The 127,827-nt window shown below is 36.8% G+C and overlaps 4 protein-coding genes and 1 long non-coding RNA gene across 6 annotated transcripts; 1 reads left to right on the top strand and 4 right to left on the bottom strand.

Annotated features, from left to right (window-relative positions):
- Positions 1-15,564: 15,564 nt before the first annotated feature.
- Positions 15,565-29,542, bottom strand: LOC139970394 (vitamin D 25-hydroxylase-like). The gene is made up of 4 exons (XM_071976037.1): positions 28,833-29,542; positions 17,595-18,241; positions 16,999-17,323; positions 15,565-16,357 (listed from the first exon to the last, which is right to left on the bottom strand). Exons 1-4 carry the CDS (start codon positions 29,191-29,193, stop codon positions 16,179-16,181), a joined length of 1,512 nt encoding a protein of 503 aa, XP_071832138.1. The 5' UTR covers positions 29,194-29,542; the 3' UTR covers positions 15,565-16,178.
- A 23,178-nt stretch (positions 29,543-52,720) lies between these two features.
- Positions 52,721-88,663, bottom strand: LOC139970392 (leucine-rich repeat-containing protein 57-like). Of its 2 annotated transcripts, none has more exons than XM_071976034.1 (6): positions 88,527-88,663; positions 86,878-87,003; positions 77,943-78,078; positions 71,506-71,774; positions 60,404-60,589; positions 52,721-54,352 (listed from the first exon to the last, which is right to left on the bottom strand). In XM_071976034.1, exons 2-6 carry the CDS (start codon positions 86,956-86,958, stop codon positions 54,311-54,313), a joined length of 714 nt encoding a protein of 237 aa, XP_071832135.1. In that variant the 5' UTR covers positions 86,959-87,003; positions 88,527-88,663; the 3' UTR covers positions 52,721-54,310. The 2 variants fall into 2 exon arrangements, with proteins under 2 accessions (XP_071832135.1, XP_071832136.1); XM_071976035.1 differs by lacking the exon at positions 88,527-88,663 and adding an exon at positions 88,385-88,520.
- On the top strand, positions 88,656-94,467 carry LOC139970393 (cancer-related nucleoside-triphosphatase homolog). The gene is made up of 5 exons (XM_071976036.1): positions 88,656-88,804; positions 89,471-89,633; positions 90,060-90,147; positions 90,669-90,863; positions 91,810-94,467. The coding sequence occupies exons 1-5, from the start codon at positions 88,756-88,758 to the stop codon at positions 91,885-91,887; spliced, it is 573 nt and encodes a 190-aa protein (XP_071832137.1). The 5' UTR covers positions 88,656-88,755; the 3' UTR covers positions 91,888-94,467.
- A 240-nt stretch (positions 94,468-94,707) lies between these two features.
- On the bottom strand, positions 94,708-105,990 carry LOC139970391 (serine/threonine-protein phosphatase 5-like). Its single transcript, XM_071976032.1, has 12 exons — positions 105,473-105,990; positions 104,499-104,668; positions 103,579-103,650; positions 102,644-102,791; positions 102,040-102,161; positions 101,293-101,457; positions 99,739-99,844; positions 99,119-99,261; positions 98,636-98,723; positions 97,593-97,812; positions 96,115-96,193; positions 94,708-95,219 (listed from the first exon to the last, which is right to left on the bottom strand). The coding sequence occupies exons 1-12, from the start codon at positions 105,594-105,596 to the stop codon at positions 95,163-95,165; spliced, it is 1,494 nt and encodes a 497-aa protein (XP_071832133.1). The 5' UTR covers positions 105,597-105,990; the 3' UTR covers positions 94,708-95,162.
- A 2,285-nt stretch (positions 105,991-108,275) lies between these two features.
- Positions 108,276-123,725, bottom strand: LOC139971402 (uncharacterized). Its single transcript, XR_011794381.1, has 3 exons — positions 122,442-123,725; positions 110,516-110,638; positions 108,276-109,453 (listed from the first exon to the last, which is right to left on the bottom strand). It is a non-coding gene; the product is annotated as an uncharacterized lncRNA (long non-coding RNA).
- Positions 123,726-127,827: the final 4,102 nt, after the last annotated feature.

Below are 127,827 nucleotides of genomic sequence, written 5' to 3'. Positions count from 1 at the left end.
TTTAATCGGTATATACACGCTAAGATGTTTGTTCTAATCACAACAAAATGGATCATATGACAAATCAAAGTTCGCAACTGAAGTTTAGTTTATCAGTCATTGACATTTAGGCAGTGACGTGTCACTTGGTCAACAATACTTGCTAGGAGTTATATTAGTTCATTTTTATGATATTTATATCGCTTCAAAGGTCTTGTGATCGGGGAAGTCCCATGCACTTCTGTGTTTGTTTTGTATTATGTGCAATAGACCTATACGAACTTTGCCTGCGAAACTGCGAAACTGTCAAGTTGTGAGCACGGAACACGCCGTATACAATATATACGCACATATAGGCTACATATAAATATAAATTTATGTCCTTATTAAGCCCACCATATGTCTCTGGCTTAACCCTTATTTCAAAGGTGTAAATTGTTTCTTTTTTCATATAGTGTATGACGTCATACATTGTACGGTTTTTTTTTTTTTTTTTTTCAATTTCAAATTTATTTCTGATATGTTTGTACAAGATTGATACAAAACTAACATTACAGTAGATAGGGTAACATAATGAAGGACACTTGAAAAACCAGCAAGGCACATGTTATCTCAGCTAGTGACCAAGTAAACGTTAGTAAAGGGCTAGTGACCAATAGTAACCGTTCTCGTGTTATGCTAAAGTATGTTGTATGTTTATTAGAACTTGTTGAAATGGAGTTGAAACGTGAATCATTACAAAGAGTTAATATTTCTCAAGTTTCTTTCCCAAAGCCTTACAATATGATATGCTTGTATACTGTCGACCGTATAAACTGAGTTACTTTCCACCAGCAGTAGTTGGTGATGACGTTATAGACTGAGTAAGACAATAAAGTAGACGTGATTTCTGTCGAACAACTGGCGCAGGCCAAAGACCTTATTAACTGCAAAGGACAACCCCGAAAAGTCCCCGAAAACTTCAAACACTGATGACACACTTCCTGAAGTAGAAAAACGTCTTTCATTGTTTATTTGGTCTAAAAACCGTACTTCTTCCTTAGCTGCCTTTAAAAAGTTGATCCTAAAACTAGTTCAGTTCCCCTTTACATATGACTTTGACTATTTGAGGTTATTCAAATGCTTATACAGTACTAACATATGTGGAACAAATTTTCATTTTCTTTTTCTTGGTTATTTCAGGTTCATGTACACCCCCCCCCTCCCTTCTCCCACTACGTGGATCTGACCGTTTGAGGACGCACGAACTGCAAATCGTCCCTTGTTTCATCATATTATTTCCCACGTTCTTTAGTCTCATAAGTAAATTGTGATCTTATAATGGCAAGTGGCAACTTTTATCATACTATCGAAATCGGGAAAACTATAGGCCTTTTATCAGATTTGTGAGGGAAAGCAGATCTAAGGATAACCTATCATTGATTGACATACAGGGGCGTATCCAGGATTTTCCAAAAGGGGGGGGGGCGTCAGGCATGAATGATCGCCGTCCTGGGGGATGGGTCTAAGGGGAGGGGTGTACAATTTTTGCTTTTGAAGAAGGGCTGAAATGCAAAATGGTGTCATATGCATGGGCGGCGATCCGTACTTCCGAGTGGGGGGGGGGGGATATGACCTTGTTGACTATCTAAGCGTAGCGCCACCATGGGTTGGCGTGAAGCGTACAAGAAAATTTTGGGATTAACAAACCCTCTAGATGGCCGGAAACGGCACTTCCCGAGGTTTCCAAGCGGCATATACCCAACTTTAAAATAGGGATGTCATGTCCGAAATATCTCATAATCAGGATCCAAAATACTTTTTTTTAATTTCGGGTGTTATTTTGGGAAAATTGCCCCTGTCAATCTTGTTTCAGGCGCAACGTTAGAATGTTCGAGAGCTCTTTTATATTATTCGATGAAGAAAATGGCCTCATGCAGGCTATTATAGGCCTATACACATGCAATACACAATTACACATAGTTACATTCCTAGGTACCGATTGCTAGGGCATCCAGGTGAAACGTGTATTAAGCATTACCCTGGTTACATGAGATTCTCAGCTGTTCGAGGGAACATGTACGCGTGTAGGCCTGCTATAGGGCCTATATGAATACTATGAGGGTGCATATATGTACTATATCAATACCGTGGGCGCAATAATACATTTTGTTGGTATAGGGCCAATGAAGCCTACAGTCAACTATTTTTGCTTTATAAAGACGCTTTATTTGAAAAGATCGCACTGCGTTTATGGTAGGCGAGAAATGAAGCTAAAAAAGAGCCGTACATTAACGAAGATGCATAAATGTAGGCATGAAAATATTCTTATTCCTGGCATTTGGTGGGGGGGGGGGGGGGATATGGTGCATTACATCCCCTCCACCCATTTTCATGGGGGGATATATCCCCCCTCCACCCAGGATCGCCGCCCATGGCCATATGTGATCCATTTTTCGACCTTAATAATAAGCAACATTTCCAGTAAATATGGACACAAAATGCACAATTTAGTATGGCTGGCATGTCACTTAGTGTTTATAGTGATAATACAAACACAATTACCATCTATGTTTCTAAAACTATTATGCCGCCGAACTTCGCCAGAACCTTTTTTTGGCAAACAAAAAATAAAGCATACGGGAGGGGGGGGGGGGGGTTGAGCGATCACCGACATCTCACATAAAGGTCGTCATCAATTTTTTTTTTTTTTTGCTAAACTTTTTTTTGTTTGGTGACGGCCAATAGGGGGGGCGCGCGCCTGTTGCGCCCCCCCCCCTGGATACGCCCCTGGACATGTGCACTTAATGATATGCAACCCCACCCCGCCCATCCCGACCAACCCAGCCCCATCTCGCCCACCCCGCTCCACCCCGGGAACACAAGAAATAAATAAACAAACACATATTACGCGGAAAGCACCGATGCATGCATCACTCAGTCCTCAACAATTGTCACAACCTCAAGTTTACTCTTCGAATTTATTCGCTACCCCTCATAAACCCATACTATCTATTGATGGGTACTGCCAACCTCGCCCTCGAATTTAAATACTTATTTGACTTTACGAAGTTGACTAACCTTCTATATTAATGAGTGACGTTATCCCAATAAGATTTTCATTGTTAACGACCTAAAAACGAAAGATAAACTGAGTAAATTCCGACAGTCTGACAACAACTTCCTAAAGAATGTCAAAAGGGTTCAATATCCGTTGGATTTTTCACAAAGGCACAACACCCCGTCCCTCCACCAACCATGACCCAGTCCTCCCCGCACACATGAATATTCAGCTGCAGTATATAGCAATGACCCAGTCCTCCCCGCACACATGAATATTCAGCTGCAGTATATAGCAATGACCCAGTCCTCCCCGCACACATGAATATTCAGCTGCAGTATATAGCAATGACCCAGTCCTCCCCGCACACATGAATATTCAGCTGCAGTATATAGCAATGGGGACCAATGCTTTGCTGCAAAAATGAAGACGTAAACGCTGCCTGGACGTGTCTTTCGATTCAAAGCTGAAAGGATAAATCATAATCCATAAAAAGTAATGAAAAATATAGTAAAAAAAAGTGTTTCTACAGCTATTCAGCATTAAAATATGCTTAATCTCTGGGCTGCTCCATTAAAGGAAACTTGAAGTTGACGCCACCGACGTTCAATGTATAGACCTAAATGTTATTAATGTTAATTCGTTGATTAATAAATTCTAATAACTCAACCACACAAAAGTTTCTTTCAACTTCACACTGAAAACCCCTTGGATGATATTCAACACCATTCGAAATTTTGAAAAAGATGGTAATAAACTGTACCTATGTTATTTGGAGCCATAAAAGTGCTATGTTTTCTTGTCGATGTTGGCGTTCACCTGAGGTCACTGTGTTATAATTAGTGGTCCAGCCGTTACAATTGGTGAGCCTCAGATTTTTAAGGGACATTTTGTAAAGATTAAAAATGTTCTAGAGATACAACCTATAGGCAGTAGCAGTACTTTTTAACAGGGTGCAATATTTCTTATCAAACCTTTATGACGTAACTTGTGATCGATCTTCTTCCTTCCTGTGTTATGGAAAATTATTTTCATATTGTCTCTCAAAAGTTGTTAAGGTTATGTAGAAGTCATTGAGCTTTGGCCCCGCATTAATCTGCCCTATTATATATTTACAAATATCGTCATAGTGATATCCTGCCACTAGTGTTGTTTTTCGAGCTAATTGGTTTCATTTTAATTATTTGAATAGAAGGTCGGTTAACTGGTAAGACAGTGAGATAACTGCCCGAGTAAACTGTGGCCCGTACAATGTCATTGAAATGGGAAGACGAAAATTACGTCATTGCCTGTCAGGAAAAGGAGCTGCCATTGGCCAAACAACTAATAAAGTGACTGTTTTCATTTCATCTCTACATATTGAGCAGACTGCAACCAATACTTTTATGATCCTTTGTTATACAGATTTTTGCCCCCCCCCCCCCTCGGAATAACAACATCGAATATAAATATGTATTATAAGTTGAGAGACGTTTAAAAAGTTGCCCTTTCCCCTGAGAAGCTCGGTCAAAAGAGATATTTTATGTCAATGATCGATTCAAGGCTATCGAATGATACCAAAAAAGAAAATCAATAATCGATTAAATTACGTTTAATTTTTTTACAATCACGCTAGGAATATCTATGAATATTTAAAAGTTATTGTCAGTACTTGGGTACTAAGCATGAAAGATGATTTTTTTCAACGGTGCCATGAATTTGATCATACCTTCATTTCTTCTTCATATCGGACTTACAGGTACCATACCACAATCGCCTGAAAACTTGGATGTTGAAGAGGATGGAATAAATACTTATGGTCAAACAATCGGGAGGATTGAAGGTGGTTTTTAATTGGTGTTAGAAATTCAGGCGGAGGTGAAACAGAGGAAGATGGGCTGGGGGAGTACTATGCTAAACTTGGATCTCTTCCAGCTCAAAATCTAATGGTCCTGGTGGGTAAATTTGAAAGTGACATATTAACCCAGGCCATCAGCTTTCGAATAGTGGGTAGGACCGTATATCAGTTGAATTTCTATCTATGCTCTAGAGGCCGTGGAGAGTGGCCTCATGCAACCATGGTAGATTACCATTAAAGAGTACAAATCCACGAGTACGGATACATACAACTATGGTAGAGTACCGCAAAAGAGTACAAATCCACTAGGACTCGTACAAATACAGACAATGGTAAAAGAGTACAAATCCACTAGGACGAGTACGAATATAGGCAACAATGGTGAAGTACCGGTAAGAGTACAAATCCACCGTGACTAGGACGAGTACAAACATAGGCAACTATGGCGGAGTACCGGTAAGAGTGCAAATCCACTTGGACGAGAACGAATATAGCCTGCAGCTATGGTAGAGTACCACAAAAGAGTACAAACCCTGTAGGACGAGTACAAATACAGACAACTATAATGGTAGAGTACCGTAAAAGAGTACAAATCCACTAGGAGGAGTACGAATATAGAAAAGAACTCGGAGTACAAGTCCGAAATCATATCAAGTCTAGTAGCTAAGTATACAAGATAAACTTGAAAAAAGCAATTTGCAACATAAGCTATACATGAATGGTTATTTGTGGGTGCATATTTATCATCGAAGTCCATTCCCATGAAGGGACATTAACCCTAAATAGTGCAAAGTTAAGCAATAGTTGATGAACAATGACCTATTGTTGTTATATAAGGTAGCTATTTACGTCGGTGGAGACAAATGAATTCTTATCTTTTTTTTCTCATTGTTGTAATATTAGTATTAGCGGGTTGTTGTTTTATATTCAATTGAATACTTGGTTTATTGTTCTGAGAAAGCCTTTGTTAGTTTAATATCCAACACGTGCATGGTTGGAGCATCCAAGAGTTCACGGTGACTCCATCTTTATCTATGCTATTGTTTGGCATGAAGGGAACAACTTTTGATAAAGAGGAAAGGCAACTGTTAACTCACTTTCATAACCGCTATTAAATACATATCATCGATTAATATACGGCGCCAACCTATTCACCCAGCGAGTACACACAATGACCTTCAGTTAACACCGATGGAGTCGACGAAATTAACACCATCCCGCTTATCAGATGAAAAAGTTGAAATGTTTGCCAAACATTGTATAAGAGGTTTCTATGAAAGATCGGCGTTCATTGTTGACAGGCCAACCGACGGATTCTTTCCATAGAATGTGTCCGCAATTTCGCCCAATTTCACACTTCGCTTTAACTTGAGTACGAAGGGTCATATAATTAAGGTTTGACGGTATGGAAGTATCCTTCGTGACCTTTCTGCCCTTAATTGGTAGTATTTAAAGACTTATTGGCTCGATAATTGACTTTTCACACTAAAACTACGTAGTACTACTTAATGGAAACGTTTTCGCACAGCAATTGCATACATGTAATTGATTGACTAGCTAACAGTATTGTTGTTCATGTGATATGCATTAAACCGTTCTAGCCGCCAACTTCAGGACCAACCCCCTCCCCTCCCCCCCCCCCCACATAGGTTTACTTATAATGCCAAAATCTCAAAAAGTGCACTGATTACGTGGTTCACATTCACAAAATCAAAATTTTAAAGTAGAAATTTCGATCGCACATCACCATTGGGAAAAGTCTCTGGAATCACATAACAAGCTTTAATAAGTGACCCCAAAAGAGATATCCCCTGCTTGATTTTGTGCATTTAAAATTTCTCTTGTTGAAAAAGATTCTATTTATTAGTTATGATTGTTTGATTATTTAATGCCGTATACTTTTGGAATGTTGAACAATAAAGGTGTCCAAGAACTCCTCTACAAAATATATAATAATTACTCATCCTGTGAACGAGAACATATGTCATTGTTATTTTAAAGGACTAAACGTATTCTTTATATTATCTAAAACTAAGAGCTATCACCCAGATCTTTTTTATTTTCAATCTTTCAAATCAAATGTTAATTAGCAAGATAATCATCTATAATAATATTTATTTGTTACCTTAGTAATGTAATTAGTGACTTAATGAAATAGAACGATTAATCTCGAACCATTTGACTGCAGTGGTTATACAAATAATATACAAAGTCATAACTTATAGAGCTAATGCATGATGGACTTTGGTTTCAAATAAAGCTATGTTTATACCAAGGGTATTATATCAATCCTGTATATATTGTTCTATGAACGCGTTAAAGGGTTTACTAATCCTAAACGTACACCCCGCCCCCTCCCCACCACCTCCATGGTTATTCTCTTACCTCAGTTGCCTTCCGCGAGTATTTACAGACGGAGGGGGGGGGGGGATAATTATACAGAGAAGAGCGGCAAGCTCGCGGTGCAGGGAAACTCCTGAATTCACAGAATACATTTGGGAGAGTCAACTCGTATATTGCATTGTGGAATTTATTATACGAAAAATAAAAAATCGTTTTGCTTGTTTATCTCAACTGTGAAATCAGCATATTGCGCTAAATCACGTAATGGGGTTTTTCTTTTGAAGACAGGCTCCTTCATAAACCTCTTTGTGTCGGCCCAGGGGGATTGTTCACGATCATCGCATAACGGGTGAAGATGATGAGCACAGGGTTGGTGAATCACCGATCATGCTAACGAAACAGTTTATTAACAACTGACGAAGTAGAAAAAAAGTATAATTTGGAAAGTTATTGATTTCCTGTTGTGTACTTGGTAGCCATCGGCCTATATTCCACGTGATTTCAACTACATAACATCCTTCCACACACCCATGGTACTTCACCCCTTCCCCTTCCCACACCCCATCACCCCCTCTTCCCTCCCCTCTCCCCCACCCCCTGCCCCTCCCCCAAATGAAGTATGAAAGTGAACGAGATGCAGTTAAATCCGAACGAAAGAAAGAATTTGTTTATTTTCCTAAACTTTCCTAAATTATAGGTAACCCCTGTTACACAAGCATTTGAAGTCTCTGAAATAGGTCACGCGATAAACGATCAATATTGATCAGTGTCTATGAATGCTCCATATTGTATTCTTCAACATGTCAAACTTGTAATAGAACGTAAAAGAAGAATTGTGGGTCTATGATTGATGCATGTGTTCTTAAAGTGAAATAGTTTTGGACAATAAACAGAAGACCATCAAGAATCAACAGCCAGAATGAATTCCACATATCCGGTTCGATATCTCAGTTCAGGATGGACTTTCTCTGGATGTCATCTTTAGCATCAACTTGTGACGTGAAGTTTCATTCGACACCGATTTCGCTTAGAAACGTGATATTACATTCTACGCCATTTTGGGTGGAAACAAACGATTCTTTCATGCTCCGTAAGATGAAACCATTGAGAAGGAGATAACAACACATATAAAGTTCCGTTTAAGTAAACGGTTCGTTCGTTTTCTTTAATAAATAGATTCATTTTATTCTCGAACAATTTAATTGAAATGAGGAGACAGACATTGTAAACTATTTCTGAGCAATTATTTGTCATCTGGCAACGGACAAATTTCATTCATAAAATTCCAAGGAAGGTTTGAAGTGTGATCTAATCAATGCATAGAATTCCTTTGATGTCGTACGGTGGTTTTATATACAAATTTCGTTTGATGAAGATGAGCTGTTCATTATACATGTGTCTTTATATAATGTCCAAACATTCCAAAATACATGGGTAATAAAGCCTAATTCGTTAATCACGCTCCAATAAATAATAATGATTTAAAACTTGTTCAGTCAATCTTAACTACAGTAGATACTTGCATTTTCATTTTCAAAAGTTATGCAACTAGTTATGCTCTTCACTAACGTTATGACAGGTACGGTACTGTTTAAGAAAAGTCACCCAGGAAAGCACCTGGCCAAGAAAAACCAAACAATGAACCGACTTGATTCGCTCTCAATCCCAGTCCCCTTGCATACAGAGTGTGTGATCATCGTCAGGTGTGTATCACTATTCCCCTATAGAAGCGGAACATAATGCTACACAAGGTCGTAGCCAAAAGGCCGGAAATTCGCGACGGATATGGTTCATCTGTTCCCGCGGACACATTTTTATAAAGTGATAGTAATAAAAGGTGTAAAACTTCACCTGACGTAACACCGTCATCATCCGCATAAGAGTACAGTCTCGATGTAAAGGTACTTGGGTGATTTGGTGACTCGGGCTGTAATTGGGTTCAGGGGAAAGCGCCACAAGAGGGGGTTCGGGTGGGGAGAGGTTACACGGCCCTTGCCCCCATCGTCAAGGACGACTCCTCCGGGGCCCATGTCAACAATAGGAGCGAATCCAGGTGGTGGGGGGGGGGTTGCACCACTTTCAACCTTGCGATTAGACATAAATGATATTTGATGTACAATTTATAATGTATATATGTCTCAGAATGCCCCAATTTGAAGTTGAAATCGTGTGCACGCGCCACTTAGTGGATCAAGTTGTTTGGTTTTCGTGTGCAAAATTTTCTTTTAAATGTTTCTCATATTATATATGGACGGATTGTAGGCCTATAGGCGAAGTATGAAAGTGAGTAACTAACGAGGTTACGCGACATTATAATTAATCCAATCATAATAATCATAAGATATGCATTGTCGTTGCAAACATGATAACCATGCTGTTTTTTAGAAGATAAAGAAAACCATCAGTAAAGGCAGTATTGAAGATTTGAGAAATGGGACAAACTGGTCACCATGGTAACTAAAGCACGTTCGATACTGCCTGTTATTAAAATATATTTTCCTCACCGAATTACTGTTATAAGTTGACCGGAGAATGAGAAGCTGTGGAAATTTATAATTCTAGAAATTTAAGAAGTTTCAAGTTTCTATATCACAACGTATTGTTCAGTTGCCATGTATAGTCGCCTACCATGGAAGCAATTCGGCGAACAGGGCCGTAGACTGAAGAAATGAACGGCTGGCTATTGTAGCTCGCTATATCCTTATTCACATGATATCACATGTTTCAGAAACTTGTTGTCATGACAACACTGATAATTGTTCGCTGTAAATTTAAGGAATAACATCAACGGCAATAATAACGACCTCCATATCCCCACACGCAAAAAAATGGAGTGTTGAATTTGAACACTTTCCAGGTGTAACCGTTCACCCTACACCTGAAGGGTTACTCTGACCCTGAGTAGGGTTACATAAATAATGTAGCGTGTATTTTTTACACCTGCAGAAAGTGTACTTTCAGTTCGAGCATTCCGATTGGTCGAACCTCCCATCAGCTGGATTCTTAGTGCAAGTTAAGTGTTTAAACCACTGACAACATTTATCGTTACTAAATGTACTATAGTAACCACGGCCATATACATACGTGCAAGCCACATAACGTTACATATTCAGTGTGCGATAACGAGCTACAATGGCATGGAAAATGACGTTATAGGAGAAGAATTGATTGAATAATTCGGAGGTATGTTTTGATATTATGTAAGTGAACGTGAAAAGAACGAGATATGCTTAGAGACCCACGACTAAGTTGGGTAGACGAATGCATTTGAATCGCTTGCGTTACGTAGACCTAACGTTAAAGTCATACGATAAGTTAATATAATAGGCTAGGTTCTGTTTGTCATAGTCAACTCATAATTGTCAACGAATCTGTGTTACCTACATACAAGTAAAATTAAACGGAATTGCCTACGGACTGATGGAGGTCTTTGGTCTAGGCCTTTTATGTAACCTAGTGCATTCTATTCCTTTTGGGCGTTAACCGTAACTTCGTATACCCTGCGAGTCACTTTTTTAAGTAGTAGTAGTAGCATACTAGTAGGATATACTGAGGCTATTTCAAGGCAATGCATTTTTAATAGGCCGTGGCTATTCTTACGACTAGTCGTAACAATCATTTATAAACTATTCTTACAACAAAGGCGAATTCAAGCGCAGTAAAGTAAATAAAGCTACTGCGCATGTAGTAGGGGTAACCCTAACTTTAACCCTAAACCCCAATCCTAACACTAACCCTAACCGGAAATTATTGTTACTCCTGGTCGTAAAAAATAGTACTCCTGTCATAAAAATAGCAACTGCGCATGCGTAATCGGAAATTATTCTTACGAACAGTCGTAAGAATAGCCACTTTGTTTTTAATAGCATCGGGCATGGGCCTATAGTTACGCTGGTACTATGCTTACTAAGGGATAAACATATATTCATGTAATGCAATATATAATTACCACTTATTGCCATTTTAGCTGGTAAGTTGTAGCAAGTAGGCCGAAGTTGATGTGGATCGGTGATACTTTTAGACCTAGGCCCAACTATAATTTAGCGATATTATGGAAGTGATCTAGCTGTTATAGTTCATAGCCATCTACACAATTGCATACAATGGGAGTGAGCATTGTTTTAACATGATGCATTGGTTGTAAAAGTTGCCTACATTGTCTGATGAAAGTTTAATGCAAGTTCCTGTTTTTACAAGGAATCACTATAGGCCATCTGGCTTTCTAGGCAACCACAACTGATTAAATTGTGTGCATTTTCTTTAGGAATGTCAATGTTTTTTGAGGGGTACATGTAAATAACTGCTTATGCTCCAAGAATGTTTTAACACAACTTCATTTTGATGGGAATTTTCTTTTCTTTTCTTTGTTACTTAGGTAGCATCAACTTGGAATTCTATTTGCAAAAGATTTCAGAAAGACCTCAGCAATATGTGTTACTTCTTGGAGGAAGCAAAATACATCCTCAGCAGTCATTTGTGATCATCGAGAGACATGCGCTACCCGAGAGGACATTTATGAAGCCATTGATGTTGCTTCAAATGATTCTACGCGTTAAATCTGAATTATACCAAATTGCAAGTTTCGGTGCCTGGGAATTTTTCCAAAAAGTTGTCAACCAGTTGCCTGGTGGTGTGAAGTGCAACCAGATTCGAGATTTTTATGCTTACCGTGCCAACAAAAAAGACAAAGAAACTGCAGTTTAGCAGTTGTCATAGACAGCACTCCACGTTTCCTCATCTCACGGATCAGAATGTATGTAAAGTTGTTGCTTATTTGGAATTGTCTTTGGGAAGAGTTGTTTCTTTGTGTTTAATTTGGAATACCAAGGGCACGAGCCAACAACAAAGACAAAGTAACTGCAGTGTAGCAGTCATCAGAGACAGCACTCTACGTTTTCTCATCCCACGGATCAGCATATTTCTAAAGTTGTTGCCTATTTGAAATTGACTTTGGGAAGAGTTGTTTCTTGTGTTTAATCTGGAATACCAAAAGGCATTTGCCAACAACAAATACATAGTCACTGTAGTGTAGCAGTCATCATACACAGCACTCCATGTTTTTTCATCCCATGGATCAGAATTTCTCTAAAGTTGTTGCGTATTTGAAATTGACTTTGGGAAGAATTGTTTCTTTGTGTTTAATCTGGAATACCAAAAGGCATGCGCAAACAATAAAGACCAAGTAACTGAACTGTAGCAATTGAAAATGTTGGCACTTTTAAGTTGACTTCATTCCACAAGACAGTACTTTTATAGCCTAAATTGTTTATTTTACATTTAATGGGATATAATATATGGACCTCTGGAATAGGAAGGTAGTAGGGTTCTTAATTGCTGAAAATCGCACATTCTGAATTGTTTGTATTGTCATTGCTTTTTGCTCTCTCTTAAATGTACCTCTCTGCTGTGAGCGATTCAAACATGCATCCATATATTGTTTACCTAATTACTAGGTAATAATTAACCTAAAACCTGTATAAAATATTTACTAAATGGGTGCTATGTAAACTTCTCTGGCAAAATTTTACATAACAGTGTTGTATTTGCGTTACATAATAAACATGTAAAACTGTACAAACCAGCAGTTAAGTAACTTTTACTTAAATGTTTAAGTGTTCTTATTTCACATGAAAATTAAGTATAATTTTACTTAACCTGTGTATCACGTTTTTTGAGTGTAAGTGTTATATTTATGGGATTTGGGGTTTGCAATTTCACCTGCAATTGTCAATTGAACATCAGTAAGGTGTTGGCTATATTCAACACGCAAAAAGTGTAAGAATAGCCAGACATGTGGTGTTACTACAGCTCTCCCATCAACTGAGTAATAAACACCTTTGAAGAGATAAATTTAGGGGACTGGGTGTGACAATGACACCTGCAAGTGTTGATAAATTCAACACCAGCGAGGTGTTAGATTTTCAACACTCGGAAAGTGTAAAATTAGCAAGGAGGGTGTTGTCCCTGTACGAGCTAGGCTGAAGTGTTTGATATAACACTTATCGATTACTTTTCAACACTTCATTTTTTTGAGTGCACCTCCCACCGCCCGGCCACAATTTGTAGCGGCATTGCAGCTAACAGTGATAGAATAAATCCTAACACATATTATTTTTTGTAAACTTATAATATGCATACCTCAATAAATGAACAATCTTCCTTGAAATAAGAATGTTGGTCAAAGGTCACGTTTTTGAGAGTTTCGCCCTCCCTAGTTTGTTCTTTATATCTATAGTCTGATAGAGAGGCGTACTTTGCACTTGTTAACAAACTATAAATAATTTGACAGCTAAATATCTCGTGTCTATGTCCTATAAATGACATGTATAAAGGCAACTAACTATACAATGATAATGGTATTACTCCTCACTGACTCAATTCGAACACCCAACAATAAAACATTCACTAAAAATATACGTTAGACTACACACAGTGCATTATGCATATAAAGGAACTTGTGAAGTATAACATAACAGGAGCAGGCCGAAAATTTTGTATAATTTTGTTATATGAAAACTGTGGGGTATTTTGCTGAGTATGAAATTCATCCTACGACAAAAGCAATGTGGCAGCGGAGACCTCGGTTCGATCCTAGCAACAAGCTACTGTAGCATATATAGGCTATAGCGCCTAACAGAGATTACCATAGGGTAAACAAATTGAAGGCTCCACCTTATAAGGGTTCACGGTGGTATGAAATCAAGGTATATACCCCACCAGGACTTTAAATCGTCACTTTTCTATACCTTTTCAAACAAGACCCAGCAGCCGAACGAGGGGTGGGAGAAGGATATGCAGGTGGTGGGGTGGAGCAGGGTAGACTTACACGCGGAAGAAAGAAGGTGTCCTTTCTGATGTTCGTTTGATTGTATCCTATTAGCTTAGGGAATTTTATAGGGAGTGCGAGTGGTGGGTTTGTTTCTTGAATGTCCGTTTTGAAGTCTTTGTACGATATTCTTACACAAGAAGGTACCGGAATGACACGAAGACAGTTTTATCATTGTTAGAGTATCCATAATTTAATAAATATATCTGTACAATGATGGCATTGAGAGACAAAAGCAGTACTTTACACGAATTTGAATACCACTACATTGAATAGGCTACAAGTGTTTACAACTATATATATATATATATATATATATATATATATATATATATATATATATATATACATATATATATATATATATATATATATATATATATATATATATATACATATATATATATATATATATATATATATATATATATATATATATATATATATATATAAATAATATAGATAGAGAGAGAGATATATATGGATAGATAGATATATTCAAATGAACAAAGCTGGTTAATTCCTCAAAAGAGGTGCTGAAACTTGGTTGGGATATTTTAACAACTGGCATGTTTATATATGTTACAATGATGTTAATAAAATGCATAGTATACTATATTTAATAGCTATCCTTTGCATATTTGTTAGCCCCTAAGGTTCATGCATATTCATCAAAAATCGTGTCTAGATAATACTGTTGAAATGGCTGCTAGAATTTTTTTTTTAAAAACTCCAAAGTTCAGAACGAAATCTTGATCCCTGTAATTTGAAAATGCTAAAAAATCCCGGTTATAAATATCACTAAATTTACAACCGTTTAGAATCAGGGATCAAACAAATACCTTTTTAATCTTAAAGAAAATTTAACAAAACTTCCTTTTCAAAGCATAAACGATTGGTTATAATGAATACCATTATACGCAGGCAGTTAATTTGGTTGCAATATTTTTCATTCGGACTGAGAGAGTTCTTTTTATTATGACGTCTGAGAAATTTAGTAATAAAATTTCTATCAAATGCCAATAGTAAATAGTAAAAAAGTAACATGTTAAGATATATGAATGCGTGATATATATGTAGTTTAAATTTTGCCCGGAAATGTCAATGAAAAATCATTATTCATAGGCTATATATACCAAATTTCAATATTCGTAGTCATTTCTGTACAAAATTTACATTGTTTTTCTTTTCAGTCTAGACCAGCAAGACTATATTTAAAGTTGAGAAATTAAAATAAAATAAATAAATAAATCTAGAAGACATGCTTTGTTTTCCAAGTCACAAATATAGTTAAGTTTTCTTGTCAAAAGTCAATGATTAGTATAACCTAGAAACATATCTAGGTGAATGCCCTGTGATACAACGAATGAATTAACTTGTAGTATCATGAATGTTAGAGAACAGATCTCAGATAAACATCTTCAGTAGTTATCACAATTTAGTCAAAACAGACGGACAAACAAACACAAACATGCGATTCCAACAACTTCATGAAAAGTCAACATTGCGAAAACGTCTTCACCGTTGGCAGATTATATCTCTGGCGGTATCAACCGATACTTAAACGGCTGTATCAACATATATAACGCAGATAGATACCGTGATAGGCTACTATATATACACTGCAGTAATACTTATAGCTAGGTTACAGTAATGTCGGTAATGCAGCCGAAATAATACGGAATTCCACAATGATACTTTAAAAAAGAAAAATCACTCAAGATATACAGCCAGTGTACGTTAATCAAACAGCTTTAACTGATCCACGATGATACTAACGTACTGATGCAGTAACAGCATTATAACCTTACGTTAACTAAACTGCAACACTGAAGTAATAAGTACAGTTGTTACGTAATCTATGTCCTCACATCTTTCTGGGTAAAACTATAATTGGATGATTTTTAAATGTTCTAATTGGTCAAAACGACTTTCACCCAAACACAGTCAACACCAGATTTATGGCGTAAAATGGCGTTTCATTCACTCAACATACCCCACCCAGTCCCCCTCCCCACAAATAATCATGCACCTCTATCATCCACAACAAGGGTTATTTAGCCCGAACCCAAGTATATTCCAATAGTCGGCTTTGGTATTCTTCATATACTATAGTTACCTTCATATAGTATTGTTACCTTCATATCGTATAGTTACCTAGGGTAAGCACATACTTCGAATGGACTGGGACAAAGACTGATAGCATAATGCTTCTCCAGGCTTGGGTTTGGATTAGAGGGCGTTGTGGTCAATCGGAATTTCTTCAAGATGGCGGAAAAGAAGAGAAACAGCTGCATCTTGGCAAGATTTTCACCCGGACAAGCTCTCTTACCTGAAGGAGAATAATCAGAAGATAAAACATATTAATGGATATATGCTTATAAAATAATTAGCATCATAATGCGTAATGCAAATTGCAGAAAAGACATAATAACCAAGTTTCGATTTACTTGAACATTGAAAATCGATGCATAGCGTATCGGCATGTGGAAACTTAATATGAGGTTTTTGAGGAGCAAATAATCTTGTAATCACCCCACCTCACCCCCTCGGTTTCCTCTCTCAAACGATGTCATGTATGACACATACCCAGTAGAACGTTGGACGGTAACAACCTTTTCTATCCACGCTACAACCCCCCCCCCCTCCTCCTCCTCTCCCATTCGATACATTGGACCCTGTCCCCACGTATTTATTTATTTACTAACAAATAACATCTAAGTACGGAATGAGTGTTGAATGGCCGCGGACCATGCAATCCATCTATGCCATTCTAACCGCATCTTGCATGCCCAGTCCTCATACTCTAAATAATTTTACAAAGACATCTACTTGCGGATAACAGCAAGACAACTGTACATGTGTATACATTCCACCCGTTCATCTCTCCTCCCCCCCCCCCCACCCTCCCTCTTCCCTCTTCCCATCGTCTTGCCCTCATTTTCAACCACTTCTTCATATAAAGATACCTACCTGCAGAGAATGGCATGAGCGCTGGATGATTGTAAACTTTCTTCTCTTCCGTCAAGAATCTCTCGGGATTAAATTCGTCGGGCTTGGACCATTGAGTTGGATCAACATGGACGGAGTAAAGATTAATGAAAACAGATGTATCTTTTGGGACGAAGTAATCGAAGAGTTGTGTATCTTCAGTCGTTTTATGTGGGAATCCAATAGCTGTTATATTCGCCATACGTTGCACCTCCATTAGAGTTGCTTCAGTGTACGGTAACTTGTTACGTTGACGCCAACTGGGGAGTTCATCACCTAAGACCACTGAATCCAATTCCTCTTGGACCTATGAAGATAACAGAGTTTAATGAGGACCGTCTTAATTAAAACAAACACACAAACGAAATAAGGGTAATTATGAAAAGAGAAACGCAGTTTCAAATAATTTTCCCGTGAGGGCGTATACATGGTCGTTTAAAATGAGCAAAGAAGGTACACATCCACTTTCAAAAATTGGATGCCTTCTGAAAACATAACGCCCTCATCAAGTTATACCAACTTTCTGCGCCTGTCTGTAAGTGCATGTGTGTGTAAGTGATCGAATATGGGCAGCTTACCTTGGCTTGGATATGAGGGAACTTGATCATGTAGAGGATGCCCCATCTGAGGGTTGAACTCATCGTCTCAGTACCAGCAAAGAGGAGATCACTGAGGGTATGGTAGAGATAGACCTCGTTGAAGGAGCGACTGGCTTCATCGTTCAAACCCTCCTGCTTCCTCCGATCTATTTCATGAAGGTAGCCGTCGATCAGGTCTCGGTTGATTCCGGGTTTCTTCGTATTTTTATGGTTTTCGATCATTCCGTACATGAAGTCCTTCATCGTCTTCTCAATTTCGTAAACTTCCTTCAGTTCAGGGAACGGTAATCGTCGAAGAATCGGAAAGTAGTTGACGGCCGATGCATTGGTACCGATCTCTGAGAATCGGTATATCGACTGGACGAGCTTGCGGAAACATGGATCGTCGTATTGGAATCGTTGGCCGAAATTGATGCTGCAGACGACGTTGGATACTGATGTCTCCATGATATGGTTCGCGTTAAATGGTTTACAAGTGGTCTCACCGAATGCATCCAACATGTGGACAATCTCTTCCTGTATGTTACCTTCAAAACTCTGTTTACCGAAACCAAAGTTACGGAGAGTCTGTAGGGTGAACCTTCGCTGTTCTCTCCAGATGGAACCATAGTCAGCGGACACGATTCCTGAGTAAGAGGAAACAAGTAGAAATCGGTTAAATGATGAAATTGTGACATCATTTTTGACAGAGATGAAGATTGAATCGTAGTTCCGGGTCAGGTCAAGTGACGCAAACGCACGTATACGCATTATTACATTTTTTTCACACCGTACTACATGGGAACATAACAGATGGGGATATGCGTATGAGAACATAAGCAAAGAAGATACACGGAGGGATGTATAAAATAATATTTGAACAAAACGAAGAGGATATGCGTATGAGAACACAAAGAAGATTTTTTAGCAAAACAGAGAGGATATGCCCTGAGGGTCTCATCGGTAAAATGACTTCATGTAGAAGTATATACCCTGTAAATACGAAAGTATCGATGTAACCGTTCAAATAATTAATTTCCACATTAAATGGAATAGGACAGCACACTAAACAGAGTTTCTTGTAAGTCTCACCTACGGTTTGTGTTTTGGATGATGAAATAGCTAATTGTTAAGAATCATTAGGACGTCACGTGATTGTTAGATTAACACAAATCCAAAATAAAACTGCACGTCATTGTCATTCCTTTAATATGAATAACATTCAATGAGAGTAAATATATTTGTGCATGCACGTACATACTGATAGCGCACACATGCTCTTTGACCCTTTTATGGCAATCTCAAATAAACATTGAAAATGGTTACACCCAATTAAACATACATCAACAAATATAGTTTTGATCATTACTATTGTTACCTCTTTGGAGCCGATGACATTGTGAATGTGTAACCAAACAGTCAAATATTGCCTACATATATTTACAATAATACTGTACAGGGTGACTCTTCTATATATCACTGCATTATAGGTCACTGCGGTTGATTATGAATGACGTTACAGTCCTAACAATAATATCGGGATATACCGGTTTGGCGAGACGGTATGACCATGTACGGATGGACCCATAGAACGAAACGTGATCAAAAACCAATAGTCGGTGTTGACAACTTATATTGGTTAAGTTATTGAGTGCTTAATGTCTCCATTTAGATATTTTAACATATATTAGAAGAGATAAACAATTTATCCGCAAACGTTTAGTGTTTGAAGACTGTTAATTTATCTCCATATATGTTATATAAAGATATTTACGACCACTACGAGGTGAAACTGACGCCACCGGTTTGTTGCCATAGGTCCAGTTTATGAGACGCCAAAACCGTATTTATTCTACGATAAATCAAAACGTCTCAAGTACTTAGGTCGTTAGACTCTACACTCGAGAGCCACTTTTCTCTAAAGTTGTAAAAGATTTTTTGCCTTCTTCCGCATGAATGAAAGTTCTGTCAATGCTGAAGAGACAGTACATAAAGTTAAAACGACTCGAACGTGCCGAAACGATGTTACAGTAGTGAAACTGTGTACTCATCATATTATCATTGGTTGGAAGAAGTATTTACGACTTTTGAAGTTGACGCCATACTGCGGTGACAATAGGTCCATACAGTTTAAGGGACGCCAAATTTGTATTTATTTTAATCATAAATCATGCTTTGTCAACTACTTTGTCACCATGAACTATTTTACTTGCCATTTCGTTTTTATAGCGTTAACCACAGAGCAAGTCTAGAATAAGGGTTAAAGGAGCTTCTTTTTTTTTTCTTCTTTTTTTGTGTGCAAAAAAGTACACTTTTGAATATCTTTCATACGACAATATGGTTCCGTGAAAACTAATAAAACTATTGTTAATCAATTTGGTTCCGCGAAAACTAATAGAAGTATTGTTAATTTGATTCACAACCTTACAGACAGCATGCAACATATTTTCAATGGGGGCTTTCTGTGACATCCTCAAACAAAACACAAAAGGCTCCTCGTTCTGTTCTTCTTTCGTTTTGTCTTTCTCTTTTGTTGTAATGATATCCCAGCGACTTTTTTCTCTCTATTTGTTTAATCCTTTTGTTTTGTATTCGTAGCCATAATGACAACTTGTGTAAGTAACGGATCAGTTTTAATTCCCACATAACTGGGCATGGATATACTTTCTGTCGCCACATGAACTCTCATATTGTACATATACACAATGAAACCAACGGACTATATACGCAGACTCCTTGATACTCTCGATCTTGAAGAAAAACAAGCCATTCTCCCCAGGAGAGCCTTTCCTCCAACATTTGATTGTGATTTGAGAACGACCTGTTCCAAATAAGCACGCTCAACCTAGTCGTCAGTTCTGTCTATTGAAATAACTTTGAGGGGTGAACAAATATATATATAAGAAAAAGGAGAACCTATATTAGTTTAACTCTTTTGTATTTGTATTTGTAATTTTTTTTTTTTACAATCCGATTATATTCATAAAATATAGCCTCAAAGTATTTTCATTTAGAGAGACTCACTGTCTAGTTCCTAACTTGCCGAGACAATTCCCTTCGGAGTTTCTTTTTTTTTCCTTTTTATTTACTTAACTCTTTTGATGTTTATTGTCTTTATTGAATCATTTACAACTTCTAGTGCAAATATAACCACGACGTGGATTCTATTCTGGAATAAATGAGTGTTATAATATCTTTTGTCAAAACGATTCAACGTTCGCTTATAGGCCTATTCTTGTTATGGTTGTTTTGTCAAATTGTCACACACATTGCTGTAACTAATAAAAGCGCGGAGCTATATACTGCCATAGGCAACATTTACCCGACAACCGATAAAGTTCATTTTGAACCGTTCGAGCATACTGATCAAATATAATAAACTTCTAAACGTTTATCCAATATTTTTTTTTCTTTCTCCTTCTTTTCTTTTTATTAGTTGATATTACTGCTGTTTAGTTTTCGGTATACAGCTTTCTAAATCTAAGAGTGGTCTTTTGTGAGTGCTTTTCGTGTAGGGTTTGTGTGTTTATACAAGGTTAGATTTATATTACTGCGAATCATCAAAATACAAAAATAGGGGTCAACGTTAAAGGTATATATGCTGTATTGGCCCCAAATATGCTAGAAATTCAAATATGGTCACCTTTAGTCAAAATTCTTAAACTGTTTTTATTACAACCTTCGAGAAAAATTTTCTTCACTGGGACATTCAGTCATCTTGTGTGTTCCTTAATTAAAAATGTCTGGGAACAACTTGGAGAGTAAAGACCTCCAGTAAAGTACTTTTTGAAAACTTCTAGCAATTATAGAGTGCTATAATTTGGGTCCCATACAGACTACCTTTCAATGAACTAGAAGACCAGATTATAGTGTAACTTCCTGATTGAGAAACTCACTCTCAGTAAATTGGGTAAAATAGTTGATTTATATATTAAATGAGGATGATCATTATGATTTGCTCTATATAGGCTGCTACATACACATTCGCATTTTGCTATGGGCAAAATAATTTTGTTAATTTGCTTAATATTTGCACACAAAAAAAATGTTTTCAGTGTTTGTTAGTCTGAAACAAACCACTGTCTAGCAGAATATGGGCACCAAGAAGGCTATACTGCGCCTACCAGACATAATTACTCTCTGCACTGTTAGAATATATATATATGATATGACCTTTCGTGCAATCAACTTATACAAATGCTATCTGGCAACAACAACAAACAATGGACATATACTATAGTCAAACCATCGTAGTCTGAACTCGCGACGAATAGTGCAACTGCATGCATAAAATGTCCTAGTCTATTTTTTGTTGTTATAGCTACCATTATAAAGAGACCTTTATAGAGAGAGAAAAAAAGTACGGTACGTTCCTGGTACAGACTCGTTTTTACACGATATTAATAATTACGGAAGAAATTTTAGCGGCTAGACTATAACAAGTCCCTTCGAGCAAACTTAACAAGAATTTCGTGATTGTGGCCCAAAGAAACGAATCCATCTCATCCTCTAATCAATGCCAAATACTCAAGTTCTATAAATTAAAAGACTGACACCTCCAGCTAATGCCGTCTGTGCAGTAATGATCTTGGCTCCACGAAGTTCAATCTCTAATATCATTGTGTCTGAAGCTCAACCGACGGATAGGAGAATGAATGACGGAAGGAACAGCCAATCAAAAGTCTTTTTTTTCATAATATCTGACCAATCAAATGGGAGAATTGAAGTTCACTTGTAATAGACTGGCAGTGTATGCGCCATAGTTAGAATTCGCGTGGTATACTTGTATTATGATTTAATTATAAGAAACTTTCATCGTTTTGGGGGGAAATGCTCAGGATATTGAACTGATAAAGTTTGTTCGAAGAAATCAGAAGATCTTTCGCTGTTTTATTTTCTAAACATTGTTGTACTGTTCTACTATGTATATTTCAAGAGGTTTCCGGGCGGCCAAAAAAAAAAAAAAAAAAAAAAAAAAAGCATAGGCCTAAGTGTTAAGAAATATACCACACAATGCTTGTGGAAAACCCTATACATCTCAATTTCTTGTTGCTAATTTTTATTTTGCTGTTGTATGGTGACCTCCATGTTTTCCTCCTAAAGATGAAGCCGTGAATTCTTGAATTTTTCCTTCTTATTAACTTGTCATCGCTTTGTCTACAAAGTGTGATACATTTGGAAAGGTTGCTTAGAGGTTATTGTAAAGACATACTCTTGAGTTCAGTTTTGTTTTTATCAAAATCATTTTCTTGTAAGAATATTATCATCATATGATAATGATCTGATATGTAATGAGGCCAAATTACCATGATGACGTCATTTACTCGGCTGTTGCCAGATACATTTCTAAAAAAAATTCACCAAAGTTTTAATCCATATTTTAAGATAACACATAGTATATTAGGTTGTGCTTCACAAAAAGAAGTACGGGCATTTATGATTTTTTTTTCTTTTACAAATTTATTATTTAGATTCAATTTTTTTGCTGAAACGACTTTTTCCAAACAATGCATTTGTGTCAATATTTAACAACAAGGATTGTAATTTTCATTTAAACAAGTTTCAGCTGTCTATTACTGTAGTCTATGTTGACATTCTTTTGTAGTACTTCAGCTTACCAATTTTATTTTGAAATAAACCAGCTTTATGCAAAATGCTATAAATATATTGTGTATATCTTATTAAACTATAGATAAACGATCTAAGTGTAGAACTGTGGACCGTCTAGGCGCCTGTTTGTCTGCATAAGTCTATGGATAGGCCAACCAGCTACATTCTTGAAACAATAGTACATCGAGGGGTGGACCGAAGTGTAAAACGCATGGGTGGATTTGACACAAACCCGTCTGGACAGGCAGACAGTCTTGTCTGCAAATAGTGGTATACATACTCCATAATATAGAGTCAATATCAATCCGCCTACGTGGAGTAGTTTATCTCAGGCAAAAAAAAAAGTGCCAAAAAGAATCACTGGGGGAACCTTTCTTTAGATATGTTATACCAAATAGGATATCGCTTTAGTGGGTTGAATGTTGAAGTGCATGAATAGAAGAACGGGGGGGGGGGGTGTAACAAAACTGGCGATTTTGGCAAAGTTGCACATTTGCAGACCGCCTTAGGCCTACAACGAGCAGCGTAGGAACTTTTTTTGCCGAAAGTGAGTAAAGAGGCTTGATTACAAGTGGAACAACTTTGGAAGTTCGTTGCAAAACCTTATGAAGATCTTGATATATGTAATATTGATTGTGCCATCAACATCGTACATGTTGGCTATCCAACTATAGGGGTATAGTAGTAAACATTTTGAAATTAAACGAAATCGAAATCTTTGCCTCTTTTTCTTTACTCTTTGATAAACACGTTTCTAATCAACTAGCTAAAGACTCACACGCTGATATGGAATTGTTAGTTTCGAACAACAAAATGAAAATAAAATGTTGTACGGTAAACCTTGCCAAACAACTAAGAAAGCGACAAGGGCTGGGGGGGGGGGGATACTAATAGTAATAGTTGATATACGGGACGTACCCTACCTCGCCTGTCTGACATAGCCTATATACAGCCACGTCATCAAAAGGAACATTTTAAAAAGCCAGGCACAAGACGACAATTAACAAAGGACCACACATGATCACAAAAAAAATTGGATTGTAAATCTACGCATAAAAGGATAACAGAAATTCCAGCTGTATCCTATTCAGAGAACACATAAGACGTTTATACTAAAGAAACGTCTTTTTTTAAAGTTTGTATTTAAACTGTCCTGTGGGAAATATGACAGAAGTACTACCAAATGTTGACGATTACCGTAACGCTCTACTTCTCATGACAGACCACGCAAACAAAGTCGAGAAAAAACACATCCCCGCAGACAAAGTTTCAGTATGTGAATATTTTTCTTTAAAATCGATCAAAGAAAGAAGGAATAAAAAACTAGAACGTTTCCCTAAACTAAATTGCAGATTTATTCTAAAAGAAAACGATACACATGGATCAAATCAACGTGAGAGTTTGTACATTTTCAGTTCTGCGCATGCTCAATTCACACTGATTGTATTCAGATGAACTTGCAAAATTTGAGCCGGTTTGAGTCAATTTTGAATGAAATCCTGGAATTTTAAAGGGTTGATCATGCAGAATAAGTTCAAAGTTAACGATCAGCCCCCCCCCCCCCCAGAACAGTGGAAAAACTTCCAGCCTCCACGGGGATTCGAACCCGGGCCTCCCGCTTTATATGCGGACACCCTAACCACTATATATTGTGCTTTAAATAAAATAATATTTCAAAGCATTTTACAAAGGACTACAGTAGAATCTTACGAAGTGCAAATAAAAGATACATTGGCAATTTTCATTGTTTCCCCGTATTTTAATCTTTAATTCTAATTTTGAACTTCATTATTTTGTATGGCTAAATATATTGCAACCAGCGGCATTTAAATGTTAATAGCGTCCTCAATTTTATGAGGGGATCACCCTGTGGTTTTGCTTCTTTCAGTAGATGCATTTCAAAGCCCTGAGTCATGCTGACAACTTGTGTGATCGTCGGATTGAGGGACTATTATTATATGCCGGAGAAACATTCCCATTAATCAATTGATTGACAATACTGGGTCGGTAAGACTTTAAACAGTGGTTCTTCGGCCACTTAAAAACTGATCGAGAGATAAGATTAAAAGTGAGGCATACACGAGAGATACAAACCACACAAAAACCCTATACGTGGGTTATATTATTCGATATCGTGTCCGCTACCCAATCTTTTGAAATTACCGATAATTGCAAGACCAGGGGGTTGTAAGTCACGTTTTTATCTGTCCGATTCTTTACATCAAAATTTTCAAGTGGAGGTTAAGGAGACACATAATTATAGACAAAGGTATATCTAAACACAGACATACTTAACAGATAGGCTAATCATTTAATCCCCCCCCCCCCCCCTTACACCGGTTGTTGTAAACGTCGACTCTGTGTTGCTGTCAAATTAATTTGCATTCCTTTCTTTCTTTTTGAAAGTCTTAAAACGAATCATATAAAGAAAGACTGCAACATTGGCGTTTGTCAAGAATGATGTGTGGACCTTGTTATACCGTAAAATATCAAGTGTTATAAGAGAATACTTGTCGAGTATAAGTTGAAACTTGTATAAACTTATTGTAGGATTTCAGAACTCAAAAGGCAAATAAAAATCGATTTATTTTAGAGAAAGCGCTTCAGTGATTTGTTATGTGTTCCTTAACTTGCATCTCTGGTATACAAAAGTGTCTTAAAAAATTAACAGTCAAAGGTATGTGGGTCGATAACGGGTTAAAAGTGGCGAACAAGCTAGTAAATTGATTTGCGTTCACCAAAGTGAGGCTATCCTTGTAATGAATAATGGATGGCAATACCAACTTACATGGATTTCAAGGTCTCTATATATGAATAGAATAAGTGAAGTCGGACCACCAAAGTATACCGATAACGTTATGTAATCATTATTTGTATACTCTCTGTTGTAAAGTTGTGAGATTTCATTTACTTGTATACAAAGTGTATTCAAGAAGAATACAAAAGCGTGCTGGCAATCATAACTTGCTTATCTTTGAATTATACGTGAATCAGTTGAAATGAATCAATGGGATGATCATCCCAAAGCTTTATAAATTATGGAATTAGAGAAGATGCATATATAGGGATAGAAGACTGAAATGGGGGCCTGTGTTGGACTGGATTTCTTAGTCTTTCCATATATAGGGGGTAAAATAGCCTATTTAGCCTCGGGGTTTGTGGCCCTATCCTGCAGCTTATAACGAGACGGTGGTCATCGATTCGCTTTAAACCGTGGTATGTATGAACATTCCATGTATATAGATTTTCAGGCTCTTGTTGTATGACATTGGGACGAGAAGAAAGACAAACAGTGTCGAAAACTGCTCCGGGCTTTAAATATTGGGTACAACAGTTTAAAAATGGAGTTAAGGGGGACGCAAAACAGTCATTGATTAGTCAAAAATGTAAGAGTTAAAGAAGGCTCAGAAATACCGAGGCATGTTAAATCGATTAAATACTTGTTGAGTCCTAAGGCGATTACTCCCCTCAAAAAAAATGTTCCAACAAAATCTTGTATAAAGTTCAGCCATATGCAGTACTCAAAAGTGCCTTAGTTTCAAACTTCGATGAAATTTCGGTGTGTGTTTGAAAGTGTTTGAGACTAATTAGCGAGTAAACTTATTAGGGAGGTTAAAATAGCTTGATTGTATATTGAGGAATTACATTGTTTACAAACACACAAAAACTGATTGATGTAAATAAAAATAATATTTACAACCTTATCATAGCAACCAGATTTGACGTTCTGTCAGTTGTAATTACGAATGAACTTGTGCTGGTACTTCAACCTATGTATTCGTCAAGTGTAAATTTTTATTTATTTATTTTTGTTTGGCGTGCCGATGTAATTATATAAACAGTTTGTGTACAACCTATATATGGTTGAACTTAAATTGTAGCATTAACAGGCGTATACAGTTTTTAATACGGTTCGATATGAATATGCATATGGACTGACAGCGGTATATAGTCATACATTTGGCTAAGTGGCCTTGATAAAAATGAGGATGGGGTTCTTCCAAACAAACGGATACCCACATGCTTTTGCTCTGAGACGATTACCAATCTGCAGCTGTGAGTAATATGAAATTTTACACCATTTCATATTTTCCTATCCCGTCCTCCATATATCTTATCATTGTTTCGTCAGGATCCAACTGATTTGGGCAAAGTAAATCACATACAGGGGTTATTTATAGGTTTTCACTATATATTTCAGTTTTGCTCTTGCAGAATAACTTCATATTTATATATAAATCATAAATTACATATTATTTGTAAGGATTGTATTTACTTTAAGCGTATTTGGCCTATATTGCTTGTGTATTATTTTGTTTATGTGGGAGGGCGGTGCATTCTTCCAACGCAAACACATTTCACCATAGGTCATGTGGGGGTGGGTGGGGGAGGCGGGTGGGAGGCCTGAAATGAAGCTTACCAATAATGGTTACCCCAGTATATGAATCAGCTGGTATTATTTGTGACAAACGTTTTAAGTAACATATATTCGCTAGTTGTTGTTTGTTAAGTGAATTAAGAAGCAGTTTTCTTGTACAATTTCTGTTCTATATTTATGAGTTTACGTACTCTCAGAGTCAAGAAGGAAGAAAATGTCTTGGAAATTTAAACAAATAAACCTAGTCTCTTTCGAGGAGCATAGCTAGACTACTGTATCATGGCAGACCACTATACTCAACGTAGAATGGGTAAGCATATTAAGTTTAAAAAATTTGTAACATTTCTACATGTAAATTTGCGGTCTGTGATATGAAACTTATTACGTGTCTGAGTATTCAAACGTAATGTATATATTAGTTAATAAAATAGCCTAAGTCGAGTATGCGACATAACGATAGGGAAAGCATTACCAAAGGTTGATTTTATAATGTACGGTAATCCGTTTATGGAATTCCATTAATAGCTCAGCAAGCACACTATTTACACACAACTTCTATAAAGTCAAAGTTATTTATGGCTCTGTTGATAGAGATAACCTAAAGCATATACAGGGCTATATATATAGATAGGTTCATACCTATACATTTACTGGCATACAGTAGATTATACCATTAGCTTTGTATACAAACATTATCATGTTATCCAGTTAATATAGTAAAGCATATACGCTTTAGGATGGGACGACTTTGGTCGACTTTGTTCGTACAAATGTTACTTAACCTGAAAGCAGAATAGTGCAAATGTGTGCCAGTTTCGGTTCCCGTTATACGCAAACGATACCGTATATTAACAAAATATAGTTTTAATATGTTGCATAATTGTGATACTACAGAATATATCATACCTCCAAAGTGTTAGTCCAAAAGGTGTTTGCACATTAATGCCTATCAATCAAATATTGACAATTTGTCCTATACCCTTGTACCATGCACCTTCTCAACGGCTTTATACAGATGCCTAAACCTTCTTTAAATCTAAACGTCATTAGAAATACTAACAGATATATAATAAAGCGTCTTTTTGAGCGGGGAAAGCCAACGTTAGCGTAATTCGTATGAAACGAATCACCATGGTTACTGTATCAGTCCAACCTGGTGAAAGTGAATTAAAGGGTGAAGTTTGTAATGTTAGAAGGGGGAAAACAACAACAACAACACATAACCAGCACTGCAAGTGTATTTAACTTACCTTGTCCCTCTGTTAATTCCTGCGTAAGCGCCAGATGCGGTCTCCCAGCGAAAATGGTCGATTGTTTTACCAGCGCTTCCCTTACCGCTTCGAATCCATTCACGACAAGAACATTTTGGCCAGCAAGGTTTATAGTGAATACATCTCCATACTTTTTAGCCATTTCCATAAAGGTTAGGTGAGGATTTCTCCCTAAGCTGAAGATACTACCCACTAGCGGGAACCCCCGTGGTCCCGGTGGGAGTTTGTAACCAGGGTACTTCTTTAGCATTTGCCTTCCTCGCCACCATTGTACCACTGACATGGTTAACATAAATGTTAAGAAAAAGATAAGAAAGGTCTGAACTCCGAGGATTAACATTGTAACTCTTTTTGTTCTGTTAAGTATTTAAAAGAAAAGACAAAATACGAAAAGTCTCAAGCAAAGAAGATTACGGTTGTCAAACTGCTTGTACGTATAGAAAACCCACACACAAAGTCATGCAGAGTATTGTCAGAACGGTCAGAATAAAAAACACACTGGAAAGCGTTCTATCACCGCTAATAATCTTTGCGAGGTATGAACGGTACAAAGTGTCAAATTTGATCCGACTGGTAAGGCGATAAACATGTTAGCTTTTTTATAGCTAAGTGATTATGAACAGCTAGTGACTACCTCTATCATACGATAAGTAAATAAATTCAATACAATGCTACCTGGGCTATAAGCTATAGATCTGTTCTTACGTACATACACAAAACCAACACTATACGGAAAATAGGCAGGGGCGGAGTCTATATAAGTGATGACAAAAGAAAAGAGAAGTGGGCGGGAACAATTTTCAACAGTACTACTACTACTACAGTAACAACCAGTTTAACGTGTATATCCTCTATTTTCAAGGTGTGCATATTACAAGGAAACCAACAGGAACTGTCTCATACTATGGCTATTTCTTAGCGTATTTAAAGAGATCAATAGAGGAAACAACTACTTGGCTATTATTTATACATATATATATATATATATATATATATATATATATATATATATATATATATATATATATATATATATATATATATATATATATATATTTGTAAATCAAACATTCTATATAGAGAAGACCGCAGAATATTTGGTCTTACTGCAGTTCGTGTTGAAAATATGACATTTAACATGATTGCATGAGCAATGCTGGAAATGTTGGGCGGTATTATTGAATGGGGTTTAAACCGTAGGTTAAACTTTTTGCCACTACTGGCAGGGCAATCATAGCATGGCCCCAATGTAAAATCTGGGAGGGGAGGACGTGGGCAAGAGAGAAAGGGAGGGGTGGGGGGTTTCCTACCATTCGAGTGACCATATCTGTGGGTAACATTTACCGTTGTAGTTCGACCTAATATCATGATGGGGCCTAATGTTTCCATTTTCCGAACCCATATCTATCCTGGTTAAAGACGCCACAAAATGAGTTGAAAATAGTGGTGAAACATTGGTAGCCCGTTATATTGGGTACCAACTATCAATACTATAGGCTACTAAAAATACGAACAATTGTAGGTCTGTCTATAACCATGGGCCTTAAACTTTTAATGCATGACAATCTCTTCCCATAATGTCACAAGAAACTCATCACGTGACCTAAAAACGACCTAGTGACGTGACCGGAATTGACCTTATGACATTATAAAATGATGACATACCAGTATCATTCCATTGTATTCACTTATACTGCAATGTGGGTGGAAATCGTGCAATATAATATTGTAACTTTTTCAACGTTGCTAGCACTGTTAAATGATAATTCCTCCATCAGGACACAAACTCTATTTGTAATCTTAGTTATATCTTTTCTTCTTTCTGTAAACACACATAATATAGAAAGCAAATTAAAACTATCATTGAAACTGTCTTCTTAGAGGTGTTAACTTTTACATCTTGCTGATCAAATCATGTAAGATTCAAAGTATGTGACAATATTCTTTCCTGACGGTTTTAACCCCAATAACAGGCAGCTCAGAAATTGGCTTAAAGTAGGTGGGGTGGGAAGGGGCGGGATGGGGTACTAGAGGTATAATGCATGGTTACACCATGGGTAATTGGAGACGGCCGGAAAAGACCTATTTCAATGAACAGTTTTGGTTCCATACAATTGAATGGGCATTATTGCCAGGTCTACATAGGGATGCATGACAGTATAGCTTAGCGGGTACGTTTGCATGTAATCATGTAGCTGCGGTGAAGGTTCTGTATCTATGTGTCTGTATATATGAATGGGATGTGACAACTTGACGAAGCCAAATTCGTGATCCAAAATTAGTTGCTCATCGGGAAAGATGAAGTTGACATATGGGTGTTCTGGTTAACTGTACAATGTATATTAACGGTGACTTAAATTGAGGGCGTACTTTCAATGTTTTCCTTACTATTTAATGGCCACCTCCTACAGCAAGTCATCATTTCGGTTCTAAAAGTTGTTTCTTTATTAATGGCAAATATTAATTTATCGCCTCAACCCACATGATACAGCGTTTTTACTTTCGACAACTTCCTTTTTTATTTTATTTCTTGCATGTTGACGTAACTTCAAGTCATGCATTTAAGCATTGGGAAAGAAAAGTGTTGTGAAAGACTTCTGACAAAACAGGACAGATTTGTTTAAACGGAAGTTTCCTATAATAAACGTAGCTTAGCATTGATTTCAATTTTTTCCAGAGTCAACCACCAAATTCTGTTTTAACAGTGTAATACTAATAGTATAGACTTTCGATTCAACCGTTGTTATTATGCTTAAGAGACATGATAGTCACGTCCGTCGTTGCTAAGGGAAGATCGGATTTGAATACAATTTAAAGGATGAACGACGAGACTGGAAGATGGGCCCGAGTTGTGAGCGATGGAGGGGATTGGGATGTGGGAAGGAGGGGAGGAAGGGGATGAGGGAGAGGAGGAAGAGGGGGTGAGGCGGGTGAGGAGGAAGAGAAGGGAGAGGAGGAAGAGGAGGAAGAGAAGGAGGAGAAGGAGGGGGAGGAAGAAGAGGGGTAGGAGGGGAGGATGGTATTACAATAAGTTACATTTTCGAAAGTGTCCACAGTCAATTAAAGTGTGAGCATATCGAAAATTGTTGTACAAATGACGTCATGCAGTCTTACGTGTGCGATTCAACATGCCCTACCCCTCCCCGTTTTTCGATAATAGCAATAATACAGTTTATCTACCTCTGATTCTGTTCTGTAATTCTGTGTTGACAAACAATAAGTAAAAACAATCATAAAACTTAATGGAATTAATGTATCATCTATTTCGAGGAATAACTGCATGGCTACTCATTAATTAATGACTACACCAATAAATTTGAATGACGTAAACTTGACTCACACGAAATTGACTTACATGTTCTGATATACTCACATATACTGACATACAAATCGAGGTTCGTGGTGAGACTACGCACGAACTGAAATAATATGGGGACAATAGGTCACGCCGATACCGAAGAAACAAATTATGAAATCCCTGTTGCCCCACAGCAGCACGTAGACAAGTCCACACAAACAGAGAGTGAGTGTGCCAATTTTGCAATTAGGCGATGCCGATTTTTATCAAACAAAAATAAGAAAAATTGTAAAGATTTATGTATTGCTGAGTAATTAACTTGCGTGCTGAGAGTGCCAAATGACTAATATTAAACCTTTGTCTTCTTTTGGCAGAAAGAAAGAAGATAAAGAAGGAGAAAAAGAGACAAACAATGGTGTTTGGTATAGTTACAAGGAAAATCCAACAATTGGCGTTCGCAAACATTGTCGGATAGGGGAAAACGTTCACTCTGCATCGGGACTTTTTTCCCCTTCTTAATTCAAGAGTATTTATTAGGACAACGTTACATTTAGACCTAATTAAAGAATTAATTATATTCTAAATATACCTCAGAATGTACCACTTGACGTCTGAACTTTTCGATCGTTCGATCGTTCGATCGTTCGATCGTTCGATCGTTCGATCGTTCGATCGTTCGATCGTTCGATCCGTCCGTCCGTCCGTCCGTCCGTCCGTCCGTCCGTCCGTCCGTCCGTCCGTCCGTCCGTCCGTCCGTCCGTCCGTCCGTCCGTCCGTCCGTCCGTCCGTCCGTCCGTCCGTCCGTCCGTCCGTCCGTCCGTCCATCCATCCATTCATCCATTCATTCATTCATTCATCAAAATGATCACAACTTGCACTATATTTTTTTTTCTCGGCATTTAACAAATTTATTTTAGCAATAATAAAATGTAGAAGAAGGCAGGCTTTTGTTGCGTTTTATTTAATGTCACAAAGTTCATTTTCCTAACAATAATAGTTTGACCGTGTTTTCATTCTTTCATTGTGTGTGTGTGGTAACTTGAGTAAGTGTAACCTACTTTAGGAAACTCTGAAGTAACGAAATTCCAGTGTGAGAAATGTTGATGAGTTTCAGCACACGTATTATAAAACTAAACGTGCCAAGGTTTAATAAATTGCCCTCTGGATTTCCCAATGGGGAAGCTTTAATCATTGATAATTTTGTAAAGGAAGCTTTCATCGCAAAGGTTTTATGGGAGAAAATAATACGACACGTTCGTAACAATCCTGAAGAAGAGAAGAGGATTATCCGATCAGACATATGGTTTATCTAATCCCATGAATAATGGTTAATAATAATCTTTAGTGCTACATTTATTGACAGTCTACATACTTCGCCATGAGGCATTAGTCTTCCCATTGTATATCCCCAAATTTAATATAATTTCCCACGAACATCGTCCATAGTATGTGAAGGTTTTTGAGAGGATAATATGTATTATAACATCGATGCGATATGAGTATTCATGTATTGGACTATATGGACGTGAATTATCATTTAGCTTTAGGGGTGGGTGGCGGGGGGGGGTTCGTATAAATGTATCTCCAAGCCCGTGTCCAGGAATTTTGAGTGGGGAGCAGGGAAGCAAACATTTAACGAGGGGGGGGGGGTTACACACGATTGTTATGTCCTGTAACTTGTGAAGTTGTTTTTAACATGGTTTTTCTAGCAGAACTTGGAGACGTACGTCTGATACTTAAGTAAAATCCCTCGCAAAAAGACAATATGATAAGATTCTCCAGCCTCGGTTGCAGCAGTGACCTTCCATAGCACAAGTTTCATATCAAATATCGTGAAGTCGAAGTCAAATATCCAATTTGCTCTAGTATGTGATTTAATCAAATCAAAAGCGTCCGGTTTACAAAATGTATCGCTCATTAATATTCATATAGTAAGCGGCAACTCTAGAAGTTTGGCCAAATGTGATGAAATGCAACTTTATTCTGAGCACAAAAAAATTGATAAATTTAGAAAATATGACCAGATTCATTAACAGATCCATTAAAAGAAAACCAACTATACAAACATACACAATGTCTTACTGGAGAATCATTCCCATACATTTAGGCACATTTATACGCCAAGCCCAATTAGCCTCCATCCGTCGCGCCACCCCATGCACTAGCGTCATGCATCGAAACTGTATCTACCCTTTCCGGTAAGAACAGTATATATATATTCAAATATCTGTCAATGTGGTTATCCGTTGTGGCCTGCCTGTATGACACCAACGGGTGAAAAAGTCAATACCATGTATGCTTGGTCATCATGAGATATATGAAGAAACAAAAGATCCAAAGACAGAAGGGCGCAAATTAATTGCTTACTCAAATGAGCAATTACCAACAGTGGAATTCATATACGCCCATTCCTGCCCACTGCTCGTTACGCCCATTCAGCCCAATTCGTCGCCACCCCATTCGCCCCTCGCGTCTATCGAAACCATCCGTAATTTTTCATGGTGACGAAAAGAAATTCAAATATATTTATTATCATGTTTTCCTGTCATCGGCATATCTGTATATACCGACTGATGAAAACGGTCAAACATTGACAAACTTCATATCAGTTTTGGAATCGCTTAGTCCCATGTAGGTCATCGGGAGAAAGAGTCCAAAACGAAAGGGCGAAAATGAAATATCTACACAAGTTAAATTGAGAATATAAAGATTATGGGGTCAATGCGAGAATTTAATGCATCCTTCCTCTTAAGTATAGTAGTTTCGTAACTTGGCGCCACGACAGAAGTTTTAATTTTTAAGCACTACTTAAAACTTCTTCAAGCAAAGAGCCGATCATAAAAAGCGATGGTAATATGCCAAGAATGGCACAGAGAGATATTGAAGACCCTCCGAGGTAATCCGGGAAAAATAGTAAAGAAAAAAAGATCACAATTTACCAGAGTTGCAGTTGTTTCGAATTTTTCTTCAATTCTGCAATCCGTCCAGCGTCAACTATCTGATTGTCGCAATGTCGTTAATTCAAGGAAACAAATAACCCTTTTTTGTTAATTCTTGTTTCAGTTATGTTCTTAATTTATTTATTTCACTCCCATATCAGATTCTCTCAGCTATAACCATCATGATGTTTTATATGAACGCTTTTCTCTTCGCTATATAGGGCTACAAGTAACTGTTCATTTACCATGATCATAAAACAGTTATAATGAAAAACAAAATGTCAATCCTTTTATACACTATATTAACAGCAATGTCATGAACAAGACATTGAGATGGGCTCATCAACTAACAGTGTGTGGCATATTGTTTCTTGAAGATACAATTGGACTGGAATATCCCTTAAATACTCGCTGCGTTGGTATTACATATAACTGCAGGAAATGTTTAGAGAACAGACGCTATGGTTAATCTAAATTAATTAAGCTGTTCTCACAGGAATGAATGTTATCTTGGTATATTACCGCAACCTGTTGTTTCTCCTGTTCATGCAGAACAAAAGGTGTTTTTATAGGTTTATTTATTCTATGTCAGGCTCGTATATATCGGAAGTATACCGTTGCCGGCCCCCGCCCCTCCCGCCCTTCACACACACTTTTTTTTATAATACTTAACATCACATGTTGAGAAATGTTGGTAATCCTTCAATTCCCACTTTGCATACCTTAGTAATGTATAGGAACATACATCGAAACAGTCTGTGCAACCATGGAGGTAAAAACAGACTGTTTTACCTCCATGGTGCAACGAACGCTATTTCCAATGTACTGCAGGCTACGTTGTAATGTCTCTCGTGGAGGGGGGGGGGGGGGCGTTAGTGGTACCGCATAAGACCGTCATAAATGATTTTGACAAATAGCATTACACGTCCTAAGTGATGACAAATCACCAAATATAATACATTCTTCTGAAACATTCAGGTATTCGGTTTATTCTGTAAATTGACAGATTTTGAGGTATTGAAATGTTAACATTAAATTACACGTGCATGTCTATTCCACATTTTGACAGATTTCTTATTAATGTTCAACATAGTTTATTTAATTATTCAATATTCCCAAAAGGATGAAAATTTATAATGCGGACTAAAATTAAACTCAGGCAACATAAAGTAATATCACTCGGCCGCAATTGGCTCACGTTAAGGACTTTTCTCAAGGGACACAGATTTCGCACTCTGAACAAAACTATTTTATTGATTTTTGGAAATGTGGAGCGCATACCAAGTGACTTGATTCACGTGTGTAATGTTATACAGTCATACAAAGACTTATTGTCTGAAGTACATAAATCACATTGTTTTTGTTTTAAGGTTAGTCACTAGTTTGTTTGAAAAGACAAAGAACGAAACTATAATAGAAGAGGAAACGAGAGAGGGGAAATAACTAGATGTTTCCAGACCAAAACTTGAAAGGAAGTAAAAAATGGATGCATTCAAGGTATTTTTATGTTCCGTCGGGTGGCTAGGACAGTCATGGCTATGTGTGGATGAATCAAACATCATGGTTGCCTCAAGAAAAGGTCAGAGTAAGTTGAAAGTAGAGCAACGTTGAGAAAGAAGCAATAACAAACAACAAATCTAAATAAACAAGAAAGATGAAAAACGGATATGTATATATATATATATATATATATATATATATATATATATATATATATATATATATCACTTTAAACTTGTGTCTATGGATTGAACAATAATAATGGGACTATATATTGATGACCGTTAATGCGACGGAACACCTTCCTGAGAACCAACACAAGCTACTGTTACTTGAAATAATTAGTTCGTTAGTTAACTAAACGACTGGTATATGTGCTATACTCTATAAGGTCACTTGTATATATATTCCAGTCGTTTAGTGAATCTATAACAGTTTGATAATGGGACAAACATCGGAAGAGGTTATCGTCTGCCATATCACCAAACGCGGGAAGGATGATGGATGAATAATTTACATTGAAGGTGAAACATAAACTTCGACGTGTTTAGTTCATATTACCCTAACTACACTTCCATGGTTCGATAATGCTGGTATCGAAAACAACAAATCGCAAACAAAAACAGTGTAGTATTGATTACGCAAGCAATTCCGTTTCATAAGTCTATAGTTGATATGTTTATCTAGAAAGTGTTGACTGTATACGTTGAATCTGAGATATCGACCTGACAAAATAGGAAATTACCACGAAGTGACTCATTAAAAACTTCACAATCACTTTATTTGGACAAAGCCCACGACCAGGTAAATCTTCGTAGTGGGAAATTCCCGATATTTAGAAGGAAACGGAAGGTTCTATAGTTCGGCAACAGGATCATACAAACAAGCCTTTAAATTCATCCGGTTTTCTTTCTAATTGTCTTTCTGACCTACAAGTATCCCCTCGAAGTGTTGTTTTGTTTCGACTGAACGTAATATGTTGCTTCCTGCAAGGCACAGGTCACGCTGATTCTGAAGTTTGGTGCCATGGCCGGTATGTTATGTCAACTGAAATACCCTTAGCACTGCGTCGTCTGTTACCGAACAGGTGATAATGAGCGCGTGTATGTCGAAGTGTTGGGCGGGGAAGGGGGGAGGGAGGGGTGGGGTGGGGCCATTGTCGACCTGTGTATGTTCTCCAAAGCCCTTCATGATGTAAACGCCAATGTAGTCAACTTAAACGTCTATATTTGAACAATGATGTCTTTGTTACTCTAATTTACAAAAGGCATAACATAGCCTCGGCATTGAAAGCACAAAGGGTCGCAAGTTATTGCTTTGCATACTCCACCCGACCCTGATAGCAACCACCCCTAATTACAGCACCCCTACCCGGAATTGCTCCCATTCCGTGCGTTTTTCCCACTACAAAATAACCTTATATATACTGTAAACTGGGGAGTATAGTCCCCTCTCGCTACTGTAAAGCATTGATGAATATCATGGACAAACTGTCACCGCTTGCCATTCACACAAAGGCTTGAATGTGGGCCTATATGCCACCCCCCCCCCACCGCCCTTCTTACAACCCCCTTCCCACCGCTAAGATGTAGTCAAAGTGTAATCCACCAAAGTAAATAATTAAAGGAAGAAACTTTTTTCCATTGGTAGACAAACTTTATCACATCAAAAAACAGTGGTAACATCTTTTGTCCATGAGTCACAATTAATAGACTTGTAATATCGGAATGTATGTCAAGTGGTTTTTGGTTAACAACAATAGTTAAATCCACATTCACAAGGTGGTAAATATTTATTTATAACTTCAAAAGGTGAGATTTTTTTAGGGTATCCGCGGGATTCCCAAACCCAAAATAGCAAACCATGGGATCTAAAAGAAGAAAAAAACACCCACGGAATGTGGCGAACTTTAGAATTACGTTAAAAATGAGAAGAAATTGTTCTTGATGTTCTAGCTCTTCGATAGGAGTCTATGATTGATAAAGGTTATAGACAATAGACTTCTATTATCTTCGCTAACTCAAACGGTTCCGACTACCTGAATAATGCCATGCAGTATCTTCATTCTGCCCGCCCCAAACAATATACCAACTGACACAATTCTTGACAAAAATTCATAGCCAAGATCTTCGAGTTGCCCTAAACCCCCTGCGGGTTATATCAGCAGCGCGATAGTTCTTGATGCTACAAACTGTAAGCGCCTAGTCAAATACATAAACTCTTGAAATATGACTTTTTACAAACAAAAACCTATACCGATACCATATTTCTAAACACTCGCTCCCCCCCCCCCCCCTCCCGCCCCAAAATATTGTGATTTTGTAAAGTTCTGCCCGGCATGTTATTAGCAGAAAAATTACTCCGACCTCTCTTAGCCATTCCACTGCAACCCCCCCCCCCCCCCACACACACACACCCTTTAATCTCTTCTTCAGTCCTTCTCGCTTCTACTTTTTTCCTCCTAAAGTTTGTCTCTCAAAGGAGTCTACTCAAGAGAAATTCCATCCGCAACTGATTCCTCCATCGATTCCCACTTTCTGCCAAAGTTTCACCCTCCCTTCCCTCCTTTTTTTTTCTTTAGTAAGATTTTCGACTCTTCTCCTTGAAGGAACCCATGCTCATAGGGTTCGAAGAAGGCAATACCATAGACTATATTCGAATTCAACGTCCTAAAAGCTTCAAGACTATACTTTCCTGCAGTGTAGGTTCTCCTCTGCCAAACACTGTCAGGCTCTGATGAAGATCAACATCAATGAAAGAATTACGAAGAAATCAAGGGGGTGGGTGAGGGAGGGGGTGGGGGTGGGGTTGATACTTTGGAATGAGTTGGAAAAGTGGCGTTGACATTTAGCCATAAATGGCGTATTACATAGACTATTCATTATTAACTTTCATTGTTGTTGTTATTCATTGTTATTCTTGTTATTGTTATTCATTGTTACCGTATTCTTTGTTACCGTATTCATTGTTATTCATTGTTATTCTTCATAGTTATTCTTTGCAATAAAGTGTATGAACCATATACGAGTATAACTGATGTGTGTCTGCAAGTATGTTTGAGAAGGGGTATCTGTGCGTGTATCTGCAAGTGAAGGGGCGGGAGGAAAATATAGCCTATAATTTCAAACAACCTTCTTTTTTTTGGTCAACTATTGACATTGTTACAATATTTTGATACCAGTTTACATGTCATTGAACTGTACCTACAGTATATAACGTGATTGAAAGTTTCGTTTTTTTATTTGTATTTTGTTTCAAGATGAGCAGTTCGTGACCACTGTTTATGAACGGAAGGTCTTTTTATCCTGAGTGTCTGTGAGAATTATCATTTGAGAATTGTTAACAAGTTCAAAAGGAAACAATCAAGCTTTATGTGAGTTTTTAAATAGATGGATAAGACTTCGGTTATTCGATCATGTATTTCCTACAACTACTTTATCCTTCGGTAGTCGACCTTGACTGAAAGATGACTCTCGTTTAACGTAAGTGATCAGGTAATTTTACCAGGAAGCGGTTACTCGTGTAAACAACTTTCTTCTTATGTCTGTTTATGGCAAGTAGCTAGCAACGTTCAAAGCCAAACGGCGCCTAACTTTTCGATGTAATATCACATCTTCCCCCTACTAAATATGATTGAAAATCAAACGTGGTCAATCTGGCAAGTTTCGTACCCTTCGTTCCACTCACCCTTTTCTAGCCTATTTCGCTCCACTGCAGAAGTAAGGCCTTTCACCAATTTTCCAATGAACTCTGTCCTAAGCTGTTCTCTTCCATGTGACCCCACCATATTATTCTCTTATGTCATCCATCCATCTCTTACTCTGCCTACCTCTGCCTCTTACATAACCCCTTTGGCCCAATCTGTCAATTTATGTGTCCATCTCTTATCCTGACATCTAGCTCCACGCCCTGCCCGTCCCTCGCTTTAAACATTTTTTTCCTTTAAGACTGCTTATATTATTATCATTATTATTTTATTTATTTATTTTATTATTATTATTATTTTTATTACTATTATTATTATTATTTGTTGAAAAAAGCAGAGAAATAAGATATGACTCATAATGACAAATATGGAAAATATATTGGAATTTTCGGTTTCCCCATGGGTCCTTCGTCAGCAATACTTGGCAGTGGAAAGAAAAGTACAAAATGTAACACAATGAAAGTATGACGCTAGATAAGTGTAAGTAGCATTGAAGGAATTTGAACCAAATATACCATGACTATACAGGAAGCGGATTATAAGGAGCAAAAACTAGGAAGAACGGATTACATTCATTTGTGGAACTGGTAGTTGTTTAAGGGTCCCAAGTCTTCGTTGAGGCCGGTGATGTGTAAGTTAATACGAAGGTCCAATCGATTTCTTTTCGTTTTCGTTGAGTTAGTGATTTGAAGTTGGAGGCAATTAAATACATTTTAGGTTTTTGAGAAAATGTCTATGAAGATTGAAATGTTCGGAAACGGGGAATCCTGCAAAATGATCACGAATATATCACGAATAGGACTCAGCCTCGCATTGGACTCGGACTTGTCCCCGACTCGGATCCGTAGGACTCGTGTACATTCATGAATTAAGACTTTTCTTGGTTTTTTGGGGGGGGGGGTGTGGAGGGGGAGGGGTACTTGTTCATCACGATTGTCTCTCCCACATATGCTAATATGATGATTAGGATAATTTTGTCGTAAAGAACGAGTACCCCTCTCCCCCCCCCCCCCCCTAAGAAAAAGAAGTTCGGTCGATTATGAGGGTTGAAAGCTCAATCGTTGGAGTGTTGTGTGTGGAGGATTTACCGAAAAATACACTAACAAACAAACATCCAAATCATGCTAGAGGTCTAATTTCAGTAAAACTGTTCCATGCAGATATCAACGTTTGCGATATGAAAAAAAATATGAAATAGCAAAAATGAAAAGAAAAAAAAACTCGTTCTGGCAGGCGGCGGCAGATTGGCCGCTTGCTTTGTCATTTGAGAAAAACTCAGCAACAAAAGAAAGTAAATTAAAGTTGACAGTGAAAGTTGTCGTTACAGTAGCAGGGACAACAGAGAGAATTGGTATTAAGTAATCGAAAATATGGTTTGAATTTATCCCCTATTACAAATCTGATAGGTCTTATGACAATTTTCTCACGGCGTTAATTCCCAACGGAAGATTGGAAGGAGATAATCGCTTTGGTTCGATCTCCCGGGCCTGCAGGCCATTGATAAACTTGAAGATGAATTGGCACGTGGGTGGCGGCGAAGATAGTGTCTTTATGTCTATAATGGCGACTTGAAGTTATTCCATGCCGTACAAATGGCATAGATAGGCCTCACTTTTAAAGGTTCCTCATCCATAGCTGTAGGTCTCACATATGTTCATCTAAGTCTGGTCTAAGCTGTCAGCTGATCCAGCTGAAATGCCCTTCATTTGTAACTGAATGGAGCTTTTTTTAAATCCAGACCAGCACTAACGAAGGATATACATCTTGGAATCCTAAACAGGGAACAGAAACCGCACAGTAGGAATACATGTTATATATCTGTTATACGGATATAAACTGATATGCTGAGAGGTTTGGTGGTCTCGCAGATTACGTCACATGAAGGATAGTATATAACTGACGTAATTATTAATGTTGTCAATATTATTGTTAATTGAGAAAGACGGGGAACGGGGATGGGGGCGTGGGGATGGGGTGGGGATTGGAAAGGAAGTAAAAACAATGATATTTTTATATAGAGAAGAAGTGATGCCATTGTGCTGTTCATGCCAATTTTCCCAAGTTTGGCCCAAAAAATAATCGTCAGCACATACCCCTCAGAGATTCGGTTTTCAACGAATTGTTCGATATCAGATGAGGGGTGTGGGGGGGGGGGGGGTGAGGGAAACTTGTGTTGGCTGTTTGAGATAAGGAATATTAGGGTTGCTACATGCATGTAAGAATATGTGGAATACTGGGTGTCTAGTTTTGTTTACTATTTTTACAACTTGGTAATGAATTGCTTTAATTGTTACACATCTACCCAGATAAATGTGGTTGTATTTAGTCTAAATAACAATATGGATATCTGTTTGTTTCTGTGTTTCGTCAAGTTTTTGGATAAAATCGTATGCATTGGCCTTTTTCTGTTGACAACTTTTATCCAAAGTGATCTCCCTCATTCCTTTGATCCTTCAAACCTGTCACATACAAATGATGACGTAAGTAAAGTAAGCAAATGAATGCATTAAATGAGGAGAATGGTTTGATTTCGGTTTAGTAAAATACTTGTTTAGCAGTTTAGGCATTTTCAGACTTAACATGAATGATCATTGTTCATACTGTCTTTAATATTTGGGGGATGTATACCGATATTCTATACGGGTCGTTGTTGGTACTCACACATTTTCGCGGGCAAAATATTCTTCAAAGTGTTACAACGTGTCCTTGTCTGCAGGGAGTATAATCCTCATATAGATGCAGTTATAACGCATACAGTTACAATGTACACACTACGTGTTCGTATTCTGAGGGGGGATGACAATGGGGGGGGGGGGTAAGGGGAACAAGGGGAACAAGGGGAACAAGGGGAACAAGGGGAACAAGGGGAAAGGGGTGGGGAGAGGAGAGGAGGAAGAGGAGGACGCGGATTATCTTCAATCACAAACATATTTGTCTGCCTGCGTCCATGGCTTCCATTTTCAAGCTACGTTTTTATTGTCCTGCGTTCCTAACCATGGGGATCGCTCTAGTGCAGTGCATTATAATTGGAAGTATGGTCGGATGTGATGAAACTAGTTGACGTTTTTGCGGTAATTGTTAAATGATCAATAGGAAAGTCTTTGATCCCATAACATAACAATAATACTATTGTTACGTCAAACAATAGAGATAACATCCCTGACATACAAAACTCCATTGTCACAAATAGTGTAAAGTTGGTAAAGTTGTAAGCATATCTCAAATCCTTGCTGGATTATTCCCGCTCATCATTTTACTCTGACGCAGAGAGGACATTTATTTTCTGTGACTCACAAAATACATTGTTTAGCTGCATTTACAGTTGTATGATAATAAGGTACCGTGTTAGCTCTGCCTCAACAGGGTTTCGCATTGTGTTAAAGATAGAACGCTATTGTTGCAGTTTGGATGTGTATACACGGTTGGATAGGTACGGATACTCAAACTTGTGTTTAGTTCAAGAAAGGACTTACAAGATAACACGGGTGTCCTCTGATTAAATATGCTAGAAAAAAAGAACCCGTCTATTATAGCATCATTCCGGTTGTAGAAATTATCCCAATTTTCATAACGCTCTCATAGAACGGGCGGGATGGTCACTCCCGTCACCTGACCCATGTAAACACTATTTGTTATCATGTTATCTCGAAGACGCTGCACAACTGTCCTCAATCCCGAAAAACGGATATTCTTGTGTTTATGTATATTGTGAGTTGAATACCTGAGCTGTAAAATTGGCTGGGTTTTTCTTTATGGAAAATTCCGTCTTATGTCAATGTACTTCGATCGAGCTATTATAAATAGCTACAATTTTATTTCTTTTTTCCCCCTTCCAGCTTAAATAAAATCATATTAAGCACGTTCATGATCATCGCCAAAGTATCCAACTGGGTGTCCTGTATACGAGCATACAGTGACACACACACGTCATAGTATAACAGGTGGGAAATAACTAAATGCTCCCTAGAGGCTACCGTTATAATAAAAAGTCCGTTTTTCAAAGTCAGGGTTATTTACACTTTCGACTTAATAAAATCAATTGAATGGCGAATTAGATCTATATGCTTACATCGCTAAGCGTTCAGAGAGGCATGGTGACGTCACAGGCGGGGGGGGGGGGGTGGCATTCTTACACGAAGGAACATTAATCTAACACCTTCCCTTCCCAAACTTTAACGGGATCCCTGACGCTTATATTACGTTCAACTGCCTCATCTGGTGTTTCCCCCTCCCCAACAATAAACGTCACAAAAATGTTTTTTCCCTTTAGGAATAGGTTCTGCCCACCCCTACCCCTCCCCCTTCCCACATTGAAAAACAAATCCAACTAAGATAAGGAGTCTAGCTACGCCCCTGAAATGGACGAGAGTATGAATTAATTACAAACTGAAACGTTTGCCCAATGTTATTAGAATAGCCAAAGGGCGAGAGGGTCTCTTTACGAAATGAAGAAACCATTTCGATTTTTCTACTTCTTCTTCTTCTTTGAGTGAGAAGAGGGCGACATCATATGCACAAATTGTTTCTAAAAACACTGAGCCAAATCAATAATGTAATACCGTACAATTCTTTCTGCAATTTTCATGAATATTTTGGCGCTTAAGGGGGCATACCCCTTTTAGAGTCTATATCAATCCGCCCGGGTGTTCTTCTTCATGAAAAGTGCCAAAATGCAATAGAAGAACATCTTTTGATATGCTATTTAATCAGGATCTGTTTTTGTGTGGCTTGGATGTTGAAGAGCATGAATGGAAGTACATGTGGTGCAAAAATAGACCCCTTTAGGCCTCCCAGAAGCAGCGTACGAAAATGGTTTACTACTGAGTGAAAAGTTTTGTTTACAAGTGACGAAAACTTCAGGCTCTGATAGCAAAACAATATGCACGGTCGTGATACGGAAAATTGATGTTGCCATGAAAGGCCCAACTTGTCAGCTATCTAGTGATGGGTAGCGTTTAGCTAGTGAGAACTTCTATCAAGACTGAGAGACCACATTACTTTTGTGATTTAGTGTGTAAGTCAATGGGGCTTTTAGTGGGCGTATATGCTACCTGAACTGCGTCACAACTACGACGAGCGTTTGTACACACACCCAGAGCCGTATATTTAGATATACGGCTTTGCACACACCTATAGCAAAGTATCCGTGTTATGCGTCACAGCAATTTATCTATGCAGCTTATCGATGTGTCAAGCTACCAAAAAATTACAATAATATAAATAAAGAAGAAATTATCTATAAGGCTACGACGAGTTTGATTTGGTCACTAGATCCAAACGCTTAGATTATATTTAAATTAATCAGACGGAATTTTCAGTCCATGAAATTTAAGAGCGTATCGATGTCTTAAGAAGATTTAACCATTTTCTGTTATATTTTTGTTTCACCCTTAAAGGCACGTCTTAATTACGAACGTTACTTTCTATGCGGACTGCATGGGCAGAATGCAGAACACATGAATTCAACGTGGCAGAATAGTATATATAGTACAGCTGAAGCCATACTGAAGCAGTTGAATCCAGTTATTATATGACAGACATTAGCAATCGATAAATTAAGAGGGTCTCATAAATTTGTTTCATGTTAGAACAATTGAGTATTACGTATCTCTTGGGACATAAAACTTAGGTTCAGAGATTACTGTAAGTTTTTTTATTGTTAGGCTACAAATTGTCTACAAAATATTTTTAAGAGTTTCATTACTTTTCCCTGTTTAACAAGCATCGAAATTGTTCTTACCCTACTTTGCAAAACCTGTTTACAATTATAAATTTGTTTTTGTTTGTCAAACAGACGGGTAACTTAATAATAGGACAACTTTGAAGCCAAATATCAAATCGCACATGGATGTCATCCCGGGTAGGTGGGGTGGGTGGCATGTAAAAAAAAATCTTACACTGGTCACATCATCTGGAATAATCCTTGGAACTAAACAACTGAACCCCCCCGACTTCACGTCAGAAGTTTCGATATTTCTTTGAGGGGGGGGGGGTAGGGTATGGGAGTCGGCTTCAAAGACCCCAGGGCCATACTGCAACTTTATAATGAGGTACTGTGGTTAGTGTATAAACGTATATGTTAACCCTTACACGTGGATGACCTTACACCTGTATGGTTTTACCTATAAGAAGCATGTGCGTCAGACATATGACATCCCTCCCCTTCCTTCCGAAAATATCATCCAACCGTGACACCCCCCCCCCCCAATGAGACTTGAAACTTCGACTCAAGAGACCCAATATTGTTAACATTCATCGTTTTATCTGGGTCATTATTTTGCTTTTTAACTTTACGTGACCTTATCGTCGGAAGTTCCCGGTATGGTGTGAATCACAGAGGGTATAGGAAAGCAGGTCGCAGATAAAAAAATAAAAAAAATAATCATTTTCATGAATCTTCTCTAGAGTCTTCTGCTATAAACCAAACCACGTCGTTTTCACCACCCTCCCTACAATACAATCTCTCAGACCATTTTACAAGGATGACTGTCCATCTGAATCATAGAAATGCCCTATAGTCGATATAATGTCGAGACATTTAATAATCCGTAAAAACCACCTCATAAATCAACTCGGTCGTTCCAAAAGTTGTTGAAAAATTGTTGAATATTGATCCTCGACGATGATTAACCTCTCTCCCGCAAAATCTCATGACTCAAACCGTGAACGAAATGGGTTTCCGGTGCCGCACTGCGCCTCAACCCATCAAAGCCTTACATCTCCCGGAATCAATAGTTCACACTGAATCCTTCCCTTGCATCAATTCAACCATTTAACCATATAGCAATAGGAGAAAAGACGGAAAATGTACAATTTCTATGTGTTTTTCGGTCTATAGTTGTCTATAGTAGAAAAACACATAGAAATTGTACATTTTACACCTTTTCCCATATATATATATATATATATATATATATATATATATATATATATATATATATATATATATATATATATAAAGGAATATATAACGGAAAATATATATATATATCCCGGTGGAGGCTGGAAGTTTTTTCACTGTTCTGGATTTTCCAACTCACTACGATTTCAATTATATATATATATATATATATATATATATATATATATATATATATATATATATATATATATATATATATATATATATATATATATATATATATATATATATATACATATATCGTTATAAACGCCATCAAGTTATGAATATCATTATAACAGCGTTCTAGCTCCATGCGGATCTATAGCATCGCCTAATACGCACGATTCAGAGTTTCACTTATCGTTTCGAAAGAATTATTAGAAAATTTAGGACTTAAAACGAAAACTTTATTACATATTCATTAAAGTTATATATGAAGAATAATAGAGAAATATAAGGTAAACTGCACCTCTGTAACGTTTTGGATTGTCTTCTTAAGTTCGTAACGTATAAGCAGCATGATGACGTGTCCTATACATGGCTAAGTCTGACACTAAACAGCTCATAGCATTAAACTGTAATAGTTAGAACTGTAAAAACTTACGGGCATTGCGCGTGATAATGAGCAATTTTCAAGCGGTAAAGCGTATCTGATTAAAAGAAGAAAAAAATGTGGAGTTGAATTTTTACGATTTTCTGCACATTTTAGTATGTAGTCATCAATAAGTATAATGCGCAGCACATGCGCATGCGCACACTGAATTTGTCATATAGATGAGCTAAACGCGAAAGTCCGATGTGCCTTCAGTGTTTCCAGGTTGACTATATAAATCTCTCTAATAGTTTGTGAAGTATATGAGTCATTTATTTGGAAGTCAATATATAGCTTTAACGTCGAATGAGGATAAGCATGTACTTACTCGATTCAGCGAAAACGACAAATTTAGGCGTAAATACCGAGTAAATTCGTTATGAGCGGTATGCATGACGTGAAAAAAAGAAAGAATCATTTCATATGATGAAGCAAAAAGTAGTACAATCAGAGATTGCGTATAACATGTTTGACTTTGATTTATAAAAAAATTGACAAAACTGATGCCCAACAAATTTGTCTGGGACGAAAGTTTATAAATCTATAAATCATAATGAAACGTCATGATTTTCTCCGTATCAATTTTGTATTTGCTGAAAGGATCAACGAAATTTAAACAATATTTCCTCGAATGCAAATAAATCATCGAAGAACAATTCCAAGGATCTCGGCGGGTCGGCCTTTGCCTTTTGGGTCAGAACTCAGGTAATACATCAAATCCTGTCATACAACCTCGTTGAAACGTGTTTTTCTCGTCATACATTGTCTATATGTATGTTGCTCGACATTTGCAATGTATCCTAACGGCATGGTTGGGATCGGGGAAGGGAAGGGGGGGGGGTGGGGTCTGGTTCTGACAGAGAATGGGAGAAGAGAAGGTACTAATGGGAAGTGGGGGCACGAGAGTTTTCCTCCAGTAAATTACGGTATGGTTCCAAAACCTCAAGAATTGAAACAAAAACAACTCAGAAAGCCATCAAATATCTTAGATGTTGTGTGTAAAAATTTACGAAAGGGTTTTCAGAGTCGAATCGTTCTACAACTTCCAAATCCACTTCCCAGGCATTGTTCACATACCAATTATCGAGAACCACTGCCTAGAAACATACGAACTCATATTGTACTATGATCAGCTCAACTAGAAAACATAACACCCTGCGAAAAGATGGATATATAAGGCTATACTGCGTCCGCCTAATCTAATGACTACTTATACATGTTAACTTGATACCAAATCTCAAGCCCATAAAAAAAATCGAAAGAACAAAGAATGTTTGGGTCATAATGGGATTCCAATCAGTGACCTTATTCATGGTTACAAGTCCTCCATGAACGCGTTGAGAATGGTTTACAAAAAGGTTCCTCAGTACAAAAATAACCGAATAAGCAACAACAACAAACAATCATGCATATTCAGCGTGTTTCCTTTTATGCGAAAATCACGAAGTCTTCGGGAACGTGACCGCTGGTGGTCACTTCTTGGGGTTTTCCCTTTCCGGTACCCCCTCGTCTGACCTTTGTCCTAGCCCCTCTTTATCCACACTAAACAACCATAATGGTAATAATGATGATGATAATAATAATAATAATAATAATAAATGATGATAATAATATAATTATAATAATGATAATAATAATAATAATTATAATAAGTATATTAATAATAATAATAATATTAATAATAATAATAATGATGATGATGCTACTGTTCTTTAGTACGACGGTCCGCAAACTTTGGGGCGTGACCGAGAATTATCGGTGGTCCGCTGGATTTTTGCAGACGTTGAAGCATTTCTCTTCAAGTTTTCCGGAGCTTACGGACGGAGATTAAATTCCACAGCCGATGCTATGTTTTCATGCATTTTGAGCATCTATTCTGAGGGCGGGGGGGGGGGGGGGTCTGGTGGGCCATGGATCAGTAGTCATGGAAAATCATGGTCGTCGGTTTGCGGATAGCTGTTTTAGTTCAAAGGAAGAACCAAACGATTGATTCGCCTTCACTGGTCCAAATAATCAGGGTAGTATTGACAATTAGTCAAAATGAACTTGACCGTCTAATGTTTCCGTTATTCGACTTAACATGTCCTCGTACCTAACTTATTTCGTGAATTGACCCCCTCTGGTAGCTCTAATTTGTATATGTTCTTATGGGTGGGCCACAGAGAAGATTGCTCTGGGACCTGATTCCCTCAGATCGACAATTTTCCACAATAGGAAAAAGATGTTAACTCTTTCCCCTTACGGTATTGATTTTGTTATATTTCCGATGCAGGAAAACCTTTTGATATACACCAAAGGCGTTGACATTGATTTACTGTGAACTGAAATTGCCACCTGCTTTTTTAAGATATTGTCGTCTGTTTATTGTATAGTTGCAAAGGTAAGATTAGGTAATAAATCTTAGTTTCCTATGCGGAAAACACACTCCCCGTACAAACTGAGCGGACGCAATCAATTGTACGATTTCACGATATAAACTAACGGCGGCTAAAACTATGTTAAATGTAAATGCTCCCTATACACCCAAGAGCGTGTATATTTTGGTAGTTGTAGCCAGACAAATAATTTCCCCCCAAAATGTGGGTGGGTGTGTGGGTGGTGGAGGAGGAGGAGAAGATGAGAAGGGGTTAGATGGGGGGTGTGAGTGCTTAAGATTGCGATGACTAATTGGACCTTGAATCTGTTCAATGAAAACAGTGAATTAAAATAGGAATTCCAGATATTGTTTTTAACACGTTTTTTTTCCACAGGAAATATACGCAGACAAATGATAAGACATGCTTGACATTGAACGTATTTATTAAATGTACACATATATACACACACACACGTATATATATATATATATATATATATATATATATATATATTTATATATATATATATATATATATATATATATATATATACATATATATATATATAAATATATATATATACATATATATATATATATATATATATATATATATATATATATATATATATATATATATATATATATATACATATATATATATATATATATATATATATAGAAAAGTCCCGAAATTCGGTTCTACTGAAGTGACTTTCACGTTTGGCATATTTTCAGTCATCATCATTATCTTCACTTTTCATGCTCAGATGTTAAAGAGGATGAAATTAACTACTGATGGTGTAAACCAACAGGAGTAAAGATCATATAAGGCATTTTAGAAATTCGTTGGTGAAACAGGAATATTTCCGCCACGAGAGAGCCGACACATGGTTTGGGACGTACAAAGCTATATGCTGAATAGTTACCACTTCTAGCTCAAAATCTAAACCACCGTGTATGATGGGTAAAACTTGCAGGTGTCTTTGATAGTTCAAATCATCATCTATATATCACACGGTGGAGTACGACCTATCGGTTGAAAACGTCTATCTACGCTCTAGCGGCCTTGGAATCTATTTACGAATATATCGTGTGGGTCAATGTAACAATTGTGGAACGATACCTGCACAAGTCATCCAGAAAGGACACGACACGGCCATAACTTAAATGATCTATTGTATGAACATATCTACTAGGCAAGCATTAGACACGATTCGGGAGTACGACTGTTACCCATTTGCACGGACGGGTCCATGTTGTTACTATAACTGCTATGACGATTTGCCGACATTAACATCGTCATGATTATTTATGACTTTATAATTTGTACACCCAAATGATGTACCAATTGAAGTAAAGGATAAATAGTCCCGATTTCTCTCAGTCGTTGTTTGAACCTTATCCTCCCCACCCCCTCCACCTCATTGTCCTCAAATAGGATCACTATACAATAGACACAGGTAACCGTGTGACCAATACTGTAATCACTAATAATCTATAGACGCATAGTTTGGCATAAAGTTCTCAAACTTGCTAATCCAACACTGCACTAGCAGAGGTGGAATCCAACAAAACTTTTCCGAAACGGTGGCGCTACTCCGATTTGTATAAACACTACAAGCTCTTCAGTTATGATCCCCAGAGACGAGGTTAATTTCACACTTCAGTTAAGGCAATGCCTTCCGGTAAAAACCAGATGAATGATTTGTGAGCATTTTAGAGCGAACATACACTACATACTGTGATACCAGAATAACTTGGGTACGTAGGATTAAGGGGGAAGGGGAGGTGGAGGGAGACTGGGTGTTTGGGAAATGAATACATGCATGTTTAAAAGTTCTACTAAAATGATTGTCCCGTTGGAAAGGGAGTCTAGAGATCCCATCGTCTCCCATAGACATTACATTGGGGGCAATCGTGTCATTGGGCCCCATTTTTTGAAGGTGTCATGTTTCCATTATTAAATGCGTTATTGTTTACTCTATACTTCCTTGGGCTAGTTCCCCCAGGTCCTGGGCTGTACATAGCCCACCCTACCCCTGACCCCCTCCTATCGGTCCTGCCCATAGTCCCATTGCATAAGCACCAATCTCTCTGAACAAGAGTTCTAGAGTGCTAAATAAGCAAACGAAGAAAGAAGCAGAAGAAATTAGAAATTTCTGCACAGAATTTCTCTTCCATTCATATATGTAAAGGACAGGTCTGTAATTAGTGTGACTGGACCTTGAGGGGGAAAGGAGTAACCAGACACATTGACCTTGTAACTGATAATTCTGTGAACTTTGTCACACTCATTTTCAATTATCGAGATCCCAGCAGTTCTGAGCGAGGAGGGTTTGCTGCCTCATTAAGTACAAACGTGTCCTGTACCTGTTACAGTCCTTTTGTTCTTTTCATAGAAGCAACAATAACACAGAAAAGTGAACTTGCCAAAATCAACACATTCAGGTAAAATTTCAAATCATTGTAAAGCATTGATTAGTCAAATAGACAAATTCAAGCAATGCTTGATTTAAAAACTTCAAACAAAATAGAAGACTTCTTGGGTTACTGAATAATTATTATAACTTTAAACAAGTGAAATTCCTAACGAAAATTCTACCACTTGTTGGGGGAAAGTAAAATCTTGTGAGAGGATGTCAGGTTCGCACCTTTTGTCTTGACTATCATAGATTTTTGTACGGTGAAAATGCGAGGTGTCACCACCCCTCCACCCCCCTCCCAACCACCACTGTTAGACCTTTAGTAACACTCCTGCTGCAAGCAATAACTAACATAGATTCATTCCTCTATTGATGTCACTTCTTTAGCTAATACCTTTGATGATTCTCATCTATCTTGAAGAGAGGATTACTTTGATGTGAAAATTCTTCTTTTTAAGGGCTGTCAAACTTTTGAAAGGATTTTGACTGCATCCATGCTGTTGGGTCGTTATTATCCGAGTAAAGGCATTACATATGTCCCCTTTAAGTATATTATTAATTTAAATACATTTTGTACAATTTAAATTCATCCCTCATGAAATTCACTTGTTCGAAAGAACCAGCTTCTACCGTTTAAAATTACATCAATATTTGTTAAAAAGTGATACATATTTATTTTATACTAACTTTTCCTCCAAACAGCATTCTACAAGCCATTAAATAATGGTACACCAAGGGTCGTATTAATTTGCTCAACACAACACTAATACGTTTATTAAAATTAATCATCATTTTGGCTGAAGAAAATTTTTGTCCCTTTTCACCAAAATACCTTGGAATAGTGAAGGTTTTAAGGTAATAAAAGTGAAAGTAAAAAAGAAAAGAAAAGAAAAGAAAAAAAAAAGGAGAAATATGGAAAATTCCTGAGTGACCTTAGTATGTAGGATACATACTAAAATCAAGTGAAATTAGCTTATTGTATCTACATACATTTTGATACACTTAACAAATAAAAAGATTTGTTTTTTGCTGATTAGTTTGAAAGGAATTTTCTATAGCTAAAGCACCACGATAACTGAAAAAAAGGAGTTACAATCTTATTTGAATGGTTGAAGGTCAGCAATAATCATAATTAGTCTCATCACATCATCTCTCTCCTTTACTTGCATAAACACAAATAGATTCCATGCCTCCTAAAGTACTCGAATATTCATCACATTAACATATTACACAGTTGGCAAGAACAAGTAAGTCATGAATATTCATCACTATATGAGAATATAATAATCCATCCAGTCTCATGCACCCAATTATCCATAGCCTCACAAGGAAATATCCATAGGAAATGTTCCTCATTGAGAAGGATATATGTGTTCTTTTGTTCATGGAATTGCACTATCGAATATAAACCGATACACATGTAATAATAAGGTGTCTCATGATAAAGCTTCTTCCATATTTATCACCTTCTACAAATACTTGTGGCTCTTTGAGGACATGATTCATCCAGTCACATGACAATACACAATACATACTCATCATCTTTTACAAAACTGCACATCATAAAAGAGCTCTTTGAATATGCATAGTTGCCAAATCCTTTGTCGCATATTTGCAGATCCTCGGCCGTATAGAAGAAGCCTGAATGGTCATCACCTTCTGAGGACGTCAGAGATAATCAGTCATGGATATTCAGCATTTGATTATGCATATGCATATCGATTATATTCAGATCATCAGAACAACTTCTTCTTTGCGGCGGTGTATCTTTCCATGTACTATACATTATTACACAAGATAAAAAAGAGAAAAACAAAGCCATGAAGGAATTGCTGATTTACATACTGTCAGGCTAAAACATAAAGGGGAAATACACAATGATTGACCCTCTATACATCCCCTCCACCCCTCCCCCCCCCCCCCCTGTGTACCCCATTCCTAGATGTCTTACATCCATCAATGTTATAGATTTGAAATACCCAAATTAGTTTTCTTGAGATACAGTGCTTGCAAGGTTTAACAATTTGGCCTCTGCTGACACCAAAAGACCTTTGACCACAACCAAAACCAATGTTGGGCTTCTTTAAATATACCTAATCTGGGCCATCCAAACAGACAGAATGAGATTTGCCTTCTTGAGAGTACAAACTTTCATTTGTTCAATTTAGCTGACTTCAAATGACCTTTGACCTCAACCAAAAAGCATTTGAAACTCGACCACAAACATTTTAGACCTGAGGCACAAATACGCAAGTTGTACTTTAATTGTAGCGTACTTTTGAGTCTTCTCGGTTCTAAACTACGGACATACAAACAAAGAAACAAACAACAGTTCTGTCAGAAATCAAAGCTTTTAAGTACATGTAGAAACTGTTTCATGAAAAAGGGATAAATTAAAACCACATCACTGCTTCTTTTGTACCACAAAATTCATTCAAAGAGCCATAAATGGGTCCAAATGCACCTTTTTTGTGTGTGTATGTGTGTGTGTCAATATCTGTCAAACAATTTCTATAAAAATTACTTATTACTTGTGAACCAGTTACGAGAATCAGGAGAATCACACAAACAGGATGCAGCCCTACTGTCAGTCACTCCACCAATTGAAGTATGTCACAGATTATATTTGATATTAGGTGTGACAGCTAGGGTGGGCTTAGCATTCAAAGAGGACCCAGATATGAAGAAATGGATTAAAGAGAAAGAAAAAACTCACTTGAAATGTAATATCAACTACGTGAAATTCTCATTAATTAAAATTATTCATTCATGGTTTACTGTGACAATATGTGGTGGATAGTGATTTGTAAAATGGTTATAAAGCAATCTTAATTACAAACATTTGTTATCTCTTTCGAAAGGTAAATGAAGTTTTCTCATTTGTCAGAGAACCCTTGTCACCTCGGGGTATAAATCGCCCCGTTTCGCATACTGACGAACGTTAAAAAATAAATACATAACAGTCCAAAATCATTTCACTAATTTGTGTGTGATTTCAATGTTTGATCACAAATAATATCTTTTTAAGCAGTCGCCTAGTTTTAAGTTACAGACAACAGATTATATTTTATTGCCGTTCTATTAATTTAAAGGATGTAGAACTATTTTACGGGAATATAGATGTTTCAAAACCATTCGTCACTTCGTAAAGCAAAATAACATAATATGCATAATCGCCAGTACACGAAACAAGGGGCAAATTGATCCGCATAGCTGACCGCAAGATTCTGCAAATTGCTGCAATGAACATTGTATTTGACTTCATTGACATTCACAGAAATTGTTGCAAATTTCGGTAATTTTATTATAGAGAAAATTTTGGAAGAACCTCAAAGATGTCACAATACAACCCACCCATAATATAATATATATTTTCAAGTTGACTATATATGTCTCTGTACAGAGAAAAGGTCTGGTTTTTTCTGTGTCCGAATTAATTGTACAAACCAAACTACTTTGCCTAAAACAGTAAGTGTATCTGTTTCCCCAAAAAAGTGATAAAACAGGAGATGAAGTGTCTCTTTAATGCTCGACCTAGCTGCACGATATGAAGAGGAGGCTTCCCAGTGCTGCGGTGGGAGCTTGATCTAATTCTAAGAACCTCCTCTCCATAATATGTTGACATTTAAAACCAAATTAAATGGCACGTTTGATCTGTGGTCGAAGAGGAACATTTTCTTAAGGGATACATTCATGCAAAATGACTGACATATCATGGACATTTTCATTGCCCTTTATTGTGGTCTGCGTAAAGATTGTTACTTGTAATTGTCTATCAAAATAGTCAAAACTGGTGACCAAAAAATCTGACCAAAATTCCTATTTCCAGAAAGAGGTAGGTTCTTTTAGAATGGGGGGGGGGGAGGGAAGCTGGTCTTTCCTCAGCTGGATGTCGTTAGATGATCTAGTTCACTAGTTCATCTAGTTCTTCATTTCCGGTGGAGATGGAGTCTGCCACGTCTTTGGCAGACAGATAAGGAAAGGAAGAAAATGAAGCTTAACAAAAATATAACTTTTGTGTTTATTTATTTTTTTTAAATCACAAGTTTCTGATAAAAAAAAAAGCTAATGGATGCTGTGAATTAATTAAAATGATCAAGGATGCATAAAGTACAGGAGCACATTCTTTAGAGAAGGAGAACTCATTTAAAGGAACATGGATAAATTAGAGATTCAAAAGGACCCACTTCAAAATTCTTATTTGATTTTCGTTCATAAAAGTTTTAGGTTTCATCTGCTCCTTTAGTGTGTAAGTTTATATTTGGTTTCCATGGAGATATACTTGTCGAAAATTTATTTGATTTGTTCTGCACCATTTTCTGCTCAAATGGAGCTTCTTGATATTAGCAACATATGCTTTCATGAAGTTATAAATATTGAAAATTTCTTTCAAAATCAATCTTCCTTCAAACCAAGAATAACAAACTTAACTGACAAAATTCTTGAAAAAATCGAAGGTTACAAATTGGAAGTAAAAGAGACTAAATCTTTACAAACAATTTCAAAACTATGGACTACTTTTATAAACCTGGTTTTTCCACTTGCACAAAATATTGAAATATGTGATTATGTTTCACTTTTACACTTTGTTCAAGGTCATTAGTGTTGCTGCAAAGTTTTAGCTAAAAATTGTTACAAGTTTCTAAAATTATTTTCCTCTCCATTGACATAATCCTCCTAGATCAGGGGTGGGCAACCTTTTTGAATGAATGGGTCAGATATAAGGAGTGAAAAATTGACTGGGCCGCACCTAACCAAGGACCTGCTGTTGATTTCAAACCTTTGCTTCCAAGGACTCTCAAGCAATAGGTGTGTGTACTTAATCTGTATTCACAAAAACATAATGTCAATACAGTACAGTTGATAATTAATGGGGATAAAAGGCCTACCTGACAGCATCATTAGTGCCGATAAATTCTAAGCAGTTAGCTCGTTTTTTGTGATGATGGAAAATAGATTGATTTTTTTCCTTTTTCTCGAGACATCTCAGGGGCCACAAAATAATCACTGGCGGGCCGCATGTGGCCCCCTGGCCGTAGGTTGCCCACCCCTGTTCTAGATGAAAGATGGAACATAACAATTTGTTTGTGTCCGTAGGTGACCAGCCTTGGTATTTTCTAGCAGAACTGGGGCAATGTGGTAGACCTTTTAGAATTAGACAACAATGCAAGCAGCAAATTCAGTCTTGGGATGGTTGACTTCTCGATGTATTGTTTGGCTTTAAAAGATGTTAATTTTGCACGTTTGTGGGAAAGCCGTAGTGGCAGTCTCGTTTATAGTGATATTCTGAAGAATAATAAAAAATAGACATTGATGATTTTGTAATTACCGGTGACTATTTTATCAAGCTTGCTTGCTTAAAAGTTACCAATTGATTCTGGCTGGATGTCTTTCATGCAACATATACTACTATCTGTTAAATTTCAATTGTAATCTTAGCTACGAGAATTCTCTATTTCTTTGCCAACCAATTTGGAACAATATTAACATTGAAGTTGATAACAAGCCCTTTGCTTATTAGCATTAGACTAGTCGTGGAATTTATTTTATCAATGATGGTGCCTTTTACCAAATTGATCAATTTATTAAGAAATTTTTGTTAACTACTCATTTTTTGGAGTATCAAGGAGTAATAAATGAGCTATTAAATCTACTTGGGATAAGGTCATCAATAACGTTGATCAATGTTTATATAAATCCTATTAATAGTTTGTATAATATGTTACTGACTGACGGTTATTTTACATGTAAAATCCGTTCACCCCAATTTGGTTAAACCTGTTTTGCAGCCTGAGTAAATCATATTTAAATTGGGGTGAGACTTTTAACTTTACAAATGAGTCATGAAACTTATACTGTTCCATTCCTTTCATTTCTTTCTATGATGTTTCTATTCATTGGTTTCAGTGTCGATTACTCCATAGAATTATACCGACAAACAAGTATCTTCATACTATTAAAACAATATTAAAATGCTCATTTTGCATAATTTGTATCGAATCGATTTAACATCTGTTTCTTCATTGCAATTTTGCACAAATATTCTGTAAATATTTCCGTAATGTTCTTCACAAAGCGGGCATTCAAATAGACCTAAGTGAAGCTTCTGTTGTTCTGTTTTGGGGGAAAATGCACTTGTGAACTTAATTTAATTCTCATTTTAATAAAAAGGTACATCTTTGATCGTAAGAAAGCTAAGAGTATCCCTACGGTTAATGGTTTGCTTAATTATTTGAAAGAGTACATTGTTTTACAAAAAATATATTGCTCAAAAATTTTTATCAGAAGGTATTTGGAAGATATACTGGCTTCCATGGTTTCCTTATTGACTTTTAATATAAAGTTATTTTTTATTCTTTACTGTTGTTAATTCAAGTTATCAATTAATGCAAAACATGCACTGTATATAGGTTGTAATGTCAAGAGCAATAAAGAGCAAATAAAAGGAAAGAAAAAAGATATTGACAGATCTTAGACTCGAAAGAGACAAAACAGAAGAAACTGAACAGAGCAATAAACGAGCAAATAAATGAGAAAAAATTAATATATATTGCGAAAGCCAATTGAAAGCAGCTCAAAAGTGTTAAAGTTACAAACGGGTTTCACTTCAGGTTTCCTTGATAATCTGAGAGTGATATGTTTGGATACTGAATCTCATCACAGAATATATACGTAACGCTCACATGACTGTTGCACTTGATATAGAGAACGTAAATTCTTCCAAAACACAGATGTATATGTGTGTGTGTAAAAAAATATATATACTGTATATATACATATATATAGATTTGTCAATTATGAGTCATATTTTATATCTCTGCTTTTGTCTAATAATATGTACCAAAATATACAAGATATACTAGTGTGTGTCAGTTTTATAATTTTGTGATAAATACAGTCAGAATAATTCAGCATAACTTACATTTTGTACACATGGGAATTTTTGCAAATATAGCATGGCGTATTAAATAGATTTATTTCGTCAGAAATGTTTTCCATTTATTAAAACCAATAAATGTATTCAAATGCCAAGTTTCCTTGCAAGGGAATGAAAGTAACTATATTTCCTACGTTAAGCTGGTCACCTGACAGTGACGTTTGGATACTAAAAGTCCTACTTGGGACGTCATCACAGGATTGACTCCGCTCTCATGTGACAGCGGCCTGAAAGCTTTCGAAGAAACAGGTTTGAGCACTTCACGTCAACCAAAGAAATGCTGCCAATCTCACAACGCCAAAACTATACATGGCGCGGATATTACGCAATGAAGACAATGACAGCATATACGAAGAGTGTTATCATTTGTATGTATCACAACTTTGAAGATTGATACTGAGATTACTGTAGTTCAGTTCAATACAGGAAACGTGCATCCTTGTGAAGCATTTCGACATAGCATTGCATAGCAACAGCGCTCACAGTGTTGCATAACAACAACACAGAATACAGTAGTATTGGAATTTAGCAGTTGGCCAGGCCAGTAACCAGGAATTCTAAGACTTGGTGACTTGGAAGGACACCGACAATTTAAGGAGGGGTGCAATACTGGTGTAATTAAACTTGTGAATTTTTTATAGGACTGTTGGGGAAGGGGGGGGGGGAGTGGCATACTAAATGGCATTTAATTCGGCTATTCCAGATAAATTAATCCCAGAATCGTTCTTCTTTCTGGAAGTCTGCAGGAAATACAAGATCTGCCAAAACAATTACAATCAAGACAGATTATTCTTAGTTAGAAAATGCTGACAATTTTTTCTTTCAAGGTTTAAAACACAATATATATACTTAAAAGCCTCCCTTCCCCTCCTCCATAAGAAAGAAATTTTACCTCATCGTATCCAGGAAAATTTACAAATTCTTTCGTGGCGAATAGATTACCGTCCAGTGCCAGAAGAGATATCTGAGAATTTGCTAGGACCTCTCGAGGAATAGCTGCTTGAGGCAGGCAGTTCTCCTCTAACCTCAAAACTTTCAACCGAGGGCATCTAGCAATGTCGGCTGGAATAGCAGAAACCTAACAAAATTAAGAAAATAAGTAACAAAGATTGTAAGTGGTGAAATTAAGAACTTGCAAAGCTCACAAGGAAACACAGTGAGGAACTTATGCCAAATTTGATACATTTCAAAAGTGCTCTTAGCACATACCTTTAATAGTAAAACCATTCAAGTTAGTGCCATCTCCAACCACCCACACATAATTCACTCCTTCCCCCCCCCCCTCCCTCCTTCTCCACCAGTGCCAAAATTGCAACAAATGTTATCAAATTTGCCTGAACTATAAAACCAGTCTATGCTGCAGTCCTCAACAAGATAGGCTTTATTTGCCCATGCATACAGTTCTCTGGAGAAATATAAAGATCAGAGTAACACAATTGTGAGGAGACAGGTATCCAAGCATTATCATTGGCTCTGTTAGGACATTTAATTCATAATGCTACTGAATCTCTGTCTGTCTGTCTGCCTAGGTGTGCAGCATGCCAGTGTAGGCATTCAGTTTGCACGTTCAGTATGGACAATACATTGTAATTATGAGTTTGCAAGCTTAGGCTGTCTCTCCATGCTGCTATTAAACCCTCCTAGATAGGAAAGTGCAATTGGGGAGTGGGAGACAGGTAATAGAGGAGCGAAGTTAATCCGTGATCAGCAAGTCTTACCGTCTTTCACATGTTAACTGAAGCTTTAAATTGTGCAATATAGTTTCCCACAAAATTTTTGAAAAATTTAGGTAAAAAATAAATAAAAATAAAATATATATAATGCCATGTACCCTGCCTGCTGCCATTTACAAAATTGATACTTCAATCAATTCTACCGTGGCTTTGAAGAGACAGTCTTGGACAAGATGTGAAGTTATAAACTAAAATATTTCAACTTCACTAACAGATTTATACACTGGTATACATGTCCTACGAAACCCAGTAACTCTACAAGTCACCACTTCGTTGTCCTTTTAGGAACATTACACACTTTGCAGTTGTCATTCCTCCTCTGTATACCCTTGACGTGTTCTGCAAAACTTACTACCAGTAGCTTAGGTAGATAGGTAGGCAGGCGCGTAGCCAGGAATTTGCCAAGGGAGGGGCGAAACTGTAGATTCGGCATTGCAAACTATCTAAGCGTAGCGCCACCATGGTTGGTGCGAAGCGTACAAGAAAATTTTGGCTGAAAATGCCTCCCAGATCGCTGGAAATGGCACTTCCCAGGCCTTGTAAGTTGCATCTTAACATTTTCTCTTTTGAACATACTAGCGATATCATAAAAACATTTAAAAAAATTGTAAAAAATATGCTCAAGGGGGGCGGCTGCCCCCTTCGCCCCCCCCTTGGCTACGCGCCTGTAGGTAGGTAGATAGGTAGGTAGATAGATAGGTAGGAAGTGCATATGTAGACTAGGAGACAGGTAAAAGAGGAGCAAAGTGATGTCTTTTGCTGAATAGTCAAGGATTTCAACAGCAAAACAACAATTACCATCTTACATGGTCACGCTGGACCAAAGGGAAGGTTGGTATGTCTTCTAAGGTGAGGGTAAAAGTCAAGGTAAATCTGAAGGCCGTCAAACATTCCAAGGGTGACAGGCTGTACCAATGGGTCCTTGACCAGCCTAAGGACAACACCCATTACTGTCACCCACAGGGGCGGACGTGTCTGACAACAGACAAACTTTGTGACCCAAGGGCTCCAAAAACAGGTAGGAGGTATCGAAAGGGTTCTAATCTGGGTCGGCGACTAGGACAAAACAAACCCACTGATGTCATTCTCTGACACTTCTTTACGGCTATACAATCTCTTGAAATTAGATATGTTGGTATAGAATACCGATATGACTGATGCTGATAATTTACGCACTTTCATAGAAGGTCATACATTACATCAACATTCTGAGTCTCAATTTTAAAATGTACAATTTATGACAGAAACCAACAAATCCCCAGATTGCTAATTGTATTCTCAAAAGTTTCAATTATGCAACGAACTTAAAAAAGCTTATATACTTGTGATAGCCTCGATCCATTATCAAATTCTTTTGAAAAATAAAGTCTGTATTAGAAAACAGGGTTACAAATAAATTAACACACTTTAAAACAAGTTCTTACAGTACATCAACATTCTGATTCTTTAAAAACATTACATATCCCCATATTGCTAATCACAATCTCAAAAATTTCAATTATGCAACATACTTAAAAAAAGCTTGTGATAGCAATCTCAAAAGTTGCAATTATGCAACAAACTTACAAAAGCAGAAATACAACCCAGTAATATGCAAATTATTCTCATGAACATGACCTAGATATTCAAGTTATCTTTCAGTAAATTTCAATATTTGAAAACAGGATGTGAAAGCTGAATGGTAGAAGGGGGTGGGGGGGGGAGTGGAAGTGGTGGGTGGGTACTGATATTTATCCTCCAAAGAAAGGGGGTAGAACAAATATAATAAAGTACACCATTGGTTAAAAATTTGCCATCCTAATGGAAGATACATTTCAAATCCCAATAAGAATTTAATTTTCTTTAATCAAATTAGCAGTCTTGCCAATTTATTCTCTTTATATATTACTTGTGATAGCCTCGATCCATTTTCAAATTCTTTTGAAAAATAATGTCTGTATTAGACAACAGGCTTACAAAATAAATTAACACACTTTTACACAAGGTCTTACATTACATCAACATTATGATTCTAGTCTAAATTTTACAATGCACTATTTCTAACAGAAATCAACTTCTCTTTAAAAACATTAAATATCCCCTTATTGCTAATCGCATTCTCAAAAGTTTCAATTATGCAACAAACTTACAAAAGCAGAAATTCAAGGTCCGGGTAATATGCAAATTATTTCCATGAAAATTACCTTCAATATTTGAAAACAGGATGTGAAAGCTGAATGGTGGAAGGTGGGGGGGGGGGGGTTGCGAGTGGGTACTGGCATTTATCTAAAGAAAGGGGTTAGAACAAATAGTTTGAAATTGGTTAAAGATTTGCCATCCTAATGGAAGATACATTTCAAATCCCAATAAGAATTTAATTTTCTTTAACCAAATTGATAGTCTTGCCAATTTATTCCCTTACATATAACGTACATTACATATTACATTTTCAAATTCTTTCCAAAAATAAAGTCTGTATTTGACAATAGGGTTACAAATAAAATCAAAATATCTCAGGAATTTTCATAATTGACAAAACAGATGAAGCCTAATTTCTTTAAATCATTGGTCATTCACTGCAGCAATTGTAGAAAATGTGAATAATTTGAAACTAATAGCAGAAGGAATAAAAACTAAATGAGTAACATAATGCTGTAGTTATTTTTGCCTTTTCTTGTACCTAGTACATCAGAACATTCCACAACAATTTACTTATTATGAGCACAAGAGACGTTTTCCGTATTGATAAACGTTACGATGTGTTGCATCGGTTTTTCGTCAATATCGTATCACGATACTGTATGTATTGGCAATCGAACAACTGTTGGAAATGCTACGTATACGAGGGGATTCAAGTGTGAATTTTGTAACACTCTGTCTGGTATGATTAAAATGCACACACAGATAGACATATAGAAATACATACAGATAAATATACAACACAGGGAATGAAATATATATTTTTTGGGTTTTGTTTTAAGAAATGCAATTGCGCAATAATCTGTGACGTAATTGTTAAAGGTCGACGCAAGCGAATGCTTTTGCTTTCGTTTAAAACCGTAATATCTTCGTAACTTTGCAAAATTATGCAACTTTCGGCAAAGGATATTTCAAAAGATGTTCGTGCCGTTTGCTGTTGCATAAAGTGTTCCCTTTCACATTCTTTGTGCCTCTGTTTTGGTTTTTTCTTTTCAATCGAAATCGTTTACTCTAAGTCTGAGAACTTGATTTTTCTCATTGGGACATTAATTTACAAGATCTATGTCTTTCCAATCATCTTGTCTTTTGTCAATATTTAAAGAATGAATGGAAAGCTTTGGGAAAGTCAGAACAAAATAACTGAAAGAATTTTGGACAAATGTTATATCAAATTTATATATGTATGACCTTCTAAAATTACCTAATCAAATCCTAGAGTACCTTCGAAAAAGCTTGTCCACAATTTGGCCAACTCGAAGTTTTCTGTCTGTACCCTGTAGCTTTTTCATTCCACTTCTAGAGGGAAGAAAAAAATTCTTTCATGTGATCTTCATGGATCCATTTGATAAACAAGAATTAATCCATTTATTGCAGTGTCAATTCTCATCTTATTATACATCCTCTCTAGACACTTTTAATTGCCAAAATCTTGCATAAATCATGCTCGATTTTCACATGGCAATAAGTACCTACAATTTGGAGAGCGCCTCGAGCTTGCTGGTAGTTTAGTAGGGTGACCACTGCTTGTACAGAAGATACAGTTAAAGTAGCAGCTCCCTGGATACAGTATACATGCTTTTCAGTTAAAACATCTAGCCTCTGGTGTTGTTACAAGTGGGCCTTCCACATCTCCTGCACCCCCACCCCCCATGTCTACAGTAGTAATATTAAGTGTAGAATGACGAAACATGAACATATTCAATAGATGGGATAAATAGTATATACTTGCACAGAAAATTAAAGAACCTATTTGGAAGAGAAGAGGGTGTTATTGCAGAGGAGAGATCTAAGAAGAGAATGAGAATGGGTACTGGGGTGCGGGAAGGTGGGGGGGGGCAGGTGCTTCCAGTATGTCAGAGTATTAATAGGCTAAGTAATAATGACAAATCTTTCATCTGTTGCTACAAGTTGTCCATCCACATTCCTCCTCTATTAAAATTTTGTTTCAATAAATGGGACACTGGTGTAATTTACATATACACTGGGGGAGGAAAGAATAGAGGTAAGGGGGAGAAGGGGGAGGAGAGAGGGACAGGGGACAGGGTGCATCAAGCAGTATGTATAGCTTTAATAACTAATTACTCTGAACTATGAATATTTCATGTTGATATTTAGCCTCTGGTGTTTGTAATTTGTAATAGTAAATTGCATTTCAATAATGAGGAAAGGTTGAATGGAATGGGTGATGCTGGTTTGGGGGGGGGTTATTAATTTTTGCTTGTGGCCGTATTTATTACTACAACCATTTCATATAGAATACATTTAGCCTCTGGTGTATACTGTAAGTTGTATATCTTGTACATCCCTCCAGGAAGAATTCTAATTTAGGTAAATTAATAGTTGGGACACTCGTATTTACAGATAAATAATGTTGGGAAGGGAAGAGAGAGGGGGTGCAAGAGGAATATGTGAGGCAGAGGGGGAAGGGATGAGTTCCTCAAGCATTAGATTTTCTCTGTACAAAGTCAGACAAAGTGTTTCTACCAAGACCAATGGGAAGGGCATAGGACAATGGTTAATAGATAACTTTTGTTACATCAAATTTTGACAACAAAGCAACTCATTAAAACTCAGTAAAATAACAAAGAAAGCTGATGAAAACTTTGTTGTAGAACAACAAAATTACAATATATGTTATGACATTCCCTTCAAGATTTAATTTCTTAGTCATAACAACAAGTTTCCAACCATCCCTTACACTCACCCTCTTGAACCAAAGAGAACCCTTTTCGGTACGTCTGTATGTGAACCGTCCCATGATTTACCGGTTTCAGATGGGTGTACGTCATATCCAGATTTGTCTTAATGTTTCATTCTCTCAAAAGAATCGATACACAAATGGGACCGAAATTTCATCGTCAAAGATGTCTTAACGAACTTAATTAAAAAAAAAGCAATCTCGAGAACCTCATGAATGCAATTAACATATTCCTACTAAAAAAAAAAAAATCAAAAGTTGTCATTTCCTTGTCAGGGAATTTTCTTTTTGGCATTTAGGGAAGTTCAACAAATGTGAAAGTTCTGTAGTGAGTTCCTGGATGATGGGAAAATTACAATTTTTCCCAGTTTCAGTTTTTATTGTATAAGCAGAAGAGACCCCTATGAAAATCCCCTTTCTTAATCGCTACAATCTGGCTGCAGTAATTTGTCCAAGGAAGTGGACACAGAACAGTTTCAATGTTTCAATGTGTCCTTTACAAACCGCATCATAGAAAATGAACCTTCCTTGCTTGTCAGAGCTACACTGCAGTAAGAAATCTGCTTTGTAAATTAAGCGATTGTCTTGTAACAGTACATGTCAAGTTGTCACAAATTCTGCAGGCTTTAGAAGTATTCCAATAAATGCATGCAAGAGTACCTTTTAGATTAGGGAGTGGGAGTGGGAGTGGAAGGGAGGGAAGGTATGGTGGTGTCCAAGTTTACCATCCTCAGAAAACAAAATGGCCCTTTACAAAAATAACATGAAAGTGAAAGTTAAACTGACACTTTAAACCAATCATCTTTGTAGATGCAATTGTTTTTGAAAGCCCTTCAAGTTGTCAAAAACTGTTATATGTCCATGTAACAATTGGTTATCATTAGATATATGGGGTTGGGGGGGGGGGGTGGAGAGGGGAAAGGCAGGGGCTATGAGTGTGTTTCAAAGGGTCCTTCCCCATCCTCAGCATAAAAAATGAACTGTTTTATTAATAAATACATAATTGTGTGATGGCACTAACCTGAGACTGGTTAAGTCTTCTATGTAAATGTCAAGATTTTGTCACAAATTTTGCAGAAATTCTGTTGGAATACCTTCGGAATAATACGGATTGATGGAGCTGTTGCCAGAGTGACAAGTGTCACAACCAATAAAATAGGAATTAGTATAGCCTTCAAATATGCTAGAAAGTTAGATTATGGTCAGGCATCTTCAAACTTCAAAATGTATTTTGACAGCTACCCTCAATTCATTGCACACCCCAGTAAGACTTATTGTCCCATTTGGCATGCCTTAATGTCTGGGAATAGTTTAGACAGTCAGAACCGGGGACTCAACTTTTGAAATCTACGAAAAGTTAATCAGGCTTTAACAGAGGCATATACTGAATCATAACTTTTAAAGTTAGAATGCAGTGACTATATTTTCCTTCAGTCCTGACTCCATGGGACAAGATATTGATCTTGACTCTTTCATGAATGTTGACATCCAGGGTTAATATGTACAGTAATATCTACCCTGTATATTTAAAGGGAGAGGTGACATTTTGATGGCCTTTCAAGCGTTTTGGTGGTTCCATCTTCCAAGATGCTAGTCAAATTCCTAATTCCAGTCAAAGCTGACAAAATTCAGTAATGAATTACTGTGATGTCATAAATGAAAAACCCTTACGATTAAAACTACCCAGTTTGTGACAATATCAAGTAGACCTTCCTCTCCAGCAGCCGAACGATACTCGTAAAGTTTGACACACAACAATCGCAAAACAATACTGTACACTCAATACTGTACACGCAGGAAATGGCTTAGTGTTCAGATTTTGATGCTGTGGCAACTTTGAAGGATTCTCACCTTCGTCTCTGATACTACAGTATGGTACTTCTGTACAAACCTGCTACATGAATCTTTGCACTAGTCCTCAATTTTCACACAATTCTGCATGTATCATCTTGAGATGGGATACCTGATAAATTATTCTCTGATACTCAGAAATTATTTTGAAAATTATATTAACGTAGAGAGATGACGTGACATTTCCCTCCCATCTTCTGTGAATGACAGCTGTCCTCGACAAGCAAACTATCTTTTCTTTTCTTTAGTTCTTTTCAGTTCTGAGTGATTTGCATCCAAACCACTAATAGTACATGTCAATCTTCTTCACACCCTGGGTGATCCTCTTCACTAACAGTCACGGCTTGTTTAGTTAGCAAAATGTAAGACAGTGCTATTTATATGTTATTGGTGACAGGGTTTCTGAGTTGTCTCGAATGTGGTGGTTGACAAGAAAGCAAGTCACATGGTATCCTTGGGGAATGTCAAAAATCTCTATTCATTCCGAGAAGATGCTTTGTTGTCGTTGATATCGATAAAAAAAAATGACTATTCCATACCAATATCCCACAGTAGTAGAGTTCCTTAGTTTTCAATACAAGTGAAGTTTTATTTCTTCAAATGTTGAGAAAATTTGAAAAATAATTTATATTTGAACTTCTGTACATGATTTTGAAAGATAGGTGGAGGAAATATAATGTAAACCAAAGAAATGGATTTAAGCAAAATTTATAAGGAAAAAAAAAACACTTCCATAATGGGGACATGAAAGGGTCATATAACCCACAAATAGGCTAGAATGTCTAATAATGGTCACCAATGTTAAAACTGCATTATGTTTCTTATTGGCTAAGTGATACCTTGCCACATTTTTAAGACATATTACTGCAGAAATTAATTTCAAATTTTGACCATTATTGTTCTCACTTATATGGACTACACATTGCAGTGTAAATTTCATCCATGCTTTAATTTTGGAGTTGTCAATTTACAATATTTTCATACTTTTGATATAATTGACCTCCCCCCCCCTCCCCCTCCAAATTACTTTTCAATTTGTCAGGAACCAGATTCTCTTGACCTATTCCAAATTGCTGCTTTGTTGACTGGAGTCTTCCATGAATTTGGTATTTACTAGGATTTGTTTCTGTCCTTTACATGGTTTTGAAGCAAATTGTTCACCATAGCTGCAGTGCAGATGAATGGGGGTTGGGGGGGGGGTGCCTTCACCTCACAATAACTTCATTCCTATAATGGATGAAATGAAGTCATCTCTACATTTCTGAACTTTAACACCGGTACTGTACTTCAGTGGAGAAAATATTTCTATATGAAGAGCAAAATTCAATAGTATGACAAAAAGTCTGTTTAATATCAAGAACAGGGTTCTTTCAAACCCAGGGCTATACCAATAAACTTTACTTCCTCGTTCAGTATTGTTTCCAATATCTTTGTCTCATTTTTTTTGAATTAGGAGGGGGGGGGGGGACCCGAGGGTTCATAAATTTATAAATCCTTGTTTACAATTACAGAGCATATCATTGTTCCCTTTTTTTCTTAGAACAGTTTTTTTTGTTCAAGTTATAATCAACCCTTTGACCTTTGATCTGATTTATGGAAGACAGGACATGTAAAAAAAAAATGTGGAAATTTATTACATTATGGAAACAAAGGACAATGTTTTAATTTTTAATAGAGATAGTATCATCACAGTCAAGTAAAAGCACTTTAATTCTTGTGGTGTTCAAATTCCATGAAAGTATTGGATTATTCTTAAAGGAATAGGCCAGTGCCAAAAATTGCATGACATATTTATAGCTAAAAAATATTTTCACACTCCTATTAGAAAACTCAGAAACTTCAATATCATCTTTTTCAATGGATAAATGGTTATTGGAGGATAACTAATTATTAAGTTAAGATAAGCCTTCCTCCCCAGGAAATTGATTGCAGTGATTTGTACATAACATCTCCATGTTTGAAAACGTTTATATTAGTTTTACTTTCTTTCATAATGATATTTTTAAAGTGTGTCATTGAGATTTTTATACATTTGGAATGTTCCCTACTTACATATCATTCTACTAAGGCTTCACCACAATGCAATTGGTAATATCAGAATATTTTAAATTCTATTTGTGCTTGCTTTTAAAGGACAAGTCAAACAGAGTTATTTTTGGATCAGTTGCAATGACGGTATCACTTACTTTGCTGTTGCCAGATGAATTTTTCAAAACTTTTTAAAGGTTCTCATCTTTCCGAGTACAACAATAGACTTAACAGAAAACTTTTCAAATCAATCAACTTTTGCGACCAGAATATCCCTTTAAGATGTAGAAACATTTTTCAAGTAAACCCAGCTGGGCACACCTTACCATTAACAGTGTTGTTGTACAGATGCCAATATCATGCAGACACATGTTGTGCAAAATATCATCCCCAAAAATTAAGTGCGTGCTTATTAATGTTCGAATCAAAAATATTTAATGACCTTTTTTCAAGGAAAAATAAAAACATATTTTTCGAAGAATGAAAAACAGGCTGGTGCCAGGTGCTGTTTGGTACCCACAAACTTGCCAAACAGTGTCCAGAGATTCCTTGGAAACATACTCTGGGAACCATTCTTTAGCGCTTAAGATACTAGTGCGGCCCAGTCAATCAACCATCCTCCAACACAAATACCATTCTTCAATAGAATTGTTTTTCTCGGCAAAAGTAAAACAATGCCAGTCAAAACACATGTTTTCAGTCCCTCATTGAAAGCTTCTATAAATATCATACACCTGTTTCACAACATAACCTTAGCTCATTGCAGTACATACTGGCCTATCAACTATACTTCTACTAACAATGTATTTTTCAAATATAATTTCTGAGAATTAGATTGGCTTGTATTATGCAATCAGTTGTCTACAAACATTCTTGCATCTTCTGTGGGCCTTGCACACCAATTTTATTCTTTTGTATCGTTTTACCCATAACTTTGATTACATGACAGCAGCATCACAAGAATGTAAATAATACTTAAACCAACAGACCAACTTACCAGTGGCATTATTTTCTGTAATATCTGACTGTAATAAAATATGAGACAAAAATACAGGGTGTGATGGTGTCAAGGAGGGGAAGGGAGAGGAAAGAAAAAGCCCCCCAAAAAAATTTAATAGTACATGAGAAAAAGAGAAAAGTGTACCAGAACCCCCAAAACTTACTGGTTTGGGGATTTACGAGCGACGATACTTACCTGTCTCCCACTCCACAACCCACTCCGTATCTAAATGTGTAGTTAGGTAGCCTATAGGAAAGTGCAATTGTGGAGTGGGAGACAGGTAGGAGAGGAGCGAAGTAAATCTACTGTATCAGGGACGAAGGAAGTATTTTTGGTCAGAGGTGTATTACTATGTCAGTCTTTAGATATAAGTAGAAATATAGCGAAAGATAGAATACTAAAAGTCAGATATGGGAGGAAGTCCAAGCTAAATGTAAATTATTCTTTGAAATGGGACTGATTTTTCTTTGTTTGTTAACTTTGGAAGAAAACAATCATTGTCTTACCTGGTTCTGGTTAAGGTTTACTTCCATAGCCTGTAAGTCTCCAATGGTTCCCGGAAGTTCTCTAATTGCATTCTGGGATAGGTCCAGTACATCCAGATGTTTTAACTGGCACAGCTCCATAGGGAAATGCGATAACTGGTTACTGGATAAATTGATCGATTTAATTGCTCTAAGCTGTCCGACGGCATTACTGATATTGTTCAATCGGTTGTGACTAAGAGATAACGTCTCCAACTTTTTCAGATTGCAAAGGGCCTCCGACAAAATAGCTTGGAGAGGAAAATGAGAGGAAAACAAGAGGAAGCACTTGATAAATTATAAATAATCATGAAATTTAATATATCTTTGTTTTTAACAATACTGTAACATGGATATTTTGAACTCAAATGTAGATTAAAATGTCTTTTCCCCAAAGACTTTTTTTTTTCCCCTCTCTCTTTTCTTGTTGTCCCTGTGGTGATTTAACTCATAAGAGCAGTGGTGTGCATACTTTTTAAGCCATGACACAGCCAAAGTCTTTGGCATTTCGGCCACGACTTCTTCCCCCTCCTTCCCCCCCCCTCCTCCCCTGGCCAAGTTTATCATTACAATGCCAATGAAATATCGTTGCTAATGCAACAGTTGGCTCTGCTTCCTTGCCCCAAATTCCTTGATCTTGACTTGAAGACGGGACAAAGCAATCCTGAGATTGGTAGACAGTTACTAACTTTTTAGTAGCTAAACAGAAGCTGGATAACGATCAAGTGCTGTACATTTTAATGTACAGTTTATTGTTGGGGATTGGTAAAAACATTTTTTCTGTCATTTCTAGAATGATCTTGTGGCCCATTAAACATCCTTTTGGACCCAATATATGGGTCACAACCGACTGCCAGTCGGGAAGCCCTATTTTACGGTCTGAATCCTCCGTGACTTACAACCGTTGAAAAAACTTGATCAGTCATAGTCTTACGACATGCACACTACCCGACGATCTGCGATTTCTTAATATAACAACGGTTCAGATTAAGTCTGGATGGTGATCATTGGGGCAGTGTGTGGTAGGCAATTTTGCATGTTTCATATTTAAGACTAAGAAATCTAATTCTTAACGGATATGCATACCTGGTCTTTCTTGAACATAGTTCAGTAACAGTGTACTTCAATCAAGTAGTTTAAAGATGAGTACCTTGTTGATCCCCTTCCATACCCACCCTCCCCCACCTTTCCTGTGAATTTAACAATAAATGGAATAAGAAATGAAAGTGGGTAGTGGCCTGGATGTACATGTGTATGGATTTATCTGCAGTAGTACAGTTCTAAAAATGAAAATTTTTAAGACTAACTAATGAAAGTAAAGTGTAATTGTAGTGAAGAGACATGTGAGAGTGGGGTGAAGTCTAAATACTGGACACTCTGAACTCACAGTAGCTTTATATAGACATGTTGACATCCAACCAATGGGAGACTTTCAAAATGTCAGTAAACCAACAACTGGGCTTGTCTTAAAGTAGATAAAATGTAAAATATAGTTGAAATTTTTCAATATTTATATAAATAGTGTTTCAAAAATATGTGTAAAACTTTATTTGATAACTCTTTAAATTGCAAAGCACTTCAAAAATGAACAGATTATAACCCTACTGCTGTCACAGTTTGGTCACAGTCGAAAGTTTAAACGATGTTACCTAAAGAGAGCACGACTAAGCCTACCACTTACTGTAGAACTGTATTTATAATTTGTTGATATCTTTCTGCTGATTGAGAAGCAGATAACTGCTCACGGAGGGATGCAGACATACGTCTCTGGGTATAATTGAGGAGACACCAGATCCAAATTGCTGAGATTTCGACGAATCCGATCACACCTGTCTAATCCCACCCCCTGCTGCAAAACCCAAGCAATGAGATCTAATGAAGAGTCCCACTGTACATTGATGCCCATGTCATCACAATAGGCAGATATAGACACAAATTATATCACAGTCGGGACGGTGTGTATAGATATCATTTGACTTGAGCAAATTTACAGCCAGATGGAGATTTTATTTTTATGATGTTCAAGAAGGTAAAGTATAAAATCATGTCTTAAGAAAACCCCACATATTTTGATAAATCTGTAGTTCAACTTTATTGACACAACTTGTCTTCTATGAGGTAACTGGTGGTTATATACATGTGTTGGTCCACCAAAATGGCATGTTGTAAGTGTCTTGTAGGTTATATGTTATTTTTACTCAAAGGATGACTTGAGGTGCAAAATTAGATTTCATATTGTAAAATATTATAAAACGTACTATTTCTATACAGTAGCACTTTTCATTTTGACAAAATGACCTTTTAAACAGCTGAGGTTCAATTATTAAAGTGACTGGATTGTGTAGTCTAAAACACAGGCCATTAGGTCAGTTTTTCAGAGGCAACACAAAACTCAATGGGACAACAGAAAGATTTTGATGGCCTCAAATTGACATTTTTAACGATGTAATACAAATTTGTAAAGGACAAATGGTGTAGTATGTCATTGAGTGGTGCTCTGTTGTCAATAATGAAGTTCAAAGAACAACAGAAATTTATGACTTGAACAGCCTTTTCTTCAGTGGATAAAAATTTATGATTTGTACATTAAGTACTGAAATTGTTTTCAAAGAGCAGTGGGACATGTGATGTTGATTCGAGGGGGCAAGCCACCACAAAATGCTGCAAGGAAATGGACCCTCTTGGTGCAAATGTAATAATTCCAGTATTTCCATATAAATTTGAATGGCACTTTTTAATTACTATTCGTCGTTTAATATTTCAACAAAAGGGCACGTTTCAATAACACTTTTCCTTAGTTTCTTAACAAAAGCAAAAATAAAAACACAGAACTATTGACAACAACCAGAAAGGAGCACTTCTAATATATGAAAAAGGTGCATGTTTGAGGTTCTTCAATAAACTGGGGGCACATGCCCTCCCCCCTCCCTCCAACACACTTGACAGCTGGTATGAAAGATGTATAAACCTTTTCCATTTTCAAGAATTTTCTATTCCTGTTAGCGCTGCCTAGCATTGTCCTCATTCCTTCCTTTTCTTTAAATATTTCTTTAAATATATTTTCAAGCTGGATGCTGTAACAGTGGCTAGGCATGCCTGCGAGAATATTTTCTCATCCCCGCAGGTAAATCGCCCGAGGGCAAACATCAGGTGAACTTGTCAGTCGAACCTCCCACCTGGTATGGCTCCAGGCATGCTGGGACTCCAGACACCCCCTCCTTCTGGTTTAATTGGCATTTGATTTGGAAACAATTCAGCCGGTTCCTACCCAGTAACTTTCGCCCTTGAAAATGTGTTAATGAAGTAATGAAGAAGTGTCCTTGGTGTTCAATGCATAGTCATCATGTTGCATATTTGGCTGTTGTCACCAAAAACTCGACAAACAACCGACAGGAATCCAATCAGTCATGTCAGTGAATATCACATTAAGTGGAGTGAACAACTGAGCTGAGGTCAGAAATCACTAACTGAAGTATGTAGTACTGTAAAATTCTGTCGCCATGGAATCTTAGCAATTTGCTATCTACACAATTTTAACCATCCGTGTCTCACGTGAAGCAAACGACAGGCAGGTTTTTTTTTACAGAAATCAACCTTTCGAGGAAACCTTACCAATTCATGGAATCTGAATATTTCGGTTTTATATTATTTATGAAGCCATGTCTGATACTCAACATTAAAAGTATACAAATGTGCACATGTAAAAAAGGCAAATATTTTCTCGGATATAAGCCCAACTAACAAAAGAAATATCATTTGACCATGCGATCTCAGCTACAGCAATGATGAGGTGACCAGTATGAGTACACAAAGTTATCCCAAAACTTACCAAGTTTGGATATTTGAAAAGTGACAAGCTTACCTGCCTATAGTGGCAAACCGATAAAACTACAAGTCTGAAAATTATGATCTAAGCACTTCGGGTGGTAAAATCAGAAGGGCGTTCACAGACCGGCAGGGGGCTGGTTATAGATGGCGCACAGGGTTATTAAAGGTTACCAGTTCACTCCACACATGGCAGACAAGAGTGCTGAGGTTGTGCGGTGACAGGTAAGCAAGCAGCAAAGTAAATTTACAAGATTACAATACACTGTGCAGTATACGACCCTTTAGGAAAAAAACCGTTACATAATCTTTGACTTGAGTCCACCAACACACATGGTGTTACGAAACTGGAAGTTAAGCTTTGTAAAGTATAGACACTGTTTAGGACTCTGGACAACATGAGCAAGAGTGTTAATTAAAATTATGAGGAGACAGGTAAGCTGGTAATCTGATTGAAAACAGTTTAATTTATGTGAGATACAAAAGTTTCCATCTTTGGTTACCATTTTGATTTGATTGTAACCGCTAAAATGTCATCTCAGGGAATATAAATGTAGTATAAATCAAAATAGTGAATACACTGTACGTGGTCTCGAAGGTTCTGAGTGATGATATTTGCCTGCTTCCTTATAATAAATAATAACTAGAGCACCAATGGTGCAGAAGCTCATACCTTTTCAAGCTCAAAAATGTAGGGCCCACAAAACTTTATGGCCCACCAAATTTCAGGCCATTTTTCAGATTCCACCAATTTTGGGCCCATGAGGCCAAACAATTTAGGTTCAAAGACAAATTTATACACCTAGTTCAAAACGGTGATAACCCCTCCCCCCCTCCGTTAGCAGAATCCTGGCCACACCACTGGCTATAATTCCTATTTTCCCCCTTTAAGTCCTATTTTACCCACTCTCTCAAACAATACCACTGACCTACCCTATTAAACTTTCTCCCCTCTACCTGAGCAGAAATAACTTCACAAGCACTCCTTCCCAAAATTTTGGCTGGCTGCCTACATACCTCAGGCTCAAAGACTTTTAAGAATCGGCAAGTGCTGATTGGCTATAGGGCTCTCACGCTTACAGTTCAACAGTTAATAACAACTCCCAATCCTGCTTTAATTCCACTAACAGTCTCTGCAGAGCTTAACCACAAATGTAAACAAACACTGCAGAGACTGGTAGATAAATTAAAGGAGCTTAGGAAAAATGTGAAGGCTCAGATTTTTTTAAACAATGGGGATTAATTGTAATTAATTAACTTTTGACCCAAAATTTTTAGGCATCACCTTATTCATACACAATCCAACAGTCATCAGTTCAACTTTGAATATGATCCATCGAGATCTTGAGGAGATTGAGATATTTGAAAATATTACAAAGAATGACCCCCGATGACCCCCTAAATGACATTTGACCTCAATTTTCCGAACACCACTCGTAACCCTCATCCCGAGGAACGTTGTCACCAAGTTTCATTATAACTGGCCATACACTGTATGAACAGAAGCAATTTGAAAATATAGGGATGCGGCCCGGGCCACAAAAGACCCCTAGTTGATCTTTGATCTCAAATTCATGAACATCCTGAAGATAAAACTTCCATAGTACTATCGTGACAAACCCTCAACATTGTACCATGGAATCTGTAGGAGAAGAAGCATTTTGCGTATTTCCACAAAATGGCCCATTACGGCCCACAGGTGACCTTTGACCCCAAATTTCGGACCATCTCTGATGGCCCTATACCCAATGGTCCTTGTGTCCAAGTTTCATGAAATTCCATTAAACACTGTGCGAGTGGGAGCGGTTTTACCAATTGTTGACGGATAGAGTGATAGAATGATAGAGTGATAGACGCCGCACTGTAACAATAGCTCACACCAGCATGCTGGTATGAGCTAAAAATTAAAAAATAATATAGCGCTCCTGAAACTTAAGCTGTCCCACTGTTACTTTAACCACTGCCTAGTTTGCTATATGCAGATTCTGTGTCTTCTCTGGAATCTTCGTATTTGAACTGAAGACTTGCCATCGCATGTTTATTAGGCCGTTGTTCAATCCCCAGCTGTAGATTTGTCCTGGCAATGCAGACTCAGAACACATTGCTATTTAGGCTCAAAATGTGCTCTTTGACATTCTACTTAGAGATGAGTGAAGAAAATATGTATACTTTGAATAAAATCAAGTTTCAGGAGCTATCAAAAGGTTTGTGTCAAAGGTTTACAGTCTTGTATTGAGGCAAGGCCTTTCCATACAACTTTTACAACAGTTGACCACTGGTAACTTGTCACACCCACACACTAAGTGTGCACAGTTCCAGCAGTTGCTCCAGAGCCAAAGCAGTGTTGCACATCTACATACAACAATATTTACAAATTACAGTACCTCACAGGTCCCCCTATCCCACCCCCCCATTTCTACCCCAGGGTGAAGAGAGGCACAACATAATGATCTGGCCAGAACTCAAACCTGCCAATCCTTAGATCGCAAGGCCAGTTTCCTTTCCATTTGTTCACGGCGCTATCACTAGTTACGACTAGATACATCTGTGCATTCAACTAGAATGACTCTAGATACATCTGTGCCTCAACTTACTCAATCTGTTGTGATCCGCTGTGAAACTCTTCATTTGTTCAAAGTTCCGTATCCCATCTGGAAGATGAGCTATTTTATTATGCGACAAATCCAAGGTGCGTAGATTCTTCACAAGTTTCAAGAGTTGAGGAGGAAACTGGAATAAATAAAAAGAAGATACTTAAAAATTGTCACAATTTCCTATAGGTACAGTAGTCATCCTTCATCTACTCTGAAAATGTTGCATGCCTTTGCTGTCAATTTTAGTGTTGAGGGGGGTGGAGGTGGGGGGAGAGACCTCAAAAGAAGGGAAACAGTGGATCAGGGATATGTTGGGTATTGAGGACCAATGAAAATTGCATACATAGGAGTAGTTTGTACTGTTGAACACTTGAAGATTATCAAATGCAGTAGTAATAATTAAGAGCTAGTAATGTTTCTATCTCTAATTCTGTTGTCAAGATATTCACCTAATTTTAAAAATATATTACAACTCTGAAAGGCTCCTTTAATTGCTTAAAGAAGGATTTTTAAACAAATTACCACTGAGGTTGTAAAAAGTTATCATATATGGAGTCTAAATGATTTTAAATTTAACTTGACATACTCCATAAATCCACTAAAAATGCAACGGTCTTCTCAATATGACTGAGTTGATGTCAAGATCTTAAATTTGTCCGAAATGTTAATTGAACAAAGCTTCAATACTGTCCAACACGATCTCCTTGTACTTGGGTTCCAGCCGTTGACTGCCTGAGCTCCAATGGCCGACCCCAAATTAGGAGAGTGTACGAGATGAAGTACACCTACAGCTAGATACATTATTGTTTGTTATAACTTCCTGGAAACCTTTCAAAAGTCCTTTTGATTTCTTTTATTTGATAGTAATCAAATACAACTTTGGAAATTGAGTTGCAAACTCATCAAAATTCATCAAACTTGGTTTTTATACTTCAGGTACCTGTAGTTTTGAGTGTGTGTAGTTGGCCGAGCCTTCCCCCAGCCTACAAACCGTAAGTGCGCGCAAACTGTTCCGTCCCGTTCCCATGTAACCCTACACCGTTCCCCCCAGGGCCATAAGTGACACAGCTAACAGTAATTGAACAAAGAAGTGAGTATTTAATTTTGTTGAAAGGATTCTAAGGAAAAACAGGAAATCATTTGAGTTGGGGAAAAAGGTTTAAATCTCCAAATTGTCTTTAAGGCAATATTAGTGGAATAAAGGATGCTCGTTCAAAGAAAAAGAGAAGAAAGAGTTTTGTGCTTTGCGATTAAAATATAAGGACAGACTTACATGAAGTTATAGCTAGAGGGAAGATAGAGAATTTGTTACAATTCTGATGACTGGTCGTTACCTTGTTGGTTTTCAGTATGACACCTGATCTTGTGGATATTTTTTTTTGTTCATGAAAATCCTTTGTACAAAATTATAAGGCAGGCCAAAAGAGTACCTCAAATATGTACGGGATAAAGAGCTTGGCTGGAGGCATTTTGAGTGGGGTTAAGAAACGTTTTGGGGCGGATTAACGATATTTACTTTCATGAGTAAAGTGCAAACACTTAAAAATATTCCCCCCTTGGTATCCAGGTGTTTGATTATGAAGTTCTTTTGTACATTGTACTTTCATATATATATTTGATTTCTTCATTCTATATTTACAATGTATTACGGCGTAGAATGGTCTAGTGAACTAAATGACGTCAGACATTGACCTACACTAACACTTCAAACAAAATTCAAAATTATTTGCAAAAACAAGAAGGTATATATTAAACTAGTTTTCAAGGTTGTTAAAGGCATTTGAGTGGGTTGTAAAGCATTTTGGGGCATTTGCATTGTGAGGAAACAGATCAAATTTTGTGTCCAAGGTATGACAAAAACATAAGCCCAGTTTTGCTCGTGTGGGATGGGGATGGGAGTGGGGAGGGAGGGGAGGGGAAGGGGGGTAGGACATTGTGTATGATGAAGCTATTATAGAGCCTATCTTGTATGATTTATATCATATCACCCATCTTTAAGACACTGCTAATTGGATGTAAAAATATTTAGCTGCGGGGGCCCTGTGGCTCCGCCCTAAATCCGCCACTGCAAAAACATTGTTATGTTGAGTTGAGTTTGATTCATTTATCGATGCTATTCGATATGCTAGTCAAATATCACGTCATATCAAGACATCAAGCAGGAAACTCCCTGGTTAAAATCAACTAATTGAAATTTCCAATTTATTCTTTTAAGTCTACCTTTTATAATACTATCAATGTTAAAAGTTGATGATTAAATAATCAAGAATGGTGTCCTGGTTGATAAATTTTTTTAAATTTTATATGTGAGCAATTCTCTGTAGGTTTCGTTGATTTGTCAACCAAATTAAAAAAAAGCTACTCTTTAAAAGTGAGAAATGTGTAAGTACTTAAATTTTATCAAGGAACTAAAATAGAGGGCAGTATTTGGTTTCTGACTGAACCAAGGTGTATTTAAATGCTGACAAATGTATTTGTAACAGGTTGCTGTCTCAAGTTCTCCAAACATGCAATTTAGTAGGTATGCTATTAAAGCCATACTGGTCAATAAAGTCACACTTTGCACCAAATAATTTCTACAATAAGGCATATTGTTTGATACACATTAAGGGGTCAGCATGCTTGACCTTTTTCAAATATGTCAAATATTTAAGAAGATGAGCTCAGAAAGACATTACTGTAATGTGCATATATAAATACAGCAAAATAAATCTGTAATTTGTGTTCCCTTAAAGTAGCAGACTACATGTATTTTGCATATCTACAGTGTTGTGGGCGGAATTTTTGTTATACTGCATGCGTCCATCATTAAATAACTTTTAAGGTACTGTAGGATAATCTTGCCACCAAAGAAATTAAATTATTGAGTTAATTTTGTCAATCTTAAAAGCACTTGAATTGTGGTCCAGTGCTTCTACATATCTTCCATTTTGATTTTGTTCTTGATAGTCAGCCTTAATACTACATCAGTATTACTCCTGATTTATAGAGTACTGTAACTCACTACTATATATATCTCAGATTTCTAACCTTGATTATCAAATTAATCATTAGCTCATTAACAAAGTACCATCCATACTGTCCAACAAACTTGTGCAGGACCTGAGTAGATCCACTAGTGTCTAAAATTTGAAATTATCACAACAGCAACAGAAATATAGCTACAAACAAAAAATGATTTCCTGAAAATTATGGTACAACTACTTTTTCCTCTTTCCATCTTCCCTAATCAAGGGATTATCAGGGTTTTTGTTAAGAAATGAAGTAGGTGGGTCAAGTTGGAAAGTAGGCGGGACTGTCTGTACGCGGACATGGGGGAGGGGTCTAAGGGGAGGGGTCCCCCTCCCCTTTGCCGGAAAATTGCAATTTAAAAAGTCTCTAGATGCAAAATGGTGCAATATACAGTTGTTTGGTCAATGATATTGCCCCCTCCCAATCACCCCTTTCTTCTGTCCTATTTTTCTTTTTTTCTCCTGAAAAAGTGATAATAGGTCTACGGTACCTACAAAGTGAGTAGAATTTTACTGCCAAAAAATACCCAACTAGGTCTGTGATAGAACCTTCTGTTTTTTATTCAGCTTTTATCTCTGTTGAGCAACAATTTGTATGTCAAGAGAAGCCCTTCGCCTACCTCTACTCTCACCCACCCCTCGGCCTCATCTCCTCGACCATACTACTAATGTTCAACTTCTTGTAGTTTGTGACAGTTTCAATCACACCTGACCTGGTTGTGGGTATTTATTATTCTCGATTTTTTTCGTCATTTTTTTTTTTTTTTTTTAAATTTAAATTTTTTTTTTTTTAAATTTAAATTTTTTTTTTTTTTAAATTTAAATTTTTTTTTTTTACTGAGCGTCGCAAAGTAGCCGGGTCATGTACGTGCAGTAAGCGGGTCATTTGACCCGGGTCCCGGCTACTAACGAAAACCCTGGATTATAACAGCCTTCTCTCTTTCTCTCTTGTTTTTATTGAATATCATTATAATACAGAAAATGAACTATGTAGGACACCTAAACAAAGGATATATGCAAATACCCCCCCCCCCAAAAAAGTGTGTAAGAGCATGCATTTTCAATCACATTTCAGACCAAATGTTGAAAAACTATTTCGTTTTTCGACAGAATATAATTTAAATACATGTACATACAAAATACCATTATCTACTGTACTTCTTAAAATGACGCCTATGTATTATACAGAAAATTTTCAGGTTCAAATCATGTAAATATACCAGGTACAAATGGGACACTCTCATTATTAAATTTATATTCACTTCTTTTCAGTGAAAACATTCCAATCTAGTTACTATTCATTGTTGATACTGTTTGAATTTCCTTTTAAATTTGACCATAGACATATCAAACTTGAAACAGTTGTTCTATACAGTACTTCCCGATCCAACTATTCTTCCAAAACCTTTTAAACCTTTTCCAGGAATATAATTAACAGAAAGGGGGGGGTGGGGGGCACAAAGCTATTTATAATTTCAGTTGCTTAATTCTGTATTGTATAAGTGGCATGGAATAAGAGAGTTCAGAGAATAGTTATTTGCATTGCGCAATGGAGGTCAAGAGGTCAAATGAGAATACTCGCGTTGAGACGAGAGTTGTCTGTTCGCGTACCCACGCTATAACTTAATGAGCACTTACAGTACACATTAGAAATCGCATACTTTACGTCTAAATTTACTCTGTTTTTTCGCTTCGGGATGGATATTCCTACAAGTTTGGAAGAGTTTAAACTTTGGAAAGTTGACAGACTGAAGGAATTTTTAAAGAAACGAAAGTTGAAGATGAGTGGCCGGAAAGAAGAGTTGGTTGCTTTAGCGTATGAACATTGCTGAAGTTAACATAGCAGATGCGCGAAATGTATAGGCAGATGACTACGCATCGGTACTTCAGGTTGAAGGAGAGACCCTGCCCGATCCTTTTTCGGATTTGCCACTTGCATGGGAAGGTGAATTTGCAATGGAAAAATGGCCGCCTTGCATGTACATTGATATTGCGCATTATTTTACCAGTATTGATAACATTGAACTGAAGCAAAGACTGATGACGGACTATAAAGATGGTAAAGCCTTCAGCTATTTAGAGTCTGGGTGGCTCGGGGAAATTTTTTACAATGCCATTTCTGCCGAGTCAAGGTTGTGCTTTCTAAAGGCAGAGTGTACACCATCGCAGCGTATTAATAATATTACTTGGAAAGCTTGGATTTGTCTGGAGAAATCTTCTGGAAAGATCATGCGTGGATATTGTACTGCTGTGTAAGTTTCATAGTTTCAGATCAGCAGACAATATCTGAATGGGTTAAGTTTGCAAGCAATCATATGTCTTGAGATATTCAAACACAGGTCAGAAATAAAAGATAAAGTACAAGCCTGGTTGTTCCTTATCGGTAGAAACTGCATCAGTTTTATAAATCTAAATTTCAATATCAAACCAAAAAGTAAATAAAACCATACCAGAACTGCATGCCAAGTCATATGAAAATGTGAAGGAATTTTTATTTTGGCCCTTCAATCCCCTTTTGTAGGGGTGCACTGGAACTCGGTTCAGGTCGGAACCCTTCACTTTACAATGTTTGGGTTCCAGCTGTAACTCTGCTTGATTCACCACTATAACTCTTTTGCAATAACTGACGTTTACAAAGTTCATATTATAAATTAAGTAAGAATAAAGACACTCCCAATAACTTACAAACCATGAGATAGTTGTAAGGAGTGACATAAATATTGTGGAGCTGTAACCCCTGGAAATTCCCCTACCCACTATTATTTTTTATGATGTTCTTCCCCAAATAAAATAAATATCTTCTTTTTTCTCTGTTTGAACAAATTGAACCCACCCTGTAAGTAGTAGGAATATGCCAACAATAAGACTAAGCTTATTTTAAATCACGCATAAAAATGAAGAGAACTATTTCTTAACATGAAAAACCAACTACAAGATATCAATGCCTCTATATACTATGCAGTATTCGTTGATGGACGTAAAAGCAACGAGTATGAGGATAGGTTATGTAGGCCTATTTAGATCTACAGTTCTGTCAGTGTCACTGTCAGTATTTTAGATTCGAGTTGCTTACGATATTCTCTAAAAAAAAAACAGTTCAGGCTCATAATGACAAACAAAAGGGCAAAATAGTTTGTTCCATGCTATATTTTAAATTCATTTCATATTCATTTCCGAAAATTATCAGTTAGAACTTCCGCGAAGCATTTAGACGCAACCACAAAAGTCGCGTAACCCATACGAAGGATACAGTCACACAGTACTCAGACTAACTATTTTATGTGCGATACGGATCTGTGTTCCCTTATATTCAATATTCAATATTATTATGAAGTAGTTTCAGTCAATTTATACACGTTTTTAAGTCGTAAACTCGCCGAGATATGCACTTGAAATAAATTCCAAATGTCGCAGTAACCCATTCTAAGTGAGATTTTCGTTATGAAAAGCTGTCATTGTTTACGTTTTCCGAGGATTCCATTCTCAGTTGACCTGGCCCCAAGTGAGAATCGGGCATGCGCACTCATAACTCTGAACTCGCTTATTAATATTAAACAAAGGTAGCTCTAATACTATATAAACTAACATGTATGAAAATGTTGTTGATGTGAAAAATGATGGCAGTTAGACTGGAATGAAATTGGACAGTGATATTGTCGAAGCTGCACAGTGTAAAATCTTATACCAAATTTGCTGAACATACTGTAACTATTACAGGTTGAGATGGTTGCACTGAGGCAAGTATAGTAAGCTGTTTATTACATCATGGACTGACTTTCATTCCACTGACATGCAAATACATTGAATGAGCAATTAAACATCGGTCAGGAATAACTTCAATTACATTTAGAACACAAATATTGCCAAACACTACACATGTGGCCAAGCTTACATTATTAATACAAAATGACAGATGTGAGTTTCACAAAATACACAGGGTCTTTCTGTATTTTTCAATCTTCAATATAAGTTTCACATTGTTTGTCAGAAGAAAATCCTCATAAACTATCATGTCAGCTGACAGAAGCAAACATGACAAGATCGGGCAGACTACTAAAATCGAAAACTTGACTTGTGAAGCTTATTGAAAAACATTGTCATGATATTTTAAACCTCAATTTAAAGGACATTCAGGTGGCTGATCAATGTTGGAAATTGTTCTCCACTTTAAATAGGATAGCCACATCCTCATCACATTTAGTATGGCAAAGATATTAATTTTCTTCAAATTTGGTTACATTTTGTTTTTGCATCTGGCAACAATAGATGGAATGATGTCATCACAGCCATTCCAAGGTTTACAGTTTTCTTTATACTATCTAACCCACTTATTCACAGAGGAAATAATATTTCTACAAAATATTACATTTTCATGAAAATATTAGGTACAGAGAACAATTGACAAATTGCTAAACAAACATCACAATGGTATCACATTTAGAGGATAAATCAGCTAAAAGATAATGATAAGAAAGGAAAGCTTCTGAAGAACATATATCTACACTGGTGACATCACAGACCACCAATACTGTGATGTGCTCCTGCAAAGAATTTAGTGTTCATCCTTTCAATATAGGTAACATCCAATCAACCATATCTCAAGTTAGAAACAAGATATGGAGATGAAGATTCCAACTGACTGTGGAAATATCTTTCTCTTTTTAAGATGATTGATATATTGTCTACCATGCAAATATATCTTCAATAGCATCTACAAAACTGATCTAAATCAACTTTAAGACAGCTTTTTGCATGATTTTTGTTGCATTTGTGATACCAACTGATCCCAAATATCCTTTGACTTTTAACTTCGAATTAAATTATGTTCAGATAGGATGATCAGAGTTGAAAATCGACGATGATGAATAACAGTTTCAACTATTTTATTAGAAAATTTTGGGTGAGCTACTAGTATGAACATTTATGATACTAATTTGATAACTGGCTTTACTAATATTTTATTGTACTGCTTTAAAATGATTTCTCAGTGATGCAAAACATGTCAGAAGGTTTGCTTAAGTCTTGGACTAAAATAATCTGCATAGATGGATTCTATACAAAGCAAACTGTGTCGGCTTTTCACACCATTTTACTGTCCATGCTACTGTAGAAGCTCCTAAAATCTACAGAAATTCAATAGACATTCTATTTATAGATTTAAAACTTTGTAACATGAGTAACAAACTGAACCAAACAAAGTAGTTTTCATAAATTTGGGTACAAAAAGTTTCATTTCGTTCCTTTCAGAACCATTATTCAAACAACATACCCATTGTACACTCCCAGGGCCTTATGTAGTAACAGTATACAGTAGGATAGAGGGGGACATTTAAATTTTGAATCTGTGCATGAAGGGAAAACTGTATTTATATAATTTCATTTAAAGATAACCCATTGTCATGTCTTTTTCTATGTTGGCAGATGTCCACATTTTACCAGTCAACATAGATTGAAGTCATGGTATAGCATTTGGGTGTGCCAGTCCCACAACCTCTAGTTTCCTGGTTCAAAACCCCACAACAAACCAGATCCTATCTATCCTTTAAAAATCCCCCCAGGTGTGTTAGACTATATAGTCCAGTCGCTTTAATTGATGACCCCTCAGCTGTTTAAAGAAGCATTTCATTTCTCACAAATTAAGAGTGGTATAGAATAACAACCTGCACTGATATCAATTGTGCTTTTTAACTGGCTAATAGATATCAAAGTTACTGTTGCCCCTAAAGTAAACTTTTAATGGTAGCAATTGTTTTGGATATAATTATAGTGAAATGAGTTCATCCAGACATAAATAATATTAAATCCCAGCAATGTGAAAATTACCAAAAATGTGAATGAAATGTACATTTATCATATAGATGAAGTCGGTAACAGTCAGCCATTATGACATCATACTAAGAAACGTTGAATATGGACAAACTTACCTCAGCCAAACCCTGGTTTGACAACTGACAAACCCCGCTCTTTTCTGCTCGTTCCAAATGGGGCTTAATGGAATTACCCATATCTACTGGTAATTACTTGATGCTCACTGGCTTTAGCTCAAAGTGCTGCACATAAAAAATAAATAGTTTAAAATTATTATACATTCTGTGTATGAAAAACTATTCAAATCACATTTGATAGTAACACACAATGAAGGAATAAAATACACACAATGTAAAAAGATGAAGAGAAGATGACAAGCATTCAAAATATTCACATACATACTTGTTCATATATATACAGTAGTCTAAGGAAAACCTCTGTCCTATTCACAGAACATGCAAATATTCGGCTGTATCCACATTTGGAAAGTAATTCAGAAAACAATAGTGTCCACAGGTGTAATGACACAACTTATTTTCTGGATTTATTTTTTGTAGATTTTTGGCAGATTGTGAGGTGATTTTTGACAAAGTCTCTAAATAATATGAAATCTATTACAGAATATATACACAAAAAGACAACATTTGTGTTCTATGTTTGGCCTGCTTTTAGCATGGAAGGAAGTTCTAAAATGCATGCAGCTTAGGAACACACTAAATTCTAAAGTTTACAACAAATAGGATATGGAAATTATAGTTTCCTTTTTATCATGATTTATTTTATAAAAGCAACAGAGAAGAGCGAAGTGCTGTACTCTTTCTGTAGATTAAATTCTCAGTACAATATACTAAGGAAATCCCCTACCCATAAAAGGTCCTGCTTCCCAGGGCTATTTCCCACTTAAACATTCCCCTCTCAACGCTGGTGGGAAACTAGTCATGAACCATGTTTGAATTAAAGGTATAGGATACCTTAGGAATAAATTAGTATAACATTCAATGTGTACAGTTAATATAAAGCTGAAAATAGATTATATTAACTGTAATGATACTGTACTTATTTTGTTAATTTATGTGTATTCATATAAGAAAGAGTATGAAGAATGTGTAGCTGCAGGATTCTGTAATACTGAGCATTGATTGTTGTTTAGTTCACTTCAAATCCTTCTAACTTTCTAAGAGATGCCGGATCATAGGACCCCTATGTATGTTTCCCGGCATGGGGGTTAGAAGTGGGCATGGAAAGTCAATGCACTGAAATGCCCGACTGTCCTGCCGAATGTCGCACATCTGACCAGCCCACTAACATTTAACCTAGGTCTAATATTAAGTAGTACTACTAGGCCTACTAGGAGTAGCTTAACTTAGGCCTAACTTAAACAAATTTACTTCTGTAGGTCACGTACGATATTCAGGCTTACCAGTAATAAAATTAATAATAAGACCAACTTAGCAACTCACAACAATAACATGAACAAGGCTAAATGTAGCATTATCTATGGTTACACCTACCATCGGTTACACTTACAATACAAGTTACAGTAACTATAAGTAACATAATCTTTTCGTTATGCCTAACCGAGGCCTAGGCTAGAAGTTAGAACTACTGTGGTAACGTACTAACGGTAGCCTAATTAAAGCCTAACGTTATTCCCTGTGCTTTCGATGGAACCAGCTGCAATGTGCGCTATAAACTTTCATTTCGTAAAATGAAAAAACGCCAAGGTTATGTCATTTAATAATATAAAAGGTCCTCAAAGTCTTACGTCAAAATGCGGAAAATCTCTTCTTATATTTTATTGTTTAGAAATTAGAGATAAGGAGACGGCAAAGGTGTATCAGACCTGATCATAACAATGTTGACGTGAATGAAAGTTTGATGCTACCTCGATCTCACCTGTTTTCAATTTTGGATTTATTTCGATGAACTGGTTCCGCTACATCGTATGTTACGGATTTTGATAGACGAATAACATCCTTCCAACAAAATGCCAAATGGCATCTCAGTTTCCTATCAAACATGTTTTCATAACTGGACCGCCAGGTTGACAAAAACAATCATAATGTTTTGCACAAGTCTAGGCCTATTTCACTTCGGACGGTAGCCTTTGCAGTAACTTACTTCGGCTGTAGGCAATGTCTAATTTAGGCCTGTGAGCCTTGTATTTGTAACGTTAGGCCTATTTAACTACTGTTAGTTTATGCATGCTTAACCCTAGGAAGTGCTGTTGTCAGTAATTAACTTAAATCCTGGCGTAGGCCCATGGTATTGCTATGTTTACCCAGATCGGGTGCAGAAATTTCCTTCACATCTAGTCTATTTCAGTCATGTTTTTGCTACAAAATTGTAGGAGTAAGCCTAGGCATGAGAAATTTCCATGGTTTGGTAAATTGAAATTATGTCCATTGTCCAAAAAGTTGAATAATGACAAAGTGATTTACATGAGGATAATAGGAAAGACTTCTGCTTGTGAGTAAATAACTATGCATGTTTTTGTTCCCATGGTTATAAATTTTGTATCAGCAAACCCTTTAACATTTATTCTTTGTATACAAAGTAAGACAGGTGATGCAAGAGAAAATATATTTCTGACTGAACCGTTCCCCATGAAGTTATCAGGAGAGAAGTTGCAATTAACTGATTAATCACATTCATGCCAGGAAGCTTAACTAATCAATGAATTGAAAATTTCATCTCTTTCTTTGGTAGGAGTTGGTAAGACCACAATAGTCCAGAAGGTTATTGAAGAAGTTAAAGCCTTGTCCATCCCAGTAAAAGGTTTTGTTACAGCTGAGGTCAGGAGTGGTGGAAAAAGGAGTGGCTTTGATATCATCTCCTTAACTGGTGATAGAGGAAACCTTTCCCGAATAGGGTGGGAACCAAATGTTGTGTTATCTGTGACCACAATTATACCTTTACAAATAACTCACGTTGTTAAAGAAGACATATTTAACTTTTCATTCTATTGGCCAGTTATTGTGTTTTTGTTTATTGCCTGCTCTTTGTAACTCATATTTTTTGTACTTAGAGCCACATTGGCCCATCATTAGGTATGACAAGTTTTGCTACATAGTCACATCTATACATCTGGCAGCTGTGACAGTAAGTTAACATATCCCCTCCATTCAGCCAGCAGCACGGAGAATAATGTAATATGCCTTCATTAATTTCCAAGTATAAATTATATAGACTTACCTCATTATTCACTTGCCAATATGGGAAGTAAATATTGACAAACTCAAATCACTGTTTGATTGCTAGTTAAAACTTCATCTTTTCTCTTCTTCTATTTCACCAGAAGTAACAAGCCAGGCCCTCGAGTGGGACAGTATGTTGTGGATGTGAAAAGCTTTGAACATGTAGCTCTCCAAGCACTAGAATTACCAGTTAGTGAATTCTACATCATTATTTGTCTCTTCTTTTTGTTGACGAAATTTTACTGGAATATGTATTGTGTTATGATATGTATTTAATCCTGTTCTGGTGCTAAAAATACCTCAGAATGAAACATTTGATGTCTAAAATAATTTCTTCTGAGGGAGAACTCCCAGATCCCCTACATGGGTTTTGGCTTCAATGACCCAGGGAATAATTTCTCAGGATCGCATTGCAAACTGCTATGCAAGTGCAAAGATGTTTGTAGCAGCAGCCTTCACAACTTCTACACAAAATTTGAACAATTAATTAATCCTCATGAACACTCCCCCCCCCCCCCTCAGTCATAAAATCCTGGATCTGCTAATGAGCCTCTGACCAAATGGAAAAAAGATTATCTTCTGGTGACATAATGACATTGCCATGTGAGAATATTTAGTATAAATTGCTTTAGTTTATACTTTTGAAAATCACTGTGGTTGCATTCCAGTCTATAACACCGTTAACAACCATTTTCAAATCTTCTGCACAGCCAGCGGGAAAGACCATCATGGTAATCGATGAGATTGGCAAAATGGAACTTTTCAGTCAAACATTTATTCAAGTCGTTGGAAAATTACTCCGGCAAGACAGAGTGACACTGTTTGGTACAATACCAATACAAAAGGGCAAGCCTCTCAGTTTGGTGGAAGAAATCAGGAACAGAGATGATGTCCGAGTATTCACTGTAAATATACATACATTAATTATTTTTTCATCTAATTTTTCATTTCTCTTTCCATTTTCTCTTTATTCTTCTTAAAGCAACTTTGTGAATTGATTTTTATATAAACCAGAAATGTTTTAACTATTGAAAATCCCTGATATAGGCTGGGATTGTTTTTGTAAGTAGTTATTGATAATATCAAAAAGTAAAAAATTTCCCATCAGTTTTCATTTATTCATTTACTTATACAATATGAAAATGTGTCAGGCTCATAAATTTTACAGAATGTGGTAAAAATTGACCCAATGCAATAAAGCTGCTCTCATGGAGGATGGAGATTTGAATGAAAGTATGCGTAAGAAGGATTATTTTATTGGTTATTCATTATCTCTCCCTGCTTGGAGGGATTTGCAGTTATATACATAAACTGATTTGTGCTCAGTGGAAGTTTGAAGAAGTCATCTGTAGCATTCTGAAAAAGTTCTTACCTACTGTAAGAGTTGCTTGCAAGGGCATAGGAAGCGCGAGGGGGGGGGGGGCCTGGGGGGAGGGGGCTTGGGGGAGGGGGACTTAGGGGTCGCCAGCCCCCCACCTGAAAAAATGGGGGGGGGGGCGGAAGTATGCTTTCGCCCCCCCCCCCCCCCCCCCAGTCGTCGAGGGTAAAAAACCCTTTCATTTTTGAACTATTTTCTGAAATTCAGAATGTAGTCTTTCACCATTGTTCAGACTGTTTAGTACTGCGATTATTGGGAATCACTCTCTCCGCCAGAAATTCGCTAGCATTTGAGCATACCGTCAAAAGTAGAAACCTGTCTAAATAGAGCTATTTTCATAGGACTGTCACTGATATAAGATATTGCACATTCATTGGTAGCATTTAGATATTCTACTAAACACTTCAATGGGTTTGAGATATGATGATAGTTAACTATGGAAGTATGAATGGGCTATTTCTCTCTTTGTTTAGCTTTCCCGAGGCAATAGAGATGATATAATGCCAGAAATATTTGCGGCAGTCCAGAAAAGTTACAAAGAAGGTACATGAAGACATCGTTAGTCCCAGAGTTGGTTTGGAGAAACATCCTGAATACCGGCCTCAAAACTGGAAAGGTTTTTATCAACATCGTTCCTGTAATAAGGGTTGTCTCAACATTGTATAACTACAAGCAGAAGATACTTGTATGGCTGATCTTTGCACAATTTGCTTTCCTTTGGTCAATGTGTCTTTTTAATGTCTCACTACCCCTTGGTAACTTAGACCCGATCTTGAAGTAATTGTGCAAATATTTTACCTGACTAGAGGATGTGTAAACAGAAATTGCCAGCAGCAGCAAACTGTACAATGGCACACAATTTTGAATGGGAAATGTGGATTAGATTAATCAAGCTGATATATTCCTCAAATAAGCTGTAATTTGTTTACCAAATCAGTAATTATTAGGCCATCCCCAAGAGTCACTTTCTTTCAGTCTATGATACAACGATAGAAAAGGTGATACCATAAAGCATGTTTATCACAGGGTTTAAATAAAGGTCGTTTAATGCATGCTAATTTGAAATGAAGGTTTAAGCAAGTTTGCTGAACTTCTGTGGTATCAGCATATGGACCATCACTGCCACAAAAATGTGATAGCAAAAGAATAAAATAACGATACAGAGTACTTTAAAGGCAACTCGAAAAATTTATTTTGCTCTGCAACATTTTCAGAAGAAACTTTTTAGTTTATCAAAAATAAATGATAGAATGCTAAAATTATTCTCGACAGTTTTGAAACTTGCAGTCACCAATACACACTTAAAGACATCTGCACAAAATCCTTATTTCTGTGATTGTTGCCTAAATAATGCCTCTAGACCAAGATTTTCTGCACACATGGAAAGAGGGGCCTAAAAATGGGCAAAGAGGCAAAAACATGGACAGTTGCAAGTGCTTTCAATTCATGAACTCGGGTAATGGAATTACATGTCAAAGGTCATTTGAGAAATCACACCATTCATTGTCAGAGATGAATAAATAAGTAACTTCATATTAAGGACTAGCCAAGACATTGCCATTTATTTTCCTGACTTCTGTAGAGTCATTGACTTAGGTAACTGTATTGTCTTATTGCTATGAGGTCAGAGGTCAAAGATGATGTAACTTGTTCAAGTCACTCTGATTCTGAAATTTAGTGACTTAAATCATGACTCCTTTCATATTGTTAATGGAATGTTTTTGATCGTAATAAAACTCAGTTCCATGACGACTATAAACTGAATTATTTCCTTCCATGATTTAGAAGTTCCTTTGTACCTAAGGTATACTTGAATTTCATATAGTCTCATTCTTAAGACGTTTCAGCCTTTTTAGTTCAATTTGGTTTACTCTAGTGAATGCAAAAATTTAGTCCACATTTGTAACGAGTGGCCTAATATTTAGAGTCCAGTCATCACTAGCTACAGTATTATCCTGACGTGAGTGATTGCATTATCTGTATCAGGAAGAAACAAAGTTTAAAAAGAGATATTACTAGTCAAGACTTGTTACAACTCTTACAATAGCTCATTTGAAACTTAATCCATGTGATGTGTATGGATGAACACCAGCTAACATCATACCTTCCATTTTTTGATGCGTATTCCAGGAATATCAATCAGGGTGTGTAACTTGTTGATCTGGATCTTCCAACCATCGATTAAATTTACATTCAGATGGACAACACTGTACCCGGACATATGACAAACAAGGGCACTACGACTCCAGAAACAGCTTCAACCAGGGAGTGGTTATCCATAACAACTCCATATCCATAACAACTCCCTGCTTCAACTCTTAAATTATATAAAGCTGATAGGGCAGTATACCCATTTTATGTTAGACTTCACAACATGACTCCAATATGAAATAGTGGAATGACTGTTTCATTCATATAAACCAAAATGTTTCACACTTTAGAACTGTTATCCTACTTAAAAACTATAAGGTTAAACCAGAAGTTGGCATCTGTTGAAACCTCTATACTTTTTGTATTTCATACTAAAGTCAAAATCTCTAATAGTCTCTATTTGGAATTACGACAAGTGACCCCAGATTATCAAATGACTATTTTTGGCAGTTGCATTGTGAATGTGTATTGTAAATTGTACCTTACATTACAATCAACAACTACAGCAACCAAAAAAGTGTCTTAATAATTAGACAAAGCCTCATCAAAGTATGAGACAAGTCCTACCCAAACTGAAGTTGCACCACATGCATCATAGTATGCTAATTATTGTCTGACTTGGGGACATCACAGTCTTTTTGAAACTAATTTTCAAGTAAGAAAGAATCAGTTACCTAGCTAACATTGCTTCATTCATTCATTGCTTATTCTCTCAAAACAACTTGTAATTACTAGTGGAAGTGTAAGTAATAAAAGAATAGTGGACATTTTTAGTGCCTTCAGCTATTACCATTCTCAGGGTTTTGTGGTTAGGTGTTGATGTTTCACTTTGTGTATTATTCTCAGGTTTACCTTACTGGAATGTTCAGCTGCGGTACAGCACATTGCACTTCCCAGCTGTTCTTCAACTGTATCTCCTCCCTTTATAAACCCCCCTCCCCTACCACACCCCATCCCACAGGAAGTATGCAACCTCATATGTAACATCTCTTTGAGTCAACATTAAATGAAATCTTCAACACCCCCCGCCCCCCCCCCCCCGCTCTTCAAAAAAGACAGTTTTGAGATAGCTAAAACAAATTAACTTATAAACCTAACTACTTCCTGAGTTAAATTTTAAATTATTGTTGTAGCTTCTACTAATTGGAAAAAACAATGGGTGAAAATGTGTTACCTTGTAGTTTGTTGTCCACTTATCCCCACCCCCCAACATTCCCTCCCCTGCCCCCTCCCATCTCCATGTAAGTAATTAATTGCACAGCCTCCCCTTCATCAGCTACTCATCTGCATTAAAACCATTAAGGTCATTGGTTGTGCCTATGATATAATATTTCAAGACAATACCAATCAAAAGATTAACACTTACAAGTGTAATCCTTTCCCATATTACCAAATGCCTCTCCAGCACCCCAAATCAGAATATTACGAGACTGAAAAATCCTTCATATGGTCATGATGAAGTTGTCCTACATACGTCATGCACTGCCTCCTCTTTGTGAGTCGCTCATCCAGGAATGAGAGGGAAGTCCAAAAGGGTCCGTTTTGGCTCGGAAGAAAAAGTCCAGGGTGTCTTCAAAGTACCAGTCAACAGTGTTTTGACATGAGATAACTACAAGATCCTTCTTTTCACTCAAGTCTATTCCTGAGGTTGTGCTTTCTATGGTACAACCTTCCTCTACATGAATCCAAACATGGAATTTGCATAGGCCATTGGTTTCACATTCGGATGTGCCTGAAAGTGTAAAATTTGAATATTTTGTAGTCGTTTCAAAGATTCATCAAATGTCATTACGCAAATGAAGTGTTCTGTGGCGGGTTTAATATTATGATTGGTGAACCATGTGTTTCGTTGCAATACCAAATATTCTCTTTTGCTCGTTGCCAAAGCAAAAAAAGCTAGTACCTTTTTAGGGTTCTCTTTTTGTTTGTGTTGTATATGAAGGCATATGTACTTATGGTTTCAGTTTTGGCTGGACAATGCCTTGCCTCTTACTTTTTTTTTCTAATTTAACAATAAGTAATGTAAATGAATATCATCTTATCTTTATAGAACAGCTTACACACAGTCTTCTACAACCCTTACATGAATATTGAAATTGTCAGTCACAATCTGATGAAAGAGCAATTCTGTGTTTCATTCTACAAATTTGTAAAAAATTACAGAGAAAAATTAAAATAAATTGCTCATCAGAGTGAATTTCAACTAAACTTACCTAGACAGTAAAAGGATAAGAGTTATAAAAATAACATCCCAATTCAAAGACCCCTATTAAGAACTTTTTTTCTGGGTTTTTATCTACCAATTTGCAGACACAAATTCAGTCATAAACATTTCATGCTGGCATGCTTATATATGCATGCCAGCTACATAAAATTTTAAAAGAAGTCAAGTCTCAGTTCAAATGATATTATTTGATTGGGTAATATGGATTTCAATCTACAAATTCAATCACAATTGTTTTTTTTAACTCAATGGATTTCATCATAGCCTATATGTGCCAGCTACCTACACCATTGAAGAGCAATTCAGTCCAAGTTCACAAATAATGACATCTCTGCTGCCCAACGACATGCTGCCCTCTATATTCACCCATCACCTTATCTGTTACTATGTGATTTGTACTCACCACAGCTTCATATGTCACAAAATTTGGTTTGAGGTCAGAGGTCATATTGATGATTGCACCTTTGTTTCCCATTGTATCACTGCATTCAAAAGAAACATATAGATTACAGCAGCTTGTAAAATAACATTCCCTATCGAGCAAATATTTTGAATGCAAAATGAAACTATCGTTAGTCTGTTACATTAGTAGTAATATTCATGATAAGCACACAAAACCAACACTGTTGATTGTATGAATGTAGTATGACAAATCTTATATGTCAAGAATGAAAATCATGGAACATTTGGTGCTTGTCTTGTGTTTAATAGCCATTTCTTGCAATTTGATGAATATCAATGACATAAAGAAGGAAATGTCATGAAAATGTGCTTTATTTGTATAACCATCAACCAATTTAAAATTAAGCCCTGCCCATTCATTTATATGCATGACATGGGAACCAAAAATAATGTACCCATCACAGGGCATCTACTAACTAAGTATGATATTGATTCAACTTTTGGTTGTTAAGATATCATGTTTACAAGCTGATAATTTCCCATAAAGCCTCACTCATCATGAATATTAATACGGTACCCATCATGAATTTTAATATGGTAAAAGATTGTTGTTGCAAAGAACATGTATATGTAGTTACGTCACCATGCCAAGTATAAACTAAATCGGACATACCGTTGCAGAGATATTGACATTTTGAGAATTTTATGGTAAGACCTTGACCACTCATCAATATTCATGAGATGGGAACCCAAAACAAACGCGCACATCTACTTATCGTAGGTCATCCACCTACCAAGTGAGACATTGATTTAACTTGTGTTTGTTGAGATATCGTGTTTACAAACTGTTTCTGACAATTTCCTATTAAGCCCCATCACTCATGAATATTATTGAGGTAACTTGTTGTTGCAAAGAACATGTACTTACTATGTAGTTACGTCACCATCCACAATATGAACTAAATGGTACATACAGTGAACAGACACTGAAATTTCAACATTTTAAGTTAATCCCGCCCACTCATTAATATGCAAGCTGTCCCCTCTATAAAACAATCTGGATCATGTACTGACCATGACCAACATATAAACCAAAGTATGACATTGATGTAACTTGTGTATGTTGAGATATTGTGTTCACAAGCTGTTTTGACAATTTCCCAATAAGCCCCATCAACTCATGAATATTAATGAGGTAAAATTATTGTTGCAAAGAACATAAACTTACTTTGTAGGTACAGAATTTGTAGGTACAGAATTTTACGTTAAGCCCCGCCCAATCATTGATATGCATGACAGCCCCACCAAAAAAAAACTATATGCATCATGTACTGATTATGACCAAAATATATACCAAGTATGACATTGATTCAATTTGGTGTTTGTTGTGATACCATGTTTACAAACTGTTTCTGAAAATTTCCCATTTATGAAATGATGTTCTGCTTATACTAAGTCAATGTGAATAAATCGACCTACCAGTAATTAGGAGCAGAAAAGACTGTGATACATTTGCCGTTGTGAGCTATTTCATAGCCGTCTGACTTGACCTCGTGGCTCCTGATGACATATTCAAGGTCATTGTGATCTAGGAACTTCTGTGTTATATCAGGACCAAACTGTATCCCCACTCCTCTCTTACTCGGTGAACGACCTGCCTGAGGTTGAGGGTCGGACCACAAGAGTTCACACATAATACCTTTTAATTGAGAAAGAATTGAAAAAAAAACAGATCCTATGGAAGCAATCAACAAACAACATCAAATTATTTACTCTACGTCAAAACAGTGTACAATGTAATAACACTACATGTCCTCTTCACTATTACGATGAAGCAAACCTTGCCCACAAAGATGGAATCACTTGAGAGGATGTAGTGGCAGAGAAGCAAAGGTTGGAAGGCACAGTGGTGGGGGGGGGGCAGAGGGGGGCAAATAAATGTAAAATAAATGTTATCAAATAAACAGAACAAAACAAGTGCAATAGCCACTACTATGACTGTTAGGAATGATTCAAGCGCATGTTTAAATTGACATTCTCATTACAGAGCTGTTGAGAGGCACACAGGTTAATCTGAAAATTACAAAAGGCCATTGGCTACTGTGTATTTCCCAACCCTACAGTATGGTTGGATAGAATGGCTTAGACTTCAACAAATTATCATTTCTATTTACCTGACCCACAGTTAACCTTATAAATCTGTGTTATTGGTTAATCTGAAATCACTTTACAAAGTAGCCAGAGTAGTAGCTAAACTGAAATTACATCTTTAACGTACAGACGTAACCAAATCCTTCCAAGAGTTTGTTGATGTCTGACAATTTAGTTTGCTAACTTTCTGTTCCCTTTAAGCAGAACTAAGACCTCCCATTAGTGCATGTGTGCTTGCACGTGCGTTATTCATTAGGAAACTGAGATGAAACCAAACATTAATGGATGAAAGTGACTGTCTTAATTAAGTCAAGGGTGATATTTTAGCATACTCCCCCCTTCCCACTAGTTGTGCTAATGATGCTCCTTACCTGAGTCTGGTGGTTGTCTGTTTCTATCTACTTTTCTGATGTCGTCCAAAGTTACATCATCACTGCTGAACAAACCACCATGCATAACCTGAAAAGTAGTAAAAGATGTTTAATATTAATAATACACATAACAGTGAAATACTTCCTACTGTTATTAAAAAAAAAAAAAAAAATCTACACTTGACTTGAATATAAAAGTACTCTGGTCTGTCTTGAAAGGCAATGCTTCCAGAATTGGTAATAGTATCCACAACTAGTCCCATGGGGCAAAGCATTTGCACATGACCAACCATCTTCCCCACCTAAATGTCTGAATATGATTGATCAATTCCTAGAAAGTAGAACTAGACTGGATAATATTTTCAAATTAAACTGAATCTGGAATACGGTAGCAAAATTTGCAGTCTGAAATGAGTTGAATCCTTCAATTTAATGAAGAAAGGGAAACCAAAAAATGATGTATGAAGACTGAAGTAAACTCACAAGCACTTTCTTATTGATGAGATGTGCAAGAGGCAGCCAGTTGTAGACTTCCGTAAACAGCTCTGCCATCTGTGTTGTGTACTTTGATCTCACCTCCCCGAAGAAACCGTACATTTGGTTCATGGTTTCGCTCTCGTGATTTCCTGATGAGAGACAGAAGCAAAACACCAAACATAAAATAGTACTGGTTGACATAATTTATTGTCCTGGATAAATTCCCGAACTGAAAAACCAGATATGTCCACAAAAAAACAGGAATTCTTTGGAATCTGTCTCCTTTAAATTCTCATGTTCTTTCTTACATGATAACCCCAATCCCTTCATAGTCATTATAAAGTGACAAGTTCAAATTTCACATGGAAGTAAAGAATGCGAGAAAATATTCCTGGAGAATATTTAAAAAAGAAATCCATCAGTTCAAAATATTATAGTGTCACTGACAGTGAAACTGAAATTTGAATATGATTCCATGTCCCCCTTCCCCCTCCCCCTTTGTCACAACATCAACCCTCTTCCACTCTTCCCCCCCCCCCCCCTCCACAAACATTTGTTTGTTTCGAAATGGAATGCATTAAATTATCCTAATAAAATGCTTTAGTCATAACTACAAATATGATTACCTCTAGATAAAAAGAAATGATTTGGATAGAGCAATTTGAAACAAAATAACGTTAATATGACTTCTACCGAGAAAGAGCCTCGATCCACAAAATCTCCATTGAAAAGCTGAGAATAGTTGTCAAGGAAAACAATACAGTTATATATCATTTATATTAATGTTAAAAACACACATTGATGGGTACTAGTGAGTTTCTTAATTGTACCAAAGTGACCTTACTCCTCCCAATAAATCTTTTTGTTTGCTCAATTAAGCAGTGTATTCTATCGAGTGAATGCTATGCTACCAAACCCTTGTACTTCATTAAATAATTAACTATATAATATATACATAAATAATGGAACAATCACTGGGGAAATTAATATGTAAATTACACAAAACCTTGAAAGAGCAGGGAAAGTTTTGGCCATTATGGGATTCAAACCAGCGACAAGCCCTGTGCTCTAGCAACTGAACTATCCAGTCCTTATATGATGGAGGTCCCCTACATAGCTATTTCTCTGCTTTTCTAGCAAGAAGAAAGACCTCAGTTCTAGTCAATAGTTGAAGTGTTGTTGCCCTAGGTTACATGTTCAAAACTGTTACTTAAAAAGCCAAGTATTTCTACAAGTATGCCATCACCTGTTGTGATACAGAATGCAATGAAGTGCTTCCTTGCAAAGACCGAATCAATGATCGTTATGACTGTAACAGTCCTATGTCATAGAAGTAGAGGTTGTATTTTTATGTTGTTGCATCCTTCCCTAACAACTAACACATCCCAGAATTCCATCTCTAGGTGTTCTTTAATCTTTCAAAACGTGAGTTATTCGATGCATTGCTGAACCAGAATCTCACAAACCAGTACTTCAATACTTGAAGAAGCTTCTTGAATTGGATAAAATGAGATAATTTGGATAACATAAGGTAATTTGTGAAGATAAGTGAAGATTTCTTTTAACAAAACCTTCTCAGCAGTTACTCATATGGAGAATACAACTATTCCAACTTACGACACTCTCTGAGAAGTTTTCATCAAATGAACGTTAAGAATCCATCATTTTGACAACTTGATTCAATTCTATCAAGTTTGCCACTTTGACACTTTTGGAATATAACATCAGTATAAACCACAAATGAAAAGCAAAGCTGATTTTTCTGTTTTCTTTCGTTTGGTCTTCTTTCCTTTTTGAAATGAAAATTGTCTTGTTTTTGCAATCATTACAGGATCTGAATATTGAATGGCACCTGAAATATCAACAGAGAGAGAGCTGCCATATATAATAGTTATTTAGCATGGCAGTTTGCTTTAAGGAAAGGTAAACTGGTGAATATGGCATGACAACTTTCTGATTGGATCTTACAACTATATGGTCTTGCTAAATTATTATCAAATCTGACTCTAATTGTAAAGACAAAAGAAATATTTATCCAAACTGTAATTTAAAATAATGAAGATCATCTCAGAAAGAGCCAAGATTTGAGACTCTTCTATGAACTAAAAACTTGAGCTGATGATGAAAAACCCTTATTCTGTTTTGATATAAACATAACGTCAACTACCACAAAAGGATACATATGGGTTTTCTTCAGAAGGAAGACCATTCAGCTTAAATATATTGTAGAGGTCGTAAAACTGGCCATGTATATCTCCACACACTGTAAACTTGGCCTTGTCTGGTATGGTTATATCACACAGAGTTGGTAATGTCCGGAATAGCTCATTAATCTGTAATAAAATCTGTGGAGTGAAACAAAGATGACAAGAAACTTAAATTTTCACAAAATTTTAAAGACAAAACAAAAAAATATGTTATATAAATATTAACAAAGGAAAAACCTTTTCCTTATTATTACTTTAGCTTACAGAGATTCTTGAGACATTTATGCTCATAGTTAACAATTTATACATAATGTGCGATATTTTAACAGTCATCAAATATGCTAGATTAGTCAAATAATGGCCACTCATAGTCAACATTTATCAGACCTAATTACTACTATCAAACCACTTTTCCACACTTGAGACATTTAATTTTTTGACATGAGCATTCTCAAAATATTTGGTGAAAACCCATTTGTATACAGAAATTTGGGCTCATATCTGATCAACAAGTTGACTTTACTTCTGTGGCTTAACGTAACTCTCTAAGATTCCTCAGGAAATAATCCGCGAATAAATTTTTATACCTTTTACACTTCTTGTAATTCCCACGACACTCTGTCAAGATAAACAGTGAGTTACCAGCAAAGGTTTAAATCAAACTTTATGTTGAATTTTGGGGATTCGTTTGAGATTAACTTCAACAACATGTCATCTTACCTGGTAGACATATTTCTTATCTAATTTGTTTTCACTATGAAAGTGTTCTAGAAGTGTTTCAGCAAAGTTTCTTGTCACTTTTCCTTCTGTAAGTTTTGGTCCTGCGTACTTCTCGTCAATGACTGTGAAGAGAAAGTATCAAAGGAAAAAAATGGAAGGTATCAAAATATTCCAACTCTTCCAATAATTTTTTTTCATTTGTAAGCCAATTTTTCAGTAATTCCCCCCCCCGCCACTACCCCCCCCCCCCTTTACAAAAAAATCATGAAAATAAAGACTCACTCCCAGGTTATATTTTCTCAAATGAAGATTAGTTATCGAGTAATTAATGACTACATTCAATTGTAAACATTCTGTCACCCTGATAGTATGATATGTGTGTAACTTAGTAATCTTGTTTTTCCAAATCAGAGAATTCCTTTCACGTTAGGACTGGTCATCTAATTGCAATAGCAGTGTGAAATATCAGTTATAAGACAAAGTGACACCAAGGGCATTCATAGGGAACTAAGGATCATGAGTTTTCCCAAACTCTATACATTTCTTGGTCCTGTCAGCAACTAGAGTAGTTGTAATCAAAGAGTTTTTCTCTTTACAAACTTACCCATGCTTGCAATATCCAATGTATCTGCAATATTTTTCTTGGTGTCCTCAACTCGGATGGCCCGCTCGAAGGCCTGTTGTTTCACAATTTTGTTGCATTCTGTGTATTTGGCCTTGGCATCTTTATCGTTCGGTCTGTACTTCACAACCTTTGAATTAAGATCATTCATAAAGAGAAAATTTGCAAACTCTCTATCTCTCTTTCCTCTCGAGTGACTTCCATTAAAGTAACCGACCAATGACAGGGTTGTTCGAATCTTGTCGACTATATTAAAGATATGGGAAAACTTTGAAAGAAGAATAGAACTAAAATATTTGCTTTGTTTTGGTGTTTCTCGGTCTCATCTGCCACTCAGGCAATCCAGAGATTTGTAACTTACATTTACAAACTTATCAACTTTTCCTTTTGTCCCACCCCACCTACAAAAGTTCCTGCTATACCACTGCCTAGATGGATTGCTTAGTACAGCACTAAAGAGAGCAGAGGACAATCAATGTTTCTTCCTTCAAATTCATCCATTTCTGTCCAATTGTGTAAGCAGCCCAAAGAATGGCCATTATCAATAAGAGAGCTTGAATACATGAAGTTGTAAAACCTTGAGTTGACTAATAGCAGTCTTCTAGCAATCAAACCCTTGCAAGTTGCAAGGAGGCATTATTACCACTGACATGTGTTTGTTCCACAAAATTGTTTCTTGTGTAAAGAAGTTCTTTCTGTGAATCTGCTTGGTCTGCAAACTGTACTTGAAACCTTAATATGAAGTTCCAGAATTTCAGGTAAACCCATATGTACACAATGAGTTTACAAATGCACACATTCTTGCACAGCAACGAGTATGAAATATAAATACTTACTTGAAACAATGTGTTTATTCCATACTTGAACAATTTAATGTGGACCCCATAGGTTCATAAAGTTTACACATGTGAACTCACCATTTCATAGTCTTTGAGGGCAATCTTGAATTTTCCCAATGCTAAGTTTGCCGTAGCTCTTCTGTAATACCCCTAAAAAAATAAACAAAAACAGAACCGAAGGATAAATTAAATGGAATCCTTTAAAGATGCATCCTTTGGTCAAAGTATAACTATTTGATCATACCATGCTCAACAGTCAGACTTGCAGTGAAAGCATGATTATGTAAGTACACTTTCACTTGGTATGATTACGAGTAAGAGTATGAGTAAAAGGCTCCAATCACGAGTAATCAATTTTGCAAGAACCACACTCCCTGCTGCCAAGAGTACAAATAAAAGTCCATGACCAGTCAGGGATTAAAAGCACTGAAGACTCTCCCCAAACCGTGTGCCGCGCTCTGAAAAAGTTAACTTTCCGTTGCTTGCAAGTGAAGTTTTCTTCTTGTCGCTACAAAATGCAGACAGTAATGAAACGTGATACCTTGTTATCTTTTATCTAGACCTGAGATGTCCATCGCTGCTATATACACTGTGTTGTGGGTACTGACCGTAGCTGTATGTATTGACTGTACACTGGTGTCTAATTACCGATGGTAGCAAGCTGTGTGTGTATTTTCTGGGATGGATGGTGGTGTCCTAACAGTTCTGTTACACCTCATTCGAAACTAGATCAGATTACCGGCATGAGACGTTTCTTTGTGCGCGAGTCTTCACACCCTTTAATTTGGGGTTCAATTTTGAGTAGCAGTTTGAAGGCTCTGAATTTTGTCTGTTATAAAATACTACAATGCTTGGTTACTGTATAAAAAAAAAACCTCTGCTATATACATCTTTGTAAAATGTAGAGCAATTTGCCCATTTTGCATAGCATTTTGCGAGGCGTTACCGAGATAAATTATTCCCTGCCTGTACAGGCAACAAACTCTTAAATACTTTACCTTAATATAGGACCTGTCCAACTCCAATGCTTTGCTAGCATCTTCTACAGCCGAACCAAAGCACTCAGTTCTCAAGTAAGCAAAGCTTCTATTTCCGAAATAGGCCGCGACATTTGGATTCAGGTCAATGGCCTCAGAATAGTATTTAACAGCGTCTTCAAAGTTTTGAGCTAAATTTACAAAACATCAACAAAAAAATACCAAAAACGAAATGAAATATCTCTGTAACTTTTGATAAACAAAAAACTTGTTTGAAATACACAATTGAAGTAAGAAAACAAGGCCTACTAATCATGACATCACATAGTTATGACATCATACGGTTTCAATATCTTCAAAAGAACATTATAACAGCTCAACATCAGTACATGTTTACAACCAGGGTGGGGGAGGTGGGGTTAAGTTGCTTAAATGGATATTTCAGTGGCTTAAGTTGATTTACTTTGCAAAAATGCAACCTTGAACTTTGAAGAAATTTTTTAGTGGCAGTCTATTAGGTATATGGAAATAAACTCCATAATTTTTACATCGCCACAGTCCTAATTTGGGGAATTTTTCATCCGATGATTCAGGAGAATAGAATTGTTGAAAAACGCAACAACTTAATATCAAATATTTAGTACAGTGAAGAACGATGAGCACCGTCACGTAGCACTGCACTGTAGCGAGGAAAGTTAAAAAATGACGTCACGTCTCAACGTAAGTCAGTCAGCGTTACTGTTTTCAGATTTTCTAGCAGGATGGGCCAACATTTCAAGCACACTATCACAGAAACTAAAATTCATCACAGGGCAAAACTTAGGGTGATACAAAGACAAAAAATATGATATGACCGGAAGGACTGGATCCCATTTTTCACTTAAACATTCCTATAAGTCTACTCTAGTCTTAGCCTAGGTTATGTTGAACATGATGTAAACTATGAAACTGTTGTGAAATTTCACAACCTTAGGCTTAACGTTAGGCAGACCTACCCTTAAAGTAATTATTAGCAATTGTTTTCAGTTCCTCTGCTTTCTTTGCTGTTTCTTCACTGACGTCAGATGGCGATGTGGATTTGCCATTAGTAGTTTCCTCTGGTGACGACTTATCAGCCATGTCTTGCTTCCCACTTGCAAGTCGACTGTTACTCTAATCTAACGTTGTAACGTATATGATAGGGACAAGCGATATGGGCAAATGACAGAGTAACAACTTGACAAGGTAAAACTAATGTTAGGCTAATTTTGTTAGGCTGTTAGAAAATATTGCTGACTGACTCAGTGTTTGACGAATATTATTGGTTAGCATGTTCAAGGAATTTGGTAAGAATTTGGTCTTCACGCTAATAAAACTTATTAACATAAGGTAGATGAAATCACGGTTGTTTTACTCTTGAACTTTGGTCCAGCTCAATCTGACCGAGCAAATTAACACGGGCTTCTATGATAGAGGTAGAATACACTGCTGCTCGACGACTATATATGCTCGATTCCGAAAGTACGGTAGAATCATGCATGCTAGATACACACAACATATGAAGAAGTACAGCCATATGTGTACATGTGACAGCGAGTTCGTTAATCCAAGGGACGCCAAAGCCTTTCTTCCGCTGTCAAAGGCTTCAAGTACAATGTGAGTTCATATATGCACCAAGGACGAGGGGAGGGAATGGGAAACAAGGGTAGTGGGAGAGGGGTGCGGGAAGTGGGGCTTTCAAGAGGGCCAGAAAGGAGTTAGTGACAGGCGTTTCATAGACTTTCGTTTTCCTTTGGCCAACCATAACCTTTATAACAGTACTTGCTAACTAAAGTGATGTTCCCAAGGCTGCCTTGATTTGGTGGTGTATAATGGACATGCTCAAACAGCAACGGTCACCTACTTCCACATTAATCAAATTAGATTCATTAATGTAAAGAAGTAAGACACATTGCTAAAGACAACCAAGGTGTAGTAACTTAATGTAAATTTGCACGTAAATAGGACTTTAAATGTTTCCTCACCTCACTCTGACCAGGTCCGTTCGTATTAATCAGGTCATTGGATTAAAAATGCCACTGTGTTTGGTACAAAACTATACTGCTAACCGACCATTTGGACAATTGTTATTATGCAATGTACAATGCATGTACGGTGATATTAGCACGATCCCCGACAGTGCTGCTTATACCTGCTGACGTTATGTTATATAATCATCTACTATGAGCCTGACGTGCCTGCCTTTAGGGATGGATGGTACTCACGTTAGTATCATGTGATGAGTGCCGTACTGTGATAGTTACACTCGTCTAAACCACCAGCATGTGAGTGTTTCCTTCACAATAGTGTTCTCATCTATACTAGAATTCCAAGCATAAATTACCCACATAGCTATTCGTCTCCTATAGTAGGCCTACATAACGCATGGATAGCAAATCCCTTGTATAACAGCTAATGATATCATTTGATACATGTCATCCCTTGGCATCCATAGAATGATTTCCGTCCACGTGTTGGACATTTGAATTATGAAAGGTCAAACAGTTCCTGTTTGTTTGCGGTGTTCAACAAGGCTTTGATCAATGGAAATAATGACATTAATTCCTTTTGTTGTTTTCCTTTCGGTTCGATCAATTCTGATTTTTTATCAAACTTATATCTAGGTCATCCTCAGGTCAAAGAAAGAACTTAGACTATAGAGGGAGTATATTAAGAGTATACGCACGGGTATTGACTTTTCCATAGTCCTTTTTTTTGTATGGAATTTTAGTCCACGGTGAAAGGTGGGAGTGGGACAGTGTAATCATGACAAACTATTTTCAAAAGCTATATAGGCCTGCAGGAATAATTGTGGGTCCAGAATTTCAGGATTTAATGTTGAAAATGTTAAGCAAATTTTAAGCACCCATTAAGTTTAAATGGAATTATTCTGATGACATACAAGGGGTCAAGTTAGTCCTCTTAACTGTCCAGTTTTAAGGATCTATTCTGTACTAAAATTCAAAGGTGTACAAAAACGGCGAGGGCACACAAATCAGGGATGAGATATTAGTAAGTACGGGAGACCCGGATACGTGGGTGTGGATCCCACGAGGACTTGCTATTCGAAGCACATGTCTGCAAATGCAAATGTAGTCCTCGCAATGGAAGCATTTTTCATGAATGTGACCTCTCTTTGACTCCACTAGTGGTCCCTGCATAAAGCGACATGAGGACTCGCGATGGAATCGTATATTACGCCCGTAATCACTCACAAACCAAGATATATCAAGTCATAAAAGAAAAACAATGTCCTGATATCAGACTGTGAACATGCCTGAATACTACAAAAACAAAAAATTGACATATAAATAAAAACTAAAGAAAAGGGGAAAAGTCCATTAAACTATAACAAACAAACAAAAACCGGCTGACAACTTTTAGTCGTAAAATGTTGAGCATATTGTAGATTCTGATTTTCGGCGGTTACTGCCTTGTGACGGCGTTTGTCCTATCAAGCAAATTTACAATTTAAAATTATTTGGTTTAGCGTAGACGTATTTGCACTCAGTCTGGACATATTGTGACGAAAGGTTTCAAGGACACCAGTAGTGCATGCCGACCAAGTCCCGCAACCCCAGTCCCTTACATATCCCCCTTCCCCACCACCTCCCACCGCCCATTCGGAGCATTCCTTGTCAATGGTAAAGAGCCTTATTTACCGACAAAGCACACGCTTATAGATTACATAAGCGTTAGAATCTGAATTCAGAGTTGGGTAAGGGAGGGGTTACTAACAGCATAATGAGGGAAGAACGTTTGTTCTACGATTTTATCGTGGAGGCTCCTATATATATATATATATATCCAAATTATTCCCGCATTGAGTAATGATGAGTTAGAGAACGCATTGTCTCTAAGACAATGATGTTTCAGGGTCAACCACATTGAAAAGTGGTAAATTAAGTTCAAGAAGGTAGAGATGGCATGAGAATGGGGTGCAGGTGATGGGAATGGACGTGGCTATTTTCATCTTTGTTATTTTCATCTTCATTTCGGAGAGATGCTCGGTGAGGTATACATCCTGGTTCAATTCTTGTCATTCATTGCAAAACGTAAATTATTTACATCTTGAAACGTCCTTGATTACATGGTTAGTCTCAGCCCTCTTTGATCTCAGTCGAGAGCAGGCAAAAGATGGCAAAAATTCGACGAATTGAACTAAAATTAGGTGGTTAAATCTAGCGATTTTTTTGTCAACATTTCTCTATAAGTGCGTCATTTATCAATTTGAGCCAAGTAATGCAGTGTTTGAAGAAAAGTTACGTTATTACTTGATTTAATTTGCATCACCATAAATTATGACAATGAAACTTCCTTTCCATTCTTCTTTCCTTTCTGGGTGAGGTACTTAACTGAGAAAAAGGGGTTTTCTGACTTGCGACATATTTTTCACTGGAGGGGCTGGCGCCCCCCAGCCCATAAAAGCTATAAAAAAAAAGCTATATATAAAAGCTACTACTACTATCTGAAAATGTGACAATCAAAGGTGACGATTAAATACATCAGAAGGATGTAACCGAGGGTGCATGGTAGGGTGCACTTATTTACTACAAACAAAACACGAAATGTCATATCCGATCTGGAACGAATCGCAGGGTAGACCGCCCCAGTGGCGGAACACCCGCCTTAACCAAATCGAGGAGGGCGCTACTCGCCGGTGCAGACCCTGCGCTGTTCGGTTTGGCCAGTGGTGTTTATCTACGCAGACGAAGAAGGATTTGTGATGCACTGAACTGGACCCCTCGGCCATCAAGTAACCGCTGTATTCGAGGATCCAGTCAGAGGGGCAGTAAACCTTGGCAGGGATCATGAGCTGAACAATGCGGTTATCCGTTCGACACACGGCACACGATACATCTTGCCAGAGAAGGGACTCCATTTCAGGGAAACCGTCCACCTGGTATTCGACACCGTAAAGAAAGGCTCTCGACGCGCCTTCGTTTTCTTGAGTCGTGCTGTATTCCGGGTTTGACGGAAGACAAAGAAGATTAGCGCCCCCACTTAGTAAATCGCGATACCTTGCACCAGCCGCAAAACTTGGGATGAATACAAATCATTATTGGAAACATTTTGTTATCTTGTCATCCTTCCCGAGAGTTCGTGAAACGACATTATCGATAATCGATCATTGATTACTTTCGGTGGTAAGTTTAGTTGGAGTTTATAATTCGATAATATTCGAAACATTACAACAAAGCTTAGCTTGAAATGTGTAGTGAAGTTTAATTTCAATCAGAAAAGAAAAGAAAAGACAAGAAAAGGGAGTACAAATAGGGCCAGATTTTTGCTTTTTGATGAATTATTATTTGAAAAAGAAAAGTATTTAATTGTCATTACTCGCTAATTAACGTTTATTTCAAAAAAATAATCAAAGAAGAACCTTGTGCTAATTCAAATTCATTGTTTGTCATCACATCTGTGAACATTCTCATATAGACTAGGTGAAAACTGCATTCAAGTATATTTAAAAAACAAAACAAAAGAAAACATAAAAACTAAACGAATCAACATACCATTGTAGACTGTAGAGGAATTATAAGGTATCGTACTCTCAATATTTCCTTTTTCAAAGAATATTATAAAAAAAGCGCTAAACATGTTAGCTTATAGAACGATAAAAACACAATTTGTTTCTCGAAAGCAGCATTTGGGGGGGGGGGGGGATTTGGTTGTCAGTTTACGATGATTTTACCCAAAGGATCAGCTTACTCAAAATAAGATGACAACGATCAAACTCAAACACTTTTCAAAATACTTCTTTCTTTTTATTTTATTATTTCATTGCGTTAAAAATGGTCAAACATTTCATGACTCTATTCCGATTCCAAGACTTTCTATATATATATACATATATATATATATACATATATATATATATATATATATATATATATATATATATATATATATATATATATATACATACATATATATATATATATATATATATATATATATATATATATATATATATATATATATATATATATATATATATATATATATATATATCTTACCTCATTCTGGTTCCGTCCCAGCTTCAGGGCTGACTGGATCTGTAACATCGATACTTCTCTTTGCCCGTTGATTACTGGAATCAGAAGAGGCAAGCTCGGATTCCAGTTCTTTTTTATCTTCACCTGTTTCAGAAGGTTACAGAAAATTATCTAACCAAAAAGAGCTAAACTTGGTAATATTGTTTTTCCTGTTTTGCATGCACATGAAATGTACTTCAGCGAGGATAAGTTATGACAATGGTTAACATAGGAGCCCGAGGGAGAATCACGTACACGCTGACATACCCCTTGGCGTGATAAATAGTCAGTACTTATATAGAAACTGATATTCATATGTATGTTTCATGAATTCGTGATAGCTGCTGTCGCGTGTAGAAACATTATACCTATCAAACGAAATCCAATCGAATAATCATGTTAACAGCTGAATAGTTCCGCCAATACTGCATGTAAAATGAGTAAATAAAGCGGCTGATTACGTTTTGTAATGTCACGCCCTCGTCATATGTTTATATGAAATAAACTTACCGCACAGGATTTTAAACAACAATCGGATAAATACGCAACAATTATAAAAGATACTAACAATTATAAAGCTGTCAAGAGAATAGCTCAGAGAGAATATCAAGAGATTCTAGCAAAAGCATTGAACGCCAAAATAGCATTAGTCATCCAGTAGGGTAACGCGTTGATCTCGTTGGACTCTGACATATCAATACTAGCATCCTGTCTATGAAGTTATCTTTGAAACAGACAATTAAGGTTGTTAATGTTGTCCATGCTCTCTCCAATCTCCTCCCCTACCGCTACCCCCATACCCCACCCCACCCCACCCCTACCCCCATCCCTACCCCTACCTCTACCCCTACCCCTACCCCACTTAGTCTCTATCTCTCTCTTATTCTCTTTCCTTCTCTTTTCTCATTAATGAACGTTCTTTGAGTTTAAAGAGTATACAGGCTGCCTTATTTGCGACTATAAAAATGATACATTCCTAAATAGTAACGTCATCACAACGTTTATTGTTCATCCAAAATGGAAGACTAATTCATTCTTAAGCTAGATTGCTATCATATTATAAGAATTTTACCAGAAGTTCTTCAATTTTCTTCGATTCAGTCTCGCTGACGTCATAACTATACGTCCGTCTTCATCGACAATCCGTTTCATGTTTGCTTCAGCAGATGCGGATCCTGTGATCCATTGCAACACCAAACAAAACGACTGAGGGATCACAATGCTTAAAGATTTCATTTTGAACCAAATTTGGAACACGGGTTGGTCAGTGATCGACAAGAATGAAACTTGGGAGATCAGTGAGTTTTGTTCTGCCCAGATTGAGCTTTTATAACTCAAAATAAAAAAGCACAATTATATTAGTCTATTGAAAATAAGTAAAGGAAAGGGCGGTGCTACGGACTGACAGAAGTGTTGACGTACAACTACGGATACCTTGAAGGTTCACAAACAGCATTACCTGCTGAATAGTAAATTCGTTTGGTATGTATGGGGATTTCACACCAATCGGAAATAAGTTGTTTTACGGTTAATCAAGAAAACTGTCTCTGATTTTACACAACAGCACGACCTTGCAAATTTAATTATGTATATTAATGAAGGAAACATAAATCCCCACATTTTGTATCGAAATTATTATTCTTTTCCTCGGTAAGTTTTTCCATTGGACAACTTTCTGAATAAAAACTGATGGATCACCACCTCAACTAATGGAATCTGCACTTCACTACATAAACACTCTTAGTGAGTCTCGTGTCACTGATTACTTGCAACAAGAATTTTTTTTACATAATTTTTTATTAAACACAGAAACGGCTTGTGCAGTTTACCAATTATAGGTCAATTATCAATACTTTGCTTCAAGCGTTGATCAATTTATCATTTTACCACGGCAGTCTAGCAATATTTATAGCAATGTTAACTCGCAAACATTTTGACATAAACACATTAATCTTTAAGAACATACCACATATTAGTGCGTGACAGTGCGTTATCAGCTGTCATCTTATATAAGTGCAATCATGCATGCACGGAAACAATACATTTAATTGTTTTTCGATATAATGTGACACACTAAAGATAAGCTAATCTTGGGGAAATTGAGAGTTTGAGGGCACAACTTATCAAATCTATCCAGTTCTGTGTGTCGTCGAAAGCGTCATAGATAAGTTATTACGGTGGTCCTTCAAAAGGGAGATTTTCTTTTCCATTTATCAAGGAAATCGAATCAACATACAGAGAGTTCCTCCAGAAAGTGGATGATATGAAATTAGGGGACGCTATGCTGAAATTAATTCATTCTTGTTTCAATGTTTAGTTCTACAGATGTTCGCGTACATTATGACCAGGTTGTTGAAACAGACTCCTGTTGCAGCTTGGTTTGAAAATGTAGAAATTTTGAAATAACTTTGTGCATGCATGATGATGTGCATTACCATAAGTTTAGCAGCTGCATGTAAGATATATCGTAACTAAAACGCACATTTTATTTTCTCCAATACTTGGGTTGTTTCGTCTTACTTATTTTTTATTATTTATTCATACAAGTAACCGCAAAGTATGTAAAATTGAACATTCCGTCCACAATTGTTTACGTAAAGTTTAAAAAGGTATACCTCATATCAACGCAGCAGTCTGAGATCGTATTTTGGTTATTTTGAACATGCGCACAATATTACCACGTATCGGATAGAAACAGGTTGATTCGGACATTATAAGCATTCTAAGAAATGGACTTGAAGTTCCATAGTATAAAAATGTAAATGTGAGTATGCTCTTGTTACATATTTGTCTTTTATGAGTACCATTTGCATGTTAATCTGTCTAGCTTTCAAATATTCGTCCTTTATTTATCATCTCTATGTAAACTTTGTGACGTCGATGGCCTGGAGATAACGCTAATAGAATCACTGTAATTGTCACTGAAATAGTCCTGCACAGATTGTCGACTGAACCCGGGAGCACTCCTCGGTAAAGGTGGGAGTGAATATCGGCTGTAAAGAGCAGACGACATGTTGTGACCGAACTGCGCAGATGTTGAAGTAGACGCTTCGCGGTTCTTTGTCTCTTTGCCACGTTCTAATAAATGCTTTCTTTTCTGAGTAATAGATTGATGAGATCCAGATGACGTCATCGGACAGTTACGAATTAAACAGGATCTTTTTTTATTGACCTCTTCTTCAATTCTCCGTTGTCGCCAGGATATTCTTGCTTCTGAATTTGAAGGTTTTATTTCTGTGTTAAGCCGACAATTCAGGTTGCTATGACAACTTTTTACATATTTGTCTTCATCTTCATACAGGTATCGTTGACTCGATTTTACGTCTTGGATTTGCTTCATTGCATCCCACGTTTGTATAGTTCTGTGACGTAAAAATCGACGCACCGTCTTTTCCTCCAGTTGCAAACATTTTAAGCGATATGATAGGGAAGCGCCCTCTAAATTGTTGTCTCGGAACGCTTTTTGCACACGGTACGAAAATACAGAGGGTTTCTCGCCCGTATAGTCTGCCATTCTTCAAACATTGTTTACATTCTCGACATGCTTTCTACCAAAGCTTTCGAACCTTAATTATAAACGAATCCCACAAGAAGAAGAAAAAACGATTTTAAAAGAGGTCAAAGAGACATTTTCTTTGATTAAATACATTTCCTGTAGGCATGTTAGCACAGTTTTATTGCTGTCTGTATGTTGCAGGTGCATTGATGTACACAAGTACCTTAAATAGGTCGGTACTATATTAAGTTACTCACTGCATATAGCCTGCACTGTCGAACTTCCAATTTAAATCGCCGATTCCCTGCTTTATCAAAAGAGCAAATCCCAAGTTGCATTAACATTCAATTAGTATACGACTTGCACAGACTGCGGAAGCCACGTTTCCCTGTGAAAATAGTCAACGCTACTGCAATATGTTAACATCTCAATGTATAATCAATGGAAGCCAATGTTTGCTGGAGTAAATCACGGTAATGCGACACTTTCAAACTCATTCAAACCTGAAGCACCATGCACTGACATAGCCTACACATCCCAAAGAGAGAAAACCACATTGCGCCATGGATGTAAAAAATAAATATAAATAAATAAAATTGTAAGAATTTCCAGTTTCCATACAAACGCCCAGAAAATGTGCAATATACGTTTAACAATCACTCCAACAAGAGTGACTAGCTTACATGCACGCGGCCACATTAAGGCTTTCAAAAACTTTTTGATAACAACAGAAAGCTAGTTGAACGGAATTTTTCAATTATATAGAAGCTTCTCAGTTTCAGAATAATATCACAAGCCCATTCATGGTGCTTCACGAAGCGTAACCAGATTGAGTGTCACATATTCCAGGCATCTTTGAGGTGCTTTCTTGGTCCAAATGACTTTCAAGAATCCTAATTTTCTCTATTGACATGAATGCTCTTTGAAAGAGCGCCTTTAAATGTCAGTAATCAGGCACGGAGTCACCTCACACACAAACAATAAGTAGTTACTCGCACAACATTGCATATATGTATACCTTATATGTTTGGACCAAATTTAAAGTCTATACATTTGCCTCACAATGCACCATTTCACGTCTAATATCGTGATAGGGGTGTGGGGTGTGGGTAGGGGAGTGGTCATGGCATTCCTCATCAATGACCTGACAGGGTCACATTTCTTCCCTGTTTCGAACCCCCGAATTCGCCTCTAGTATTAAGATACAACAATACTGATTGTTTCATAATGATAAAAACAATAAGTCCCGTATAAATCTTGCTATGCCAGCATATAAAGGGACCCCCCCCCAAAAAAAATAAAAAAAATAAAGGGGAAATAGGCCACAGCAAAAATCATCCACTTTCAATAGCGTCTTTATATATATCCAAAGCACTGCAGGCATTTCAAATTGGGTATATAAGAGCCATATATAGTCAAAAGAAAACGCTGTGCAGTTATAGTAACAGAGACGGCTAATATTATGAACGGTTGTTTATGTTTCAATGTTTAATTCATCTCACTCCCCACCTGCAGATTCCATCATGACACGAATGAAAAGGATTCGTATTCAAATGACTATAAATTACTTGGAGTACTATATTTCATCGTGAATCAAACTACAGGTACAATATAACAGGTAGTTACCTCTATATATACCGACGCAACATTGATAGGTAAAGTATATATGTCCGACCTATCATGCATTTCTGGCTACGAGAGTGTGATTTGGTCAAAGAGAAGAAGAAGAAGCAAACCCGGAAATTATTGTCATCTGATAAGAAAGAGATGAACAACTCGCCCAAAACACTTACCACTGAAATCGTGTGTGCCATTTGAGGGATCCTGGTTTAATATTCATGTCAGTGGCTGCCATTTTGTTATTGTGTGATATCATAGTACCACTATAGAAGGAAAAATCTCCTAGATTCTTTGAATGTTTCTTTACCCCCACATAGTTTCATGGTGCTAAGTAAGCACTATCGTAACTGACATTAATTCCAGTATGTTAGAAACTTCATCACATTAACCACAACATTTGCGAGTACCTTTATACCTCTATTATGGTATCACCCAGTTGTAACAATTTTGTGTCTGTGGTCTACTTTTTTTGCCACCTTTCAGTGACAGCATTTACAGTATTTATATAAGAACAAGATTCGGAGCTGCCCATACCGTCCGGCACTAGAAGTGCTTTGAAGTTTGACATGATAGTATACCATACAGAACGCATAGTAATACGCATTACAAAAAAGTCCCAATTCAATGACATAAAAAACAGTGATGAAATTAATAGAAACTTTAAGTATTCAAGAGCTATTGACTTGAATATTTTAGACTTGCTCAAGTCTTCCGACCAGATAGGGGTACGGGACCGTCCCATTATTGTTGGGGGGGGGCTGGAGTTTTTGCCCGAATTTTGAAATCTTGCCCGAATTTTCGAAACTTACTACACGGGCCTCAGAAAAAAAAAATCGGTATCATCTTATATTGTAACAGGAACAGCTCCATACACGATGTCAAAGGTCATTCATATAATCCCGAAAAAAGGTTAAAAATAAACTAGTTAATCATGTTCCAACGACTCCAATAATTATTTTACTTCCACCCTCACAACATCTCCCTTTCTCCTCTCTCCCTCATTGTGACACAGTCTAATTTATATCCAGTCTCGTTGTCTGGTTAGTATTGCCAATGTTCCCTAGCAGTGAAAGTTTCAAACATTTTAATATGCTAAACAGTTTGAAAACGCGCTAAGACTTTTTGATGTTACGAGAGAACTATTACACAATAGAGGGGGCTATAAAAAATTATATTACGACTAGATGTAATAAATTTACAGGCCTCTTCGTTGATTTCATCAGTATATATCGCCACAAAAAAAAAGGTTACTTTTAAGAATGGACTTTAGACTATGCAGTATTAGAAGAGAAAACGTAAGATAAGTAAAGTCTATAACTTATGAAAGATCATTATGAGAGAAATACTTGAAATTTACGGTTGTTTACGCCTGTACACTCGGGTTACGCTGACCAGGTCATGCAATATTAAAAATAACGGCATACCTCTAATTAAGAGATTGTAGCTACGATCATCCATTGTTCCTTACTTTAGGGAGTGACTGACGACCTAGCTAATTCAATGTAGAAAATGTTGTGTCGCACGATTTCAATATAAGGCATTATTTCAAGTCATGTGCCTATTTCACAGTCAATTGATACCATTTTAGGGGAGGGGGGCGGGGTTCATATTGCTAAGAAAGAACATAGGCTACACCCAAATAATACCAAAATGAAAAAAAAAATGGCTCAGTTGTTGATCGTTGGTATCTCTGTCAATTTAAACTCAACAATGTGATCGTCTTTACCTGCATGTTTTCGTATGGCAATTGCATGGCAAGTGTTACCTGTTGTCGAAACATACTGTGACGAGATGAGGGGCAACGGCTTCACTGTTTACTGAAATAGCGCCATCACATTGCTGCTTTGATTTCGTTTACTAATAAGAACAGTTAAATTCCTATTGGGATTAGGTTATATTTTTTTGCTGTTAATTAAGACCTCTATTTAAGGTAATTCAAGATCAATCAAATAATTCCAATCCTGACAGAGACTAAACCGTCTCCACCTGACCTGACGTAAAGTATCACCCGTCTACACTCTCAGCCTATGGCTTCCTTCACCCTCCCAGGCTTAGTGTATAAGCACTCATGATATGAGTATAACAAGGGTATATACGTGTATCCTACGTTTTTTACTACAGTCTCTCCTAACAATATATTCATCAATTTTAAGCATTGTTATGAAGTGACTCATATGGACAGTCCGAGTTCATCATATTTCAGATTTTTTGGTACCTCGATTTAACGTCGATTACCACATGGGAAATAAAATCATCTATTTTAACCGCAGGAAATTTGGAGAAGTCCGTCATTTATACTTCTGGGCGCTATTAGACCAACAGTCAAGCAAGATTAATTTCAGAGTATGCAAATTAAAGGTACCATAAGGCTGATCGCCTCAGTCCGACATGATCTCGTCAATCGTTCGTTATATATATATATATATATATATATATATATATATATATATATATATATATATATATATATATATATATATATATATATATATATATATATATATATATATATATATATATATATATATATATATATATATATATATATATATATATATATATATATATATATATATATATATATATATATATATATATATATGGAAGGTTTTACGAGTATAAGGGTCATTCGACGGAGCGTATTAGCGACCACACATGGTTACCATAGGGAATAATTAATCACCACAAACGGTATGATTGGTATCATCAAAGACTATAAGATACTGCTTTCGTTATTTCAGAAGCATAAACCCGAGGGGGATTAGGAGATGTATGGTGGGGATGGAAGGGGGATGGTAACAGGTAGAGCAAGGTATGTAAATTCATTGTAAAGTGACAACCAAAGACACTAATAGCAGCTAGCACAAACTTAGATAGGTCTGTACTTAAAGGTATTAGAGTTATGCTGTGTAGGAATTATCAGGGTAGTACTTCTCATCAATGAATTACATACAGACGTGGGTGCCACCGCATATGACAATTGTATCTGAAAATTGTTCTGATTCCTGCCCTGCCGCCTCCCCCCGCCTCACCCCAAACTCGAGGCTCTCTCTGGGTACGAGTATGCAGGCCCGGGGTAACTTTGCTAAGACTCGTAAAGGTTTTGACAAAACTTTATTACAAAGAAATATCCCGAACTCCATGATTTACAAAAACCTTTAACAGTTTTAATATGAATATTGACATATTTGGGGATTTTTCGATTTAGAGTAACATTCCGAAAATTCCTTTTAGCGGAAACAGATTCTGAACGTTCAGTGCACGTAAGTATTATTGTATGTATGTATGTATATGTGATCTTCCCGCAAGCAGGAACTCGCGAAAGAAGCCATGGAGGCTTATAGACTCGCAAGCTGACCGAAGCCAATCTCTCGGCACACATCCAATTAACGTCCATGTCGGGAAATTGTTATCGAACAACACCCTTGCCAGACGACACACCTTGCTGTCGGCGGGGAATCGAACCGGGGATCTCATGACTGGGAGACGCCGGCGTTAACCACTAGGCTATACACTCCGCCTTATTATATTTAAGTATTAAATATTTCTTTGCTGCCTTCCAAACGGGTGGAAAGAAATATACATGTTACCATGCACTGAATCGCATCTCTCATTGTGTACAAAACTGGCTTATATGTAACCCCTTTCTCTAGTAATAAGGGAATGCTATAGCGGTTCATTTTGATATTTTCAACACGTACGCAAAACCTAAAGCAAATAATTTAAAACAAACCATACCATGATCACGTTGGTAACAAAATATTTATGTCGGTAACGGCGCAAGGAATATTCGGTACAAAGGTAGGTTAGCAATAAATCAAAAGAAAGAAAAAAAGGAGTCTTAGGAAGTGAATATAGTTATATGCATTGAAAGCGAACTCAAGAAATGTAAACATATCCGGGATTCAGTTCTGGTTTGTTTACCACCTTCATTCCTTTTGGAGTTACCTTGACAACCCCGTAGCACAGCATTAAGAAAATGATATGGGTAAGCGCGCGGTTATCCCTGACCTTGAGATACAGGGTCTGGTACTGAAATGAATCCATGTATTCGTGAAAGCTTCAATAAGCAAAAAGTTTTAAATTTTGCACAATTTTTTTCGGAGCCTGGAAGGCTTCAACAGAAGACATAGAAGACAGAGGGTTAATGTAATAGGAACATAAACAATGATTAGATTATTAGAGTTGTCCTCTTTGGTAATATTTTGTCTCCTGGCAGAGAGGAGCATGAGGGGGGCCCGGGGGGATTAGGACGACCAGAGGTCAAAGTTAATGGCTGACCTCTTGTTGGTTTACGTCATATCCTGTGTGGGACAAAGTTGATGACACTCCCAACAAGTATATGTACCGTATGTCATTTTGGCCGGTCATTATCTTTCCGTAATACGTTGGCCGTGTTGATCTTTAGTTCAGTTTTGGTACTATATAGGCTATTATTCCTATTTTCATAAATGTCATGTACAATACGGTATGCTTCAAGCGTGACGTCATAGTTCCATTTACGACGTCACAGTCCATTAGACGTCATGGCCTGTGTCCTCGTATATGAATGTAATATATATAGGCCTATTTTATCCTGATTCTGTGTACGACAAACCTACTCGAGTATACAAATATAATAAATACTCTTTCGTAAAACTTTCTTTACCAGACGGTCAGTATCTGAAAACATGACTGATTCCACGCAAAAGTGCACATAAATCATGCATATACGTTAGTTTGTACTTAACCATACATGTATACCCTACGATGTATTTAAAGTTAGTTGTTAAAAGTATTGTTATTTTCTTGCATGCAGATAAAAGGCCCTTATTATGATAAACAAACAACCATTACAACGTATAATGCATCTTATACTGAATGCGATGTGATAGGTTACAGATCATGATTTAACGTGATAACTCGAAAACCATTAGGAGTTGTTAATGCTAAATTACTGATGCAGCGATGCACGAATTACACGGTAAGAGACTGTTATAAAGCAACACAACAGAACACAATGCATATACATATATGATCATCACTCGACTCGATATCACGGGCCTATGACGTCACGGGTTGGCTCTTTTATTGGCCATAACAATGATTTATTAGGTCGTGTTTTTTCCGAGACGCTTTTAGATCTAATTGTTGATACTGCTCGGGCTGGTTAACCGTGAACGAGGGTAGATCTTCTTTAATAATAAATCAGAATTTATAGTAACGAAGACATGGCAAGTATATACGTCGTAAGAATGCCGAGCTGTAATTCACGCAACCGTTATAAAAGACTTTATACATGTAAAGGCTTTTGTGCTTGCTCAAGACCGAAAGAAGCTGAAAACGACCACGGCATGAGAGCCCGGCTCACGAATCGTGGATAACGTAAATACGAACCAAATAGAATGTAGCGTATGTATCATAAGTGAGGTCAACATGTAATCCAAGCATTACAAGTAAAGTTAGGGAGATTGAAGGGAAACCCCTTAACTAGACTCAATCAAGTGTCAGTGTGTAACTCAGTATATGTCTTCGAACTTCCAAGCGATGGTCATTATTGATGCTGACGTCACGAGCAATCTGATTGGCTGAAAACTCCGTACTTGCAAACCTGTTTGGGAAAAAAAAATCGCAGCCCGGCACAGCAGGGCAAAGTACGGATGTATCATGTGCATTTATAGGGAGTTGAAGAAACCATTTCAACTCTCTGGTGCGTGCATCTTGTTGTTGGTGATTACTCTAAAGAGGAATGCATCAAAGAACATTTGATGTCTTTTCCAATATAATATTGATGCGTACTTGGAGATGAAAGATGACAACGATCACGTGATCTGTGGTAGATTAGTCACTATAGGTGTCTGTAAGTGTAAGCGAATGTCTCTTTTCTCTATATGAGTAGTTAATTCGGTGATATCTTTCACAGTGATAAATATTGGGTCTCCTCGCTCACCTCCGCTCCGTCAGCATTAATTAGAATTGGAGAAGAGTACGGAAGCCCCGAAGGGAAGGTAACTTTGTAGTTGTTTTGAAGTATACCGGTATTCACTTTAACTTAGGCTACAGTTTACAATTCTTTAATATCCAATTGACATTCGTATTTATCTACATTAACGTCGTAAATATCCACATCAACTTAAAAATGTATTGAAATAATTATTTATTTAACTTCCCCTAAATATCCGTTTTTTTTAAGTTTTACTTTATCTACCTAAAATAGGAACATCCATTTTTACTTATTTATCCACATCAATTGAAAATTACGTAATTTTAGCTCGACCTTACCTTATAAGGAAGTTGATAAGTTTCATAAGTTTTCATAAGTGGATATTTATGTACATACTGCAGTTAGTGTATATAATACATTTCAGAAGTTAATGTGGATAAATAAGAATTCACAATAGATGTAGGCTACAAGAATTATAAACTGTATAATTAAGAACTCCTCAACTCCAGTATCGAGACTGTATAACCACGTGATCAGGATGGTCATGGCGGTTTCATACCGTACCAGCCAGTATCACGAGTCCCCGGCATGGAAAGGGAATGTGTACTGCGCATGATCATGGCTAAAGGTTGGTAGGCGATCTAGGTACCGTGTATTTGTGTATCTAAACTAACAGATACTACACACGATGTTAGCCAATAGGCCAAACCACTCTGTAACCATTATCTTCATTATCCCATTGTAGCGATCATTGATAGATACTAGCGCTAAATACAACTTATATACACACATATTAATCATTCTCTCTATACAGGCGCTATCTATACATACCGCAGTGAAATAACAAGCCTTACATATAACTCACTGACCTTTGGACGCATTTTATCACGTCTACTGCAAACAATGCCAATTCAAAATGCCACGTTAGTTTCTATCACTCGGTACTTCTCCACTTACGTTGTAACTTGACCAAGTATTTAAAGATCCTTGTGCTCCAGAAAAGAAAAAAATAACCGAAACGAATGAGAGAGAGATAGATAGAGAGAAAAACACGTCTTCGACTGGGATCGTGATTTCTTAAAATTAACTTGAACGCTCTATGGAAATTTCGTCTGCTGTTTCATGATTCATATTAGCCTAGAGTATATTTTTTTTCAATTTCTATCATATTGTTAGCATATTACTTGAGGCCATTTACAGGACGCACATAAACCGTACAAACCAATGGACTTACATATTGATTTGTTCAACATTGCTGAAACAGAAAAGTGTCACATAATCGTCACTATTTGTACCCTGTAGCCTATGTGTGTGTGTTTATGTCTCTCTGTATGTCTATATAGTGTAAATTAGGAAACGCGCGCTCGAGGATCGGCGTCCCTCTTCAAAATTGCATAAAATGAAACATTCGGCGTTCAGTACGTGGATTTTATCTAAGACGCATATACGCTTGTGAAGTAAAGTAAAGTCGGAGAGGAAACGGAGAGGGTATGTGGGTCAGTGACCAATGATAAAACGACCCCACATGTAACAATTAATATGCATATGCCGCTGTAAAGAAGCACACCCCGTTGTGACAACTGCTGTATAGTGCACGTTTATGCCCGCTTCAAAAGCACACGTAATGACAGTATGAGCAGTATGAACATCCTGTTTCTAACAGATAAAAGATAGGAATTGTTCATACTGCTAGTACTGTCAGTACCAGTGCTGTGAAGCATGATATGGGAGGACAGCATAGAATGGTATTATCGTTAGAACATTATGGTAACTATAGCAAAAGAAGCAAACTATCACACGAACGCAGAAGAATTTTGTTGAACTTGTTGAGAAATTTAAGTATTTCAAAAACCAAATAAGCCTTTATGAAAAAGGGCTATATAACAAAGACACACGACAGCAAGAAATACCATACATGTGGCAATATGAACGAAAGTGTACAGGGGGCGATGAACGCATTTCAGACGCTGTATAGCGGAACTGGACGATTCAGAAGTGATTACTAGAGAGGAAACCAACAGAGGCACCGGCATGGGAACTTGCTTTCTGTCCACTTGCGAATATTTTAATTAATGGTAGAAACAAGTTTGATTGCTCAGGTCGTTTTAATGGTTTTAATTACTGTAATACGCGCACTTACCCTATATAGGCCCACTTTATTACAAAGTGACGATTTATGGGTAAAGCAAATGTGCTAGAAGTATATGCTATATCGAATAATAAACTTTTCAAAAACTTATAGACTGATCCAATAATTAAACTGTTCATTAAATTCATTAGATTTGAATAACAAAACAAAACAAAATTCATATTTTATATTTAAATTGTTTTGTTGTTGGTTTGGTGGACCCATAAAACTGACATTACAGTATACTAATATACTGCTCGACTCAACTGAACTGTCACTTTTTATTCTCTTATTTGTGTAAAACTTCTGTCCGTCATCCAACCCTGATTCTAGCTACTTTAAATCATTATTCTACCATAAATATATTGGACAGGGTGTAGAATATTAACACGCATTATGTTTCTGGTACTCTGAGATGACTCTTGTATACACATGTATATGATACGGTGTATATTATACACATGTATATTATACGGTATATTATATTATACACATATTATATTATACACATGTATGTATTACACGTATTTATATACTGACCAAGGCAGTCTGCCGCTGTGTTTCAGTTATATCATAAAGTTACTAAGTTATACCGCATCAACATAATGTAGGCCTATACAAGTCATATAAAATGCTGACAATTCCCTGATATTGAGCTGAGATGGGTTTGCGTGTGTGTGTCCCTCTTATATTTCTTTTGATTCACATATATTTCTATATAGTAAATTTAAAAAAAAAAGTAAACTGTAAATCTTTGCCTTAATTAAGAGAAATCGTCTTTGAAAAGAACCAGGCAACCTTCCAATTTAAATAATTAAAACCTCTCGTGTGTATTTATTAATAAGAAAACATTATAAAACGCAGAAAACCACGTCTCGGTGGAAAAAAAAGAGAGCTGATCCCGTAAATTTTTAAAAAGTCGATAAAACTATAGCTATACAAGAAGATTATAGGTTATTAAGTTTTCCTCATTGATACGTTGCACACCAGTAGCTTAATACAGTCACTGTTGCTCGTATATAACTCCGTTTATTGCAACTGCATATAACTCCGTTTATGAGGCGCGTGTTAAATAATTAAGTTTGACAGAAATAAATCTTTGAGGTTGTGAATTTACTGTCAATTTTTCATCACGATTTTCTTTTTTTTTAATTATTGTTTTTCCCCCAAATTTTTGGTCTCTTTTTATTTCCGATTTATGATATTACTTTTCAGTGTTATTTTGGTATAGCGAGGACTGCATCTGGCAACACAAGAGTGAACTACGAACTCGCAGACGAAAAACAGAGCAAATACTTGTTTTATATACAAGCGCACATCGTTTATATAATAAGCAATAAGAGGAATCCAGCTGCAAGCACATACATGCATTCTCATGGAAACCCGAACTTCATACTATGGAGTAATATCAAGTAAACATTACAAATGTGTCGATTTTACGAACAAATTTATAAAGATTCGTCATTAAAAGGTCAGAATATCCTACCTATTCAAAACCCGTAAAGCGGCAAAAAGATATTTATATATACTGAGTTACAAGTAGGTTCTTGTCATGTAGCTATCGTCACGGGCAAACAGAGGCACAACTTTAATTTTCGATTGCTGTTTGAATACTGTGCATGCGCAAAGGGGGAATGGGGTATGTTACCCACTTACATCTTCAGTCGAGGAAAAAATAAATAAATCCTGGATCCGGGCTCACCTTTGAAATCCTTTGCACGCCAATGACACTATATTTACAATATTGTTTATGTACCATAAAGTATCGCCAAGTTGTGAAGTCACATAGTTATATGGCAATGTATTCTATAGTAGCAGGCATATACGTTCATGTTGGAAGAGCTGTAAATTTTGTCTGATTATAGTTTACCGTTGGTCTAGCGCTATACATGATGAACAATAATACTGGCATGTTATAATGTGCAACGTGGTCATGTGTATCCGTCTTCTTAAGTATAACGTGGTCTGTGCTATTTTGTATATGTGCTTGTTGCTGAAGAAGATCCTATATGGTTGGATCGCTTTGCTTCTAATCACAATGTTGCTTTAATTCTGATATCTCATAAATAGAATTATCGTACACTCCCCTACTGGTTGCATTCAGTAATATACAGACACCTGTGCCGTCGGCTACTACTGGTAGAGCAAGTCACCAGGAAAACACATCCAGTCGAAAATTTACGCTGGTATAGACGTTTACGCAATGCCACAAATAATTAACAAAAAGCGAGAATTACGTGCAGTCTTGATACTCATTTGCCGTCTGTGTCTAGTATATCTGTCCTATTTGTACTAAGTCTTTGCATTCTTATATATGCTTAAGAAAGACAGATGTTCTTTTACTTCAGAGTGTTGAATGTGGAACACTTACTTACATATACATATATCATATGACATATATACATATATAAATATAAACATAAATACTTGTCAAAATGGAGTTCTCCCAAAAACTTACACCGTATCTTTAATTCATTTCTATCAAATGTATTATGGTCGATGATTGTATCCGACAAAATGAAGTTATGTCTAGACAAATAGATAAAACTTAATCTAGCTTCTCCAATCTTTGCTTATATTATGGATAACCAGATTGCACAAGTAGCTCTTTCTTGCAGAGCCGGATAAACGGCTCTTGTTTCACTGGCCTTTTAGGCGAATTTACACGAAGCAAGAGAGAGGAAATAATACATCTTCAAGTTTGTATGTCCTAATGATGCAATACATCAGTAGCCTTAACTGCTTTTGTGTCATAGGGTAGCATACGCCCATTGAAAGCCCCATTGACTTACACACTGAATCACAAAATTACGAAATCACTAAATCACAAAAGTAATATGGTCTCTAAGTCTAGATAGAAGTTCTCACTAGCTAAACGCTACCCATCACTGTATAGCTGACAAGTTGGCCATTCATGGCACCATCAATTTTTTCGTATCATGACCAGCAGATTTTTTGCTATCCGAGCCTGAAGTTTTCGTCACTTGTAAACAAACCTCTTCACTCAGTAGTAAACCATTTTCGTACGCTGCTCCTGGGAGGCTTAAAGGGGTCTAAAAATTGACCTAATTGTCGCACCACATGTACTTCCATGCATGCTCTTCAACATGCAAGCCTAACGAAACCAGATCCCCATTGATAACGTATCCAAAAAGATGTTTTCCTACTGCATTTTGGCATTTTTCCTGAGATAGGAGAACATCCGGGCGGATTGATATAGACTCTAATAGGAGTATGCCACCTTAGGATTGGTCTCTTATACTCACTGGTGGACGATAAACAAGCAATCTTGCGTAGATAAGTACCTAACCTACATGTATGTAGACCACACTCTGTCAGGGTGTAGAATCACGTAATCTTTTAGGAGGCTTCAGCCTCCCAGAATAAAATCGAGAGGCTCAACCACACTCCCCACCCCATCCCCCACTGATGTCCAGAATATTACAATCACAAAATACTAGTTTATAGTACATAATAACATTTACAGTACAATCTATACACCGGCGTAAAATAATTCAACATTGTTTCAATAGTTGCTAACTATAACACCACTTTGCATCTAGTACCTTGCGTTTTTCCAAAAACATAAATGTTGGTTGCTGTGGTGCTGCTTCTGTGACCGATTTCATTGCTTTCCTGTTTTTCTAAAAGCATAGAACGACTTATGTTCAATCGCATATTTAATTTTCTTAACCAATATAATATTCTCTGTAAAGAACAGTATACGGCTTTCGACCCGAACATTCTACTGAACTGGCTTCGGCATGCAGATGCAGTTAATTAACAGTTCATATACTAGTCTTAATGGTAAAAATTGCACATAGGTGTATTCCTCGACCTTTCGAAGGCGTTTGACACGATTGATCATATCATCATTATCAATAAAATATTGTCATACGGCATTAAAGGAACTACTCTCAATTGGATTGAAAGCTATATTTCGAACAGATATTAGAATATACTTTGTACAAAAACTCTAAGTTCGATTTTGCTAAAATTCGTCCCACAGGATTCAGTCTTAGGTCCTTTGTTATTTATTCTATATATTAACGATATTTGTCATGTCTCCAAACTAACACAAATCATTCTCTTTGCTGATGACACCAGTAGTCATTTCGAGAGCGACG

Source organism: Apostichopus japonicus, chromosome 8 (genome assembly GCF_037975245.1).
Source record: "Apostichopus japonicus isolate 1M-3 chromosome 8, ASM3797524v1, whole genome shotgun sequence".
In the NCBI taxonomy this organism is placed as follows: domain Eukaryota; kingdom Metazoa; phylum Echinodermata; class Holothuroidea; order Aspidochirotida; family Stichopodidae; genus Apostichopus; species Apostichopus japonicus.
Note: the sequence above shows the minus strand (reverse complement) of the source record. Positions and strands in the feature narration are given on the sequence as shown.

Bases quoted from the DNA above. Each gene is read 5' to 3' on its own strand.
- LOC139970391 (XM_071976032.1), bottom strand. From the start codon at position 105,596: ATGGCTGATAAGTCGTCACCAGAGGAAACTACTAATGGCAAATCCACA. The intron at 102,792-103,578 runs GTGAGTTCACAT...CTTAATTCAAAG, and splicing joins CCCTCAAAGACTATGAAATG to GTTGTGAAGTACAGACCGAA. The intron at 96,194-97,592 runs GTAGGTCGATTT...TTTTGAATGCAG, and splicing joins TTTTCTGCTCCTAATTACTG to TGATACAATGGGAAACAAAG.
- LOC139970394 (XM_071976037.1), bottom strand. From the start codon at position 29,193: ATGTTAATCCTCGGAGTTCAGACCTTTCTTATCTTTTTCTTAACATTT. The intron at 17,324-17,594 runs GTAAGCTGCCCA...TTATCTTCATAG, and splicing joins TCCCTCATATCCAAGCCAAG to GTCCAAGAGGAATTGGATTC. The intron at 16,358-16,998 runs GTAGGTATCTTT...ATTCTCCTTCAG, and splicing joins GCTCATGCCATTCTCTGCAG to GTAAGAGAGCTTGTCCGGGT.
- LOC139970393 (XM_071976036.1), top strand. From the start codon at position 88,756: ATGGCATCTCAGTTTCCTATCAAACATGTTTTCATAACTGGACCGCCA. The intron at 88,805-89,470 runs GTTGACAAAAAC...TTTCTTTGGTAG, and splicing joins TTTCATAACTGGACCGCCAG to GAGTTGGTAAGACCACAATA. The intron at 90,148-90,668 runs GTTAGTGAATTC...TCTTCTGCACAG, and splicing joins TCCAAGCACTAGAATTACCA to CCAGCGGGAAAGACCATCAT.
- LOC139970392 (XM_071976034.1), bottom strand. From the start codon at position 86,958: ATGGGTAATTCCATTAAGCCCCATTTGGAACGAGCAGAAAAGAGCGGG. The intron at 60,590-71,505 runs GTAAGACAATGA...TAATTTTGTTAG, and splicing joins TAAACCTTAACCAGAACCAG to GTTTCTGCTATTCCAGCCGA. The intron at 54,353-60,403 runs GTAAAATTTCTT...AATAATGTATAG, and splicing joins ATTTTCCTGGATACGATGAG to TACATGGAAAGATACACCGC.